This window comes from Thalia democratica, chromosome 6 (assembly GCF_965202585.1).
Source record: "Thalia democratica chromosome 6, ktThaDemo2.hap1.1, whole genome shotgun sequence".
In the NCBI taxonomy this organism is placed as follows: domain Eukaryota; kingdom Metazoa; phylum Chordata; class Thaliacea; order Salpida; family Salpidae; genus Thalia; species Thalia democratica.
The window spans coordinates 43,836,162-43,980,340 of record NC_139170.1 but is presented as its reverse complement, the minus strand read 5'-3'; the positions used below and the strand labels follow the sequence as shown (position 1 = coordinate 43,980,340).

At 26.6% G+C, this 144,179-nt stretch overlaps 6 protein-coding genes across 6 annotated transcripts; 3 read left to right on the top strand and 3 right to left on the bottom strand.

The window, feature by feature from the left end:
* Window positions 1-11,328: 11,328 nt before the first annotated feature.
* On the top strand, window positions 11,329-23,032 carry LOC145838510 (NADH dehydrogenase [ubiquinone] 1 beta subcomplex subunit 7-like). The gene is made up of 3 exons (XM_082946118.1): window positions 11,329-11,456; window positions 19,494-19,662; window positions 22,862-23,032. Exons 1-3 carry the CDS (start codon window positions 11,345-11,347, stop codon window positions 22,929-22,931), a joined length of 351 nt encoding a protein of 116 aa, XP_082802244.1. The 5' UTR covers window positions 11,329-11,344; the 3' UTR covers window positions 22,932-23,032.
* Window positions 23,033-29,714: 6,682 nt separating this feature from the next.
* Window positions 29,715-36,296, bottom strand: LOC145839110 (solute carrier family 23 member 1-like). The gene is made up of 12 exons (XM_082946720.1): window positions 36,144-36,296; window positions 35,727-35,893; window positions 35,243-35,450; window positions 34,720-34,901; window positions 33,665-33,782; window positions 33,275-33,411; window positions 32,793-32,963; window positions 31,382-31,506; window positions 30,770-30,938; window positions 30,335-30,516; window positions 29,919-30,012; window positions 29,715-29,796 (listed from the first exon to the last, which is right to left on the bottom strand). Exons 1-12 carry the CDS (start codon window positions 36,294-36,296, stop codon window positions 29,715-29,717), a joined length of 1,788 nt encoding a protein of 595 aa, XP_082802846.1.
* A 5,526-nt stretch (window positions 36,297-41,822) lies between these two features.
* On the bottom strand, window positions 41,823-48,024 carry LOC145838583 (tRNA (guanine-N(7)-)-methyltransferase non-catalytic subunit wdr4-like). Its single transcript, XM_082946201.1, has 6 exons — window positions 47,797-48,024; window positions 47,451-47,569; window positions 44,085-44,338; window positions 43,572-43,669; window positions 42,820-43,006; window positions 41,823-42,460 (listed from the first exon to the last, which is right to left on the bottom strand). The coding sequence occupies exons 1-6, from the start codon at window positions 48,008-48,010 to the stop codon at window positions 42,256-42,258; spliced, it is 1,077 nt and encodes a 358-aa protein (XP_082802327.1). The 5' UTR covers window positions 48,011-48,024; the 3' UTR covers window positions 41,823-42,255.
* A 9,469-nt stretch (window positions 48,025-57,493) lies between these two features.
* Window positions 57,494-59,155, bottom strand: LOC145839109 (kelch-like protein 28). Its single transcript, XM_082946719.1, has 3 exons — window positions 59,138-59,155; window positions 58,282-58,478; window positions 57,494-58,022 (listed from the first exon to the last, which is right to left on the bottom strand). Exons 1-3 carry the CDS (start codon window positions 59,153-59,155, stop codon window positions 57,494-57,496), a joined length of 744 nt encoding a protein of 247 aa, XP_082802845.1.
* A 3,175-nt stretch (window positions 59,156-62,330) lies between these two features.
* On the top strand, window positions 62,331-74,084 carry LOC145839108 (neuronal acetylcholine receptor subunit beta-2-like). The gene is made up of 13 exons (XM_082946718.1): window positions 62,331-62,382; window positions 63,678-63,823; window positions 66,479-66,523; window positions 68,292-68,401; window positions 69,481-69,594; window positions 70,081-70,214; window positions 70,593-70,787; window positions 71,319-71,402; window positions 71,796-71,908; window positions 72,176-72,292; window positions 72,640-72,758; window positions 73,243-73,356; window positions 73,955-74,084. Exons 1-13 carry the CDS (start codon window positions 62,331-62,333, stop codon window positions 74,082-74,084), a joined length of 1,473 nt encoding a protein of 490 aa, XP_082802844.1.
* A 9,347-nt stretch (window positions 74,085-83,431) lies between these two features.
* Window positions 83,432-136,205, top strand: LOC145838503 (dedicator of cytokinesis protein 1-like). Its single transcript, XM_082946112.1, has 51 exons — window positions 83,432-83,545; window positions 83,991-84,074; window positions 84,285-84,328; window positions 84,392-84,447; window positions 84,696-84,786; window positions 85,078-85,142; window positions 85,679-85,856; window positions 86,506-86,600; window positions 87,357-87,452; window positions 87,758-87,839; window positions 88,248-88,311; window positions 88,726-88,870; window positions 90,115-90,191; window positions 90,621-90,689; window positions 91,279-91,442; window positions 92,071-92,157; window positions 92,571-92,675; window positions 95,449-95,625; window positions 101,080-101,314; window positions 101,913-102,010; window positions 102,547-102,636; window positions 103,018-103,118; window positions 113,348-113,476; window positions 114,132-114,246; window positions 114,559-114,629; window positions 118,684-118,790; window positions 120,821-120,960; window positions 121,187-121,285; window positions 121,419-121,517; window positions 121,839-121,933; window positions 122,220-122,298; window positions 122,775-122,872; window positions 123,135-123,205; window positions 123,640-123,788; window positions 124,067-124,152; window positions 124,413-124,569; window positions 126,128-126,259; window positions 126,913-127,119; window positions 128,967-129,071; window positions 129,754-129,895; window positions 130,250-130,331; window positions 130,478-130,559; window positions 130,729-130,815; window positions 131,388-131,564; window positions 131,835-131,918; window positions 132,220-132,351; window positions 132,698-132,822; window positions 133,212-133,428; window positions 134,951-135,014; window positions 135,261-135,409; window positions 135,640-136,205. The coding sequence occupies exons 1-51, from the start codon at window positions 83,506-83,508 to the stop codon at window positions 135,727-135,729; spliced, it is 5,613 nt and encodes a 1,870-aa protein (XP_082802238.1). The 5' UTR covers window positions 83,432-83,505; the 3' UTR covers window positions 135,730-136,205.
* The last annotated feature ends 7,974 nt before the right edge of the window (window positions 136,206-144,179 follow it).

The window sequence follows — 144,179 nt, the reverse complement described above, 5'->3', positions numbered from 1 at the left end:
CAAAATTGTAACCTATTAAGTCGCCAAAAGAGCGCAAGTTATTCTTTATTTAAGCATAAAAACGTAAAATAAGAACCGCATTAGAATTTAGAATTACAACAGCAGAAAAGTTGTTTTCGATAACGTCTGAGTTTTAGTTTATAAAACAAATTTTCCTCTGTGTTTACATCTACTAGTTTATTGTTTTGATGTGCTGAATGATTGATCTAAAATTTAGATTGTATTTTTAAATCAGAATGTTGCTGAAGTTTAAAAAATATGTAAATATGAGTTTTTATCTTTCTAGTCGTAAAATGGCAAGTCATTTTCTAATTTTCATTACTTGTTTCAAGTTCTAGTACAAAACTGTGTTTATGTTTTTCCATTCGAAAGATATCAAAAATAAATTCCCTTTATTTTTGGCAGTCGTATTTTGTTAAAAACGTTGCTGCTTTTGCATCTTTGTGAACGTTGTTTGATACAAATAATAATTTTTCGTTTATTAAGCACAGCTTTTAAGCACACCTAACACCTTGCTACTGCTTAAAAATGAGTATATTGTTTATAAGTACGACGATAAACAATAGACGGTATAAACATTACGTGTTTCACTTTATTTTATGTAGTCAAAATCAAAAATTCCTGCGGTCTTTGTTTTAAAGTTAATCAATATGATTGTTGCTGATTTTACAAAACCGGTTAGAAGACAGGAAACCGAAAAGTTTCCTAGAAAAATAAGATCGTTGTCCATGCCAATGAAGATTAAAGTTTCACAACAAATCGTTCCCTCCCTTATTAACCACTGTGTCATTTTGTCGCAGTGCTAAAGTGACCCTCGTGTCATTTTGTCGCTGCGCCAAAGTGACCCTCCGTGCCAAAGTGACGCACCGTGTCGTTTTGTCGCTGTGCCAAAGTGACCCTCTGTGCCAAAGTGACGCACCGTGCCAGAGTGACCCACCGTGTCATTTTGTCGCCGTGCCAAAGTGATGCACCGTTTCAAGGTGACGCTCCGTGTCATTTTGTCGCTGTGCCAAAGTGACGCACTGTGTCTATTTGACGACCGTGTCATTTTGTGGCTGTGTCATTCTGACCCGCTCCCCTGTTTAAGTTTAATAAACAAAGTGAAAACAATAAAACCTATGAACAACAAAAAAGTCGTTGGAATTAGACTAAATAAAAAGATTTTTGTTATGATTACGACACAACAGCATAATAATGTTGAAAAACTAGCAAAAATGTATTATTTAGAATTTGATGTGAACTAGCACATCCGGTTGCATTTTTTATTTATATCAAACTAAGAAGTATACTGAATGTGCAAACAGCATCTTTTTTATAGAGGCACAGATAAGTTTTACAGTAGTTGTAATTTTTGATTTTACTTTTACAGTATAATTTATAGTGAAACGAAAGATGTAATATAATTAAAAAAAAATCATATCTAAAAGTAAAATAGGTATAGAAGAGAAAATTAGTTTTAAAAATGTTTTATTTTCATTTGACATTTAATTACAGTAAATCCAAATAAAACTAGTGCAAAAGTGTGAATAGTTGACTCTTGTCTTTGATATGAGGTTTAACTGTATCCAACAAAGTATGCGACTCTAACTGAAAGGCTGTTTTGCACACCAGGTCCTAGGATTACTCATTTTAAGCGCTTTTTTATCGTTTAATTATCAAATAACAGCGCATTTTTGACACTTCTTCATCTTGACATTAACTTGAATTCTACTCTATTCTTTAAACACTTATCTATATAAAAGCAATACTTTTCCACTTGTACTGTCGTACTAGAACCATTAAGATTCAAAACAACTTGTAAAAAAAATCATTTTTAGCGTCCCCTGTTATAGACATTCAATACTTATTAAACTTCACATAAAAAGCATTTTTTTAAATTTAGCATTTCTAAAATGTGCACTTTTCACATTGGGATCTTTGCGCTAAAGTATAAAAAACCGTAATTGATAAAAATTGTTGATTTCAAAAACCACTTTGTATGCAAAAGTCGTAGCCATCTGATATATAGATATTAGGAGAAAACTTACTTCTAAATAAAAACAACACACTGGATTGGACAACTGGATTTAATTTCATTTTATTTTTGGCAAATGTTGTAGCATTTATGACACAGTAAATTTATAAGTTTGCGCAAAATATTTCATTAATGATGTACGTAAAATCAACAAAAACATTGGCGAAGCCTGGACTTTCGTTTGCCGTGAGACAAGCTCAAGTTTAACAAAGGGTTGATCATGCCAATTCAGTCATCAGACCACAAGCTTTTGGTAGACTGAGACCAGTTTTGTCTTTATTAGGACTTATCAGTCAGTCACAACCGAAAAACTTGCATTCGTCAATCTACAAACGGTTTATCATGGTCTCAGTCTACCAAAAGCTTGTTGTCTGATGATCGAATTGGCATGATCAAACCTTTGTTAAACTTGATGTACGTAAATTGTTCTTAGGTTTTAAAATGTCTAAAAATAAGACAACTTAACTAACTAACAAACACTACAAAGTTGAGTTATGTCTTAAAAAACCTTTATACAAGTAAAAGTATTTTTCGCCAAGCTTTTATGAATACAGAACTTTTTCTTAAAACCTAGCCACTAACTATTTTAAAAAGTATTTTGAACTCAAAAAAAATGTAAAATGTACAGGTATTTGTATTTTAAAAGCTTAAAAGTAGTACTTTTAAATAATATCACTGTATTTTGAGTATTTTAGCTTTAGTTTTAGTTGCAAGTGTTATTTAAAACGTTCTGCACTATTTGTAGTTTAGTTAATATAAACAACTTAACTAAGTCATAAAATAAACTAATTAAATATTCAATTAAAACAGGAGGAAATAGTCTGAGTGAATATTCTGGTAGTCAGTATATAAAAGTTGTAAAGGTGAAGTTTAGGATAATTGTCTACAGTAAATAACTGTTAATGCTTCATTTAAGGATTATTTTTATTTTCTTATAGTGAGTTAAGAAGTAAATATTACCTCTATAAATAAAATAGGAAAATATAAAAAAAAGGTCGGGTGTTTTGAAATTAACATTATATATGGTTAAGCTACTTTTTAACATGTTTTGTAAATTTGATGTTGGAAACTTTTCTAGTCGGTGAGCTAGAATTAGCAGAAAAAATGTTCGGCTATAGTTGTTGGAAAGTTTTTGTCAGATTGTGTAATTTTTAAAGACTAAACTGAAAATTAAAACATTGAACGTTTTAATGAGATGAAATAACTGTTTATAAAGAAATGCTGATTACCATAAATCATATTTGAGCTCATCTAAGAATATGTATTATAAAATTGATTAACTTTATTTTTTTTGAAAAAAATATTTTCAAACTAACAAAACGTTGCCGATCAAAGTTTAAATGTATAGTATCGAACTAAAATGTTTGATGCGTTTTCTATTTTAAATTCTCATTAATTTTTTGAATAAATATTTTCATTCATTTGTATAGATAATTTAAATAAAACAAACTGCATTTAAACTAACTTATATTTAACTATTTAAACATTTTTAATAAAAGAAAAACTAAAACTTTAACTTTTGTAAAAAAAAAACGGTTGTATATGCTATTTTTCTTTTTATTATACTATAATGCGTCTAGTGTAGAAAATTTAAGTGGAAATATTTTTTTTTAAACATTAACCCTAAGAAAATATATTTTTGAATGCTCTAGACTAATAAAATATAAATTCACGAGCTTATGGCCAAATAGCACTCTCGCTTGAAATACTTACACTTTTTGAGAACTCTGTCAAAATAGTTTGAAATACGCTGTTATTCAAAATAAATCAAGTACAGTTCAAATTTTTGGTATTTCTTGTAGTAATAAAATAACAAAACGTTTCATTTATTTTATGTATTCATTAATACTTTTTGAGTGGTAGAAGAAAAGCTAAATAAGTCATGAGGTTAGTTACCATAGTTTGAGTTTTGTAAATATAACTGTTATATGGGTGTCTACTTTTGATCGACGTATATATTAGATTTGACAAATAAGTGCAATAATTTGTAAATTTTAGAACTACTAGACTTTAAAAAAATTCACTTGTAAGGGCTTACTACTTAGCTCTTAATTTGTGGCCAAGTGGTAACTGTGTTCTTTAAAGTTCAATTTAATAAGTAACAGCTTTAATAATAGTAAGAGTAGAAATAATCTTATTTATTATTTATTTATTATTGTTTCTTAAACGAGCTAAGTTGTTATCATCATTTTATTATAATTTGGAATAATTAACTATGTAATGGTAATTTCTATATAATAACAATTTAATTTTTTATAAATTCGACCTTATATTTTTCTCAATAATATGACTAAAGTATTTGTTTTCAATTATTTGTTATTGATTAAAATTATTCAAAACTATAGCTACTTGATATGGTTCTCAAAACTGCTCATAACTTTTAGCTTTTTTAATAAATTTAACTAAAAAACACAAACTTACACAATTTCTCTACTTTATGGTAAAAAATCATTCTATATAGTATACCAATTAGCTTCATTTTTAAAAGAAACACATGGCTTACTGATAAAAACTTAAAGCATTAATTACAAACTGTCACATAAAACTAATGTACTGTTTGATTTAATTAAGTTTACAAACAAAAATTTATAACATTACTGCAAACTTATTTTAATTATTAGTTTTGTTTTGTTTGGTTGTTACTGAAAGCTTGGTAAACAAAATAGGAAGAAAATGTCTTTTTATTACTTTATCTATTTAACGAAATGTGGTATTGTCAACCAATATAAAAATAAAACAAAGAACGTTTTGTAAAAAAAAAGTTTTTTTTTATCTCACTCAACACTTTATCGACCCTTAGGTAGTTCATTCGAAATAAAATAAAGTCACAAAGTTTTTTTTATATAAAAGTAATTTCTTTTTTTTTAATTGTACAATTATAAAAAAGAACAAGTTACTATATTATAAAGAGAGATCAAAATATTTCTGTTAATTTATATTCATTCTTTTGTTAAAAAATCTTTAGAAATATATGCTGGAAATCTTAAAGCTAAATACCTAACAGTAAAAAATCATCATGTTTTATAAAATATTTTTACTTTTATGCAGTTACAATTTTAGCATTTAATAAATTACCTTAAACACTTACTTTTCATACATGTTCAAAGCAAGATTAACTTTTGTAATATTTTTTGTTTAATATTAGCTTGATTCCAACATTGCACAATAAACATGATATAGTAATAATGATATTGAAATGTAGTATAACGGGTATTATACTATACTATAACGTTTATTATTTTCGTTTTAACTTTTTTCATACATTAGGTCAGAGTACTGATAAGTTAATATAATCATTAAAAATTGTACAATAAACAAACATCAAATTATAATCGTCTAAGTTGAAAGTTTTTAATTGAAAAAAAAAAGAAATGCAACATTTGAGTCAAATATATTTTAATTACGAATCTAAACGACTACACTAAGTTTTAAAAAAATTGTCTTTTACATCATAAACTTTTCAGCAATCCAGAGAAAGTTCTTATTGGCCCATTTACAAAGGCTAAAGAGCGTAATTAAGAACGTATGTTGCCCACCCCTAAATTAAGATCTGGTAGAATATTATTGAGCTTTTCTTTAGTTTTTTTACTGTATTTGTTTACTGCTAAAGCTCAATTAAGAATCTTTCACTTTTAATTAGTCTTTATATTTGTTGATTTTATTAATTATATTATTTATATGTAATAAACAAGTTAATGAAGTATTTTATACAAAGTTTATTAATATACGCAAATGCTCAACTTTTACTGTAGGTAAATAAATTTTAGTATAAATTTATACGGTTTTATACAGTAGCAACTCATTTTTGCATCAGCTTATAAAAACAGAGAACTTTACGTTACGCCACATTAATTTAATTGTCATGCCAAAAAATGCGAAGAAATAAAATGAACTAATATTACTCTGTCCAAATTGGCTTTTTTTAGGCTTGAGGGACTGACCCTAAACTGCTTAAACACATTAAGTTTTCTCAAGGTAACTACAATTAACTATTTTTGTGTGTAATTAATATAAGTTAATATTAATGCAAGTTATAAATAAATAATAAAGAAAATTAAAAAATCGGGTGGATTTTGAACACGGGCGGATTTTGATCGGGTGGATGTTGATAGTATACCCTTTCTTCAATGCGAAGAAGCTCATATTTTTGTTAGTAGCCTTTCCTTGGTGATGAATTACAAAATGTACTTGAATTACTTTTAATAGTTATTTTGATTGTTTATGACCTATAACAATAGATAAAGCCAATTTTTTTATTTGAAAATTAAATAAATTAAAAGCAATTTATGAAGTATTTTAGATAATAATCACTTTTTTTTTAAGTAAGATATAACATGAGATCATCTTAAAAGTTATTAAAAGATGTACACTGTAAATTAAAAATAAGTTTTGTTTAGACCACTATACTGTTTTGCTCCAAAAAATGGTTTTATTATGCTTTCAAAATTTTATGATCTTTCAAAATACTTATCACACTATATGTACTATAGTAATTCGTAATTTTTACATAATTAAAAATTACTTATTTAAGATGACACAAGACAAGATTATTGGTAAAATAAGTATGTATTTATAATATTAAAATAATCTTTAAGGACTATAAACTAGGAATAATACTATCAAGTTCCATTTAAAAGCACTGTTATTGTTATTGGTGTATTGAACAATATTTATAAGTAAAACTGAAACTAGCATTACAATTTATTCCGCTTACCAATTTAGTTATCATAATCTTTCGAACAAGTATAAGTAAACAAGCATACAGTTTTTTATTTAGCAATAAAGTAAACTAAGTAGTTACAGTTCAAATTCGTTTATCAAAATTTATATATTAATGAAAAGAACATTACTAACCTAAAATTTTCCATTTTTGTAACTAGGGATTTTTAGACAGTTTATAAATTTAAAAAACTAAATATAGACACTTACAAATAGTAATAAAAATAAAAATAATACTTATACTTATAAGACAAACAAATAACTTTTTTAATTTTTATAAAGCATTTTGTTAAATAATTTCTTTAAGCTAATATACCGATAGAATTTAAAATGTTTACTTAATATTTTTATGTTGTAGTAAATAGTATAACATACTAAAAGCTTTCCTTTAATTGTAAAACATGTGAATCATAAAAGATCTATCAATGCTTATAAAACTACCACGGAAACACGTTAACAAAAACAAAATATACTTTTTAATTTATTTTTTCACAAATAATATTTTTAATGTGTTATAAACTGTACTACACTGTTTTCTAATTGGTTTATAAAAAAACACCCTTAGACAATTAAAAAGTTTCAAAGTTAAACATCACATTGTCTTTATAGTTTAGTCGTCGTAATTTTTTTTTTCAACTTAACTTTTAAAGAAACTAACAAAATATGAACAAGTTTGTTTGCTAAAACATATCTATTAACCAATATTAATCTTCTCCGTTATGCTATGATCACTGTCGAAATTGGCTTTTTTACAGGCTTGAGGGACTGACCCTAAACTGCTTAAACACATTAAGTTTTCTCAAGGTAACTACAATTAACTATTTTTTGTGTATTATTAATTTAAGTTAATTCTTCATAGCTTTTGAATAATTTTATTGAAGGGGGCCATAGCTTTTTTAATTTCTTTGAATGGGGCTATGTGCAAAAAAGTTTGGGAAATCCTGGTATAGATAAAAAGTATTTTTGCAGTTATAATATTTTTTTATATTAAAAAAACATAAAGTAGGTTTTTAAAGTATTTAAAGTAGGTTTACAGTAGCTTTTCAATGGTGTTATACTATTTAACACATTTTTTTATTTAAACTTAAATTTAAACTAAAAATAGACTGAAAAACTTGTACTTTCAGAAACGTGAAAGAAATTTAAAAAATCTGGAAGATATTTCTTGAAAACTAGTGGCCACCCTGTAAATACAATAAGCTTTTAGTAAAGCAACCTGATGATTAAAACTGCTCTAAAGATGCAAGTTGAAAATTGATGTGTTCTAAAAAAAGAGTAATTAAAAAAAAGAGAAAAATCTTTCTCATTCATTTGTAATGTTGTAGCAACCTGTCAAGTTAAAGTTTACCAATTTTTAAAACAAATTAAGCCATTGTTTTTTTTTACAATGTAACTTTAATGGTCTTTAAAAATCTTTTGTAAAAGTCAGTTTTTTATATTCAATTATATAAGTATTAGTTTTAAACAAGAAAAACTTATTAGAAAACATTCAGTTCATAAACAATCAGTTAGGTAGCACATTTTAAATGACTAATTTAGCTTTTCTTTATTTAAAAAAAAAAATATTTACTAAGTATTTAACATTTAGTTAACTTAAGTTTTGTTTGGTTTTTAATTTGTTTCTTTTTTGATACAAAAACTCTTTTTTCAAATTTTACGACTTACACTTTTTTTGAGCTAAAATGTTCATTAAATTCTAAAAAATTTAAAAAGCAAGTTGTGTTCAAGCCAAAATTTGAACAAACTTTCTTCTCACAATTAAAAAGCTGTTTTATAAAACTGAACAAAATTAAAAAAAAAAAAAATGTAAAAATGGTAAATAATCATTGTTAAGTAAGAGGTCTGAATACTGAAGTTGGACAGCAACCTGCAAGCAAAATTTTTGAAACTTACACAAGATATTTTACATTTTGAAACAAGTAGTAAAAAAAAGACTTCAAGTATAATTGACAGAAGTTTTAAAATTTACACTAGAAACATGCATCATGTTATGAAGAGCTATAAATTAGTCATGCCGTAACTAAAATTAAAAATGTCATTATAAGACTTTTCTGTTGTCAAAACTTGGCCTGCAACCAACAAATGCCTGAGAACCCAGACTTAAGTGCTAATATAGAGATTAACAATTTACTATTTTACTGGTTGTTTAGGATTGGGTACCTTAGATAAGTTTTGTATGAAAAACAAAATGTTGATTTTTTGAGTGTACAAATAATTGTTTATAAATAACTAACTGTTACAAAAAAGAAGTCTTTGAAAATGATTTATTTTTTGTTTTTGAAAAAGAAATTAGTTCACTATTTTGCTTCTCAAGTAAAATATTTTCAAGCATTCTGGTTGATGTATCAACCACATGTCTACTTTTCCTTCTACAGTAATGGTCAAGCATCATAGTCATGATTTTACCTGCCCCTCAACATTAAACAATAAAATACTAAAGTAAATATTAAAAAATTTAAAAGAAAATAACCTTGGTGAATCAATCTTTTTGAATAAACTTTTTTCTAAATAAACTTTATATGTAAATTATACATCTGTTTTTATGTAAATACTGAAATAGAGAGTCTCTCTTCAATGAATTGTAGGTGCTGGTATATTATAAAAAATACTTAGTTTTCAAATACAATTGTTTTACTGTTCTGTTAAACAAAACAGATCTTCATTTATGCAAACTTAGTGTGTCTTAAGATTTTTAATGATTTATTTAGTGACGTATCAATCCTTAAAGTTTTTGCTTAATTTCATGTACACTTTGACTTTTGTTTTAAGATATTATTACAATAAACAGATTAAATATCTGTTCTGTTTAAAAGAACGGTGAAACAATTGTATCTGAAAACTTAGTGTTTTATTAATATAAATTATACAAATATCAAAATAAGATTGTTTTATTCATTTTAAAAATTTGTAGTCTATACTTTTATCCCTAACCCACCGTACCCAAAATATAACAAAAAAAAAGTTTTTTTTAGTTGTTTTTGATTAAGTTGATCCTAAAGACGCTAATCTCTTGATGTCATGTCAAACACTTTTAAGATTAAAATCTCAACATTAATAATTACTGAGTGTAGTGAAATCATAAAGCTCAAGTCTTAAGGAAAAATTATGTGTTTACTGTTTAAAATAACAGAAAAAAATTACTTATGATATTTAATGTTATATAAGTTGAGAGTAATTTAAAATATAATCTTATAAGTAAGTATTTTCTATTATGTTAATTAACATATAACTTATAGAATAACACTGTATGTACTATTAATTACTAATTTATAACAATTGTTTCTAATATTTAAAAAAATACACACATTCATCTTCTTTACATTCTATTCTTTTTTGTTTTAAGTATTTTTTCAGAACTCTTTGGAACTGTGTAAATTCTTAACACAGAAAACCTAAATCAGTTATACAATATAAGTACACTGTGAAAGTTTTGTTGTTATTATAAAGTTTTTTTTTTCAAAAAAACTGTAAATGCTTTTTAAAATATTGCTTACAAAAGTTTTATAAATAGTTTTAGGCCTACAAATGATTTTTTTTGGAGCTTTATATTGTATGTGCCTGCTATAAATATTAGGTACAGTTTTTTTTTAAGAATTTTGAGTGTTATGACCCTAAGTATACCCAAATTTTTTTTCCTGAAAACACATCTAAGTTTAAAAATAAATTTATTATTTTAAATACATAAAATGAATATAATAACATAAAAATAAAATTCAAAAACTATACAATTTTATTCAAATGCTTAGTGTTTTAGAAAACTTACTTATTTTTCAAATAGAAATATAACGTTTTAGATAAAATTGGTAAAAAGAATAGGTACACATTTTTAAGTATTTCAGAAGTTTTATTGTATTTATTTATTCCAAGCTATAATTTTGACAAATTAATTAATTTGAAACATTTTAGCATGTTTTGAGTCAAAAAAAAAGTTTTGATTACTTCTTTAATCACCAATAATATCAGTTACCGTTTGACAGCCCACTGCGCAAATGTTATACATTGTTAGATAGTAAATCTATATTTGATAGTTTTAAAAATATTTTTGTTTTATTTTTTCTCCTCAAAATAGTGAAGCAAGACTTCTAAAAAAACTACCCTTAAAACTTTTTTTTTGCTCTTCACCATGAGCTCCCAGAATATCTAGTTTAATTTTCAAAACTACCCTTAATTACACCAAAGACCTTTTTTTTGCTCTTCACAATCAATTACAGAATATCTAGTGCAGGTTATAAACTATGGTCTTATGCCCCCCTTTGGCCCCTTTGCTGCTTATAGCTGACTAAATTTTTGTAATTGCCCCCAAGGGGGCCATATGACCCACTTTGAGAATCCTTTGTCTGAACTGAGGCATTTTAGACTAAAATTAAGAAAATACGGTTTAAAGATAACAAAAATGTGTATAGTGCATATGAACTGATTTTATTATAATGATTTTTGGATAGTTTTTAACCTCTAAATTTCAAAAATTAATAAAAAGTATTGTGGTTGTTTCTAAGTGCTTTAAGCTTACTTAAAACAAAACTTTGTACTTGTATTTGTTTCAAACAGTGAAAAATCATACAAAATATAACATTTACTTGAACTATTTTTTGTATAGAATATAATTGAATAATGGGTAGCAGTGTCAGCAGAAATATTAACTGGAGAGATGAACCAGCAACCTTCCAAGGCGCTGATCCAGAAATATTTGACAAATACATAGATGAAGACAGGCCTGTTAGAGGTGAGTTGTTTTTTTTATTAAAAGATAAAATGCGGTATAGTTAAGTTTCTTAGAAAGCTTATTTTAAAAAAATATTTCAAAAAATAATGTTTTGCTAAATAAATGAGTTCATCAATATGAATAGATAACAATTTTATTGATTAGATTTATATAATCTTAGAAGACTGATTAATGCCCAAATACGTCATATTTTTGTATAACTTTATAAAAAAAAAGTTTTACTGATTAGTTCTGCTTAGCTGTTTTGGTTTTTTTTGATTTGTTTTTTCAAGTAATTTTATTTTTGTCCTACAAATACCCCTTAAGTTTTTTTTTCATCTTGAAATTTCAAATTTATTTAGTTCTTTTGTAACTTGTGCTTGAGTTTCAGGCCATAGGGAGATCCAACTTGATTTTTACAAGTTAATCTGGTTTTGTAGAGTTTTATCTCAACTATCAGACATTTTAAGCTCTTCAAAAAACTAAAAGTATTTTTTGAAATGTAAGTGGTCAAAGTCGTTAAGCTCAATAGGTTCCTAATGGAAAGCACAAACCAAAAATACAAAAAGTGATTATTTCACTAAAAGTCGATTGTCTCCTTTATATTTGACCAATCTTCTTCAAGTTTTTACAGAAAGTCCATTTTTAATATTTAATTTTATTCAATGCCCAATTTTTTTTAATTTTGAAAAATTAAAATTTTATTAAAAAACAGCTTTGTTTTTTGTTTTTTATGTAAAATTTTTGTTTTTTAATATCAGAACAAACCCAACATTAAAAGTCTTTAAAACTATAAATGAAGTGTTTCCTGAAAGTTTAAGATGTCTAACTTGGAAAAATAAAGAAAAATATGATATATTTCTAGTGATTTTTAAAGTTTCCTAAAGAATAGACCTGTAGTGGACACTTTACCAAAATTACAATACCTCAGAAGGTAAATAAAACTTAAAGTTCTATAAATACTGGCTTTTAGTTTATATTAAAAGTTTGATCCCCCTTTGACCTTTATACTAATTTATTTATCATAAAAGAAATATCATAAAAGTCTTTTTATTAATTTTAAACATGAGTGATACACATATTTATTTTGTTTAATAGTTAAACATTTATAGTTTTGTATTTTCTAAAATGTTGTTTTTAAAAAGTATTAAGGTCATAGAGGGTAGGCCATGTTTTTAAGAAGTTAATCTTATTTCATAGAGTTAGCTTCAAGATGCTTTTTATTGTTTTGAAAAAATCAAGTTGTTTTTTGAGATATGATCAGTCAAAGTCGGGCTGCATAATAGGTTCCCTATAGGAGTGGAAAACTAAAACTAAATTTTATCTCTTCCTATATTTTTCAAGCAATCTTCTTCAAACTATCACAGTCTAATCTTTGTACAATAACAGAAAAACCTTACTTTTGACTTAGAAGAATTTTAAGTATAAATTATAATTTTGAAAAAAATTTTTTTTTTTTTAATTTTTATCATTATTATCATTATTTTTTTTAAATATCAAAGTTCATAAGTAACGTCTTTTTCTTTTAATGTAACAATATTTCATGAAAATTTAAAGAAAATTTCTTAAAAAATGAAGGGGAGATAGAATTTTAGTGATTTAAAAACTTCTGAGAAAACTTGTCCCAAAAAATTTGCGGTCCATACATTTGTATTGGAAACTTTTTACAAAAAATAAATATCTCAAAAGTTAAATGATATTTTTGAATTCTATAAAAACTGGCTGGTAGTTTGTACTTTTTCATTCAAAAGCCAATGTTAATTTTGGTAAAAAAAAGTTTTGGACATCCCCCCCCCCCTATGGCCCTTAAAATGGTTTAAAAAGAAGATACAATTTAAATATTTGAGCTATTACTATTTAATACTTTTCAATGTACAATTTAAAACTATATTATTTTGAACCATTACCATTTTTTATTTTTAATATTTTAAAGAGCTAGTTTATTTTCTTAAAATATTCTTTTTGTTATGTATAAGACATTTTAAAGGTATTACAGGGTTTCCATTTTACCTGGAATTTCAGGATTTAGGCAAAAAAAAAACTGGAAAAACCTGGAATTTGGAAAGTCTTGAAAAAACCTAGAAAAACTTAGAATTTAGAACAAAATCAATAGAAAACCCTGGAACAACCTGGAGTTTTAACATTTTTCACGTGTTCATTAGTAAAATTTTGAATTGACTCAAAAAAATCTATCATATAAATAAAGAATTTTTGTCATCATCAAATTTTTTTTATCAAAAAGCCTATTTAAAGTATCTTCACAGTATCTTTTCAAGGTTTTTATACTGTTTAACAGAGTTCCTTACATTAAACTTAACTTAAAAATAAAAATAGACCCATAAATGTGTTCTTTAAAAATCCTGGAAGAAACTTGGAAAACCTGGATAATATTTTGAAAAAACGAGTGGCAACCCTGGTATTAACAATAGATTGCTTCCTTAATTGTTCTCTATACATAATTCTAACTACAGTTGTTTACTTTATTTTTAAACTGTATTTTTTATTTAAATTAGCAAAAGTAAATATGTTTTTATTAAGATGTAAATTTCTGTTAAAAGTTCTTCTGCTTCTTCCTCTTATTATAATTATTATTATTATTATTATTATTATTATCAGATAAGAACTCTAAACTTGTGTTTAAAACCATTATACTTATTGTTGTTAAAATAGTTATAAGCTTTATTTTTTTTTACTAGCTTGATTTCGTTTAAATAATGAAATTTAGCTTATATTTCTGCTACTTATTTTTGTTTTAAACATTTTTTCTACTTTTAATTAATGTTTTATATTATATATACCCGTTTTAATCTTTTTATATTTATGAACTATTATTAAGCAAACTTTTTATTTGTTGTTTTATTAGTTGTTATTGTTTATATTGATAAGTATAAATATACTTTGGCTAGTTTCAAATTTAGAAAATCTCAGGCTATCTACTAATGACCATTAAGGGTTCAAGGTATTTTTATACTAAAATTATCATTGGCGCTTAGATAAAAGTTTTGTTGAATGTAAAAGTTTTTTCTAATTTATGAGAAATATGGTATGTATTTTAAAAAGATTTTAATACTTACACATCGCCAGCTATTTTTTTCATTGCCTTTTGTTTTAATTTATAAAATTACTGAAAACCTGTATTTCTTTGTATTTTTTGATTATAAGACTTTAAACATTCTGAAAACATTCTTTAAGTTATTTTAGAGATTTAACGTGTAAAATTAAATCAAAAAAAGATAAAGAGATTAAATAACATTTAAAAAAAGTAAAAGTGCTTTCTTTACTACTTTTATAATTAATTTCAGCAAAAAAATTAATCAAAGTTAAAGTTTTGTTTTAAAAAATACTCAGGTTTTATCTTTAAAAACTGGATACTTTTTGTTTTGTTAATTTTTTTTTAATTGAAAGAAGAATTCATTTTAACATTAAACGAAACATTATATAAACTTAAATATATATTTAAAGACATTAAAACAACATTTAGGACTAAAAATTATAGTTCATGTTTAGATTTGTAAAATTGAAAAAATCTTTGAATTAATGTTGCATCGATTAGAAAACAAAAATGGAATGTCCATTTCTTAAAAATATTTCACTTGGTCAAGAAGTTTAGTTATATCTTATAAATTAGTTGTATCATTTCTTTATATGCTACATGCTTATCATACTTAGTGTATAGTAGGGTGCTTATAAATATGGCGACCTTCGAGTTTTTAGCTAGAATTTTTTTATACTTGACAAACATCTCATAAACTTAAACTTGAGTACTAACACTTAAATTATACTCAAACTTTTATACATTGAATCTGTCATAGGTATTTTTTTTTTGTGGTTTTATTAAACACTGACATATTGTTAATGCTCATCTTATTTTTTTGAATTTAAACAATATAATAAAAAAAAACTGCAAACTGAGATAAATTAATAAAAAAAATATTGATAAATGTTTAACTATACATATGTAAGATTGCTTTTAAATTTCAAGGTAACTTTTTCAACTTTTTATAGTTCACAACTAGCAAGGGTAAAAACTATGATGAAAAATTTAAATATAGTTAAGACTTATTTAGATTGCTGAAAACAAATAATTATTGTATTTTAAGTAATTTATTGTAAGTATTTCTAAAGTAAGATTTTCGTTTCTTTTATCTTTTGTAAACATAATTTTACAAAGCACACTGTACTAAGAAGTTTAATACTGTTCAATAAAGTTAGAAAAGTTATTAGTTTCAATTATAAAATTTTATAACAAATAATTCTTAACTGCTTAAAATCAATAAAGACTGTTACATAAAGTTTATACAGTATTTCATCCTGTAATTTTTTATTTGGAAACAATACTGGTAACTTTAAAATGAAATCTATGTTATTGGTTTTTTAAATGAACACCCAACTTAATTATTTTCTTTTATGTTTACTTTTCAAAAAATAAAAGCAGCTATTATAAAGTTTTTCTTAAATTCACCTATATTGCATATCCTTTTCAGGGTTGCCACACACTCAGGAAATTCAGGGAAACTCAAGGAATTTTCAAGTTATAGAAAATCCCAGGGAAACTCATGAAATTTCGATTCTTTTTTTTAAACTCAGGGCAGTTTTGATTTTTTCTAAAAATTTCAGGGAAATATTAAGATTAAAAAAAAAAACTCAAGGAAATATTTTTTCTCGATCTAGAATGAGATTAAGTTAATCCAGTTTCAAAATGTTTTTCAAAACAGTCAATTTTATTTACTTTTAGTGCTTATTTAGAAATTTTTAAGCCTTGCGGATTATTCAATATTCTTAGAATTATCATTGTAGTTTTTTAATAGATAATAATTTTTTTAAGGATTTAGAAAAAACTCAGGGAAGTTTAAGGTTACTCAGGGAAGTTTCTAGTCACTCAGGGAAGATTTTTTGACCCAAAGAGTGGCAACCCTGCCTTTTACAGAAACTAATCCATGGGGTCTATATTTATAGCTTTAGTTTTTAAAACAAAATTCTTATAGTCAGACGATCAATTGTTTCTCTAAAGTTAATCCTTTTATTAAAAATTAAAAGTTACAATTAGTTTTATTTCATGTTTGAAGTTCTGATTAAAATACCTTTTTTTTTTGATTACTCACAAAGTTTTTGTGCTTTAAATTGTTAATAGCCAATTAAAAGCAAACTAATTGCAGCAGAAAAGGGGGGCCCTGAGGCCATAATTTGAAACTTACACTAGATATTCTAGAGTTTAAGATGAAGAGTAAAAAAAATTATTATGCATATTTAATAGTAGTTTTTGGAAAAATATTGTTGGAGGGAGGCATAGCTTTTTTTATTTGTTTTTATGGGGCCTTATGAAAAATAATTTAGGATTTATAGAAAAAGTCTATTTTTGCCGTTTCAGTTTGCACCTCCCATAAGGAACCTATTGTTGTCTCTAACTTTGACCGGCTATATCTCAAAACTTATTTTGAATTTTTAAAATCTGTTAAAAGCATATTGTAGCTTAGTAAAAACTATATAAAATAAGATCAAATTTCAAAAAAGGTGTTAACCCCCCTATGCCCTTAACAGCAATAAGCTTAAAAACACTAGAGTGTTTGTTAATTTTTTGTTCTATGGTTGAACAAAATAAAATGAAATTTTGCAAATTAATTCTTTTATTTACTACCAGGTTTTCTGTGGAATAAAAAATTACAACCTTTTCAAGTATGATAAAACAGTAAACTGCACATGACAATGTTACTTATCTATAATGTTATTAAAAAATTTGATTATGCATAATCTAAACAAAAACTTAAATGTTACATATTTTAAAATTCAACTGTATAATGGGTAATTGGTATAATTGGGAATCAAATTAAATTTAATTAAGGTAATGAGTAAAAAATAAACTAGATAAATTAAATTAAGAGCTTTTAAAAAAAATTAAAATATATACCTAGTAACTTATCTAATTGGAATTAAAAGCTATCTGAAATTGGAATTTAAACCAAGTATCAACTAAATATTAACAAAACTCAAGTCACTGAAAATTTTAAAAATCTAGTTTGTTTTAAGTTAATGTAACAATCAAGATTTAAATGAATTTAAGAACTATCTGTATTTTTTTTATAAATTTATCTAATTTGAATTAACAACTGCCTACAAATTTGAATTCAAACCAAATATTAACAAAAATCAATAAAAAAGTCAAAAACCTTATTTGTACTAGTATTATATTCTTATTCAAATTTTATCTGCTTTCCAGTTTATTAATAAAAAATTGTTGCTGTGCCTGCATGAGTTCATCAACTATGTTCTTTTGTTGATGCAATTTGTATCAGATTCAAGTATTAATAAAGATTCTTTTAAGCACAACCTGCATGTTTTCGTTTCTGGTTAAGATTTTTTTCCTTTTAGTATTTTTCAACTTAATTTGTAGTTCTTGTTATATTTTTTTATTTGTGTGTTAGTTTTGAAAACTCAGATGCTTGTTTGTACTGGAGGTAGTTTTTGTTGTTTGGTTTGTTATCAATTGTGGTATTGTGTATTGCTATACGTTTTTTTTAGCTGATTGACACTCAGTTCAATATATATTTTTGACTAATTGTCTGTTTTTTTTTGTTTTCAGGCAAGTTACATTTTCTGCCTTAAATTCTCCTCCTTCCAAGGGGCATGTTTATTTCTTTCTTCAGTTACATGGTTCCACTTTCTTTATTTTATTGTTGGTTATTAGTTTTTTGTTTTGTTTTTTTTTTATTGATGTTTTAATGTTCGTTATGCAGCTGTAACTTTATTTTGTATTGTTTTTGTATAAATATTTTTTTAACTAAATATTTTCTCCAAAGTGTTTGTTTATCATTTTTAGAAACTTTTTACCTATGTTTGTTTTACAGATTTGCAATATTGGGGGATTGAGCCATATAATTTTTCTACTTCGTTTTTGTACTTGCATTCTTCTATATAGTAAATTTTATAACTGTATCCGTTCATCTTTAAAGCATCATTATAGTCTTTTTTTAATGTTGTTGAACAGGTTTTTGTTATTTGATTTTTAAGAAAATTTGTTCTCTATCATTTTTGGGATTTGTTTGAGTATAGTTGGTGGGTTTTACTTAATTATACACTTGTAAGATTGAATTGTAACATTTTAATTTTTGTTTAGATTTTCATGCATGATAATTTTTTCAATAACATTGTAGATAAGCAACATTGTTATGTGCAGTTTACTATTTTATTATACTTTAAAATGTTGTAATTTTTTGCCACCGAAACCTGGCAGTAAATTAAATATTTAATTTGCACTTCTTTATTTATTTATTAATTAAGCTGGTATGCACATTTCAAATCGAGTAATCTTTTTTTCGAGCAATCTTTTTTAGTTAAGACAAATAACCATATGTTCTATGGTTAAAAAAAACAATTTAAAATATACACATACCACCATTAAAAATTCATAACACTGATTTAAAAAGCTCAGCACTATTTGTAAAAGGACTAATTTGGGAACAGGTTAAATGTGCATATAGACATTTTTGCACGAAGAGTCAAATACGCACATAGAAATTTTTGCACGAAGAGTTAAATATGGGCAAAGGGATATTTTTGTACGAAGACACTCTTGCACGTAGGGTCATTTATATGTACGAGAATAAAAAATATATGTGAAAATTAAAGGTAATGAATTTATTCAAAAAAAGTTACCTATTGAGGGTAAGGGTTAGGGGTAACAGTGATAGTAAAAAAAATAAAAAGTTAAAATAAATAAAGGCAACAAAAATAGAAAAATAAATGAAAACTAAATTAATCAAAAATGAAGAAAATGAAAGTTGTCAACCAAGGGTTAGGGGTAACATGGATAGTAAAAAAAAAAAACAACTAACGCAAAAGTGTCTTCGTGCAAAAGTGACCATTCGTCCAATAGTGTCTACGTGTAAAATTGACCCTTTGTTCAAAAGCGATTATTAAAATGAGCATTGGACAACCTGTTTTAGACTAATATATTTCAATCATTAATATTGAACACATGTTGGTGTATTTTCAAAACACTTTTGTTAGTTTTGATGATTAGAGACTGACTAATATATCTTAACCAATTGTATTGAACGGCAGAGATGGCGGCCACCACCAAGGAGATGGACATGGCGAGGTTGCACAGGTCGCAGCGGGACTACTGCGCTCACGCCTACATGCAGCTGTTCAAGTGCAAGAGGGACTGGGCGCCGGAGAGCTGGAGGTGCAAGCAGGAAGTTGACGCGCTGATGGCGTGCCAGCACGACGAGTTAGTTTTATAAGAGAGTTTGGTTGTAAAATGAATATATAAAATGTCTTTAAAGTGTTTAAGTTGAATAAAAATTTTGAATTGTTGTATTTGATAAATGAAATCTATTTCTCTTTCATTTTTTAATCAATCTTCTTTGAGTTTTTACAGAAAGTCCATTACTTATACTTAAACCGATTAAATACAGAATTATAAAAAAAACATATATTTTTTTTGTTTGTTGTTTGTTTTTTGATTTATTATATGTTCAATATTTCAGTGCTGGTTTTAATTATTAGCTTAAGTTTTTTGCTTCTCGGCTAGCTCTACTTGTATGTAACACATGTTTTTTCATTGCCGTTTTTAAACAAAATTGTAAGAGCAGATTTTACTATTTCGCTTTTAGTTATTTGAAAATAAGGAATAAGTCTACAAAATCTGAAAAAATATACAAAGTAGGTAATTTATTTTCAATTTCTTTCAGTAAATTAGCTTTAAGATTTAATTGTTTTCATAGTTAGTTGTATGACATATTACAGCTTATTAGTAACCATGAATAATAGTTTGAAAAATAGAAGAAGTCTAATTATGAATATATTTAAAAACATCTTTTTACCTCTTAATCCAGAGTTTTTAGTCCAGAGTAAAACATACTATACGATATTTGCTTTAAGAAAATAAGTCTAAATCCATAAAAAATGTTTGGGCTTTTTTAAAAACTAATCTAGTTTTTGATCACTCAGGCTATTTTTACTTAAAATGTGACGACAAATGTATGTATCGAAGTTTTTGATTATTTTTATTTTAAAGAAAAACTAATTTGAATTTCAATTTAATCTATAGTATATTAAAACATTTTACTATGTAACCGTTAAAGAATGTTTTTTTTGTCTACAGTTTAATATCTTATTCATATCACATAAAATAATTTTTAAATTTTAATTAATTGTTAAGTTAGTTTATTTAAAACATAAAAAATTTTTTACAAGAACAGTTAAGGTGTTTATAGCACTATTTTTTGTAGTAGTAGTTTTCTTTCTTATTATTTTCAAAAATAGTGGTTTACTTATTAACTTAAGTTTTTTAAAGTAGTCATTATCATTAATTTTTTTATCATATTTTTTTAAATGTACTGTTTTCTTACATCTTATTTGAAATATAAAAAAATATTATATACAACTTTTACTTATTCCTTCTTTTTTTTTTGGAAATATCACCATAGCACGAAAGTTCACAATAAGGTTGTGAATCATAAATTACTTTGATGACTTTTTACACAGCTAATAATTATACTTAAACCTTCAATTTTGTGGACGCAATGGTCGCATACTGAAAATTTTGTGCGTTTTTTAAAGATGTTACTATATGAAAAATGTAATTTTAAATCGAAAACACAACTATTGTCAAATAGTGCTCCTCTGTAATTTTCTTCTTCTTTCATCTTTTGTTTCACTTTTTTTACTGCGCTGTAATAACTAACTTTAACAGTGGATGATTAAAATCTAATTTAATTTGTTACCTTTTTTTTTGTATATTTTAGTTAAATATGAAATATAATCAAAATGTAAAAAAAAACTATTTGATTATTTATTTAATAAATTGTTTTTCTTAATTTGATTTAGTTTTACAGCATTTAAAACTGTTTATTGTATGTTTATTGTTATATACTGTATCAAAGTGAGTACTTCTCATTTAAAGTAATGATTTTATATATTAAAAAAGTTGTATAAAGTATTACAAAGTAAGACTTTGCTAGAAGTGTTAAAGTTTTGTTTTAGTTTGGTAAAAATGTTTGTTTAGTTTAACTATTTGCTAGCTGATAATTATCTTAAAATCTTTATATGCTTTTTTTTTACTTATTTTTAATTAAAAATATATTTTTTAAGTGTTATATAAATAAAACTCAATTTGTGATACTTATTTATTGACATTTATTTTGTATAATATTTTCCAAAAACAATACTAATAATTTTTTCAATATTCTCAAACCTTTGTCATGATTTTTTCAATTGAAAACCATTAAAGATGTTTCAAAAATTACAATTAAAATTGGTTCTAATCAAAGTAGTACGAGGTACAATAAAATCATCTGCATAAATTGCCTGTAATTAATGTCAGGTAAAAAAAAAAGATTTAAATGTATGTTAGGTTATGCATATAGAAAATGGCTTATCAATATTTTTTTGGAGAACTTAATCTGACTTACTTTAGGGTTGAAAACGATGTAATAAGTTAAAAAAAAGTGTTGTATTTTTTTGATATAATTTTTCAAAGTAGTGTTATATTTTTGCTAATTTAAAAAATTAATAAAAACGAATATTATAAGATCTTTTTAATTAGGTTAAGCCAAATAATCTCTAGTTACGTTATTTTGTTAAGGTTATAATTACTATTGTATTGTTTTTAGACAAGTTTGTTTTTTTATTTTTTTTTTAAACCCTAACTTTTTTTATAAAGTTTTTGAAAATATTGTAATTTATTATTGTTTTAGCTCAGGAATGAGGGTGATTGCGGGTCGAATTTAAAAAATAAAATTCTTTCTGGGCCGCAGTTTTAGCTACAACGTGACTTAATTTTTCATTAGAAACACCTAAGAATGTCTAGTGTAAGTTTCAACAACTTTTAGTTCAGCCAGATTTACTTGTTTTTCGGCCCTGCTCTGGCTGAATACTTGTGTTTTACTTTGATGACTGATTTTCTATAATTGTTTTCCACTATAGCTTACATAGTATATATATATATATTTATTTATTTTAGAACTTGCTTAGCTAATTTACTTTTCACTAAGCCCACTTAAAATTATTTTAAATAATATGTATATATATATGTACATATATACGTGTTAGTAGATGTTTAATTTTTAAACAAGACTTATTTGACTTTAGAATGTAATTATTTTGTATAGACATATCACTGTAAATATTATTAAGTGATTTGTTTTGTTTCGGACTCTTTGATTACTGCTTGATATTAATACTTAAAGTTCTATAAATTTGTTAACAAAATTAGGTATACAATACATCAAAAGATATTCAAGATTAAATCAGTATTACTGTGTTTACCGAAAACAAACGTATTTTTTAGTTTTTTTTTTGAAATGCTGCGTATTATGTTTGTTTTATATATATATATTTTTTAATATATTTGCCTTTAATATGTTCTAGCTTAAAAATGTTTATAATTAAAAGTTCATTTTATTTTTACAAAACAAATTTTACAGCGGTTTTCATCGTAAGTTGGAATACGAAAGGGTTAAGCGACTCCACAACAAAGATCAGCCTTGCAACTGAAACAAATTAGTTTGAATTTCCCTTGAATACTTCTGTTATAACCTTTAAATAAATATTTTGTATCACATATTGTCGTAATAAATATAACTGAATTTGCAAAACTTTTTTTTTAATCGTGTCTTTAAGTTTTTAAAGTTTTTAGTCACTAAATATTTACTTTTCAATTTAGTACTTATTTGTAAAATATTTCAACATAAAGAAGTTAATTAAAATATATGTGAACAATAAAATTAATTAAACACTTAACACAATTTTTGAATTAATTCTACTTTTTTTTTGTATATCGTTTTTTTATCAGTAGCTAACAAACTAGTATATAAAAAAAGTAATAAAGCATTGTTAAATTGCAACTTCTGTTTCTTAAGGGATGCTTTTTGGTTTATCTTGCATTAACCTACTTATCATTTAAAGCTATAATAAATAAACCTTAATATCAAAATTAATCATTATTTCTAGTATATGGGTGCGGTAATTTTTCTATAAGCGGGCTAGATTTACCAAAAAAATTACTGCAAAACAGGCTTGTTAGAAACAAATTAAAGGGGTCTGTTTTATAATTTGGAAGTTGCACTATGAAAAATTAAAAAGTTTATAAAGTAAATTTGTGACAAAATAGTTTTTTAATAAGCGATTATATGTACAATAGACTAAATTAATAATACTTATTAAAATATTTATGGTTAAAAAGTTGAACTTAATGTATAGTTTTTTTAATGAAAAGCCTATCTATCTATTTGCGGACCATACATTGCCTAACTCTAATATAAAGTATAAACTCTACTACTATTATTATTTTTAAGGAAAGCCTTTTACGATGAAAATATTCTTGTTTGGTAGATTTTCCATGAGAAGTTTAAAGATTAGTGTACTTATATTACATAGTTATAGATTATTTTGCAGCAGTTAAAGGTAAAACTTTTAAGAAAGTTTAAAAACCACCACAAAAAAGTTTTAAGAAATTTATGATAATATACAATTCAATACCTTAGTTTCACTAAAGCATTTATTTTATATAAAACTAAAAAACCTAACTTACATTTGAAAACAATTTGCTACAGTTTTTTTTTTTGCGTATTAACTGTTCCAGTTTTATACTTTAGCAGTTTATTGCCTGATTAATTTGCTGAAATTACAACAGACGGCGAACGAAAGATTGTTGATTTTGTAGTAAAACTCAAATTTAAATTTGCGAAGATAATGTTAGTTTTGTTAAAAAAAAAATTGTTATTAGATGTTTAAGTCTGTTTAGCTGTGTATTCACGAATTGACTTGCATATACTAAATTTTGTTGAAGAAACAAAAGAAGTTAGAAAGTTAATAAAATATTTTACTATCAGACTGTCTTGTTTGCATTTCTGTTCAGTAGCTTCATTTCAATGTTAAAAATAAAGCATTGTCCATAAGATTTTATTATTAAATATAATTTATACTTTTTGCCACTAGCTCCTTTAGACCCTGTTTTTTGTACACTGTCAGTCTTTTATTGCAGTTTTATACCTATTTTAGATATGTTTATTTGCCTTTTCATTGATAGAGTTTCTGTGTTTTTATCTTTTACATAAAATTAAAACCAGTTGTGATTTATTGCGCTGCTGTTATTACGGTGGGCAAGGTACGGCCCGCGGGCCGGATCCGGCCCCCAAACCTTTTTTAAATTTAAATGGAATCCGGCCCGCGGACAAAACTTATCCGGCCCGCTAGGCATTTTCAAAATTTAAATGAAATCCTACAAGCGAATGTTAATATTACAAAATTTCTACAAAACCTTTTCTAAATTATTTTCACAAAAAAAACTGTAAGATTTTAACCTGAAAACGTTTTTAAAGTGGCTTTTAATTTTTGTAGTAAAAAAAACTCTTTTGTTATAGTACCTTGTCCTTTTTAAAGTTAGTTGAATTCATTCTTTCTCAAATTATCAAAAAAAATTGTTTGCTGAACTAGCTTTACTAATCGTACCTATCATATTGATTTTCATGAAAAAGGACTTATAAAAAATGATGTCTTTCCAAGATGTGTAGTGAGTTGTTCTTATAAATGTTAAGAAAATTAGTTTTTAATAACATTGACACCTACTTTAAGTAAAACTGCTCAACTTCACATTTTAGTAGAATATTCCAAGTTGAGACTACAGTTTGCACTTTTTTCTGCTTTTGATATTTAATTAAGGAATTTTGATCAATTTAATGGTTAAGTTTAATTATAACCAACTGATGACAATATTTCAAAACAATATCTCATTAACTTTAAGTATGGTTAGTTTAGGAAATTTATTTGTGTATTTTTGTAATAACAGTTTACAATTTAACAAAATTTTGAATGAATCTTCATAAATTAAAATATATATATATATATTAGTTTAATATTGTAATGTTATTGAACTTCTGAATAATATTAATAATGTAGCCTCGAGCCAAGGATTAGATAATTTCAAATTGTTAAAAAATTTTAATGTTTTAGTTTGAAATCTCAGGCTCGAGTAACTTTTAGTAAGTAAATTATTGTTTTTATAAAACCAACTAGTATTAAATCGGTCCAGAGTTGTAATAAATACAGAATTATGAGTACTCTATAAAAATAAACTTAAAATTTTATACTTGATTACCTTGGTAATTAATAAATTGATTTAAATTTTTAAACACCAGATCAATTAGCATCTAGCCGGATCCATGTCTTTTGAAATTAGTTCTATTCGGATAAGAAACCTTGTCTAAAACTAGTATTTAGCCGGATCCGGATAATATTTTTGAATAAAGATCCGGATCTAAAAAAGGATCCAACTGAATCCGGTAGATCACTTACTCGAAATGCTCCGGCCCGCTGAGGACTAATTTTTTTTGATTCGCCCCGTCAATTATTTACGTTGCCCATCCCTATGTTATAGCTACCAAAAGGTAGAACTGTTATGAACTTTGTTCCAAAACAAACTCAAGCGCGAAAAGAACCTGATAATTTTAGCTATTACGGTTGTTTTTCTACAGTTTAAAGAGTTATTTTGTGTTTGAGCTTTATTACAATAAAGTAGACTAAATTTGCATTACGCATAACATATGGAAGTTGGCTGAGTCGTATAGACGACAATTCAGTCTTAAAAAACCTCAAGACATTATCTTTGGATGTGGTTTAGACTTTTTAACTTACAAATTTGCCAGTTTAGGTTACATTTAACTTTAAAAAAGTTTATCTAAAATGAAAGCAGGGTTAGTAATAAATGTAATTTAAGTTTTTATTATTACGTATTATTGTTTCCAATTTTACTTTAAAAGTATAAATAAGATTCTTTATATTTTTTTTATATTAAATGTTCAAGTACTTTACACCTAACCATTTTACTTTTATGTAAAAAAGTTTTTATAAAACAAACTCGCTATAATCTTTTTAACTAGCTTTGGATGCTTAAACATAGTTTTAATAGTTATTTGCTTTTTAGTTTTCTCAAAATTAACCGATTAAATTTTTTGTCTTGTACTTGTGTATTAAAAGCTTGTGTTATTTCTTTTTAACCTAAAATTAAAACTAACCTTCAAAGCTGACTAATCGAAAACAAATCTATATACTTTACACGTATTTATGTTTATTCTTTGTTATACTTTTTGGTAGGACTTGGTGCCAATCACTGAAGTTTTGTAATAAACAAGTTTTAATCTAAAACCTTGACTCTGGTCGATCATTGTATTTGATGAAATTAGTACCCTTTTCAATCAATATTTAATTAGGCCTTATATGTTCTACTAAACATGCAACAATTTTTTTTAATATACACTAAACAATTTTTTTCCTATCTAAATATGTAGTTACTTAATGTATCCCCTACAACAAAAATTGAGTCGTTTTAAGTTAAATTATAAACATAAAATATTTTTTGAAAGAGTTCCTCAAACTTAAGTTGTTATGCAGTTCAATAACCAAAAGGTGTTTTTATAAACAAAGTCAGAATAACACTTTTTAGCGTTGATTTTTTGTCACGTTCAATAAGCTTAATAAAAAGTCTTGAAGCATATATTATATATTTTTTCAAATTAAAAGATTGAAAAACTAAAAATTATTTGCTTTTATTGACTTTGTTTTATTTCAAACTGAAATTAACAATACTTTTCACGAATATAAAAACCACTATCATACGTACAACTAAAGAAATATTGTTTTAATTTTTGTGATAAGTAGTTGTTTGTATAACATATGAAAAAAAAACTTGTAAGTCTTTTTGACATCAAAACTATGTTTTGTTTTAATTTTTAAAGTATGGCTGTAACTTTTATTTATTTTGGTAGCTTAATTTTTTGGAAGAAATCTAACACTGGTTGTTAATAACCAAAAAAAAACGTGGAATTCCATCCAAACTTAGTATTTTTTTGATATTTTTATGTAGTATTAATTTTTTATACAACACCAATAGTTTTTGATCTTACTACTTATTGACTAATCTATTTACATTTTAAAACGATGTTCAAACATTTTCACACTACTTTTGAATAACAGTTTTAAGTTATGTTTAATACTTTATGGTGTTTTTATTTTTACTTACAAATTTACTAAATACTATCTAGTTCATTTATCTTGACTAGTTAAAAAATTATTCTATAAAAATCATCAACTAATATATGGTTGAAATTTGCTTTTACATTCGCTTATATAAACAAGTTCTATACACCTTATAAACCTCTTATTAAATTTTTTAATGTTAATAGAATCCTTACAAACTTCACTGAGTTATCCAAACGATTGAAAATTGAGCAAATTTTTAAAATTATAGCCAATCCTTTTCCCAAGCTTTGATTGTTTTAGGAATATACTTCCTAAAACATTAAAAATGTGATGCGCTTAAATGTTTTGTAAAATTTTGATTTTTATCAAGTCGAAAGTTTTATGTTTGCTACATTTTAAGTCTTTGTTTTTAGTTATATATACTTATTAAAACTGTATATTATTACCACATTAAAAAGCAGCATTCTTTATTTAAAAATATTCTTTTGTTTAGTAATTTTTTTAACACTTTATGTTTTTAATATATACAATTTGAAGACTAATTTAACTAAAACTGATAATAAAAAGTCATAAACTCTAATTATTACTATTAAAACTGTTATAGAACTGGAGTTTTTATTTAAAAATGCAATATTATTTGTACTAAATAGTAAAAGTAGTGATAAAAACATAATATTTAAGATAATGAGAACAAAGTAAAAAAAATCAGGCTCAAATTAAAAAAATCCATTTAATTTTGTTTTATAGCGATAAATACTTGTCATAATGGAATGAATAATAATACAAATTTCAATTATTTAATAATTTTAAGGCAATTTTATTTTGTTTTTTCAATGAAAAAAGGTCAATTTTTTGAAAGAAGAAAGAAACAAATTAGAAAGTTTACAATATATTTTTTGGGGTAGACATAAACTTGAGAAGAATTATGTGATGAAATTTTTTTTAAACAGAATTTAGTTTTCTAGATTTTACAAGTTAAATAGCTTTTAAAAATAAATAATTTTTTATTAAAGATTTAAACTTACCGATTTTTTAAAACATATTTTAAGTTACACTCATAAATTTTTAATGTTTAAAGATGTTATTTAAATTTATCAACTACCTTTTTTTAATACATGCTATTTAAATATTATGATAAAACTAGATCTATGTAACTTATAACTCTATGATAAATTTCTAAATTTAAACATTCAAGTATTTCTACTTTGGAGTAAAACAATTTCTTACAAAACTTTTGAAATCCTTTTCTAAAAATAATCAACAATTTTTTTTTGAAAGCTAATAGTTTCTGTTTAATTGTTATCGTATTTTAATACATTTTGCGAAAAAATAAAGAAATAAAACCACTAGTCTATGATTATATGTTTTACTAGTTAATTCACTGAAACCTAAAGTTTTATAAACAATAAAAATGTAAACACAAGTACAACTTATAAAATCTTAATACAAATATTAGTATAGCTACATGTGATTAAGCTTTGCTTAATTTACTTTTTTAATTATTTATTTTTGGTAATTAAACTTGTTTTCGATACTTTTACGAGTTCGCATGAACTGAAAATAAGCCTTTAGAAAAGGTAATCGTGAATTATTAAATATGTTCTCTTGTCTGATTTATTAAATAAATTACTTTATATAAGTTGTTAAATCTTTCCTTGACCAATATTTCTTTATATATAAAATTTTGCTTTAAATGATTGTAAGGTAACTTATTTAGTGTTTATAATACAACATAAACAAAAATTAAAACTTCTAAATAAAATACAGTTAAATTACAAAAAAGATAACAGTTACAGAATTTATTTTTTTATTATTTGTTAACAAAAACAATGTATTAACTTTTTTTCTTCTTTTTTCTGAAGTATTTTCCACCTCTTTTTCTGATATCCTCAAAAAACTCAAAACTAAACACAAACAAGTTCAAAATAAAAGTTCGAATAAATTTCTAGAACACCTTTTAAACTTATTAAAAAAAATACAGAAGCATTATAATAGTAAAAAAAAGTTAGTACACAAAACATTGAAAAAATAATAATAGCTTGCAAGTATTTAGTTAAAACCGGAAGTTATTTGAAACACATTTTCAAAGTTTTTTAGAAAAGGAAAAAAAAAACTTATCTAAACTTGATAAAAAGTTAAGGCTCCTTAAACTTCGGAATACAAAAACCTTTATGTTTTAAGCCATTTAACCAGTGCTTTCTTATAAGTAAAACATCTTTTGAAGATTTCACAGTCAACTATATGTTTATTTAGAAATGAACAGCTGAAACATTTTTTCTCTCATTTTTTATATTAAACAAATTACAGCTGATAGTCATCTTTCAACTCATCATTGCCTTTTCGATCAGCTGGTTTCGGAAATATTGGAAGGTACTTTGCAATCCTGAAAAAAAAGTTATTTATTAGTACCTTTAAAAAGTCAAATACTTCAAGTAAACCATATCAAATATTTATTTATGTAGCTAATAATATTAAAACAATCTTTTAATACAATAATAAACCAACCATGAGTTAGTTAGCACTGGAGGATCGTAACATTTATATTTTTGTGAGTCTTCGTTATTTGCGTTTTGTGTGAAACCTCTCTCTTCTAAAGTGCCTTCAAAAAATATTTTAATTATTAGCTTTTAATTTAAGTTATAAGATGTCATTACAAATGAGAGTCTGCCGCTGATGCTAATCAAAATAAAAACATTGACTTAGTTTTAAACGTTAAATTATGACAAAAGTTGTTAACAAAGTAAACTAAACATGCTAACTACAAACTTTTTATCTGTTTTATTAGATGGATCATACTGATACAAAATAAGTAATAGAAAACCTCTAATTTTAAACATGTTTCATAAACTATTTGTAACCATGAAAAATAAACCAACTATTTAAGCTAATATCAAAAAATTTTTTTTTAATTTGTCACAAACCTGGTAAAGTGTTGTCAGTGACAACGGCAACCAGGGAACCCACAAACAATGATGAACCCAACAGAACAGCCAGTATCTGATCGACCTGCCCCGCGCCCGTCTCCACGGAGAAGTGTCCCTTCCTGATGCACTCCGGGATCATTCTTCCCAGGAAGAAGGAAAATCCAATCACAAACAAGTTTCTGTTAAAAAAAGTTTAACTTTAGTTTTTCAATGAATTTTTCTAAACATACTTAACTGAAACGGTAAAACTAGTAAAATGAAATTAAGTTTAAAATGTTACTTTTTGTTATGAATTGTTTATTTAAAATCCTTTTAAAAACTTACGAAAACTTCTACAAAATCTCTTAAATTAAGTAACAACATAAGAAAAAGAGCAGTTAAATTGTTTAGCGTAGAAGTATTTACTACAAAATAACTTGGCAATTTACCAACCTGCTGGATTTTAGGTCGACAGTTTCGAGATTTGCCACCCCGACAGCAATGATCATACCAAAGAGCACGATGAAAATCCCGCCGAATACTGGTTCGGGTATGGTGAACAACAAGGCACCTACTTTTGTGAAGCATCCGATGCACACAAGCAGAATTCCCGCCACTTGCCCTACCTGAGTATTGCAAACAAATAGTTAAGTATAAATATACTTTGTTCTATTTCATATAAAAAGCTTTTGATGATAAGTATTCAGATCAAGCTTGGCTACGTACAAAGTTGTATTTTTATTGTTTACTTTAAAAGCTTAGTAATTACAAAAGTGATAGTTTTCTAACAGTTTTGCTATTAATTAACATTAAATTCAAGCTATTCTTTGCTAATATAGTTTTCAAAATTTCTAAAATACCTCAACTAGTTTTTTTTTAACTTTTAAACGAAAATTTTTAAGGCAAACTTTTTTATGAAACCTTTGTAAACATTTAAACTCACAAAAAATGTTTTGTTGATCGTATACTTCAGAATTATCAACTTTGGTAAAATAACACTTTAGCAAACATTTAAACACAGCTATATGTTAGTTTTAACTTAAGTTTATTGTTCTACATGAATACGAACCCTTCTGCTTGCGACTTTGGTGATTTGTATTGCGGCCACGTTGCCACTGAAAGACGTGGTCCCGGTACCAGTACCGAGCACACCTGTCCATATACAACCGATCCCCTCGACCATGATACCCCTGGAAGTAAAAGTTATTATTATATTTTATTCAGCGACAAATAAGACGCTCAAAATATTAGATCCTAGGACTTGGAACACGAACAAACCTTTCGGTTATCGAGTCGCATACCTTTTGGAAGTGATAGTCAATTATAGTATTAGTTGAGTAACAGGGTTGTTTTATTTTTTTCTCTAAAATGGTCAGGTGTTTTTTTTTTGTACTTAAAAATACCGAGCCCAAAAAATATTAATTTTAAAACGTCATTTTGAATTTTTTAAAAAGATATCAAAGAATAATTGGAATGTAAGTTATCACTCTGTTACTAAAATAGTCTAGCCATAAATGAAATTTTAAAAAAGCATTAATTTTAAACATATTGAAATATATGTTTCTATTATAAAAATTAAATTCCAGTATTTTATTTTACGTTTATAAAAACAACTACTAATCTTATTGTATTGTAGAGTTATAAAATATAAATAGCTATTTTTAAAGAATTACAGCAATAAAGTCTCTAGAACTTTATATGATAGAAAAGTAAACATTTACGTAAAAGAAATTTATAAATTTTAAACAAGTTGATTAAACAGTACTAGTAAACCTGAGAGATTACTAGTAGTGTTTAACAACTTGCTGTTGTTGATAAAACTCTAAAGCAAACAGAAGCTGGTAACGGGAAAAAACTCCCTTGATGTTTGTTTACATACCTAACAGCAATAAAATAAAACTCATGTTTGTGGTATTCTACATCAAGTAATAAAACTTTACGATTTTGACATTGAACTTTATTTTAAAGTTCAGTAAAGTACAATTTGATTAGTCGTTATTGCAGGGGCCTGTAGGACTTTTTTTTTTTCTCTATATTTAGTTACATCATCATTATGTAATTATTAGACTTGTGGTACTTAAAAACCCAAAAAGAGCATGTGACTACTAACATGTGTTTACAACCACACCAAAAAATAGACTTAATAACATTTTTTTAAACTTGTTGTTTCAAAACTCGATTATTGGTTAGGATTAAGCTCTGCTCACAGAACAAAACGTTAGCAAGTAAAACTAAACAGTTGCTTGTTTAGTGCAAAACCCATTTAAAAAAGTTTATACTTACAACTAGATAATACACTAGAAAACTTTAAACTGAATTAAATTACGCTTGAATTAAAATTTTTTAGCTTATATCTTTACACTATTAACAATTTCATCTTTATTGCGAATATTTCAAGTATTATTTATTAAAAGTTTTTATTGTTTAAAAAGTCAAAAAACTTTAGGATTTTTTTCTGTTTCTACATGCAAGTAACCTGTTAATGGCGTGCTTGGGAGGGGGTGACGGGGTCTTGCAGAAGGAGGCGCAAGCAGAATAATCCCCGATGCTCTCGATGACACTGGCGATCGTACCCGACATCACAGCTACGAAACTGGCTACTGTGAAGGTGGGAAAGCCGAACTGAAATGGGTACGGCACTCGGAACCTTCGAAAGTTTCAAGTATTAAGATGTTGAGTATTTGTTTAAAAGACTGAGCAATTAAAGAAGAACTTTTAATATTTTCGTTTGTCGTTTTTCGTTAACAACAAAATGAAATATTATTTTTTTAATTGTAAAGTTACTTCTCTGTAATAACAAGCTAACATTAATTAACCCCAAAACAAAAAATAATAATAAATTCAAGTTCAAATTAAAACTTAATCAAAACATATTATAGTTTTTTGTTTTAGTATAAGCTAATAATGTTATGTTTACAACAGCTTATCTTAAAAAACAGACAGCGCTATTCCACTCACCAAGGGCTTATTTGAAAAGAGTTAATTTTAGCGTCAGTTCTTGCCATGTAACCGATGTTATCAGGATCATCAGGAAAAACATCGGTAATTGTCAGGATATACGACAGAAACCAACCAATGAATATTGCTGCAAGAACCTTATAAGATTTTTAATTAGAAGTTCTATTATTTTTTACTAAAACTTTTAAGAAAACGTTCGAATATAAAAAACCTGTTATATTTTATTTATACTAAAAAATATTTATTTCATTATTGATTATTATATATTGTTGAAATAAATAGAATAATATGCGGGGCTATAGTTAAGTAAAAAAAGCAATTGTAGACTTGATAACGTTTTTTTAAGTTTTAAGAAGAACTAAACAAAAACTTTTACGAAATTCAACTAACGGAGAAAAGTTTGAAAAAAGGAAATTTTGTGACTCTGCAGCTTCCTCTGTTATACGACAAGCACGGAATCGGAACATTTATCATGTACTGTGACGTCATAACAAGCACGAAAGCGACACTGTAAAATGTGTTACTAGTTGTACATCTGACTTGCAGCAACGAGAAAAAAGATTGGTGTTAATTTTGAATAGACATGTTTCAACTTTTTAAATACCAAAGTACATTATGTCAATGTTACGGTTTTTATGCACTAATATATTAACTTAACTTTTTTACATTATAAATATTAAACTTCATGAATAAGAAAATAAGAATTTTTTTTAATTATAAAAAAAAATTAGTAAAGTCACTGCAATTTTTAAATACAATAACCATGGTCATGTTCAAAAGTATGCAGGACAGTTGTTATATAATAGCTGCTTGAAAGTAAATATGTTTTGTGGTTACTGGAACAATATTGCAACATAGTGAAACCGCTTTTGTGATACTAAATCTCTTTGAAAAGACAGTTTTGACCATAAAAATTGAAGTTCGCATTTAAATCGTTTCTATTGGCTTAAAAAACAACAACATTGGAGGCAAACCACAACAAAATATATGACAACAAAACAATTTTGTTTTTACTACATCGGCTTTGAACAAGTTTTTACTTATAGTATTTCAACACACAAGAGCGGCTATTGGTTAACAAGCCAGCTAAACACATAAAAATATCCAATAAAAAATCTTACGTTTTTCTGTATTTGTACCCGTTTGCAACCTATACCGGTAAAATAACAACTTTCTTTTGGTTTGGGTATAATATAAACCTATTACAAGCAATTAACCTCCGATTAAAGTTCTTTAAATTGAAATTTTAGGGGTAAAAGTTTACATCAAGTTTTGAATTGTTAATATCGGTCTACAAACGACACTCACTAAAACTTAATGATAAAAAACCACACAAACAAACAAGTTTCAAAAATTTTCCTAACAACTTTGGTTTTCAAACACATTTTTGTTTGCTCAAAGCGTAACAAATACCATACTTTCTATTGGCTGAGAGGTCAACTTACAACGCCGTCATTGGCCAGCAGTACTGGGCGTGGTTGGGCACGACTTCGACCAGATCCAACCCGATCATGGTGATGCAGACCGTTATGGTCAATGGTCCCAGCATTTTGGTCAGCCTGCCCACGAACCCGGACAGCCCCGCCAGAGTTTCGCACACTGCCGCCAGAATGAGCCCTCCTTGTAACTGTTTTGTAAACAAGGTAAAAAAATTTAATATCTATATTGTTTATTGAACGACAAAAATAAGATAAAAAGTTTTAATTAATATTGTTTCTGTTTTTTATTTGTTTCAAACTGAAAGCTAGTTTTTCGAACTAATTATAAGTATCCGTCAGTTTCCAATGACAGGTAAGTTCTTTTAAAGACTTTACTTTTGTTTTTTAAATAAATACTACAAAGACTTAACAAACTTGATAAAAAGATCTTACAAGGCATCCGCTAGATTGTAAAATATATCATAAAACAGTATCTCGAAGTAGAATTATTAAAAAAAGTCTTCAATTTAATTTTTTAAACAATTGTTACCTCGTTCATTCTTCGCATCCACAGCCCGTTGAAATCGGTCACCTCACCGTTGGTGTCCATGTACATGGTGGTGTTGTGGTCGTGCGTGGTGTTTTCCAACAACGAAGAGTTGGCTTGCAACGGGTCGGGACACTGGTTGTGAGGGAGGGCCATCAGCGACAGGGTGGGAACCAGAAACCCGAACGAACTGCCTTGCATAATCGGAAGTCTGGAAAATAGTTTCAGTTAAATACGTATTAAAATCTAATGCTTATTATTTTCTTGAACTAATCAAGTATTTTTTATTATCCATTGTTTGTAACTTATTTTTATTTACAAAAAGATTAAAACAAAAGCATTCATTTAGGTTAGTTGACAGAAACTTTCAGGAAAACTTAAACGATCATTTTTTATATGTTTTATAACAAGTTTAAAAAAACCATAAAAAATTTTATTGAAAGATTTAAAAAAAATTAATGTAGATAAAATGTAAATCACCACTTACCTTGTACCGAACGTGGTTTGTATGAACGTGCTGACGCCATCGCCCACCAGGACGCTTCCCGCCAAAACCGCCTTCACTTTGTTGCCCTCATGGTCGTTCGGTATGCACATGGAGTTTGCGAACAAAAGCGGGTACGTCATTGAAGCGAACATCGACAGCATGCATTGCTGTTGAGTTAATTTTGTTAAAATGTTTGTGAAGGTATTTTTTTAGTTCGATTGTTAGTACTCAGAATATACAGATCTATATACAACCTAATTAAACATTTTGCTGAAAAAATTTTTACAATCTGTGACAATTAGATTACAACTTTCGAACAAATTAGTTCTTGAATATTTTTTTTCAAATTAAACAAAAAAATTATTACTGATTGAAAAACATATATTTAAAGAATAGCAGTAATGTTTTGTTAACTACTTGAAAAGCAAATAGCAAAGTCAGATGTATCGGCGGCTTGTCGTCAATTTTGTAGATAAGTTTATTGTCGTCTTGATTGGCTGAAATTTGGTCTCGTGACCCCATAAGCTTCGATTCCTGGTTCATTTCTACGTCTTTGTTGTATTTCGTCATTTTGCTTAATATTTTCAGTAGCAAAGTAATTTGAAATAAATAGCTGCTCGAAAATTGTTATTATAAGCATTATTTATTTTTTGAAACTAGATCTTTTATAAGAGTTTCTAATTTTGTAAAATAGTTAAACAATTGCCACTAGTTTTGTACAATGAAAATGCAGTATACTTAAATTGCCTATGTTAATATTTCTGAGCAGAAAACTAATTAAAAATGAGTTTCCCATATCTTAGAACTTCCATATTTTTGGATTAAAGTGTTGAATTTTTATTTTCACCCTAATGCTGCAACAATTTCATAAAGTTGTAATTTTACTTTGTTTGTGATCATCATTAAGTTTTGCATTTAGTAAAGTGAGCTTATTTATATACGAAAAACAGGTTGTAAATTGCCAAAATAAACAGGCATAAAAAATTTAATTATGTACAAACAACATGATCATCGGAAAATTTTGTGTACTTAAAATTTTTAATGAAATGTACAGAAAATTCTTTTTAGTAAAAGGAAGTTGCTTTTTTCTGCATATTCAAAGGTCGTGTGAGTATTTATCATTTGTTTAGGAAACAAATTTGTTTTAGTAAAAAATTGTTTTTGTTAGCATGAATTTGTCTGATGTGCTTAACCTACTAAACTGCTGAAAATCGAGTTTATTACATGTCTGAATGTTTTTGTTTAGTATCATATGATTATAACTTGTTTTTGAAAAAGATAAATACAGCTGTTTGTAGTTGACGTTTAAATTTATTAGATTTAGTATTATTAGATATTTAAACCAATTTTCTATAATACTTTTGCGCATTTTTAAGTTGTTTTATACAGTTTTGATATTGTGATAAGTTAAAATTAGTTATCAAGTTGTTTTTATTAAGTTTTGATTTAAAGTATTATCTTTTAATTAGGAGATATGTTTATTACAGTAAGTAAAATTTACTAAAAGAGAAGTCATATACATTATTTTTTTATTGTTTTAAAGTATTAATAATAAAAAAATGTTGATAAACCTGTAATGTATTTATTTTTTTCATTTATTTCATATTCATTTTTTTTAGTTTTAGTTAATTATATGACTTTTTGAAAAACAAAACTAATTAGTTTAGATACTTGGTTTTTGTTTTGTTTACATAAATATATAATTAGTATGAAAATTTATACTTAACACATACTAAATTTTTAACTTATTAAGGTTTCTTTTTAAGAGTTAAAAAAATTACAAAATGTTTCATTCTATTGGTTTGTTTTTGTTTTATTCGTTTATACTTGCTTGTTTTTTGTTTATGATATGTTTTAGGATTAATTAAACTTCTTTGGTTCCACAGTTTCTTTTTTAAACTTAAAATCAAGTTACATTATTTTGTTTAACTGCGATTATCAATATTCCGTAAACTATTTATGTGTTGAAGAAAATAAGAACTTTTCCGTGAATACTGCTAGTTAATTGAACAACTTTAATGTTTGTTTGTTTCAAAGCCACTTTTAAACAATCAATGTCAGCTGCTGAATCTAGGCACTCCTGATTGGATGAATTTTGACTTCTATATCTTCTAAATTTTATTTAATAAATACTTTTTTTGTTGTACGTTTTAGTAAAGTGGGTTAGGGGTGAGGGTTTAAAACTAAAACTTTGGTGAAATGGGCTAGAGATAGGTTTTTAGATGCTGTTTTAAAAATTTACCTTAATGCACAACATTTTAAACTAAAAAACTCGAAAACCTTACTAAAGCAGCCAACCCATCGTGAAATGAAGCTGTAAAACTTAATTGCTAACAAGCTTAAGTTTGTTATTTATTGTTTTATAGAAAAAATATATAAACGTATTATAAACATAAAATGAACAATATCTTTTTTTAATTATTTACATATCATCAACTGACTTAACTTACCACTAACTAAAAATAATAAAAGTGGCAAGAAGAATCAAGCTATAGGTTTTTCTTGAATAGTACTTAAAAAAAATACAGAGCTTTATAGCTAAAAGACTTCTGTTAAAAAACCTTAAAATTACGCAGTACTGTATATGTACAAATAAGCAATAAATGTATTATTTAAAACTTTTAGTAAACATTTATACCGCGTTTATTCTAATTACTTGCTTTCTCATGTGATTCAGTTAACTATCATAAGTCTTTTTGATTAAAAAAAGGAATACATAATAACTCTCTTTAGGTAAGCAAGAAAGTTAACCGTTTTTAAACTTAACTTAAACTTCTTTTAGATTTGTTATACTGTTAAAACAAGTAAGATAGCTAAACTTAACTTTTTTTACTGATTGGACTCGTTTAAAATGAAAAACATAAAGATAGTTGTGTTTGAAGTTCATTAGTGAAATAAAAGCTTTCAACAAAGTACAGCAAAGTTATAATAGTTTTGCTTTTATAAAAGTTAATTTATCGAAATTCTACTAACATAAACCGTTATTTAAAGATATTAAAATACTTAAAAGTTTGTATTATGATAATGTTGGTACTTGTTTAGAAAAATTAACTTATTTGGTAGAGTTTAATTGTGTTTTTATCATAAAGTTAGAAAAAAATTTAAGTTTGTCAATGATATTCTAAAATTAATTGCAGTCGTAATACAGTTCAAAAGTTTATAGTTCAAAAGCTCTGAAATTATAATACATGGTTTAGTTAGCCTTAAAAGTGGCAACACATACACAAGCTTTGTTTTTTTAAGGTAAATGAAAATTATTAAATAAAATTTATTAAAGCTACTATGAAATTTGCAAGAAATGATAATTTTTTATAGAAATAAGTACTTAGGGTAGGTACAAAACTTATTTAGAACAGTAAATATATTTGTTAATTGTTAATCTAAAAAATCATTTAAATAATGTGGGCATTGAGTATATAAGGCAATTTTATTATTTATGGATTTTCTTTTTTCTGCTAGTGTATACTGCAGTCTTTTCAGGTTGCATTAGGTCCACATACTAATATTAATTAGTTGATAATTAGGTTAGTTTTACTTTTACAGACTCAATAACACTCCATTAACTAAATATTTTTTGTAATATAGGTAAATAATGTACTAAAACTCTGAAACAATAAATTAAAGATATCAAAACATTAGTTTCATACCTTAGCTTGTTTTAGAAGTTAACTCAGTGTCTTTAAACTATTACAAAAATCAAAAATATTGACCCAGGTAACTGTCATGGTGTTTTTAATATGACTTTAGCTATTTAAAGACTTTTAAGTAGTTAAACATTTGACATTAATAAAATACTACCAATTTGGTTATACAACATTTTTTATGTTAGCATCGTTTTCTTAGATCTAGCTTATATAAATAAAATAGTGCAAATGCATTTTGTGAAATTTGCATACTTAAAATACAGAAAAAAACTTGAGTTTAGTTACAAAACACAGCAAGACCAGAGGTTTTTTAAACACCTTTCTATACTGGTTCAAAACTTTATTCAAGGATTTCAGACTTTGCTCCTTGTATACAAGTTTCTGTCTTATTTCAATTTAAATTTAGAATTGAGTTAAAAAACTTGTTTTAGTAATATTGATTTAGATAATTTAAATAGTCTTTATTCAGATCCTCCGCTTTCATTTTTAAACAGATACTTTTAGGTAATATTTGTCAAAACAAATTTTAAAGACTTATCATAAACAATTGTAATAATTTTTTATCATTTTTAATGAGCATTGTTCAGAAAACTAGCATCAATCTTCAGTTATAATACCTATATATAAATTTGATTTTAAGATACATGTACTATTAATATAAAAGGTAGTTGTTTATATAAATGTTAAGTTCAACTTTTGTAATGATGTTCAATACATTTTAAATTGAACAAGTATTTACTACTGTTTACAGAAAGATGTTTACTTATTTCTATGACTCACACGGATCTTAGAATTCTAGAAGTTGACATTAAGTTGTAATAGATAAAAAAATTAATAAAGAACCATAAGTTATTTTCAATAATATCTTGTGTTCATAAAAGTTTTAATATATAACATTTTATTACAGTACAACGACTTTGATATTGTCGATCATTTTAGAGTGCACTTTTCTGTGTTTTGAGCTTTGCTTATTTTATAAATAAACTTTAACAATTTCGAAACATTCGTGTTGGATTTTTTATTACATTAAAAATGATAAAATGGAATTAAAACTCCCAAAAATCTCTGCTTAAAATACCAGTTGAGTTTTTCTGTCAATAGTAATAAAATCTGATTGTAAATAAAAGTACATGGGAAAAACTTAACTGACAAAACTTAAGGTGGATTGTTTTCAGTTTAAGGAAAAAACATGTTTTTAATAAAAAATATTCTTATTCTCTTCTTTAAGTATACACCATAACAGAACCTATTGAAGTAACTAATTTACATTCGTTGTATGTCAATTATTTTGACAATATTTAAACAGTGTAAAATAGATAAAATCCGATCAATAAGACAAACTTGTTAAATTATATTACCTTATTTAGTACTTAAATTCACAAGTTAAAATTACAAAAAGATTTATAAAGTTGTTATAAAATAATACTGTTTCTATATAAGTATGAAACTCAAGTTAATTAGTAAAATCGTCGAAAGTTTAAAGATATCTATCGACAAAAAAACAAGTTCTGTGAACTTAAACCACCTTGCAAATATTTCTTTTTTTCTATGACAATCTAAATCCAGTTTTTGTATGTAAAACAGATCTTAAAATTGGTGAATTTGTGATATTGTGAATTTCAGATAAAATCTAGTAACATTATTTTAAAAGTATGCCTGATATTTGTACTTTGTCTGTTGGTAAACATCAAATGCATAATCAAATAAAAATTGAATAAAAATATAGAACTATTGATAATTAAACTTGTATAAGTTTTATGAACCTCACTCTTAAAAACATTCATTAGTGTGTAACTGAAACATCTAAAGAGCAAAATATATTCACAATTAAAACCTTGCCACGTTATCAGATACAGGGTTGCCACTCGTTTTTTTTCCAAATTTCTTTCAGGTTTTTTAAAGAACACATTTTAGGGTTTATTTTTAGTTTAAAGTTAATTTCTATATAAGAAACTGTGTTAAATTGTATAAAAACATTGAAAAGATACTGTAAAGTTACTTTAAATGTGCTTTTTAATCAAAAAATTTTTGATGATGACAAAAAAATCTCATTTATATGAAAGATTTTTTGTGTCAAATCGAAATTTTACTACTGAAAATGTCAAACTATTAAAAATTCCAGGTTTTTGATCAAAATTCCAGGTTATTTTTGCCTAAATTGTCGAATTCCAGGTTTCCAGGTAAAGTGGCAACCCTGCAGATAGCACAAATTTTAAAACAGAGACAGTCTTTTGGATAATCAAAAGTTTATTCAAAAACAAATAAACTAGTTTTATATAAACAAAACTATTTTGTTAAACCTTTAAATACATTAACGTGAGGAAAAATAGCTAAATAAAAAAATAAATTAATGTTTGTTATATTTAAATTTCAAAACTTTAAAAGTATAGTTTAAAAGCTGTAAAACATTTTAATTTCTAAAAAGTCTAAAATAACAAAACATTTAAATAAATTTAAAAAGGGTATTGTATATAATTTAAATTCGATTAAAAACAACACACTTTTGCATATAGCCTAGATAAGATATAGAAGTAAAAATTTAATCATTTTAAAACGTCAAAGCATATTAACTATACAACAAGTGAGTCTAATGCTTAAGTACATTTAAAATTAAAAAACTGACACAATAATAGTGTAAAAATGCTAAAATAACCTAAAATTATCATAAAGTCTATTAAATGGAATTGAAAAGATAAATCATTTACATAAACTCCTACACAAAAATAAAATATCCTATAAACAATTAAATTAAATGTTATCTCTTATTCAAATTTTTATAACAGTTCTCATAACACTAATAAAAATAGTAGTGTTACTGTTGCGCGTAATTTTTAACAACCATAAATAAAAGCCTACAACAATTATCTAATACATAAATCGAACACCTAAGCGGCTTCCCCTTCAATGAACCCGTTTTCGTTCTGCATCCGGGCGTTGTTGTTGAGCTTGATCTTCTTGAAGAAGTCGATGTACCGCTTGTTCTGCACGTTGGTGGGCTTGAACCACACCTGGTAGTCACGTGATAGGTCGCATTTGCTGAAACCGATCTGCTTCAGCGCGTCGTCCTCAACCGCGCTCACCAGCTCGTAACTGTGTGAAAAAATTATTATTTAAGAAAATAGGAAGTTGTTTTTACCTGCTTGTTTTACTTATGAGAAAAATAAGTAGTTTTACAAAATCATTAGAAAATAATAAAAAACATTAAGTGATAAAAAATTATAGAGTTTTCGTTTAAAGACTCTCATTTGTACAATGTAAACTTAGCATTGAGTGTCATATTTTTCAAGCATTGCAAAAACATCTCAAACAAAACTTACATAGTTAAGGAATTAAATATTGTATCGTACACCTACCAAGTTTAATAAAACTGCATGAAAGTGTTATATTTATTTGTTTGACAAAGTTTTTATAACTTTACATAGTCTTAAAAGCTTAGTACTAGTTCATACTTGCTGTTGTAGACTTGTATCTTCAATTTTTCATCTGCGGATACAAGCACGTTGAGTTTGTCGTCACAGAAGCAGAAATCAACTATTTTCTCGTCACATTTCAGCTCTTTCTGTTTTTCAAAAGTACTTTCAGTGACCTTGAGAATTTGGATTTGGTTGCTCTTGGATGAAGCTACTGCTATGTGACCTGGTATAAATTTTTGTTATCAAACAGATGCTGATTATAAAGCCAAACTTGTTAACATTTCCTTATTTGCAAAATACTTAATGAAAATCTCAGTATGTAGAAACTTTAAGAATTAATTAGTTATTAAATAATGTTTCAGTTACGTGGATTTATATCTTAACTTTAATTTAATAAATACCCAAACTAAATATTTCTGGTATTGATTCTTTTTGACTTTCTTTTTTTCATACGATTACTAATAGAATAATTTTTTACTTAAACTTTACTAGCTTTAACGAATTACTGTGAGTATTTTAGAAATAAACTAACTGGAAGTAGCTTAAAAAACCTTAAGTTTTAATTGCTAAAAAATTTAGCTAAAAGGATACCAATAAAATGTGTATGTACTCATATATAAAAATCCTTATAGATGAAAACTATAAACAGAAAATAACTCGTAAGTTAACCTTTATAAAAAGAAGAATCGTTTATAAGCAAAATAAATGGTATATGGTCAAAAATATATATAATACTTTATAACGTGAATACTATAGTGATAACTTTATAAAAGATAAATGGAATTAACCTGATACGTTAGAATAACTGATCATATCAGCAAATACTTTATCTTCATTTATGCCATCAAATAATCTGATTGAAGCAAGCTCTGTGCCATCTTCCATTCTAAAAGTAAATAATTAGTAAATAATTGGGTAAACCAAAGATATGGTTATTTATATGTTTTAACTTTAAGAACACTTATAGGCTTTTTTAATAAAACACATTAATCTAAATTACTAAAGTTAGTTCGTATATTTATAAAATAACTTGTTCTTTTTGTGTTCAAGTTGTGTATATGAAAAGTGATTTATTCTACAGAAGCAAAAACAAACTATTTAGTTTAAAAAGTGCAAAGACTGCAAGGATTTTTTTCAATTTCAAACAAACATTATAATATAGATATATATACTAAAAATTCAGCTTGTTTTTACTTTATCGGGCTTTCTTTTCCCAAAACCGAATACAAAACTTTTAGTAAGCTACAAATAACGACAACATTAAAACACATATATGCATACAACAGTAAAAATAAACCAACTTCCACATTTTGACGCTTCCGTCTCCCGATGTGGTCACCAAATTTCCACCTTCAACGGGCACCAGCTTGTGCACGAACTCGTGGTGACCCAGGCAGAACGACTGGATGACGTGCGGCTTTGTGACGTCACTGACGCGAACGCGCTCGTCCGTGTCGCACGTGATGACGTATTGAGGAGTGCAGGTGATGTCGGTGAGCATGGAGATGTGGCCGATGATCGGGGGTTGTTTCTCCTCATTTTCCCCTCCATGCACCTATGGATGATTTATATCATAAAAGTATTGGTAAAAATTATTATTTTTTTGAAAGTGTTTTTAAAAGATAATTCTAGCTGGAGTTTATAAGGATAGTTGGTGATTTATTTATTTTTAAGTAAGGTAGTTCATTGGTTTTTATTTAGTGATTGCCTTGCATATGCATTTGGAACATTTTTACAACTTTGAATCAAGAAAGCAGCAAGGTTAGCCAAAAAACAAATCTCCAAGTAATCTACCAGTAATGGCGAAGAAAAAGAAGCAATTTCGCAAGAAAGTTATACTACCATTTGATTATCAAAATCACTTTAAACATACATAACAGGTCTTAAAAAGGTCAATGCCGCAGTATAAAGACACGACACAAATATTAACTGACAAGCTTTTTTAACTCAAAATGTAATAGGTAGAATAATAGGTCCAAACAGAGAGTGGGAAAATTTCTAACAATACCAGAAGAATTAAAAAAATATAAGTACAGTTAAGAGACAACCACCAAGGACAATTCGAGGCATAGGTGTAATTTGGATGCAAATCTAAAAACTATCGTATAAAATGATTAGCGGATAATAAACAAAAAAGAGTGAGCTACTAACTTCTTTTTAAATCACTAAAACATTGTTCTGTTAAGTTAAATGATCTCAATATGTTTTCCTTTGATAACCTGTTTGAAAGATGAAGATGTTTGCTTTATTTTTCGCGTAAAAAACATTGTTTTAATGTTAAACATATTAACAAATACATAATTCTACTGCAACAGTTTTAGAAACGTAAAATTTATCAAAGAGTTTCTGATTTAAATAACCAAATAGTAACTGAAATAATTGCCAGGGTTCGTGCGCGAAATTCCTTTTCATTTAGCCTGACAGAGACCTATTTAGCCTGACATTTTTTCAAAGTAGAAAAAATCACCTTTAGAAGGCATTTTGGGTATCGGGGGGTCTTAATTAGCAAATTAACGCAATAAAAGTATTCACAAAACTACTTTTAAAGAAAATAAAAATTTAAATGAATTATTTTTCAACATCTATCAATCGCTTACCCAGCAACTTGAATATTTTTAACTGGTCATTATAATTTCTGCTTCAATGAATTCATACCTTTATTAAATTTTGGGGCTCAGTTACAAAGCTAAGTTTTTAAGCTAAGTTTTAGTTTTGTGAATATCTCTAATAACTTTGAAAAACACAAAATAAAATATATGAACAAACTGCTAAGAGTAATCTCAAAAGTATTTGGTATAAAGCCTTTATATTAGATATTAAAACAGTTTAACCAACTAAGCTCTGAAAAACAAAGCTCATGTAAACAAATTCAGACAAACAGCTAAGTTGTTGAACTAAACTGTAATGTTTAAACTGTACTTTATTATGAATTTTTATAATTATGACGTATATAATCTACTGAAAACAAAATAATGAAGATTCTTAAAATTATTTTAGAGATTCAACAAAAGGTTTTAAGCACTTATTTTTACAAATACTGACTGATTTTGTCTTTAATAACTAAATCTTTATTTAGAAATAAATTCACATCTCAATTTGATCTTAATTAAAAAAATTTCATGCATTTGAACTGACCAAAACTGAGATTCTCAAATTTTTAAACATAAAAACTGATTTAGCCTGACGTTTTTCAACTTTTTTCAAAAAAACTGATTTAGCCTGACTTAGCCTGACGCGCACGAACCCTGAATTGCTCTGCTACAAAAACACAGTTTGAAGTAATTAAAGTAGCCTCTTATTAGCAAGAGTTTTTTTGACCATTTTTAACTAGAAAAAGTTTGCCAAAAAAAAAATATATACAACATAAGAAACTCATTATATATAGATAAACATCCCATGAACTCTTAAATAATTGATATATAATTACTTATTAGTAATTTATACTTATTTACAAACAATTGTTTTTCTTAATCAAATATGTTAAATTTTTAAATATGAAATTCTTCCCTGTGGTCTTATAATAGGTAGCAGGAATCGCTTTATAAATAATGATTTGTCTTCAAAATATATTTTAACTATCAAAAAAGAGTTCTTGGAATTTCATTGCAACATAAAAACTAAAGAAAAAATTTAAAACAAAAACAATTTATTAATTTTTAAAGTTAAGCTTTATAAAACGTATGTTTTTTATAAAATTTTATTATTAAAATTTTCAAATTAAATTATAAACATAAATTATACTAGAGACTTATAATTACATTTATATCTAAACTTTTAATAAAAAAACACATATAACATAGTAGTGGCCGAAGTTTTTAAAAAATGTCCTTAAGGTTTTTCAGAATTTCTTCCAGGTTTTTGAAAGTACATCTTTTTGAATATTTTAGTAGTAAACTAATCTTAAATTGCAAAAGGTGTTTTTACTACTTAAATGATACAACATTACTATAATTAAATCTGTTTTTTATTCTGTTGCAACCTGTACTATTATTTTGAATCAATTTCTTCAAAGTTCTTCTTATAGGATTGTTCAAAAGCCTTTATGTTGATATATAACATAAATACATACAATCTAGTTTATTTGTTGTTAGTTTTAATATGTTAATTTATTATTATCATTTATCAACTCATTTAATTAAATATTTCTTTATTTTTTGCAACAATTAATATAAAATACATTTAGCATAAAACATTGAATCAGACATTCTTAATGGCTTTGGTCTTAATTTTCTGTTGCTTTTAGTTTACTCTTAATCTAAACTTTATTAAGTTGCATCAGTCAGAAAAGATTCTTGTTAAGTGGATTTACTTGAAATCCAAAACAATGGACATGCAGGTTAAAAAAAGAGTTCCATTAATCAAAGCAATAATAACTTATCAATTACTAATTAAAATCTTGCATACACTTTTTAAGTCTAAAAATGATCAAATTTATAATTTTGTTATATCAAAAATGTTAAAAAACTAAAATATAAAAAATCCAGCTCTTTTTACGATTTTTGTACAAAAATGTAGGTTTTTTCACAACTTTTGTACAAAATTGCAGGTTTTTTTCAAAATTTTTGTACAAAAATGAAACAAAAATCTAAACACCATGTCAATCAAAAAAAATAAAAGCATTATTTACACTTGAAAACATTTAAACACAGCTCAAAGCAAACATCTACCTTGTACTTGTATACATTCCCACACTTATCTCCCATATAAACACTTTGTTCTTCTTCATCAAAACAAACAGCGAGCAGACATCTTGGCACCACTGCTTCCTTTACTAGCTTCCAGGAATCTTTAATATTTATAAATTGAATGTTGTTTTTATTTGAGTATTGGTTTGAGTACGTATTGAGTCTTAGATAGTTTAGTTGTTTTTGTTTTGAGTTGCAAAAAAAGTTATATTATATTAATATTCAATTAGCACTTAAATTAGCAGTTTAAAAATCTCAAATCATAACTAATAAACTTCAGAAATTGTAATTCTATGTTATTTAAAAAGAATCAAAATATCAAACAAACCTTCAGACTTCTTCCAAATTTTTAAACTTTTATCACTGTACACCACTGCTAGCAGATTGTATGATTTTGAAAAAGCGCTTGCATCAATTTTTACATTGCTTTTATCATCTGGCAGTGAGATGGTAGTTGGTTTTCCTTTGCAGTTGATGAAGATTTTGTTGTTGGTGGTCACTGCGTAGAAGTCTTCTTGCACAACGTTCAGTTTAAATACCATTTTTATATATGTTTGTTAACTAGTTAACTCTAAAAAACACAATTCAATAAAATAAGATAGATAAATAATAAATGCTAGAATTATAAATTAAATTAACACAGGCGCCTAAATAAAAACTTTTTAAGTAAAAACTATCAGTCATTTTTTAAATAGTATAAATAATTTAATTAATTTTTAAGAAATAGTTATTTTTGTAAAAACTTTTAAATACATAAGTATGGACAACAATTTTTTCTTGTATAATCTTTCTTTAAATTTAAAATTCTCTTAAAATCTATCTTTTTTTTTTGAGGAAATTGAGACCTCAAACTTTGAGAAAACATTCCCTAAATAATTAAAAACAATGATTTTTTTATAAAAATAAATAAAATTTTATCTAAAATATCCATTCTTAAATTTCATCTCTATCAGAAAAAGTATTTGATCAAGTTATTATGTAAAATGATAAAATATTATATTACTAATATATTAATTAATATAATAAAGTGATTAACTGTAAACATTTAAAAAGATTTGTTTAAAATTAGGAGTATTTTTTTTTGAAACAGTCTTTCTGCCTTCTTAATTTGCCTCTTCAATAAAAAACCTTTGGAACTTATTAAATTTAATTACTTTTATCTCAAATGTTTTAATTTCTTAAATACTGTAAAAAAATTTATAATTAACTAGAGTTGGACTCAGTAATTCTGACTTTTTGAATAGCTTTAAACTATTCTCAGTGAGTGGCAAACTAGTAGTGTTAAATTATAAAAACTAAATGAAATTACTTCTTTATTATTTTTAGAGTATACAAAACATTTTAAACTAAAAAATAAACTTAAGTCAAACATTATAGAGCAGGGTTGCCAATACTTGAATAAAAAAGCTATAAAGAGCAGATTCTCCTAAAGTGGGTTATGTGGCCTCCTTGGGGTAATTTGTGTATTCAAGGGCAATAACTAGTAAAATGACTTTAACAAATTTCATAATAGTATGACAGAAGGATTAAAAAATCAAGAAAAATAAAACAAAATTCTTTAATTAAAAATATTCAATTTGCAGAGTTTTTACTACAGTGTCTTTTTTCCGCACAATATTGGACTTTATTTACATTATACTCATAGTAATTTAAAATTTAATTGATTCATTAACTATTTATTTAAATTAAGTTCTTGAAACCATGAAACATGCATAATTTTATCAAAAACTTCTAAAATAAAAAGTTAGAACAATCAAGTTTAAAAAGTGTAATAGCTGGATTTTGTTTTGACCCCTGTTTAAATTTACATTAAAAAGGGTAACTATTTTCAAAGATCAAGTAAAAATTTTCATACATAGACAAATACATGTAGAAACTGTTTTGGTATAACTACTATTAATAAGCTAAAACTTAAGCTTAATTTAAATACACATTTCAATATAACCTTTTCCTAAAAACAAGTAAAGTGAACAGAGTTGCCAAATGTTTTTTGCAAAATTTCTCCAGGTTTTTAAAAGTACCAGTTTTTGGGTCTATTTTTAGTTTAAAGTTAAGTTTAAGGTAAGAAATTGTGTTAATAGTATAAAAACATTGAAAAGATACTCTTAAACTACTTTAAATGTGTCTTTAATAAAAAAAAATTGATGATGTCAAATAAAAGTTATCTATATGATAGATTTTTTGATTATATTGAAATTTTACTACTTAAATATGTTAAATTTGTTACAAATTTCACAAATTTTTTTTCAGAGTTTCTCAATTTTCAGGTTTTATTAGCCTAAATTGTCAAATTCCACGTTTTTCCAGATTTCAAGGTTTTTTGGCAACCCTGAGTAAAGCTAATAAAACATATATGTCAAAAAATCAGTTAAGTTTTATCTAATATCTTGTACTTTTATTACCAACTGTACACTAAATGCTGACTTCATTCAATGAAAGGTCTAAAAACAGTACTTTTTTGTTAATTTTTTCTGACAAAATATTAAATAATAAAAATTTATTTTTTTTTTTACTACTTTATAATACTTTAAACTATTTAAATAACTTTAATTAATTTTCTTATGTCAAGTATAAGGGATAAGTCTAACTTTGGTATGTTGGTAGTCAATAATAATTTTAATAGTAAATTTTACATTTATTTGACATCAGTGTTTTTCAAAATTTAAGATAGAAGACTTTTTTGAAATAAGTAAATAGTTATTAAACAATTTCAAAGAAGGTAAAGCAAAATATTAATACTTAAATCTTTTTTTTTAGTTTATATTATTATTATACTATTTTTCTAACTTTGTTCAACTAAGCTGATGGTAGGGTTTCCATTATATACTTTTCATTCTGTGGTAAAAATATACAATAAATTTTAAATTACATAGTTTTTAAAAAGTATATCTGCCCACAAGAACAAGCTGCTGTCTGTTGTGAGAAAATGGCTTTTTTTTTGTCAATGTGATGGTTGTGACTTTCAAAGTGTACGTTCGTGGTAATGTGCACAGAAATTATTAAAAATAAAACATTTATTTTGTAATCAAACTAACTATCATAAAAAGTGACGTGCCACTAATCAAAAAAAAAAAAGTTGGAAGGTAACTTGTATTTGTAATAATTTCTCCAACTTTGTATTTTAGCTTAAGATTTCATAGTTTTCTAGAAAAGATGAACATTTTATTATAATATAAATACAAATTAATTTTATTTGTCGTTTAAAAATTATTAATATATTTTGTTTTTTCTTCAAAGTTACTAAAGGTTTTTTGTAAATTATTTTCAGGGTTTTTGGTCATTTTTAGAATAAAATTAAAGTTTAGGTAAAAAACTGTCTTAAACTGTATAATGACATTGAAAAAATACTTTAAAACTGATTTAAATGTGTTTTTAATGATACAAAAAAGATTATTATCATTATATATGTTTGTAATTTATCTAAACTTTGTTACTTTAAATGCAAAAATAATAAAAAGTTCCAATTTTCTTAGTGGATTATGAAAATAGGATATTGATAAAATTCCAGTACTCTCAAGTTTTTAAGCCACACTGTTTCTTTTGATAAACTGCTTTTGCAGTGCTTGAATAAAAATTAAAACAAAACTTATTGTATCAAACTTCTTTAGGACTTATTACTTTGTGTACCATCTGCTCACAAAACCTCAACAAAAGTGTGCATACAAATCATAAAATGTTACTTGCTGGCTCCTTGAAGCAAAAGACCAAAAAATAATTTAAGTTACATAAAGTTAGTCTGAATCAGCCTGAGTTTATAAGAAAATTGAAAAAAAGCAGTAAAACTCAAAAAATTTTAGTTAATTAGCCTTGATTTGTTTTTAATATAAATATTATGATTATCTAAGTATATATAAATCCTCTAAAGGTCTGAATAAATGATATTTACATTCTGTTTATTAATCACTTTAATTTATCTTAATAAATGTATATCTTAAATAAATTTCTGATTTGCTTGTACGATACACATTAAAAAGGGTTTATTTTTAATTTATTTACAACCATGATCCTTTCTACTATTATCATAAGATTTTAATTATCATAATTGAACTAATTAAATAGAGATATAATAAGTAAAATTGTATTAAAATAATAATTTTCAGCTAACATTCTAAAAGTATATTCCTGTTAGATAAAATGCTTGTGTAAAAGTTTTGAACACATTTAAAAGTATTTTAAAAGTATTTATAAAGTATTTTCTAAAGTAAGATCTTCTTTATTTTTTAGTCTTTGATATTAACCTTAATAAAAATACAACCACCAAAAGTTATGCATAGTTTGTATAAGTAGTATAGAATAGCTTTTAGTATTGCTTTGTGATAGTTTATAGTGTGGTTGTACACTACACTATAACCATAAAGTTTATATTTAAGTAACCTACAAATTGTACTCTGCTCAAAAACAAAACCATTCACTAATACAATTAGGTCACATTTTTCAAACTTTACAGGGTGGCCTAGAATGTTTCAAAAGTCTTTCAGGTTTTTTGAAGCATGTACAATTACATGTCTTGTCCTTTTTTAGTAGAAATCTGCATTTAAGGCAAAATATGCTTAAAAAACATAAACCTGACATAAGATATTGTGATCTCATTTTAAATGTTATTTGAAACAAATATAACTCTGAAGCAGTGTAAAAATTTTATTATATATATACTATACAGGGTTCTTACTAAAATAAAAATAAATATATATAGGAAAATCGATGAAGTGTAGCAAATTTATAGGGAAATTATCAAAAAAATCAATGAATTTTTAACGTTACAAACATGTTTTTACTGTACATAATGTAAAACATGTCATTAACCGTTTATAACCACATTCTTAATCAGAAATTTACAAAAGTTCAAAGTTTTTTGAGCTCTAATTTTAGATAAATAAGCAAAATTTAGTTAAATTGAATTTAATGTAAAAAAATGAAATTTTTATCCGCTAGGTGGTGCAAGAAAGTCACAGTTTTGTGACAAGATTGCAAGGACTTTGATATAAAAAAGATAATTAGATTTTTTTAAATATGTTTTTTCACCATGCGTTGTTACTGTTTTGACTTTAAAATTTCAATCACCAAGCAAAAAAAAGGAAAATATAGGGATTTTTACATATTTTTCAATTTCATCTAGGGATTTTCCGCAATATTGCAAATTTATAGGGAAGTGGGAATCCTAACTATAGTCATTTCATCTATTCTACATTTTAATTATAAAAGTTATTTTAAATTTTAAAGTTTTTCAGAACTTTTCATGATATTTAATGAAAGTTCAAGGTTTTTTAAGAATTTTTTTGAATAGCATGGCTACTAATTTTTAAGAAATTACTTTTAGGTCTATAAATTTTCTTCAAGCTTTTCAAAAGTACAAGTTTTCTTATCTACTTTTAGTATAAAATTAAATATAAGCTAATATAAAATTGTTTTAAGTAGAATGAAAATTTTGAAAAGATACTGTAATGCTACTAAGATGCACATTTTAGTAAATAAACTTTAACATAATACAAAAGTTTATATTGTTTGTATTGGATTTTTTAAATTATATCCAAGTAAAATGTTAAAATTTTTCAAAATATCTGGTTTTCTAGGTTTTTTTTGCCTAGTTTTTCAAATACCAGGTTAAATTGCCAACTTATCTAGAGTACCAAAATCCAGGTTTTTGGGTTGCTTAATTGTTCAAATTCTAAGCTTTACCAGATTAAATGACCACCCTACTAAAAGAAAAAGTTTTAATTTTTAATAGCTAAAAGTTTAATAGCATGCAATCATATATCTACTTTACTCAGCACCTTATTGATAACAATTAACCACATAGTTAGCATCTCAATGTTGGTAACTCAGGCCATACTAAAAACAATATTTATAATATATACATGGATCAACTAAAGACCTAAACAAGAACTTTGTATTTCTCCAACATTCTCAATTTCACACTAAGAAACATTGTTATTTATTACAGTTGATTGGCTTTTATCTTTAAAATAGATTGAAAATTCAACATTGAACCTTTTTAATCTAGAGTGGCTACTTCTATAAATTTCTACAGGGTTTTTAAAAGTAAAATTTTTTTAAACCTTTTTAGCAATTGAAATATAATTTTTTTAAGGTAGAAAAACATCACAACTCACTCTCCCTTTTGCAATGATAAACATTTTTTGAAATGACTAGAAAAATACTTTTATTATACTTTAAGTCTGTTTTATATCAAATATAACTTCAAATATTTAAAAACAGATAATGTGTATAACAATTCTTTAACAATTAATCTAATATTACTTATATACACAAAAACTATTTTAAAATTTGCACATTACTTATTTTTCCAGGTATTTTAAGGTTCCAGATATAATTTAAGTCCTGTTTTTATTGATTTATTTTTAAACTAGGTTCACCTCCGCATATTTCAGTGACTGAGGAAACACAGCATACTTTAAACATTTGTTAAACACTTTTTTAAAATATGGAGCATTAGTATTGCTTCAAGTTTCACAAACATAATGAACTTTTATATGCTTTCATATTGTAATACTTCACTCTTAGTATTATTAACTAAACATAAACAATTTTATTCTTGAACTAGAGCAATATTCTTCATAGTTGTCATCAACAAGGTCCCTCTTCTCTTTTTAAAAAACTACTTTCTCCATGTCAGTCATTTGACCATATTTGTCTGCACTTTTTTTATTACATTTAAGTTTTTAAAAACACTGTGACCTGCAACAATTTTTTCTCTTTCTTAATGAGGTCCATACAGAACTTTATCAATAAAACTTAAACTCTATATGTTTTTAAACTTACTATAGAATTGTAATTTGCTTAATATTGTTTAAAAAGCATTACTGTTTTGAAAACTTTTATTTTTGAAATGCTTCAAAGCTTTAAGACATTCAGTATTCAAACTTAGCTATTTTATTCTTTGTGGACTTATATTCGGTAGAAATGATAAACAATCCTTTTTTCTTCCTGAAAAACTATGTTTGTTTTATCGGAACATGTTAAAGTTTTAAAGAATTTTTTAATGAAATTAAAATTGTTACTGTCTAAAATAATCTATAGTATTCTTATAAAGAAAAGTTCTTTAATGCTAATGCAATATTTTGTTTACTAAACGACGAAAAAAATTATTTTAATAATTTGGATAAAAGGAACTGGTCTGGTGCACAAAAAACCTTCCAGTTATCGAAACACTTTTGGGTAAAATTTAAAGAATATTCCAGGACAGTCTGTAAAATAAAGTAAATATAATATGTTAGAATATCTGAAAAGCTTATACTATACGTACAATGTACATTAAGATAAGCAAAAGTTCATTAAACAACATTTTTTCAATGTATAAACAAGTTTATAGTAAAATTCTAAATGGATAATATCAAGTATTATGTAATGAGATAGCTAATAAATCTTTACTACTTTTCTTATTGCTTTTTATTATTTTCTTTTATTATAAATACACCTATTAGTGTTTTTTTATCGTTTGTATACTTTCTTTTTATTATTTTTACATTTACTAGTATTCTTTTATACACCAAGTACTTTAACAAAAAAGATAAGCGTGAACTTTTTTTTGGCGTTTAATAAACTAGACATTTTTAAAACTAAAATCGACTAAAATCCATATAAAGTAAAAAAATAAAGATATTAAAACATGTAAAGTTGAAATGTTAAGCTACAAAATTAATACATACATATCTTTTATTAGTGGCAAGGACAAATACATGTTTTGAAAACTCTTAGTTATTATTATAACTTTTTTAAATTTCAGATCATAGTTGCCCGATTTTTGTGAGAAAATTGCCACTTAGATATTTAATTATTACATTTTAAGTTTAAACAAACATAAGTTTTTTTAGTATTTAGAACTTTTTGTTAGAAATTTCTAACAATTCTGCTCTTTATTGCTCGAATTTTTATTAAGGCATATTTTATATACAATACAACATTATCAAATTTTAGAATTTACTTTTAATGTAATGCTAATAAAACGAATAATTTTTAGACACCATTTGGTGCAATAGGTAAATTTAAGTTGATTAGGTCCTAAAAGTTTTTTTTTATTTTTCACTTGCTATACATGTTTAAGAAAAGTATTAATGTAAATTTGAAAAAATCCTGCCACTATATTTTTAATTACATAGTTGAAAAAAAGTAAATATATAAATTTTTTAATTAAAAGTCAGAGTAATTTAAAAGTATCTTGTGAAACTTTTAAAACCAGATCTATAACTATTTTTTTAGAATTTTTAGGTTACATTTTATTTATAAAATATATAAAGCTAAACTAAATTTTTAAATTTCTATATTTTTTAGCAATTCAAAAACCATTTTTATTGTTCCTAAAAATAAAAAAGTATCAGCATATCAGGCGTCAAAGCAATTTATAACGAAAAACAAGGAACCATTCACAGCAAATATTTTGCTTTGAATTTTGTGGTAAAAATGAACTTTAACAAAAAAGAAAAAAATAGAAAAGAAACAACTTGGATGGAATAATTATCATTTCTTTTACAGAAAATGTAAAATAAACTACCGGAAGATTAAAACTGTACAAAATAATATAATTTATTGTGACTAACAACCTTTTTTACCACTAATAAAATTTAATCAGTATAAAGTTTGACTTGAGAAATACTTTATAATTAATTACTTAACACTTTTGTTCTTACATAATAAGTTTAATACTATTAAGCTGATGTCTTATTTGAATTTATAACAAATGAGCTTATGCATACCCTTATTTTAAACTTTACCAAAACTTTTATAATTAGTTTAAAGGTTTATAAATTGATATGCTTAGCTTATTAAAATTTAAAACACCAAATGATCATATTAAATTATTGTGTATATCTAATTTTAATTTGTTGTAGTCGTGAAAGTATGAAGTTTATTATCTAGAATATAAGATTAATTATCATACTATAAATTTTTTATTTTCTGTTTATTTATTGGTTATCTGGCTAGACCTGACGATAAATATTTTCATTTAAAACAAAATATCTATTTGTATAATGTGTTTAACTTCATACCGGTTTTAACTAAACATTAGTTGACATTAAAACATTATGTTAAAAGTTGCTCGGATATCTTTCTATAGTTTACTATTTTTTTCCGTTGATCGGTATTTAAAAAAATATATATTTTTGAATTTTTATAACAAAAAACACATTGTGACTTTCAAATAATTATCGTATTCTATCATTCATTGCTCGTTTTTACCCAACAACCCTCTTTACTTATTTTCGTGCACTAATAGTCTTTCGCTTCAACTAATTTGGATTCATTGGAGAATATTTTGCATTAAAGCTTTTAAATACGATGAGTTTTAAAACAAAATATACAAAAAAACTTATGGTTTTAAAAATATATAAGCTTGTGATAAAAGAATATTTTTGACTATTTCAGTACATGTTTTTTTTTTATTACACGCTGTAAAATTAAAAACTATTTACATTCATGAAACCTATTCAAGCTTAAAAACTAAAGAAAAAACCCAAAACAAATTTTTTGTTAAGTTGATGTATCTACATAAAATTTATTTGAATTAAAATGGTTTACTAATCAATAGCTTAATTCACATTTCATAAAACGTAGAAATGTATAAAAATTCTAAATAAAAAGATTGTATAATTAAATTTATCTAATAGGTATTAGTCAAATTCAAATTCATAACAAAAACAAGTATTTATTTGCCTTTAAAAATATTAATAAATATTTAATACTAGTCTAAATTTTTTTCTTCCAAACTTTCTTCTATGGAACTTTAAACACGAAAATTCATAAAGCCTATTAAAAACTTCAGAGACTTAAAAAATTCAAAGAACTGAACGAAATATTAATAATTAGCATTCTGATGTGAGTAAACAAAAAAAACTACAACCAAACAAGTCAAGTGTTGTCATGTACCCAAACATTAAACACACACCAAGTTAAAACTTGGGTGACCTTATACAAGAAGCGCAGTGAGGTTTCCTCCTCGATTCATTCCTTAGCACATCCAACCACTGCTGCTCGTCAACATCGAACACAGCGTACTCTGTACATGCTGATCACTTGAAAACAAAAATCTTGCTCCCTATCGACGTGCACTTAACTCCATGTTCGAACTTTCCACCGAACGAGGGCATTGCTTTTCGTATGATGGCAAAGTTGTTGCTGAAAAGATCGAACACCTCGCACGGCCGACCCGGGTACCCGCCGATCACGTACAGCTTGTTCCCGATGCTCACCGAACCGTGCAGGCTTCTTCTTTCCCGCATGTCGGGCAGTCGTGACCACGTGTGGGACGCATGGTCGTAAGCTTCAACGCTGTCGCTCGTAACCAAATGCCTCGCCCGTGTGGTCACCCCGCCCGACACAACCACTCTGCCGCGAAACACCGAACAAGCTGCACCTGTTCTTCCCACCGCCATTTCCGCTCTCTTCTTCCAAGCGTTGCTGTCGGGATCGTAGACTGTCAGAGATCTCGGAAAACATCCGCCAGCAACGTAGATCTTTCCCATAAAGTTGCACACGCAAGATCCATCGTACACTTTTTTACCGCGCAAACCTTTTTCTCCATAATTTTTTTTGTCACTGCTGAATAAAAATGTATGAAGGGAGAACCGATCAAATAAATCACTCCGTTAATGAGAAGACTGTATGAGATTCTATCTACGATTTTACACTCTTCAAGTAACCTGCCATTGTCAATTTTGTATAAGCTGTGCCTTATCGTTCCAGAATGTTCACTAAATATTATTTCATAGTTTTTCTGACCACAGTACCGAGCCTGGTAACTAACAGAGCTCGGGTCAAATGTATCGTTGGTTTTGTTTTTAATAATTGTTTTAAGTACCTTTTACTGTCCTTGCACCTTGAAAAGGAACTACCTTTCGCCAACAACGTTCGTAATGAAGCCCGCGTCAACAGGGGAAAGCGAACATGTTTTATCAGTTCTAACGCGTGTTTTCCTCTTTGGCTTTTACTGTGTTTTATCCAGCCGTCAGCAGCTACTGCGAGTTCGATTTCTGACGTCACATCCAACTCCGAGCTCTACAAAACTTTTATCAGTGAGTCGAAACTTAACACAAAATGTTTCTCGTTCTTAACTTAGAGGCAGAACCATATTTTAATGTATTGAAACGCAAGTTTTTGGAGACGTTGCACACAAAAACGTTTTGAAAATTTAAAAAGGCAAAAGACATTTTGTTGGTTAATTGATTTGTTTAACAAACTTTTACTAGCTTTTGTAAAAGTATTAAAGCAAAAAATGTTACCAATTCTTATAAACTCAAGTATTTCTCTCTTTGTCAAATTATTGTTTTCTGTTTCTAAAATAACAAAGTCAAGTTAAATTTATGCTTTATACCTAAAATAAAGTTGTTATTAAATATAAAAAAACTAGAGTATTGAAAAATATAATAAGATTAAGACAATTATTATTTTGTAGAACAAACCTTTATTATTAAACTTTATCAAGTTTTTTAAAGTTTCTTTGTTAATTCGATTACATGCTTGATATATGAAAGCACTATAATGTGTTTCATCTCTTACTTCATTTTCGAATACTATATTTGTATCAATTTGGCTTAGAAACTCTCGCAATCATTTTCATAAACAATTTTAACTTTCTTATTTGAGTCGTTCAAATTGGTCCTTTCACTTGAGCTTTTAGTTTTAATTTTGTTATAACGAGAAGCACTGTTACTTACACGTTTTCTTTCATCCATGACAACGTTAAAATTAATTTACTGTATAAGCAAGAATAAGATGTTGATTGTAGTTTAAATTAAAAAAAAGAATTATTTTTGAACTAAAGTGCTTAAAAAATTAGAAACTGCTAAATAAATTTAGTTTGAAAGTAGACATTTTCTGAAAGTAAATACCAAAGTAAAATGTTTATACAAATTTCAAGTCAGTTTTAAAACAGCCTGAAACATTAGAGCTCAACCAATTTTGATTAATATTTAAAAAAATTTCCATTAAATTTCTACAGTAAACTTTAAAGTATTTTATTGAAAAATAATGAAAACCTTCTGTGTATTTGTTTACAAACTCTCTATTTATTAGTTTTAAAGTTAAGTGTTTACAAAATTGTATCACAAAAAATCAAGGTTAAGTTGTTAAGTGGACGAATACAACTAATTTTTTGGGTAGTTTATTTTCATTTTATTAAAAAGTGTAATAAAGTAGTTAATAATACTGGTTAGATGTTTCTAAATAAAAACTTAAAGTAAAATAACACTGTTGTTTAACTTAAACATTTACTTTAAATTTAATTAATATTTAATATATATAAAGTGTATTATTTTTGCTTATAAAACAAATATATACTTTTAGCAAAGCTTAATACTAGAACTAATGAATTGATAAATGGTTAGAACCATACATTTTTTATGTATTTTGATTAACCTTGAAGTAAAGAACTTTAATATTGAGAGTAAAAAAAATGTGAACGCTCAAAACTAAGGTCAATGGATTGGTGTGGAGAAAGATCTTTCGGTCATCGAGCTGCGCACCATTTGCTTGTAACTAATACTTTGAGCTAACTTTAAAGCAGTAATGAAAAAATAAATAAAAACTTCAAAAGTAGTAATATATGCATTAACAGAATATATTCAAGTTTGAAATGGTAAGCACCCTTTTTAACCCATTACTGCCAGTATCGACCATTCAAGTCTACCATGGGCGGGTTCCACACCGTGCCTTCCCCTAAATTTCAATTTTTATGACCATTTACACTCACATTGTTGTTTTTGTCCTTTCTACAAGAACAACCACAAACACGAGAACAACCACAAAAAATGCATCAAAAAACTCAAAATTAAACAAGAGGGGAGAATTGGTAATATTTAGTATAATCATAATACTGTAAGAGCACCATGTGTTGAATATTACTATTAAAACTTTGTCTTGTCTTAAACTTATTTCAAGCTAAAATTACTTTTGGTGTTAGATTATAGTAGAACGTTTTAATTGTATTTAAAAACATCTTTGACATTTATAGCGAAAAGTTTTAATTACCTTACCAACCTTCATTCAAAAATTTAAAATTAGTTTGATTACTTTTTCTATTTTAACCGTAACGTCATTTAAAACAAAAATAATTAAAAATAAAACAATAAAGTTATCATAAAATCAAAATCTGAAAAAAAAAACTTTTATTTATAAATAAAACTCCTTTGAAACGTAAACTGATGATTTTGTTTAAAAAAACATCCTTTTAAGAAGAGGAGTTGTAGCTATGTTTATACAAAGAAAGGGATTATAAAAATGAACAGTGAAAAAGCAATTAAGTCCAAGTTATTTAAATAATGGTGTTCAAAATTCTAGCTTGCGACTTGCTTTTTAGCTAAAAACTACTTTTTAAAGGAAGCAATTTTAAGATTTTTATAATGTGTATAGTTGTATAATAGCTTTTTCTCCCATTAAGAGTTTTACTTTTTTGTATGAAGTTTACGATTCTTAATTTAAGAAGCTAAGCTATTTTTTTTATTTGTTTTTCAAAAAAGCTACTTCAGTCAAAAATTTTAATATTTCTTTAGTTTATAACAAATATTACACAGCTTTAAAAGTTTACACTGTTTAAGACGCTTTAGTCTTAAACTCTAAAAAAACTAAAAACTAAGTTTATAACTTTTTTTTAATTAATAATGAAATATTTTTTAAAGACTAATTTTAATATTAAAAAAAAACTTTACGAACTTAACTTTGTTTTTGTCAAAATAAATTGGTTGTCATTCTTAAAAGAAAAATGTTCAAATGCTGTTACAGCAAACACTCTATTTATGTTTACTAATCCAATTGATTGTTGCTATTAACTAGTAATTTTGAAATTCATACGAGCAATGCGTAATTAAACTTCTAACATTTTATAAAATTGTAAGCAGTAAAGTTTTGTAATTTAGTATTAATTTTGTAATTTGTATTAAGCCGTTATATTGTCTTTGTGAATATGTCTTTATCAAGACTTTGATTAAAACGGTCTGTTTACTGTATAAGTGTTTACAACATATTATTAGTCATTGAAAAAATTTAGAGTTTGTTCATATCACGTTATGTTTTATTGATAACTAATTTATTAATATACGATAAACTATAGTATTCAAAATACTTGTTTTCGGTATGAAATAAATACGAAAATATTCCAGCTATTTATATAACAGAAAAGTTTTTTTTTGATATTTACTTCAAATTTTTAGCTTTAAAATAACTAATTAATGTATACAAAAATTGTTTCATGCTTCTATATACTAGTATAAATGTTTAAAATGTCTGAGGTATTAAAGTAGAACAAAATTTATGACTTGAAGCTCTAAAAATTTTCTTGCGTTAAATTATTTTTACACAACTATCTTACCACATAAAGTGTTTAAAACACAAAACAGCTTGTTTTTTGCAAAATACCTAACAAGTGTTTTTCACCGCAACGATCCTTCGAACAAAAACATTTTGAACAAATTAAATTTTTTAATTACTCTGCTTAACAGTTAAAATGTTAAATTTAATTCAGCATCGAACGTGCGCGGGTTCGATTAAAAACCGAATCCAAGTATTTTGCAAACCGGTAAACAACTGCGAAAGATAGTTTTACACGGCAAGCTACAAGCACAAACAATCGCTTAACTTTCGCTTAAGCCAATTAAAGCTCGAACTTGACCCCACAACCTGAAATGTAATTTGAACGGAATCTTATGCTGCTTATGTTTAGCAAAAATAAAGCTTTTTGTCTGGAAATAAAAAGCGTACGCGGTTGAACTTTACAGCGCGGAAGAAAAAAGTAGAAAAAAGTCGAACTCGTTATAAGCAGGGCTCGCCTGTTGAGCCCACATAACGAATATCATACTGGCAACCATCCGATGTTGATAAAGTCAATAAGTGATCTGGCAGTTACTGAAAATCACCATGTATCGCAACTTGCTACTTTTGCTAGCCTTGATCACTTTGCAAGCAGAAAGTTTGTTTTCTTTTTGATGGTAACAAATTTAAAATAAAGCTAATAAAATTTTGTTTTATAAGTATGATGGTTACAAAAGTTTTTTTTTAATGTTAATCTCATAAACAGTTTGAGTGTAGCTTTGTACTAAAAAGATAGTTTTAAACTATTTTTAAAGAATATTTGTTTTTAAGTTGTTTAATTGAGTTAATAAAAAGTTGTGGAACTATGACATTAATATATCGAGCTATTTCATAATATGTAACTTAAACACATTTTTTAAAGATCATAAAAAAATCCATCACATTTTACAAACAGCAAGCAAATATAAATAAAAACAAACCATATCACAGTTTTACATATCATAAACTGATTCAACTTTTCAAAGAACTTTTTATTGGTTTTGCAAGTTTTTTGTTATAAACTATATGATTATTTGATTTGACTAAAAAAACACTTAAAATAGTTATAAACTAAAAAATAACTTACTACATTAATACAAAAGTTTTAATACTTAAGTTTTGAATAGTTTTTATAAATTTTTATATATCGAAACAGCTTTCAAAAAAGTATTTTAGCTTATATTTTAATTTCAAACAGTAAATATAAATAACAATCACAAAATTAAAATTCTAACTCGTTTTAAATTAACTTTACAAACACTTTATTATTATCAAAACGTATTATAAACAATTATGATGTCTTCCCAAAAAGTTAAGTAATGACATTTTATAAATGCTTCTAAGCTTTATTGTTCGTTTGATAAGTTTATGTTTGAAAATTCACTGGAATATAGGTTACGAAAACATAAAATAAGTCATTTCGTTCAAAAGAGCAATACTTTTGAAAACGAAACATTTATTAAAAGATTATAAAACTTTGAAACTGACATTTTAAAGTGTTGTTGTTTTTATAAAATACATTACAATGAGTGCATCTTCAATTTTAAATCAAGTTTTTGTAGTGAATGATTTGTTTTGAACATGTGATTGACATTTAGGGATCTTTTTTTCGTAAAATTATAAACTTAATTTTGGAGCAAATATCACAAAACTTTGAAAACAAATGCTTAAAAATCAAAAATTGATATTTTATTTTTCGTCACTATCACGACTTTGTTGTAACTCAAAGTATATAAAAAAAAGAGGAGTTACTGAATTAAATTAGAAAATATCTGATGTCGAAAAAATTAATAAAGTGTAATTACGTAAAACTTCTTGCTTAGACGTAACAAAATAGTTGTTCGAAATTATTGCATGTCCTGTTTGTTAATAAATTTCTGCTTACTGATACAAATCACGCATTTTTGTCAACAGGAAACGAGTGTAGTAGAGCGGAGAAGAACCTGATGTTTGATCTGTTCAGACCTGAGAACTACGATCCGAAAATCAGACCTGTGATGAACTCGAGCACGACCATGGAGGTGGGGTTGACCGTGGCCCTTCAGCAAATTATCAGTCTGGTTTGTTAAAATGTACATATTCTATGTGATATTAGTTGTTAGTATACTGTAAAAGTCTCTGTCTGAAAAGGATTAAAGTGCTCGTAAACCAATAAGAGCAAAAGTACTAAGTAAACATTTAGCTACAAAACGTTTATTATAAACTAAAGTTTCGTTACCGTATGGTAGATGTTCGGGTACAATAAATAACGACGATTTAAAACTATTTATATGAAGAGATAGAATGGTTATTAAAGGTGGATAGTAATATTGAAAATTGATAAGTATTTGAAATAAATAAATTAAAATCACTAGTAATGCAGAGAATTTACTAAACAACTAAAAAAATGTTTTATTTTATCTCATCTAATAAACTTATATTAATAAGCGCAATAAAGGCAACTCTCAATAAACACATTTTCAACAAATAACTCGTTTCTGAAAACGTTTAAAAAAGTACTACAAAAGAAAAAAATTACAAGCTAAGCTTTAATACTTAAAATATGAAAATATCTTCGAGCGTATTTCAGAGTAAACGTGTTTTTACACAAGCTTATAAATATTAAAGCCACTTTATTGTTCAAAACTTATGCTTATAAATATTAAGTTAGAACATTAAGCGCGTTGCGTGTATCATAAAAAATTGCAATACACATGTTGAAATTGTCATTCGTACTGCTAAAAATGATTTCAGTAGCACAATAATCCTAATCCCTATTGTTAACAAAAGTAATCTTTCTTCGGCACGTATTTAGTATTTATGGAAATTAAAAAGTTTAAAAACTATTATTTTCAGCACTTTATATTGCAAAAACTTATTTATTAAACGGAAAAATTTGCTATCTTTAGAATATTCGCTTGTACCTTATTTCAATTCGAGTAAAAAAACTTAGTGAACGATTTAGTTAATTTTACAACAATACATATATATTGAAATATAAAAACTAGAACTTTTGAAAAACTTAACAAGACAGTGTACCTTTACACATTATTATCGTTTACACAATTTTCGCAAAAACAACTTCTAAAACGCAAGAAAAAAAAAGTTGCATAATATTGAAAAAAAATGATCCGCTTTTTGTGATAACACGCTTTCATTCATAGCATCCAAGTAGAAAATCGACCACAAAAAGAAGCTACTAAAACCCTCAATAAATATTTCATTGGCAAAAAAGCTAAACGTAAATATAATTACGGCTGACGATAGTTTCTTAGCAATTTTCATTAAAGTTTAATTTGAAAATTTAAGTGGCGAATCGTAAACACCAACAACTTTCAGTTCAAATCTTTGTTTTTTCAGTTGAGTTTTACATACAGTAGCACAGTGGTTACAATCACTGTGTTTAGATCTGGTTGGCTGATAAGCCGAGTTTGAAAGTCTTTATCTGTTGTGGCTGTCTTTTTTTTCTTACTGGCTCCGCGGAAAAATTGACATGTTTAGTGTTTTCATAGCCTGTGTCGGGCGATGAGTATAAAGGTGAGGCTTACAATGTAGCTGTAGCGTTTATGGAAACTAACTATCATTAAACTGTTGTACAAAAAAAATTGGAAACTAAAGTTTAAACTATTTTAAATTGAATTAGAGTCAAATCATATAAATAGTTCTTTAACTTTCTAGTTTAGTTTAAACTAAGTCTGCTTCATACTTTTTAAATTTTTAAGTATTCAAATTATTTTTAATTTGTTTGTTTACGTTATAAAACCGTTGGTCCTAGTATATGCTCAAAATAGAATTGTATAAGTAAAGCAAAGTAAGGTCAAGCACTTACTAAGTTGCGTCGAAGTTTGTTTGTAATAAATTAAGTATCATTGTATGAAACTTGATTTTTGATATATTGATTTTAAAAGTGTATGCTGTTTATTATAAACACATTATAAAAACTATATGCTAACATAAGCACATAGGTATAATCACATTCTTAACTTTTGCACAGGATACCAAATTTTAAAATATTCAAATTTGTTACACCAGACCATTAAATACAGTTGCTTATTGTCGACAATGAGCAATAAGCTTTTTTTAGGAAAATTTTATATTAGTCGATATATACTCTAAAAAAGTTATTTAATGTTAAAAGTACGAAAAAAACAAGTTATCCTTGTAGTAAAAAAGCGAGGATAATCAAATATTACGACTTTTGAGCTTAAACTTTGTTATAGTATAAAAATACCTTCGTATAACTTAATTCATTGTCGTTTTTAATCCAATTATTTTGCTTGAACAAAGCTAATACAATTAAAACAAGTTTAAATTTTTTTTTTCTAAACTTTTTACCACACTTTAGCAATATTGATTCTATGGTTCGTAAACAAGGGTATTTTAGTAAATATTCAAGGCGAATTTAAGAAACTAACTAGAAAAACAAAGTTTACCGAAAACTGTTAAAACTTTTATAACATAAGTTACTTTGTTATATCTATATATATGCTGTGCATTATTATTATACAGAAAGTTTTTAATTAATTCAATTTAGCAACTTGTTATTAAAATTTCTTCATTTAGTAATGCATTTATAATTTTAATGTAGTCAAGATATAAATATTTATAATTTTTCACAATGCTTCAATCATTCATTAAACTAAACTAAGAAAACATCTAAACTGTTAAAAATTGTATCAACGAGATAATGTAAAGTCAAAATCTTGCTTCAGTTTGAACAAAATTATATTTTACAGAACGAGAAAAACCAGATACTCACAACGTCCATGTACCCTATTATGGTTAGTTGACAACTGATAGTAAAATAACTGGAACGTGTGAATATATCGATCCTTATCTTTTTCACGATAATATAACATTTTTTGTTTTAGAGATAAAACCTTTTGAAGCAATTAATGTTGTTTTAAACAAATGTGAAAATATAACTATTAGTTTTTTAAACATGTTTGTTTAAGGTTAGTTTGCCTTTAGTTTTATACTACTATAATATTACTTTTTCAATTGAATTGTTATTGCCGTAGTGGGATAAGATTTAATTTTAACGCGCCTGTAGTATGAAAAATCAATACAACTGACCAGAAGCTCAAAGTGAAAACAGCAAGTTCATTGCTATTGATAAAAACAAGTTTTGATATTATATAGTTTTTTAAACGGTTCATATAAATAGGTCCAACAAAGTTTTTAAACAGACAAAAGTTAAAAAGTAAATGAGTTTATGCGCATTAAAACGAGAATTTCAAAGTTCACCGACTTTTTATTTTTATCATAAACGTTTTTTTCATAAAGGCTTTCAAACACATAAAATAATTTCAATACACAACTAAACAAAACCAAAACAAAATTCAGTAGCGATAAATCGCAAGCCTCATAAAAAACGGCTTAGTGACGTCACTATGCAAAAGTTTTCGTTGCGAAACAAAGGCGACACGTGTTTGTTTACGAGATTTCTCGAGACGACTAATCTGTCGCTGTGACATTTCTTGAGGTGACAAATTAACTTTTGTTTGAAGTGAAAGTTCGTTGTTTACTTGTGTGTCTGTCAACAAAGATAATGTCATACACATTGTTTCATGTTATTACATCGAACGCATGGAATATGCTTTTGAGAAAAATTCAAAACTTTAAAACTTGACTTTAAGAAATTATTTGTTTATAAAACAATGTGAAGTTTCTTTTGTTTGAATTTCATCGATGTAAATGTCAAAAACATTTTTTAGTGTTTCTTGTGAAAGTCTGAGAAATTTAGTTCCTTATTGTTAGACCTAAAAATTTATATACAATTTTTTGTAGTAAATCAACATAAAAAACGTAACACATTTTGTATTATTTATAGATAATTTATTCCTTACTCTTGAACAGTATTCAGTGAATTTTAAACCAAAAGTGTAAATGTTTGATACTCACCAAACAATAAATGTTTAAAAATTCGTTGTTGTATACTTTTTAAAGAGTTTTACTTGAATTAGAAAGTATTTTGTTCTTCAAAAAATAAAAAGATGTTTGAACTGGGTTAAAAAAAGTCATTTTAAAATAAAAACACAAAGTTGTACTGGATATATTTTTATAACTAATAGTTAACCATATAAATAAAAACGTCCTTTTTGTAGCCAAAAATTTGATAAGTAGCTTATTTAACATTGAGCACCGTTTTTGTGTGACTCAAGCAGCTTGTTTGAGGTGTAAACAATCTTTAAATTATTAATTTCAGCTGGGAGTATCTCCTGGCTGTTACTAGCTTTTATTGTATCAATTTTGCTAGGAAAGTTGACTTTCAACTCATTTTGTAGAGAATAGCTTGACTTATGATTACATTACCAGAAAGTCTTTGTTTGACACGTGTGTTAAGATTTAAAAGGTTATATTCAAACTAATTTTGTACTTACTAATTAAAGTAATGTTTAAAAGTATATGTTTAAGTATATTATGGTGATTAAAAAACATTGCTCTCGTTTTTATTCTAACTTACAAGCACATTAAAAATTGAAAGCAGAACTATAAAGTGAGTTAGCAGTTAATCTATTTGGTCTTAACAGGTTATATATATTTTAGAATTGGACTGACGAATACTTGACGTGGGACCCGAGAAATTACTCCGGAATTAAAAGAATAATTGTGCCTTCAAAACATATTTGGATACCAAATATTTTAATTTATAATAGGCAAGTTACTAACATAATTTAGTTTAGTTTATGTTAATATTTGATAAATGTAAGCTACTTAATAATATTATAGTTTTAAAACTTAAACAAGCAAATAAATGTACTTTCATTTAGCAGGCTTGTAAAATTTGTGAACAATAGGAAGTAACCAATACTGGCAACTAAAGCATTAAATACGATAGTTAACAGTTTTTTTTTTTTTTAAACATTATATTCAGTTTAATGCTTTGGTTGCAAGTACTGTTTTCTTTTATATTGTTCACAAATTTTACTAGCCTGGTAAATGTAAGTATATTTATTTGTTTTATTTAAATTTTAAAAATATTATATTATTAAGTAGGTTACATTTATCTAATATTAACATAAACTAAACTGATAACATTACGATTTTCAAAAATTGACAGATTTATACTACAAGTTTTATTTGGTTTTTTCTTTTAGTTTTTTCTTTCAAGTTTAGCCTAATGTCTTCTTGCATGTTCATATAAACTTTTTTACAGATTTTGTTCAACTGATGATTAGTCGTTTGATTAGGTTCAAGCGAGTGAAACATTGTATTATTATTAAAATTTAAATTTTTGAAAAACTAATATCATTATAATTTACTAAACAATTAACAAAAAAGGTTTTGATTATTTTTATTTTAATGTTTCTAAACATAACAAAAATATTTTAAGTTTAAAATACTAAGTTTAGAGAGTTTTTTATCTAAGTTATCAGACAAATGCTCGGTCAACAAAAGCTACATTGAAAATTTTTAAACAAAAGCATTTTATTGGTATTTTCGAACAATGGATTTTTAACGTCGTTTATAATAATAAATAAATAAATTACTGGAATGCAAAACCTATATTGAACCTAAACACTACTTCTCTTGATTTTTAAACCCATATACGATGTTTTTGTATAAAGATGTTTGAATTAAGACAAAAGTTACATTAAAAGTTTTTCGTATACATTTAAAACACTTAATACTTTTTTAATTTTTATAATAAATCAAAATAATTTTTTCATTTGATATTTATACGTACGCCTTAACTGTCCTAGTGTGTTTGTTCATAGCATTGAATATTATGCAGTGTCGTTGACAACTTCCACTCGGTGTTTCCCGCAAAAGCAATCATCAGTCACAATGGGGGAGTGGACTGGATGCCTCCGGGACTTTTCAAAACTTACTGCAGTGTTGATACCAAGTAATTTCATTCAAATTGAAAAATATGATTTTATTTAATTTAGAAAAACAAAAGGGTTGATCACATCGTTTGTAGATTGAAGACTGCAAGATGAGTCCTAATGAGGACGAAACCCAGGTCTCAGTCTACCGAAGCTTGTGGTCTGATGATCGAATTGGTATGATCAACCCTTTTGTTAAACTTGAGCTTGTCTCACGGCATACGAAAGTCCAGGATTCTGCTCTGCGACTTTCGGCGATGTTTTTTTTTTTTGATTGTATTTAATTTAGACTTTGAAGCATTTCAAAACTGTAGGCTTCTTATAACACTTAGCTTATTTTAAGAAGAACGCAGTAAGTAGTTTAAAAGTTTAAAGTATAGAAGCTTAAAACTAAGAAGTCATCAGATTTTAAGTGTTCTGTTAGCCAAAGTGCAGCTGAATTTTGTTGAGTTTTTCAAATGTGTGAACATTTATTTACTGAGGTTTTATAAAAAAAATCACTTCAGGTACTTTCCCTTCGATGACCAAACCTGCAAGATAAAGTTTGGCATTTGGGAGTACAACATGAAAGAGGTGAACTTGCAGCTTTCAAAACCCGTCGACTTCTCGGAGGTGACCAGCAAAGAGTGGCAGCTCATCTGTGAGTGTGACGTAACAGCGGTTGTTTTGTTCGAGTCGTCGTTGCAATGTTTTGTTTGTTTTTACCACGAACCCGTGGTGGTTTTTCAATGTAAAAGTTTTAAATTTAGTTTAAAGCACTTAAAGTAAGGAAAAAAAGAACAAATTAAAAGTTTAAGTTTGACAGTGACAAAAACAAAGAACGCCTCCGACAAAATTGTTTATCATTAAAATGTACATGTACAACTATTATTTTATGCTTTAGAACAAATAACTAGAACTTGATAAGCTTCTGGTTTGTACGCTAAGTCTACCGGGAAGGACTATTATATAAGTTTTGATGCAAATCGGTTATCTTATAGTAAAATGTAAGATCTATGTTAAAAATTAAAACAAACAGCAATGACATCGAAGCGCAGCGAAGAGGATTACGCTTGCTGCGAGCTTCCTTTCGTGGACATCACCTTCTACCTGCACATAAGGAGGCAGACCCTCTTCTACGGCTTTAACTTCATACTGCCCTGCTTCCTCGTCAACTCGTTAGCGATCCTCGTGTTCCTCTTGCCCGCCGACAGCGGAGAAAGAATCACGCTCAGTTCGTTTATATCAAATGTATTGAAGATTATTTCTGAGCGATATAAAAGTTTTTAGTAATTTTAAAACTACGATGATTGGAATGTTTAGCGTTTAATAAATTTTGATAAAATTAAAAGCTCTTAATAGATTCAGATGTTTCAAAGCTCAATAAATTTTTATATAGTAATATTTCTTTAAATTTCATTTAAATACTATTTTAAAAACTTAGACTATTTTTAGTTTTTTACTCTACAGCTATTTTAGTTGTGTTAACAATAAAACTATTCAACACCAGGGAATCAGTTTTTTATATTATCTATATTATACTACTTTAGTTACTATTTTAAGAGACCATTTTAAACTATACTTTTATAGTGCTTAGCTAAGTTTTTTGGCTCAATTGCATTAACCGATAGTTTGTAAACAATTTATATGGATTTTCATACCAAAATTGATTTTATTTTTTAATTAAGTGTCACTAAAATAAGTTTGAACTTAATGTATTTAAAAGATGCATGTTATAACTAAATTAAATTTAAAAACTTTTCAGGCATAACAATATTACTAGCACTTGTTGTTTTCCTACAAATTTTAGCAGAGACGTTACCTCCTACAGACATTATTCCTCTACTTGGTGAATTTTTTGATAATACAACATGTTAAAATTAGTACTGTAGTAAACATAAGTTGTTTTAAATCTGAAGCTTTAATATTACAAAAAATAATATAAAACACATAAATAATAAGATGTGAAAATTTTGCTTACAAATTTTATTATAATTTCAAGTTATTTTTTTACTTTAAATTTCACTTTTAGTTTGTAAAACGAAAATAAAACTTATTTTTGTTTAACTAAGTAAGTTAGTTTGTTAAACTGACAATCCTTAAACTGAAATGTTATACGATAAAATTTTAATTTAAAAGAAGTTAAAAAGCACTTTTTTATCATTTAATTTGTTTTGAACTGCATAAGTTACTTGTCTTATCTAGCAACTGTAGGAGATAAATTTAGCTTGTATTGTTTCAGGCAACTACTTTGCAAGCAGCATTGTCATGGTGTCATCTTCCGTTCTGGTGACTGTTGTTGCGCTGAACTTTCATGGCAAAAATGCAAGCAACGCGCACGCCATGCCTAAATGGGTCAGTTTCAACAAATTTAGTGTTAATGTGTTCATCTCAAGTATTTGTGTATTAAAAACTTTTTTTTAATGAGTACATAAATAGACTTTAATTTTTTCAAAAAAAATCAGACAAAGCCTGGTAAGTTTATCAAACACTTTACTAACTTGTTAGAGATATTTATAAAGCCTAATATATATATATATACTAATAACAACTAGTTTATACTTAATTTATAAAACTTTTATTATGTAAAAGAAAAAAACATCAAAAACATAATTTTCACAGATTCGATGGTTGTTTTTGGGAGTGCTACCGAGATACTTGAAAATAAAACGACCCGGAGAAATGAGCTGTAAGAATAAATTTGTTGACGTAACAAAACAATACGAGGACCATGACCCCGTATTAATTGTAATTTATTTGTGTTTGAGCACTAACTAATTTACAGTTTTGCTGTACTAAAAAAATAAATCAGTACTATTTTAGTTTGAATTATAATATGCAAAACATTAACAAACTCTATGAAGAGTTGTCAAGTAAACATGACTATTATTCATATAAGGTATCTTAATTTTATGTTTTACTTTTAATATTAAAACAAATTAGATTAAGCTTAAATAACAGAAAACATACTTTAGCTATAACTTAAAACACAGAAAATTCTAAAAAAAATACTAGTGTTTTTAGTTAAAAGCTAGTTTAAGGTTAAAAAATATTATTTTGCTTAAAACTTATTAAATCGTTCCCAGAGGCAGAGATGGAAACTAAAAAATTTAAACTGTAATGGAACAGTAGTTGACAAGGAAAACAACATTTGCATTTCAACAAACCTGAAAAAACCAGATGCTGCAGCTACTGAAACTGCGAGGTTTTTAAAATAATATTGAGAAATTACATAAGTTGTTCCTCAAATAATTTAGTTTTGTAGTCTGTATTAATTCTTAAAAAAATTAATGATAGCTAGTTTAAACTGAAAACTTAGTAGCTGTAGAAGCATTATAAAACTAATTATTTGATTGTTTGACTAATTTTGATAACTTTTGATCAATACTTTAATTAGTAAAGCAATAAATAAAAAGAAATGTTTAAATTTTACATGTCAATATTGATCGACTTTCATTTTGGACTTTTAATTTTTTTCTGTAGAATGATATACCACTAAATTTTATAATAAAAATTTTTTTTTTAAGAATCCAATTGAAAAAATTACATTTAATAATAGCAAACACTAAATATACTCTATTATGTTAATGTAGTCTCAACGATTTCTCCCAACCAGCAGGGAGCTTCCAAGCTTTCAATCAAATTTACTTTATTACGTGTACAAAGTCACAACAGTCTTATCCCAACAGGGAGCTTTCAAGGATCAACCGCCAACTGGACAAGATCACGTCACGCATGAGAGACGAGGACGAAGATGAAAAGTGCGCCCTCGAGTGGAAGTTTGCCGCTCACGTCCTCGACACGTTAGTTGTGACGTCATACTTTCAGTCATGACGTCATCTTATTACTAGCATGTTTTAACAAAAAAAAAATTGTTTTCACATCATGAATGTCATGCAGTTGTTATCAAATACTTGTTGTGGTCGTATACTTTGTAAACTTTTATATTTATTTTATCTTAAAATTTCTGCTTTTAATATGATCTGTATATGTAAAAAGTCTATTGCAACCAGCCCTGTTATTGACAGTTATCAAGGCTTTTAATAATAAAAATAATTTTTAATAAATAAAATTATTAAATCAAAAAATTTTTTTAAATGCCTGTAATTTATCAACAAAAATCCTTGCCAGTATTTTAAAGTAAAATAAAGCAAGTAGGTAACCTATCAAAATTTAAACTTAAAAGTAAAAAAAAATCTCAAGTTTTAAAAAGAAAATTTTCCTTTTATTTAAAACCTTAGTATAGTCGTTCTATTAAATTCCGACTGTTTAAACTGAAAAAAAAACTGTTTTTAAGATTTAAGAACGTTTTTTGTTTGTATTATTAACAGCTTTCCGTAATTCACATATTAGTAGAGTTTTTTTTTACAACTACATACAAACTGTTACAACTTTTTACAGATTTGCTATTTGGTTCTACACGTTCTACTTTGTGTTCACGACGTTTCTCACAATAGGGATTGCACCTGGAATACTTCTACCCTACGAAAACGACAATGCGACTTTTAATGCTGATAACACAACAAACTGATTACTGAAAAGTGCCTTATTTGTTCTTTATATTTTTACGTGGTTGCGTCTCGCGCTTTTTGCTTTTCTTAGTGTAAATGCGCATCGGGCAAACAACTTAATTTTTACTCTGTTTCACTTTGTTTTTACTGGCAATATATACTTTTAGTCTACTTTGCTAAAATACTAGTATTAATTTTATATGTATTACGAACACTTGACAGTCAGAGCATTAGTTTTATTGAAGTTATGGTAAATTTTAAACCTTTATTAAAACACATTGCTTAATAGTTTTCCAGATGAATAACTTTTAATTTAGCAAACAAGATGCAATTATATAAACCCAATAAGCATTTCTTTGCATTAAAAAAAACTAAATTTACTTACAAAAACCTTCTTAAAAAACTTTACAGCTATTCTCATTTGTTTAACGCTTGATTAGGGATTGTTTTTTGTATTTTCGATAACTGGTTTTAAAATAAAAACAAATACACTTAAACAACGTTTAATATATTTAAAAAAAAGCTTAATGAGATTGTCTTAAGAAGTCAGCAGTCGTTGATAAGTAAATGTTCGCACTTAACAAAAAAAATCTATGAGCTGTTGGTTCTCTTTTGTAGAAATTAAAGCAGTTAACTTAAAAAAATTAATCAAATAAACAATTAAAATTTTATTTTTTATAAAAGAGTTTACAGCATTTGCGTTAAAAAAAAAAAGGTTGTTTACTTCAAGATAATTTAATGAAGGGATAAACCGCGGGCTCTAGGATAGTAGTTTGCTGAACCCTAGTTCAAAAACTTTTAAAAAGAGAAAGTTGAAATTATACTTATTTATCTTATAAATATTCATACTTATTAACACTATTCACATAATTTTTTGTAAATTTTCAATTGACACTAAATAAAGTATTACTTTTAAGATCCTATAGACTAGTTTGATGTATTTCTAACTCATATCCTCGCACTTAAACTTAAACCTATTTAGTTAAGAAAAGTTTACTTAAAAATGTAAATATCAAGTATGACTAAGTTTGCGATAAAAACAAGAAGTTTAGAAATGTGTACAATTTTATGTTTTCAAAGTTAAAAAAAGTAATATAATTGAAAGGACTTCAAAACGTAATTGTTTAAAATTAGTAAAAAAAAGTTAGAAGTAAATATTTTATTATTAAATTAAACTCATATTAACTTAAAATGCCATATGAGGTCTAAATTTTACTACTAAAAAGTTTATCAATATAACTCTTTTTCTTGTGAAAACGAAGAAAGTAAATATTTTCATTCTCAATTTAAAACATTTTAGTAATTATCTAAAGAACACTTTTCAAGCGTAAATAAAGTTACTAACAGTTTTTAAGAGATACTCAACGAAAAAAAACTGCTGCCATAAAATTGATTTGAATTTTAATATTACAGTTTTCAAATATTTTCTAGCAAAAAATTATTTTTAATACAAATCAAATATGTTTAAATACTGTTCAATATTTTTATTCGGTAACAATATATTTCTACGAACAAGGATCTATAACACTTTGTTACCAACCGCTTTGGTATTTTCTTATAAACTACGTTTACTTAATACAGGGGTTGGTAAACTGTTGAAAATAGCATAATAAGTTGTTGAGTTTGTAATGAAATATAAAAGTAGGCCTTGGCATAACTGACGGCAAATATGAAGCTTACTTTAATGTAAGCAGCGTTTTGTAATGAGGATTTAAAAAGGTCTTAATAAAAAAGTGTGTTAGGATTTTTTGATACTTAAACTTTTAGTGGTTATTTTTTATAAAAATTAAGCAAGTACTTAGATGTGTAAAATCAATATTTGTACAAACACATGTTGCATAATGGATATTTGACAATATAAAATTTAACAACATTCATATATAAATCTTTAAAGCATTAGCAAAAAGCTTGGTTAAATTATGTCGGAAGTTTAGTCACGAGTATTTTAGTTTATTTTTTTGAATAGCCAGAAACTAAAACAAATCAAAGTCTATCAATATATTTCTAAAAAGTCAGTAACGAAATTTTTATACGGTAAAAAGTTATTTTCTTGCCTGGGCACGCTCAATTTGCTAATTAGTATAAGTCTTAGTCTGATTTTCGTAAAGTGAAGCTTTTTAAATTAATTTTTTTATTTTAATGAATGAGTTATTAATAAAATAATTTGGCACATCTACATTATACAAATGTAGATTATCGAGTATCCAACTCTAGTGTGTTATGTATAATGACTAAATAAGTGGTGCTTTAACTAGTGTTTTCATATAATAATTTTTACAATGCTTAACATTTTTTTGCACAAACCATTATGACTTATGATTTATAATTAGTGACTTATTTTTTATTACGAAACACTTAGCAGTATATAAGCTCAAAAAAATTAGTAATTTATGTTTGTTCAGCAGAACTGTTGAACAGTTTAGCTCAAGTACTGTTTGGAAACTTAATTTAAAAAATTCAAAATTATTTTAACATTGATAAAAAATATGTATGTTAGGACAATCGTATGAGGTTTTGAAAAACCATCTAATTTAACACTAGGACTAAAATAATCTTGCTAAGTTAAGTTCAAAACTGTAAAAATATATTTTGTGTTCTGTCTACTTATTTATTTTACAAACTTAAAACTATTATTTTATGAATTTTGATAAGTGCTTTATAAACACATGAAATTAACAGCGTAACAAACTTCACAGAAATTTACATTCGAACAATATGACTAAGTTCATGTTATCAATGTTGGCTGTTTGCCTCTTATTTTCCTTCGCCACGGCGGACAGCATTAGAAATTACGCCAGATGTGAGTTTCCCGATACTGAGAACGGCAATGGCGTCATAATGCTCCACCAAACCGGCAACAAGATGATTGGAAGGAGCAAATTCAGCGTTACAGGAGGAGTGAATTTGATTAAGGTGGAGTTTATAAAGAGGCCGCTGAAACGTGGCAACTGCGAAAGACTGTCGAGGTTAAAGTTGTGACGTTTTAGTATAATGGTAATCTGATTAAAAGAGGTTATTAATTAACTACCATACTATTTACGTGTATAACATTGTAAGTTTTTAATTCACAAAATAAAGTTACATAGATGTCTTATTTATTTTCTTTATTAGTTTTTTGTTAGGAATGCCACATGCTTTTGTAAACATATCATACATGTTTTTTAACATTGAGAACCTCATACAACAGTAGCAGATTTAGTCTCAAGGAGATCTTTATTAAGATAAAAGCATTTTGTGCTAGTTGCATGACAACAATTGAATCATTAACTTTTCAGATATAGAGGTTTCACGTACACGATTGCCAATTTTTTTACGAACGACGACGGTTCAGTGAGCGAAATGGACTGGGAGCTCAGGTCACCGGATGATGAGTTCAAACCCGATCATCAGGTACCACATGAATCGTTTTTAGTGGCCTTTAGTATTAAAAAATGCTTACTTATAAAATATTAAGGACATGACTAATTTGTTATTGCTGACCTACTTAGTTTTCCAGCCCTGTTTAATTAACATGTATTTATAAACTGTTATTCTTGGTCGTCTACTACTCAGATAGCTTAATAGCTTTATGTCATGGGTCGGCAGCCTAAAGAATAAATTATTTTGGGTTACATGTTACTTTACAAAATACAATAAAAAGAATAAAAACAATTACTTGAAAGCAAAACTGTAATAATAAAGCGAAGTATGATTCCCACTAATAGTTGTTTTTCTACCAATGTTCCATCTTAAGATTAATGTTTATAAATCTTTAGAAAAAAAATATCGTGGACTAAGAATGATTACTAAAATATTAGAATTTAAGATTGTGTATCTTAAAACATACTTAAAATGTGTTTAAAAAAGTAAGTGATAAGAGATAAAACTTATAATTAGCGTAAATTCCGAATCAGTCAGTTTACTTTGAACTTAAAAAAGCCTAGAGCCGTCTCCGAATAGGTCTTTTTTAAATAAAACAAGGCTTGATTTAGACTCCCCAAGTGTTGTAATAAAATGCGTCTATTGCGACTTAAAGCAAAAAAATTAAATAAAACACTCCTGTTTTCAAATAAATACCAGAATAAGTTAAATTATAGTAGTAACTAAGCCACAAATGTTGATAAGCCACATGAAGCCTATATAAAACAACTTTTTACGCAAATTAAAAACGCTTAAACTGTTTAATTTTTTCTCGAGTTTTTAAAAAAGTCGACTTAAAAATCTTAAGAGTTGACAGCGATTACTTTTGCAGGCAGTTACAGGTGCGAGCGTGAAAAAAACTGGGTACTGGAAACTGCAAGACATGGTGAGAAGGTCGCTCCTGATCAGGCTGAGTAACGGCGAGTCGATTTGCTGCCTAATAACAAACGACGTCAGATCTGATAATCAGCGCAAATTCAACGACATGCACGAATAAGTTTCGCTTCTTCAAATTGTTGCCTGGCATTCATGGCGTCGCTTGGCAACGATTGGGTGGTTTATTCTGCTTTCAACACTATTTTAATAACTTTTACTTGGTTTTTTCTCATTTGTTTTGATGATCGCTTTCTTTGAATATTCATAGCTATATCTCCTCTTCCTAAAAGAGTGTTTTTTAAATAAAGTGTTCAAATCACGTTTTTAAAGCAGTTTGTTTATCAAGAAGAGTTCGTTTTATAGATTTTTAAGTTATTATAACTTTATTGTACTCACTTTAAATTAAATTAGTTTTAAAGACGTTACGTTTACAATTAAAAGAAAAGATTTTTTTAGTAAGAAACATAAGAAAGAATTTGTTCGTGAATGAGCAAAACTCATGCCTTGTGTTAAACTGCTTTTGCTATAAGCGTATAACAAAGCTTTGTTATGTTATTTAAATAAGGTTTTTAACAATAATTGCTAAAATTTTAATTATCTACCTGAAATTAATATTTCTTTTAAATAGTTTCTTTTTTCGAAGCTGAAAAAATGCTTCTAGTTGCGACAAAATAACTTTTTTAATACTTTGCTTTTGTTCATATTTAATAACTTGTAAAGTGTTGATAATTTTTTAATCAAATATATTATTCAATCTAAATACCATATTTAAATGCACAAGCTTTATTTTTTAACGACTTCAAATAGATAAAAAAGTGAATTACTTTTTTGAGTAACCAAAATTAAGTTTTATTAAGTTTTTAGCTTACCAAGACAAAAAAACCTTAATTACCATAATTAGTTTCAGTATTATTGTAAATGTCACAAAATAATCTAACAAGCAACATATACATATTTTTATAATAACAGTTGTTAACTTTTAATGTTTCACATATTTGATAATAAACTTTATTAGAATCTAAAATATTTACTTTTAAAAAAAAAAGTCATCTACTTGATAAAGTTCTTATTGTATAGGCTAGTATAAATAAAAGATATATTTATAAACGGTTAAAACAAGCACGGTGTCAATTTTGTGCTAGTGTTACTAAAACATAACTTTTAAAGTTTTAATTTTAAAGTACTTTTACTTAAACAATATTAAAATCTCAGAGCTTTGAACAAAAAATAAATTAAGTTTTATATACTTTTTAGTTTAAATGAACAAATAAAAAATATTAATTATGTTAAAAATTACGACGATTAAAAACGATTTTATATTTTAAAGTTCCTTAACGTTATAAAAAATACTTAAAAATACTCTTTTTTAACTTAATTTTTTTTTTTGCACTTTAATTTAAAGAAAAATTTGTTTAACTTTGTCAAAATGTCTCACTTTAATTATGTGCAAAAACGAACATTTATTAAAACATATTTGTTTGTTGCCTGTATGTATCAAATAGTACTCTTAATAAACTTTTTCTTATATAGTTATCTAGTTTTGGGCAAAACACAATCCTGTATATAAAATTATTAAACAAAAAAACACAGTTTTTAACAGACAGTGAAATAGTTAAGTGTTGTGTGTTGTCGTTAGTTTATTAAAAAAATTTTGACTGATACTACAAAATTTTTGTAAAAGAAATCAACTGTTACTAGTAAATCTTACTGTTGAAAGTAAAAAAAAAAATTTTTTTTCCAAAAAACTATCTGGAAAGTGAAAAACTATTTAATCAGTCCTTTTTGAAGCATTATCATCGTACTTAGTCGGAATAAACTTTTTTTGTCCTGCTATAAAAGCACTTCTAAAAAGAAACATTTTAGTCGATTGATTGTAAATGCTATATCTTAAAAGTTTGTTTGGTATTAGCTTAGGTGCCTCCCTTTAAAAAGAGGTAACAAAACAAGCTAACACTTAAATACTTACTTTTAAGATTTTATAAAAATTTATATTATTTATGCTGTATTAGTTTGTTGTATACATATAAACTAAACAAAGGTTTGTAAAAACGATGTACTAAAGCTACAAAAACTTCACATGATAGTTTACTTTCTTGATTCTGAAAATTTCTATATTGCAAAAAGGAAAAAGTTTGACAATTATGTTTTTTGCCATGAAAATGGTATAAAACAAAAGGATAATATCAACTTGCAATTTAAATGAATTTTGTATAGTTTTCTGATAGTTAATGTATCTAGTCTTTAAGTAAATTTTGTTGATTTTTTTCTCATGTTGAACAGTTTTATAGTAATACAATTGCAACAGTGTTTAGCTGCAGAACTTTTTTATTATCAGTGTTTTTATTTAGTCAAATGAATGCTAAAAGATTCTCAAATAGAAAAATGTGTTTTAAAAAAGTGTAACCATGTATTTATATTTCAGATATATAGTGTGCAAAAAAGTATTTAAAATAGTTGGAATTTTATCAACTTATTACTTAATTTCCAGAATATGTTCTCAGCAAAAGCTTGTTGATGCTTTTATGCAAGTTTCAGTTAAAATTCCCTGAAAAACTTTAAACAATTTTTAAAAATTTAAAACTTTTTCCCAAAACAAAACTTATTGAAGATCATAATAAGAATAAAATATTGAACTGAGTTATAAGTTTATAAGAATCCATCTCTTTTAAATATTCTTTTGATGAACATGTGTGGCTTAATGACTCGAAGGTCTTTTTTCACACCAATCCCTTGACAACAATTGTGAGCTTCAATTCCCAGATTAAAAAACATTTTTCTTTCTTTATAGCTGTATCCACTAGAAATGTTTGTTTGTTGAAAAGTAAAAAGTAGTAATCTACTTTAAAATAATTGAATTATAATTATATATATTATTATAATTTAATAAAAATAAGAGAGAAAAAAAATGAACACACTTTTTGATCATCAAGCAACATAGAAATCAAACACTTTCAGTGTTACAAGCTATTAAAAAAATCTTAGAGTTGTATTACTTGAAACAAATAACAATACAAGGTGTTACTTAATATAATGATAATAATATTCAATAAAAAGTATTTTTAAAATAAGACTCAATGGTTTTTTAATGTGAAACAGTTGTTTTATTGACCTTTAAAAGTAGGCCATTTTGTCAACAAAATATAAACAAAAATGTTTAAAATGTTATAAGCTAAAAGTTTGTAAGCATTATTATGTTAATAAGTTTTAAAAAACCACATTAAAGTTGCACAAATGTTTAAAAATCTATTTAAAATATAGTTTAAAAATGTTGATAGTTACCAAAGAGTAATCACATTCTCTTTTATATAAATATAATTTTTGCTACCACATTTTTTTAGTAGCAGAAAAGAATACAGACAGTCATGTTTTGGTTTTAATTTTTTTTGTACTATGCTAAAGCTTTCCAGTCTTTATTTCTATTCTTTTATCCAAGTATGTTTTAAAAAAATGTTTTAAGTTTTTGTTTTTTTTGTTATTAAAGAAACATAAGCCTTTGTTTCTACTTTTAAACGTTATACCCAATGACCCAACATAAGCTTAAATGTTCTAGGCTGTTACCATTATTGCTCTATAAAAGGCATATGTTTGTAAATGATTGTCATCAACCTTTTTTTTCTGTAATTGCAAAAGTATAACTATTAATAAGAATTTAATATGTACAACTTTCATTTTCTATATAAAAATAAAACAAAAAGTTAAAACTAAGTGCTTTTAGACATATTTAAATTTTGATACATTTTACAACTAATAATGTTTTACATTTTTGTTTGTAAAAAGATGAACAATTTGAATTTTTCTATTAAGAATATCTTATGTATTTTCTATATTGTTTTCTGATTTATATTGTACAAAGTTACTCTTTCGTTATTAAATAAAATACAAATAAATAAATATTTTAAGTTCATAGAAGCATCCATATTTTTTTCAAAAGTTTATTTTATTTTTTGTAGAACTTTATCTTAGCTATCAGAAATTTTTAGCAATTCAAAGAAGATTTCAAGAAAATCAGTGAGCCCCACAGGTTCTTTATGGAAGGCACAGCCAAAAGCTCAAAATTGCCTATTTCCTCCTCCACTATCAAACCAGTCTTCTTTAAATTTTTACAATAAGTCAAATACCAATGTTAAATCTATTCAACTCACAGTTTTTTTAATTAAGAAAGAAATTAATAAAAAAAACTTACTTTTTTTATCTAAAATTATAAATCAATAATTTTAAATTCAAACATTTAGAGTATTTTTAACTATATAAGGAGTGTTTCTAATATATTTGAGGTCTCTAGCTCATATAAGGAAGACAAAGGTAATTTTTGGTGAATATTTAATTTTCCAAAAAATAAAACTGACTATTTAAAAATGTTCAGCCCATACTTTTGTACCAGAAACTTTTTACAAAAACTTTAATAGTTCAAAACTTAAAAGTTTGTAAGTTCCACCAAAACTGGCCTGTAGTTTATACTTAAAGCTTTCACATAAGAACCAATTTTAATTCTTAAAAATATTTTGAACTCCTCCCTTTATTGCTGCCTTAATAGCAGTTTATGTTACTGTTAATTATGGTGTACATACAATTTAACTTTTTAGTTAATCAAAGGTTATTTAAATTCCACCAGGACTACCACAAACTTGGGCTAGTTTGATTTTTTTTTGATAAACTCTGGTCCGTTTGATTTTGTTAGCAAAACTGTTTGTTTTCAGAAATTTTAGACTAGACTATATAACTTATAGATTTTTTCTTGTTACTTATGTTTTTCCTTCTTAATATCAGGTCCTTTTGTTATTATTATTATATATTTTTTGTATTTAAGTTTAACTAGCAAAATGCTTTTTAAGTTGTTAGCTCATACTTTTTTTATATTCAGTTTTTTCAAAATTTCAAACTAGCTTTTGGTCACTCAGAATGATTTTTTTTATGTTAAAGTTAACCTTGTTGTTTAAATTTAAGAAGTTAAAAAAAACATTTGAACTACAGATATTTCAATTAAGTTCAGATAAGCTAAAAAAAAGTCCAATAAGCAGTCCAAATGTTGAGCATCTTTTTAGTCATTTACTGATCTTTTTGATACTAATTTTGTAAAAATAAATAATTTTTCAGCCTTATAAATAACATGTGTTATTAAAACCATCAAGTTTAACTTACAGAAGGAAATTTGAATAAGAAACAAGTATGGTTTGGACTGCCTTTTCAAAACCTAAGTTTGGTGTAGGTAAGTTAAGATAGATTTCAAAAAAGAATTATACAGTATACTTACGTATACAATTTATTTCTTTATGATTAGAGTTGTTTTAAAACTTCTAAAGTTCTAAATCCTTGTTTTATATTTATTGAATTAATTTATAATGTTTAGTTATATTTTTTACTCAAAAAATATTTTCTATTATTATTAAGAAATTATAAATTTTTCTTAAATTTTAGTTTATTTTTTTTCTATTTTACTTTGTCATCATTAATTTTTTTAAATGTTATTGGTAGTTGCAATTAAACTATATCACTATTTTTTCTTCAAAAGAGCAGTATTTTGCAATGTTATTTTAAGAAAACACTTTTTGATATTGAACGATAACTTTTAATAACAATGTATAAAAAGTTGTTGTAACATAATAAAAATAGAGTGAGCTAGATATATGCAATTTTCAAAAACATTTCAACAGCTGTATACAACTACTCATCTGAAAATGAACACCACCTTGAACTTAGCATTGGTGACACAGTTCATATTGTTGAAGAGTATGCAGGTTTTGATGAGTATATGTTTTATTCCAGAATAACTAATAAAATAGTAACTGAAAGTATACTTCATGACTTAAAAAAAAATATTTTTACTTACTTTCGATCATGTTAAAACTTTTAAATTGTTTTCCTACAGTTTGTACACACAAAGTCTATAAGTTTTTGATCTATGATGTGTTCTGATAATAAATAAATAAAGTTTTCTTAATTCTCAGGTGACTGGTTCAGGGGGTGTATTCTACCTGAGAAAATAAAAAAGGTAAAATTAAATTTCTGTTATGTAACTTATAATAATTATAAAACACTTATCATTATTTTCCAGGGAGTATTTCCAGCAAGCTTTGTTCACTTGAAAGATGCGAGGTTTGATGCAGACAGGTTTGAAATGTTTTGAATTTTTTTGTGTTTAAAAATAACTGAGTGAATTTTTTTCATGCAAGTAAATCAAAAGTTTTAAAAAGTCAAGCTATAGGTTATATAGTATTATGGTAACTCTTATTATTGTAGTTTATAGCATTTTACAAATTTTTTAGAAATAAGTTTTAGTTAAAATTTCTAGTTGTTATTTAATTCTTTTAAATTTCAAGCTGTTATAATTTAAAAACTACTACATGTTTAACTTGCAGTGGTCAAATGACTGTAGGAGAACCCTCTATAGTTCAAGAAGTAACTCATGTGTTGAGAGAATGGGGAGCAATGTGGAAACAGAGATATAAAGTTAGTAAATTTCATGTTTTTAGATGAAACATGTGAAATAAATGAAATAATAATCAACCTTCTGATTATCAATTAAATTTTAATTTGTAAAAGTGGTATTTTCAACAACACTGACTTTACCTATAATAAGTTTGAGATAAATAAAAGTTGACTCTTTATATATAAAACATACTGGTAACATTTAAATTTTTTTTTTGTAGATCATAAACAAATGTTTTGATTTTGTTTTATTTGAGTTCAAAGCATTTTACATTAAATTGCTATGATAAAAACAATATGCTTATTTTTTAGACTCAGAATGGATTAAAAACTTTGAAAAGAATTAAAGAAATGATGTCTGAAGTAATGGAAATTAGGTAAGTTTTATATGTGTATTAAGTTTCTGCGTGTTGTTTTTAGTGTTGTTGTTCTATCAAGTTTATTATATTTAATTAAGTATACTGAAACACTACAAACTTATAACTATACAATAAGAAAACAATACACACTATTCAATAAACCAGATATATATTGATTAGTTTCAATTGTTGCTTTTTTTTGTTTTATTACTGTTTTGATTGTTTTTATCACTTTTTAACTTTGTTGCTGTATAAGTTTTTTTTTAAATGTTATCTCATGTTAGCTTTGTAATCTGCTGATGAGAATTGCCCAAAATATATTTAGTTTATTGGATAGTGTGTCCTGTTTTCTTATTGTACATCCAATTAAGTAAACAGTTCTAAAATGGTTTTTATATAAAAAGAGGTAGTTAAAATTGATTTAAATCATTTATGTCTAAGTTGTGGCCTGTGGACCGCATTGCGGCACATCTATTGTTTTGGTACTAAACATTTATTCAATATTTTTTCTATTAATTCACAACAAAACATCATAGTTTATTTCATCACGACAGGCGCAGGTTGGTGTCAGGGACGCTGCCGGCGGACGAGATAAGCAAGACTTCGCAGCAGGTGGCGGGCCTGGTCGACTACGGCAACAACCTGCTGGGGCTGGACCTTCAAATCAGGGACCCGGTCACTTGCAAGGCCGCAAACACAATCAACTTGTCTGCCGTGTCAGCCTTCGAAATGGTTTGTTTCTCGCTATGTTTTTATACAAAAGACATGTGAAAATTTACATTATTTAAAACAATTAAAACCATTATAAATTTATTACATACTTGAACACTAAAGGTGCTTAGTTAAGTTATTTTAATATTTTATTTAATAAATTAGTTGAATTAGTTTTAAACTGTTATATAAATAGTGTTATAAAACTTCAAAAACAACCTATACTTCGCATATTATAGAACTTCTGAGTGAGTCAAGTAATTAAAGCAATTAAAATAAACTTGTATAATTTTACTTAGACTGTTATTAGCAATATATAGGTTTAAAAAAGCCAAAAAGTCTGTGAAAACATTTTTGATTCTAGCTATGCATATTTTACTTTAAATGCTATTGTAGGTGGTTTGTACTGTAAGAATAAATTATTATACGTTTAAATAGTATTTATTGAATTGTAAGTATCAAGAAGTGTTTTATCTAAGATTGCTTTTATAGACAATTTTTTTTTGAGTTTTCTTTGAGAATTTTTTTACAATCCATTTTGTTGTACTAGATTATTTGAACTAACTTTTCATTCTACATTCACCTTTGTTTTCTCTCTAATACTGTTGCAAGTATCAAGAAGAAGTAGCATGAAATATATATGTTTATAAAAGTGTTTGTCATCCAACAGTACCAGGAGGCCTCAGCAAAGGTGCAGAAGCGAATAGCTCAGGTGCGAAGCGGGGAAACTGAAGTTGAAACCAGCAAGGGGCCGCAAAGTTTTAGGTAACTCGTTTTAAACTATTTCTGAAAATATATTAGTATTTCGAGATACAACGCAACTGACACAAAATTGAATCAAATCAACTTGCAAAGTTACCAGAACTTTATGAGTTTTTTTTTTGTATAGACTAGAGTTTTTTAGGTCGTTTAACTTTTTACAATTTTCCAGTTAGATGTATTTTGAACATAGTTTAAAAAAACTGTTTTAAATTCCAAAAATTAAAATTTATTTCTGCAACATTATGTTGTAAAGTTTCAAATATTAAAGTTTCTTATTTCAACTCTTTACTTTTAAAACTTTATGTTGTACGAAACCTGTTTATTAGCTACTAACGTTGCTTTTTAAGTAGTTTGGGCTTGTTTTACTTATGATTTGTAAAATAGAACAATACAATAGGTAACTTATTAAAAGTAAAATCAAATTATTTTTTAGGTTAAAGTTTTCAAACTTTTGATTTTACTTTTATACGCCTTATATGTTATACTTGCAGTTATCAAAACAATTTTAAATTTATAACTACTAATTTTGCGATATATTTTGAAAAGCATATGTTCTTACAAATTTTGAAAACTTAAAAATATTAGTAATGCAACACTTAATTACGTTTGTCAGACATAAAATTTTTATTATGTTTAAAAATAGTTTATAGTAGTTTGTGATGTTTATACTCAAAGGTGTGTTTTTACATACTGTAAATAAGAAACTTTGAATTGATTTATTTGCGTTTTAGAAAAAAAAAAACAACTTGTATATTGCAGTTTGTACATGACTCTGATGAACTTTGTTTGTCGCATTGGTGAAGATGCCGACGTTTTCTTTTCACTGTACGATGCTAGAAATAGAAAATATATCAGGTATGTGTTGTTATTAGTGCAAAGTTTTGCTAGCTTTGTTATTGAAGTAGCTTTTTACAAAAAAAAAAACGTTTAAAATATACATATGCGAAATTAAGGTTTTTAATTTGATGAATGTTTCCACACATTTTCTTTTGTGATTAAAACGTTTTCATAAAAAGTGTACCTTGAGTTAAAAAGATGATAATAGAAATAAATATAATCACCCAAAAAAATTTTTGAAGCAAAATCTAAGGAAATGAAAAAAAAACCAACATTTTTTTACACCTCGTTGTATTTATGTTGTTTTTATGAAAAATTCACAGTGAAAGTTACTTTGTGCAATGGGGACCTCAAGGCATGCCGAGAAAATTGGAAATGCTGGGAAACATGAAAATGATATTTACCGTTAGTTTGTATAAACAAATATTAATAGATATTTTCAACAAGTAGCACTTTAAAAATGAAAGCCATACATAAATATTTAAACTGAATGTACAAAGTTTGTTTGATAATTGACATTTTGTGGTTTTTATTAAACGTATTCTGTAAAGTTATATAGAAAAATAGATTCTTTTGTTATATCAACTATCTAAAATTTTTATCTATTTACTTGTAATATATGAAAATTTGCAACAATAAGTTTAATTTACATATTTAAAATTAAAATTTTAAAACTCTACAGGTTTTCCATAGAATATTATTAAAGTGTACATTTTTTTGTAAAAAATAAACAAAACTATGTGTACAAAATGCTGTGTGTAAATTTTTATTGTGTATACAATATTTAGTAAACTTAGTTTTGTACGTTTCCAGGATCTAGGAAATTCTGAATTAAACATGGACAAAATATACTTGGTCTGCAAAATAATTCGAATAGGTCAGTTGTTTTTTGTTCCACTAAATGGCGCTAGTTTTATAAAGTACTAACAATAATTTATTTTGATTTTATATTTATCATTAACTTTGAGGTTTCTTTGTTTGAGGTAAACCATAGCAGTATACATAAAATTCAAAGTTAGAACTATGTATTGTCTGTTATACAATTTTTTATACATTTTTTTTATTGAAGCGTGTTTGAGTGTCAAACTAAAAAAAATCTTTTAACAAATGTATTAAATGATGTCTTCTATACTTTCACTTTTATAATATCTTAATTATTTATAATATTTCTATTATTCTAATATTTATTGTATATAAGCACAAAACCAAGTTTAATTTTCAACAACTTTCAACTTGTTAAAAACCAAAACTTTTTACCGCAATTCATACAATTTTTCAATATGTTTTACAGGCCGAATGGACATAAAAGAGTCAGAGAGCAAGAAGCAAACGTCAGGGCTTAGGAGGGCGTTTGGTGTGGCGGTCATGGACATCACCAACATCATGAAGGGTAAACAGCATGACGAGGACAAACAAATATTCATCCCATTCGTGCAGTTAGTTTGTTTAGTTTGATTGTGTTAAAAAAAAGTGTGCTAAAAATTTATTACTTCAGAGTATTATATCTTAAGTTAAGTTTAACCAATTGATACAAGCCTTATTGTTCTCAAATATATTTAAATTTTTTTAGAAGCTTGTTACAAATTTAAATTGACTTTTTGCTCTTATATGTAACATGTCTTTCCCTAAACACAAAAATTATCAAAATATTTCCTTAAATTATTTCGGTATGCTTGAAATTTCCAATCGGTAAATTACAATTTTTTAAAAAATTAAAAAAAAACTCATTAAAGCGTTTATAAGTTTTGCATTTACATTATTTTTTAAAAGTTTAGTATCATTAAATTTTTATAAGTTTGAATTACTACTAAAAGTAATTTTAAAATCCTGATTAAAATTATCATAACTAGCTTGAAAGCTACTCTTAAGCTTAATTTTAACTGATACCTGGAATTAAATGTTTGGGGTTTGTTTACCTGCAGTTATCAGAAACTTATCGTAAAAACAAAGTTCTTCAATCCAAATATTATTTTGCAAGCGTTTATTCCTTAAACAGTTGTAAGCTCATTTCCAAAGCATAAAAATTTAAACAAGTGGTTTTTTAAGTGCTACTCGAAATTGGCTTCCTAACCGCTGTTGACAGTATTTTGAAAACAATAAAGTTAGCTGTTAATTCAGAATAATTTTACAGTAAAATTTCTTTCTTAATAAACAAAATATTTCTAAAATGCATAAGTTGCTTACAAAAAAAACATTTCTTTTATTGTAACTTGTGTAAAAGTACGTTTTGTTAAAAGTTGGTTGTAAAGTAAAACTAATCGAACTATTTGTATAATTAAGTTTATGAATTTAGTCTTCAGTCATTAGTTTTATTTCTTAAACCTTTTAAAAATCTTCTTTTATTTACATTAATACTTTTGAATATACTAAGATACATTTATGGACTACATGTTACCTTTTCAATATTATAAACTAACAGTTAAAAAAAAGTTATTACAGGTAATGTACGGTTCAGCACGAAAATCATTCAGATTAAACTTCTTCAAAAAAAAATCTTAAATTGATTAATAGTTTTTTATCAATTATTGACAAATAATGACCATTAAGAAAACAAATGAAATGACAACAATAAGTTAATTAAATTGTTAAGGGTTGCTTTTAATTAAAGATAAACATATGAATAACACAATAATAAAAACTTTTTTGTATAAATATATTCAACATTATGTGTTTTCTACAGAATCGCAAACGACAATGAAAATATGCAGCAGTGCATTCAGAGAGCCATCAGCACGCAGGCCAATCACAAGGGACAAGGTATACGGCATTGTCCAATCACATTCGTTTGTTAATTAACAAATATAATTTATTCACTCGTTGATTATTCATACCAGCATGCTTCAGCCATTTAGTGCTTTTCTTTGTTCAATTTATCATACATGCTTATGCTTTTTAGTAACGTTTTGTTAAATTTTTAAGTTGATGTTATCATATTGTTTCTCCGGAGACTAGGTTTTAAAAAATGTTTTACATGATAGTTTTCAAGCAAACTTTTTTTAAAATTTTCTTTTAATATATTAGAGCAGTGTTTCCCAAACACACTCTCACAAACGACCCTTTGGTAGAAGTTTAAACAATAATCGCCCTTAAATGTATCTCGCTTTTGGAAACCCTGTATTAGAATAGAATGTGTTTTTATTTTATAACAGTTTTATTTTACACTCACTTATTTTTGCATGTGAACAGCAAATAAACGCATGTCTTTTATTCAATCGATCATCCAACATTCTTCAAACAAATCCGACAATTTTCAAGGTGCGTGTACCTTACATTTATTTCATTATAAAAAAGTTTTATTCAAGTGTTAAGTTTTTGTTTTTTATAGCTTCAATTAATCATCATTTAATATAGAAATCAATAGAAACTTTAAGTTGTTTTAGGTTTATTTATAATTAATTAAAGTTTAAATAAAAGTCATGTAAAGTATTGTTAGTGCTTAGCTTTTTCAGTTATTTTTTTCAATAGGTTGCTTTCTGCCAATGATGCTTACTTATCTTAAATAAAAATATTGTATGGAAAAAGCCATGTCTTTAATTTTTTTAAATCAGCAACTAATATTTTTTTAAAAGTTATAGCAATATAAGTTTTTACATACTATAACTTTCTTTAATAATGAATATAGCTTCACATTAAATTTAAATTAAATTTATTACTCTTGTAATTATTTTATCATCGTTGAAATGGATTTTAAGTGAAAAACAGTTAGTCAGTTTAACCTACAAAAGAAATATTAGTAAACAGGATTTATTCTCTCGAGTTACAACTAAAATTAATACAACAGTAGAAGATTAACTTTTTTGTTATTGATTTTAATTAATTTAAATTCAAAAACCCCCTCATTCAGGAGTGTACGTGCTGATGAGGCCACTGGAGGGCGACCACAAGCAGATACTGAGCAACTACCAGCATCTCGTTGACGGGAAAACCCCCATTGCGAGGAAGATGGGCTTCCCCGAGGTGATCATGCCCGGCGATTTCAGGAACGACCTCTACGTCACCATATGCCAGGTTGGAGTTGGATAAAATAAAAAAATTATAAAAGTTTTTTTCTATGTTTTCTGGTATCATAATAATATTGATCAAATTGAAAGATATAAAACATTTTTGAAATATATTTTATCTCGTGTTCTGCAGATTATGCAAGTTAAAAGTTATTAAGTTTCGTGAAAGTTTTAGAAACAAACCTTTAACAATATTTTAATTAGTAAGCTAGAATTTTTTAGAGAACTTTTTGCTTTAAAAAGGTAAAATGATACGTTAAATATTAAATTTTTATGTAAACTTTAACTACTATTCTTTTTTTGTAAATCTTACTTAAAGTTTTTGTAAGTTGAAGTATATCTAAATTTTTTACTTGTATGTCATTTATTCATACAAGACAGCGTTTAATTTTAGTGTTGCATTTTACAAACGCTTTTGACGAGTTGAAAGTTATTTACTGCTTTCATACAGCCTAATTAAAAAGTAAACAGTTTTATTTGCTGTTTGTAATTACTTTAGCTCATGAAATGTGTTTGTAATTTTTGTTTTAGTGACCATCACAGTGTAGGGGTTTTGTGAGCTTTGACTATAACAGCATGTTCTTATCGCAGTGTTAAATTTGAAATGTAATATATTTTCAAGTAAACTTTCACAGGGAGAATTTGAAAAGATGCACAAAACCTCCCACAAGAACGTTGAAGTGACAATGAGCGTTTGCAGCAACGACGGCGTTGTCATACCTGTGAGTTTATTAAACATTATCAATTGATGATCAATATAAATGCGCATTTGTTTTTTTGTATACGTATGATATTGAAAAATAGTTATTTTTATCATTTTTTTATATTGGTTTGTTCAAAATTGCTTGTCGTCTTTCTAAAGTTTTAGCCTACCTAAGTACCTTAATTTTATTTGGGCTTAAAATTTTTTGAAAATATAGTAATTTTTATTCAGTATAAATATAAACAACTTTTTTTTGCGTATAAATATTAAAAAAAAATTTGGAAGAACATTTCTGAGTCTTTAACTTTTATACAATATATAAAAGCTTTGATTCAAAAATAAAAAAAAACACTAAATATTGATAATAGATTTATCTCAAACTGAGTTAATTTGAGTGATGTTTTATTAACACACTATTTATTAAATACGCAGATGGTAATTCAGTTGGGAGTATCGGAGGAATGCCTCACCGAAAACGAATACAGATCTCACATTTACTACCAGTGCAAAACTCCTAAATGGATGGAAACTGTGAAAGTTTGTTTACAAAATGATTTTTACCGATGTAAAATACCTAAATTAAGTTTTGTACATTTTAGGCTTTTGATAAAACTTTAACAGTTTTACTAATTTTATGTCAAAAACTTAGAAGCATTTATATAAAAATTTATGTATTTTATTAATCAAATCAATAGAAGTTTATTCTATACAAAGTTTTTCTCTATTGGGATTTTCGATTATAATATTTCTTAAAAATTAGGAAAGGGAAAGTTTAGAGATAAACATTGTGTTATAACAAAGTTTCGATTGACTCAATTTGTGTTTTTCTCCCTGAGATCAATTTGAGGGCTTTAATTATTTTTGGAAATTTACAAATACACTGTATGTTTATATTGAATTTCAGTTAAATAAAATACGTATAAATTTGGATTAGTTTGTTGATAAACATTTATTGAGTACATAATAATTTATATTTTTTTATTAATAACATGTAGTATAACAATAATCGTACCTAATAAATGTTTTGTTTTTGAAACAAGTTCTGTTATAAAATTTCATGTTACTTTTAGAAAATAAGTCGAAAAGTTAATTAGCAAGTCATTTAATGTATATTAAAATCTTTTGTTTTGAGTAGATTATGGTTAGACAATGTAGATAACAAAATGTTTAAAATTATTGTAATAAATTTAATACAATTAAGTTCAGGTAATTGTGTGTTAAAATGTGTAAATATATTCGAAAGCATAGTAAGTAAAATAAAGTTATTTTATTAATTAGAAATTCATAGCCTAAATATGTAAACTTGACTTTTTCTTCAACTTTATTAAAAAACGTTTATTGTTTTAATTTTTGATAAAAAGAATAAATTTTTACAACTTTCTATTTTTACTTATTAAATTAGTAAGGAAAATAGTTTGGTTTATTTATATATTAAGTTTTATTAAATAAATTATTTATATTTGTAGCATAAAATGTATGACTCTGTCACACAAGTAGCTTATTATGATGTCATAATTTCCGCTATTTGTTTACCTTTTTGCAAATTCTTTATTTAATCTCGTTGAAAAGTGTTCTAATTCTTATAATCTGTTTCTAAGATTCTTAGCTAGAATATTTTTTTTATAAATATTTTTATCTGCAAAGTTTATTAATATTCGGTCTAGTATCTTAAAAACTAAATAACTAGTTTCAATGTTTAATATCACGTATTACATTTTGTAATTTTTACTATTTTTCTCCCATGTACTTTTACTTTATACTAAATTCTTTATACTTTCTGTGTTTGTATCTAATATTTAATAACAACTTGAAAAATTTTACACAAAGAATTATTATTACTACTGTTGTAAAATTACTATTACTACTTTTGTTATAATACAATTTTAAGTTGATGATTCACTTTTTTGTTTAGTTTGTATAGTTTTGCATTTCAAAATCTTACAATTTACATCTTTAAGTAAATATAAAAGCAAAAGTTAATTTTTTTTACATTAATACATAATAACTTACTACTTTAAACAAAAAGCTGTTTAACAAAGTTATAAACTTAAATTGTTTTCAAGTCATTAGTTATATGTTTCAACTTTTTACTTGATTATAAGTTTTAAAATCATCAAGTTATTGTACCAAGTTTAAAGTTGAAAAGTATTTCTGTTGTACTTCACTTATTACATCTACTATTGTGGGGTGGGCAAAGTATGCTATTGATAATAATTGGCCCGCAACGTATTTTTAGGTCAAAAACGGCTATCAAATATAAAGCTTTTTTATTACAAATATGTTGAAAGGTGTTCTTAATACGAATTTAGTACAGAGCCGTGCTTTCTAAATGATTACTTCGTTAATGTTGTGCTATTACGTGGTGTTTGTTTAATTTTTATAATAACAGTTTTTAAAGTTACACTGTTAGCTAAGATTTTTAGTTTAGTCTGGCTCGCGGAATAAAAATTTTCCCACTCTTATTTATCACTAAATATAAGCAATCTAAACGACAATTCCATAATTTAGTTTACTGTTTTTTACACCTTTTTGCAAAGTTTTTATCTGTCAATTTTTAACAATGTTGTAGGTATTGGTTTTGTATATGCGTTTAAGTTTTAATAATGTTTTTTAAATTTAATTAATTCTTTTTCGTTTAAATGTACGCTTTAGTATATGTTAAGCTACTTACATTAAATGCAGATTACAATTTTAAGTTTAGTTTAGACTTTAATAATTAAAACTTATATAATTGACTTTTTGACTACGAAACCGTTTTTTATAATGTCCATTTTTATTAGCTCGTCATCATAATTCAAAATTAGTTTTTTTTTTGTAACCACTCAACTTCCTACGATACGTTCGATAATATATGACTGACAACAAGATATATTTCAATTACAAATAAATATTAAAACAATTTTGAACTGTTGAATTTTAGTTATAGCAAATGTATGTTAGTTAGATAAAAACATCAAAAAAAACTATACAATCTAGGCCAGCCGTTAGTTAGTTGCCCAACTTTATCATGTTTTTCGATGGCTGGCTTAACGCTTTTAAAGTTAAAGCTGAAACTAAACTTTTTAGAGTTACACTAAAAAAAGGTGTTTTTGACAAGAATGTAATGAAGTGAACATCAAATCAGCAATGTTGTAATATCACAGTCTTGTTTGTTTGTAAACATTTAATTTTTAACATACAAAAAAAATTGTAGTTTTGCACAATTTGCAATTTAAATAAAAATAATAATTGTTGGCCTTATCCGTCCCTCTGACAGCAGTTTTTCCAACTATTAACGTATGATGTGAAATAAATATAAACAACAATTCAGGTGAAGATCCCCATAGAGGACTTCTACAACGCGCACCTGAGGTTCACCTTCCGTCACAGGTCGACGTTCGACAGCAAGGACAAGCAGGAACGGATATTCGGGTTCGCCTACTTGAAGCTGATGCGGCAGCAGGGAACCACGTTGAACGACGGCGTGCACAACTTGTTCGTTTACAAGGTTCGTTTCATTGTTTGTCTGTTTTGTTAGAATTCATTTGCAAAACAAATTTTTAAAGGTAACTTTTGTTTATGTTGGTGATTTCAAAACTGCGTTATTCTTTGGAAATTTTGTTTGTTTGGAGTTTCAATACTGTTTTAAAATCTGCAGTCTCAGGTCTGCAACAAATGTTATTGACAGTGTTTTAGTCATCATGGTATTTAAGTTTTTTAAAGTTAAGTATTTGAAGTTTACCTGGAAAACCAAAAAACTGTTTCTTTTTCAATCAAGAGTTGATAGACATGTGTGTGACAAACTTAATTATAAACATAGTAAAATTGCTAATTAGTCAAGTGTTAGACTAATGTTTACAAATAGGTTAATGTCATTCATAACTTAATGTAGTATATTACTAATTACAACCTTTTTATTGTTTTATTTCTTATGTTTGCATTTTTTTAAAAGTTAAGATTAAAAAACTACTCTTAACCTATAAACTGTTTTTACTGTTAACAAATAGAGATCAAAAATAAACGGTATACTATCAAAATCCACCCGCGTTCAAAATCCACCCGATCAAAATCCACCCGCGTTAAAAATCCACCCGATCAAAATCCACCCGAGTCAAAATCCACCCGATCAAAATCCACCCGAGTCAAAATCCACCCGATCAAAATCCACCCGAGTCAAAATCTACCCGATCAAAATCAACCCGAGTCAAAATCCACCCGATCAAAATCAACCCGGTTCAAAATCCATCCGATCAAAATCCACCCGATCAAAATCCACCCGAGTTAAAATCCACCCGATTAAAATCCACCCGGTTCAAAATCCACCCGATCAAAATCAACCCGACTCTAAATCCACCCGTTTCAAAATCCACCCGATCAAAATCCACCCGATCAAAATCCACCCGGTTAAAAATCCACCCGATCAAAATCCACCCGGTTTAAAATCCACCAGATCAAAATCCACCCGGTTTAAAATCCACCCGATCAAAATCCATCCGAGTCAAAATCCACCCGATCAAAATTCATCCGAGTTAAAATCAACCCGAGTCAAAATCCTACCGACACAAAATCAACCAAAGCTAAAATCCAACCGAATCGAAACAAGCACCTTGTTTATTTATTTCTTTTTAAATCAAGTATCATTTAAACAAATCTCACCGCTCTAAAGTACCAATCTTAAACAAGTTTTATTTAAAAAACACTTATAAAATCTTGTATTTTTGTCCCTTATAAATTGACCTAAGAATATAAAAACTGTACTACAGATTGAACTTATTTTGTGAAGTTTTTTGAGTTGTTATTTGGTATTTTTGCTTATTATAAGGAATTTTAGACAAAAATATTTTTGTTTTTTCGATTACTGAATATAATTTTGAATAGCTACAGCCGGCAAGCAGCTTTTAAAGGAACTGTTGTTTTTGATATAAGTATAACTATAAGAGCTAATAAAAGTTAAACAACGTCAGGATAAATAAATTAAAGTTTTACTATACAAATATGACTATGTTAAAACTTTTAGAAAACTAAACGATGTGCCAGAAAAAATAATCTAGTATCATCTCAATCACAATTACACGACAATGAATTATAATTTACTGTTTCTAGGTATAAAATTTAATAATTTAGAACTTTTAAGTAATTTTTAAACAACTACGTCACACGATATAATTTTTATAAAAACTGAGTATTACAAGTGAAAGCTACCATTTATACTACAAATTAATCCATTTAATTTAGGATCAGCAAACTGCGGCCCTCGAAGTGTAAATATGTGGCCCTCGAGCATGTAAATTTGGTCCGCTAAACAAAACAAAATTTAAATTGAAATTTTCAAAAAAAGAAAAAGAAATTATAATAGTTTGTTTTTAAGTTCCTGAATATCATTTAAAAACCATTTATTATGCTTAAGCCTTAGATGTGAAAAAAGACAGATAGTAAATCTAGAAGTTTTTCTTTATAGTTTAGACTTTACTTTTCCTTTTAAACAACAAAAGCTTACGTACTTGGATAAATTACTTATATAATATTGCAAAGTTTTTTTAATTGGCAATTTTACATGTTTTTAACTTTCAAAAACACGGTGACTGGGTTGAAGTAACTGTTGTACTTTTTTGTTTCAAAAAGTTGCAACCCGAAAAACTTTAGATAGATTATTAAGGTATTTAAAGGTTTTAAAAGAAAAACTTACACTGTTTAAAAAAGTTATTAAATGTCTTTTTATACCATTTTTAGAAACTATAGTACAAAAATAAAGTTTTGTAAAATTTTTAGAACATAAAAATACACACTGTTTTGTGTCATGTCGTATTTATCTATTACTGAAATCTTCAAGATCTTAACGTTTTACATATATTTTAACGTTTTTCAAGATCTTTACGTTTTATGTTTAGTTTAATTTGTCTACTAAACAATTTGTTATAACAATAGTTGTCTTTACCGTTTAAATTCGTTATAACCAATATAAAATTTTGTTTAATTTTAATATTGTTTCATTTTTAATAAAAATACTTAAAATTTCTTAAGTTTTAACAAATGGACTTTTTTTATATGAAGATTATATTTAAAAAAAATAGTGGTAAATAATAACATTTCCATTTCTATGAATTAAAAAATATCAATTAACAATATAATATTGAACAGTAAATAATAATTTATCTTACTTAATTACAATTTCAATGCAACTTTATATTCATAAAAAAACATAAAACGTTTGCAACTAATTAATTAAAAACATGCAGTTATAGCTTTTAACTTAAATTGTCGGAAATTAATTCAAGAACATTTATCGCATGTAAATTAAAAGTTTTAGATTAGAAAATTTTAAATTTAAAATTTAAACGTTAACCAAAAGAGATTAAATTTTATAAAACCACTCAATTAATCATTTTCAAAACTGGCCTTAACCTATTAAAAAAAATTAATAATACGATTGTTTAAGTTAATACAGTCTGGTACAAAAATTCATAAAAATAACTTATACTTGAATTTAAACTCTCTTGTCTGAAATACATACTTTTTTTAATGAACATATGTAAAAATAGAACATTTTAATAATAAATTAAAAATGTTATAAGTTTTTTTTCGTAATATTTGTTATAAATATAGTTTCATTTCTAAAAAACTCAATTTATTTGTTTACTACTACAATTCTAAAGTATATAATTTCCCTAGCTCAAGTCTAACTACTAACTTTTTTAGTTGCAATTTACAAGCTATTTGAGCAAACTCAATGAATTGTAGAGTCGATATTTGTTTTATGTAAAGGACTTTAGAATTCAAAGAAAAATGTTTAGCTTTTTAATTTGTACTATTAGTTAAAAACTAGCAAATTAAGTTGTTATCTAATTAAAAACAACTTATAACTTTAGTTATCTTAGACGAAACAATTTTTAGTTTTTTCAAAAATAGATGGTTTATAAAAAAAACATTTAATAAAATAAAATTCAAATAACTTAAACACTTTTAAAAAAAGATAATAGCAGCTCAAATTATTGTATAAATTAAAAAAAATAACTAAAAAATATTTGTAACAAAAATTAGATAGAAAACAATAAAATTGTTTTAAAACTGTTATTGATTTCTTACATATTCCTCATTTATATTTTTAGTAAATTAGTTTTCGTATTTTTATATTAAAATTTATGTTCTGTTTTTAAAAATTACTAATAAAAGAAACGTAAATAAATTGTTTACTAAACGACAAATAAAAGCGCTCAAAATATTTGGTCCTAAGTCCTTTTGCACGAACATACCTTAAAGTTATCGAGTCGCACACCAAAAATATCTTTTAACGTCTTTTCCACGTCTAAAAACAATAATGTTTAAAATATAATTAATAGGTGATAGTTTTTCCAAATTTAACAAAGGATTTTTATTTTATTATCACGTAGCAATTTTATATAATTCTTTATCTATATTTTATTTTTTATAAATACTGTTAGTTAAAATTTTTTATATAATAAAATACTGTATGTAATACTATTTTGAAATTTAAGTAAAGCACAAAACACAAAACTTTTTACATCAAAAAAAAAAACTCAAAAATTTTAGATTAATATTTTAATATTCTTTTTGTAACATTTTATTAACATTTTCATAAATTTACATTATTTTGTATTTGATTTTTGTAATTTTCTTTAGTTTAATAAATGTTATTAAATATTCTTCTAATTTATAAACTTCTATAGTTTTGATATTTTAATTTACTACGAGTTATCCTTAGTAAATATTTTTATTTAATTATGATTGAATTTGAGAAATTAAATTAGAAGGAAGTTTAAATGGATCAAAACTGAGCGTAATTCTTTTTTTAAAAGTAACAACAACACTACTGAACTGGGTTGATTTTGATTGGGTGGATTTTGAACCGGGTTGATTTTGATTGGGTTGATTTTGATCTGGGTTGACTTTGATCTGGGTTGATTTTGATCGGGTGGATTTTGATCGGGTGGATTTTGATCGGGTGGATTTTGATCGGGTGGATTTTGACTTGGATGGATTTCGATCGGGTGGATATTGAACCGGGTTGATTTTGATCGGGTTGATTTTAATCGGGTGGATTTTGAACCGGGTTGATTTTGATCAGGTGGATTTTGACTCGGGTGGATTTTGATCGGGTGGATTTTGATCGGGTTGATTTTGATCTGGGTTGATTTTGATCTGGGTTGATTTTGATCGGGTGGATTTTGATCGGGTGGATTTTGACTTGGATGGATTTCGATCGGGTGGATATTGAACCGGGTTGATTTTGATCGGGTTGATTTTAATCGGGTGGATTTTGAACCGGGTTGATTTTGATCAGGTGGATTTTGACTCGGGTGGATTTTGACTTGGGTGGATTTTGACTCGGGTGGATTTTGACTCGGGTGGATTTTGATCGGGTGGATTTTGACCCGGGTGGATTTTGATCGGGTGGATTTTGAACCGGGTAGATTTTGATCGGGTAGATTTTGACCCGGGTGGATTTTGATCGGGTGGATTTTGACTCGGGTGGATTTTGATCGGGTGGATTTTGATCGGGTGGATTTTGATCGGGTGGATTTTGATCGCGGGTGGATTTTGATTGCGGGTGGATTTTGAACGTGTCCCAAAATAAACACTATAATTTTTAATCAAAAGCTAACCATAAACACTATTAACATTTATTTATAAGAATTAAGTTAATTAAAATTAAATTTCGTAGTAGCTTTGAATTACAAAAAAAAAGTTAAGTTGACGCTATCAATCTTCATTTACAATTTAAACAACTGAAATTTCAAAAAAAAAATTACAGTAGTAAAATGTAAGCTGAAAACTCAAACTGCAAATATAAACTTATGGATATCAAAAGTGAAAATATGTAAGTATAAAATTTTTCAACGTGTTTTCGTCAGACTCAGCAAAAACCAGCAAAATTAACATTCTATGAAGTCAAGTTGTTGAAGTTAATAGTTTTTTTCTCAACAAAAAAAAAATCAACCGCCAGATGGAGTCAAAGAGGCTGGACGCCAACGAGTCTCGAAGATACCTGCGAATACCCTCCTCCGCCCAGGATCTCCATGGCAACAGCACTTCCACGGGTTCCCACCACAACAAGAGGACCTCCTCCTTCTCGCCACGCGACCTCACCAACAAGAGAAAGGACCAGGAGGGGTTTTCCCAACTGAAGGACACTTTTCAGATCAGCACCCTGGTCTGCTCCACCAAGCTGACGCAGAACGGTTTGTTTTGTAGAGACTTTATGAGATAAAATAAATTTTTAAGTTTTTACATAAGTTGTTAGAAATGCTCCGGCCAGAACCACAGCTTACTTTTGCTTGAAATAAAATTGTGGTGTATATATTTTATCCACTTAACTAAAAAAAGTGTTTCAGTTTATTGTTAAGTACTGATGGAATGTTCCTAGTCAATTTTAACAGTAATTGGTGGATTATTACTATACAGTTGTTTAAAATTAACTTTGTATTAAATAAAACACAAAATATTTATTTTTTGTAAATTTAAAACACATTTATTTGATCTTTGTTTATCAGTTTTTTCTATTATTTATCGCCCTTGATTCAAACTAGATTTTAGAGCATGTATGTTTTTGAACCTATAATTAAGTAGATTGATTAGATTTTTTATCGGTTAAATTATTTGATTTGAATTGTTGTTAGTAGAAAAAGCAAAACACTTTATTTTCAAAAAAAAAACCGATCCCCATTCGTCTGTAGGTTGTTGTTATCTCTTTATTTTAACCATTGCACAAGCACGCAAGCATTTTTTACTCGTACTACTCTTACAACTAACATGCATCTCATTTAACATTAACCTCAGTGGACTTGTTGGGACTGCTCAAGTGGAAAGACCAGAAGCAGAATTTGGAGAAGAACTTGAAAGGACTCATGAACGTGGAAGGCGAGGAAATTGTTAAAGTTAGTTGATGACATTTTTCTATGCTTGTAGCATGCTATGAGCTGTTGTTTTATTTTTTAATTTAGCTTAAATAGTGAAACTTGACGAATAGGTTGCAGATCAATAATACAATAAGTTCCTTTTCGAAATTACTTGTAAGGACAAAAACTAGTTTATTTTTTAGTGGGTGGATATGCATTGTATTTTTTCTAATTAAATCTAACTTTCTTGATGTATTTATAACTTAAAAAGAAGTTATATTTATATTTTGTAAAATTTTTGTTTAAATTGTCGTTATACGATGTGCATACTTGGCATTTACTGCTCACATTTATATTTTACTTTTAAAAAGTTTGATGTAATCAAAATATTTAATAAAAATTTTTATGATATTACAACGATGAAAAAATAAATTATTAACAATTTAGAAAATTTATCTTATAATTTTTCTAGACACTTTATTGAATTTTTTATTAGTTTTTCGATTTAAACTACGCAACAGACTTAATTTTAAGTTCTAGTAATTTTTGTTTATACTCGACTTATTTTTCATCAGTTCTTACAAGACACGTTAGACGCACTTTTCAATATTATGATGGAAAACCCTGAAGATTGTCAATACGATTTCCTCGTATACAATGCTCTTGTTAGTTTCTTTGATTGAATAAATGAAAGTTTCATCAGTATTTTAAATTTTTACTACTTTGAGTCTGCTTTATTATTTTGGACTAATATTTCGTTATGATAAGTAATACATATCAGTTTGTGTACGCTGATTTATTTCTACGTAGATTTGAAGTTAGTAACAAAACTATTTTGTTTAAATTGTACTGCGTTTTAAGTTTTTTAACATAAACTACAGTTATGTAAAATATAAACAGTAGGACTTGATAATTTCTCATTTAAGTTTTGTATAAAGTTTTTTGTATCAATACTTTGTTATAAAACATAGAAAATAAAGTTTTTAATATATTAGCATGAGATTTAATGTTGTTTCAACAGTTATTAGTGTTTAAATATCATACAGGTTCACATAATAATACTGGTGGCCAAGGAAAGATTTTGTCATTTCCACGCGGTATTGGACAGCTACGTGCAAGAACACTTCTTCGCAAGACTTGCATACACGTTCGTTGTTGTTATTATATACTATCAAAATCCACCCGATATTTTATTAACTAGTTTTATAATTTTTTTGCATTTATCTATTTTTATGTTTATTTTTCACTGTCACTGTTACCCCTTATCCCTTACCCTCGATCGGTAAGCGGCTTCCGAATCAAAGTGGGTGGATTTTGAACGTGTCCCTTATTAACACTCAATCGTTTAAAACTTTTATAAGTAAACTTGGCTATAAACTAAAATATTCTTATTAGTATTTGAATGTTATAAATTGAGTGGAAATGTTTTGGATTTCCTGTAGATTGCAGTATTTCAGGCTAGTTTATGATATTGCCCGCTCCGCTTCGCATTGAAAGCAATTTTTTAATGAAGTCACCTGAGCAAATGTCAATGTTTTTGAGGTCTGTTGAATGACTAAAAAGTTTCTTAAGGTATGTTTAGATGTAAAAAACAAGTGCTATATACAGGGTTGCCACTCGGTCAGGAAATCAGGAAAAGTGAGGAGAAATTTAAAAAAATGACAAAAGTCAGGAAAAAATGGGGGGTTTTGAAAAAAAGTCAGGAAATTTGATAAAATTTAAAGAAAGTCAGATGTTGTCAGTTTAAATTTACAAAATTTCTTTTTTTCCAAAGCCTTCAAATGGTAAAAATTAGTTAAAAGTCCTTCAAAGTCAGAAAAAAATTCCAAAATTTTCCTAGAAATTTACAAAAATATTTAATTTTATTTCCAATGCCTTCACCTGGTATAAATTAATAAAATATCCTTTATAAAACTGCAAATTTTTTTTTTAACATATTCAACAAGTACCCTATTTGAACAAGCATATTTTGTAAGCTTTTCAGTATTGATGATCTGTAGCAAGGACACTTCCATAGTGAAACTGAGATATATACACAAAAATTTATCGAGCATAATTTTAGAATCAAAGTGTTTTTTATTTAAATAATTGACTTGTTTATAACTAAGCAGTTAGTTTAGTATTTTATGTAACAAGTTGATGTGTATACTTTATCTCTTTACAATTTATTCAAAGTTGTTTAAATTTATATAATAAGTTAAAAGAGAGGTATATGCAAAGATTAAGTTTACTTATTATTTTTATTTTTTGTAGAGTAACTTAAGTTTTTAAAGTAAATAAGAGTATATTTATTTGTTACAAACTTTATACTAAATGATAAGAGGAAATATTCTATACAACAGATATATATTTTAATTTTTTATGTCTTTTTTTTTACAGTCACTTAATTTAAGTACTGGAAGTTTGATGATAGAATTCAGCAAAAAACTGTTGTTTTTAACCTGTATTAAAATTAGATTGAAAGCTTTATATAGTTTCAAGTGTTAGATTATGTATTTTAGAATAAGTTTAATTTAAGAGTTTGATTAAGAAAAGTCAGGAAAATTTTGGTAAAAAGTCAGGAAAAGTCAGGAAATTTTTCTCAGCTTGATCAGTGGCAACCATGTTTACACTTTTTGTGCTTTAATATATCCCTGATTAGTTTCAATTGACTGAAATGGGTATGTTGTTTGATCTGGTATTTTTTCTTTGATAGTGCGATTTTGAAAAATAAGATGTATTTCAGCAAATCTAAAGTTTTCACTATTTGATTTATAAAAACACTTTATAAATTAGTACTTCAGTTATAATTTATCTATGCACATATAGATTTGTTGAAACCTACAAAGCAATAATTAAGATGTTTCTATAACTTTGTTGTATACGACAATTATAAGAACTAAATTCCAGCTTATGGAATTACTTTGTCGCTTGTGCATTTAAAGCTTATTAAATAATTTTAGCTTTTATTTTTAAGCTTAAAATAGAAAGTTACAACTTTTATTTTTAATAAAAGTTTATTTTGTATATCAGTTTATCTTTTACGCTCTTATTCCTTCAAATCTGCGTCATTTAGTTTAATTCTCATGAAACTGTTCTACTTAAATAGTAATGAAAAACTCACAAACGTTAGTTTCAAAAAATTACTATATAAAATCTGTTGTTTTTTTAAATATATTGTAGTCCCAAACCAGTTCTTTACCAATTTGTAACCAGATCTTTATCTGGTAAAAGTAACATCAAATAGTATCCCTACTACCTTTATAAAGGTCAAGCAGAAAAAGTTTGTTAATTCTTAGTCAGAATGCTTAGGAGTTGCACACTACAAGCCTGTTGTGTGAAAATCGTGAAACTTTATTACAATATTTTTTTTTATTCCTTCTTCGAAAAATTTTCAATATGTTTATTCTTCCATTTATATAAAAGGTCTATATATATTTTCTTCTGATACATAAATTCAGTTTTTTTAAGTTTGGATAAACACATCTGCCTGTTGGCATTGCTAAAAAGTACGACTAACAAAAGTATTGTTTGTTTTTATATTATAGTCGGATTTATTACGATGAGTATCATCTGTAAGCTTACTTGGCACGTATCTTGCGTCAAACTTTGCATATCTTATTATATTTAACAAAACAAAAGCTAGTATATTAATATTGCTTAAATTATGTTTTATGTGTAAAAGTATAGTTAGGATATGAATTTGCTGAATTTACAACATTATTTTAACGTATTTCTTGTAAATTAATATCATTAACTAAATTCCACTGAAATTAAATTATAGCTTTTTGAAATTTTATGAATAGCAATTTGATAAATACAACTCAAGTTCTAGCAGATCCTCTATTTGTATTAACTTTTATAAAAGACTGTATGTGCTCTCAATTTGTTATTATTAAATATCCATTATGATTAGATTTGTTTTAAATATATTTTTTTTAATTCACATTTTTGTCTAATTCAAGTTGGGATATTATACCTTGTAAATCACTAGATCAGGGGTCGGCAAACTGCGGCCCGCGGGCCAATTGCGGCCCGCGAAGGGTAAATCTGCGGCCCGCGAGCACGTTATTTTTTTGAATGGAATGCGGCCCGCGAGAGAAAATTTTGTGGCCCGCGAGCATGTAAAAGTGGCCCGCTGAGCAAAAATATATTTCAAGTAAATTTTTTTTTCGGTAATTCGATTTAATTTGTTTAGTTTAGAATTAAGCCTCTGTATAACAATTAAAAATAATTAGAAGAAGTTGCTACTTTAGTTTAAAAATGTGAAAAAGACAGATTAGCATTCTAACAGGATATTTTTCTGAGTTTCATAATAACTTCTATTTTACAACAGCAAGTAATTATCTGAAAAAGGAGTGCTTGAATTTAATATGTTAGTTTTATTATACCTATTTATCAAATAAACTAAATGCAAATGTTTTCCATTTTGTACAAAAGTAATGCACAGTAATTAACTAAAGTGTCATTTCTTTATAGCTTAGATATTCTTTCCAATATTTTTTATACCTAAGTTTCTTTTGAATATTTTTTATTTGTAAATGTTATGTTTTAGTGTAAAAGCATTTAAAATAACATAGTAATAAGAAAAAAAGGTTTATTTAAGTTTTGTTTGGACACATTTTAATTTTTTAGAAGTTTTTTTTGCACTTAAACTAATTTATATGCACACCAACTTAAAAAAAATGCTCATATTTTAAACAACTTTTTTTTAAATACTTTAGTTAGTTTAAGTTTACTTTATGCATAATTTTCTAAGTTTGTTTTTTCTACATGTAATATCTAAATTTGTACATACACAATTAAAATAATATATATGACATAAACTAATATAGTTTGTGTTAGGTATACATTTTCATTTTTCAAACATTGATTTTGTCAAACTAAGTTAACTTTTATGCTTTGCATATCAATACACACATTTGCTGTTTTTTGGAGCTACCTATTTAAAATAAACTAGACTTAGGGATAGTTTACAAACATTGACACACACTCAGACTATCACTATTTGAAGACTTCAAATCTCAGGCCAACTAAGTCATTTTATAAGTTTTTGGCAAGAATTGTTTTTTGTATACAAAAATATCAGGAATTTTTTTGTTAATTCAGACTGGCTTTTTTGCTTAAAGAGTGGCAAATTAAACTTATGATGTAAGTTTTGCTCAACCCAAAGTGTTAGTTTCAGTTATAATATATGTTATAATATATCAAGCTCAAGCTTTGAGCTTGAAAATTTATGCTTAAAAATTTTGGAAAAAAACTTGAATTTGAGAATTTTTGAAAAAGCCTGGAGTTTCAAACAATTTTGATATGTAAAGTAGTGAAATTTGAATTTGACACAAAAAATTTAGCAAATAATCATTTCTTTATTAAAAAATATACTAAAGTAGCTTAACAGTGTTTTTTAATATTAATATACTTTATAAGACACTTTTTAAACTTTAACTAAACTTTATACTAAAAATAAAAGAAGGAATTGTACTTCTAAAAACTTTTGGTGCATTGCACCTTTACTTGTAAAATTTCACCGATTGTTGTGCTTCGTGTTTGAACTAAACCAAGAAATTATACTAAAGTGTCAAAGTTAAAAAAACATCTCTAATAAAAATTCTCAGATGAGCAGTAGTTTTTTTATCAGTGCTCTTATCTTAAAATATTGATTAAAGTCATAACTTAATTTATGCGACTTTATAACCTTAATGCATTTCATAAATAGGACTTTTTGTTGTCATTGAAGAAATAAACAAAAGTTTTTTATTACTGCCAACAAAAATTCTTTAAAAAATTTTCAATTATAAACGGTATCTCATTATTAATGATAAATTTGTTTACTGTTAATAAGTTTCGTTATTTCTTTATGTTGTGAACTTTGTTTTAACTGGGTTGCTACACAAACAGGCTATTTTAAAAGCTTGAAAACTCAGATGTGTGTAAAACTTTTATTTCAAACACTTAAAATAAATCTAAGAATTCCCTGAATAGTTTTTATGACTGTAGTGTAGTTTACTAATTGTAGTTTTTTCTTGTTTTTTTACACTTTGTGTACTTTTTAATGATGATGATATTTTTACTAGGTACTTGAGCTTTATTTACAACGATTTGATTTTTTAACTTTTAATGAACTTAGGCTAGTTTGATACAACTCAGACATTTTTGCTTTTTAAGTGACAACTATGTAAAAGACTAGTTACTTATAAGATATTTTATTGAAGTACTCGAGAATTAGTTATATTAAAGAATTTGTTCTAGCTTTCTATAATACAAACAGGTATTGATTTTATTAAATTAACTAATTACTAAATTTTTTAATGAATGTAAACTATCTAACACGCAAAAACTTTTTTTTGAAGTTAATATTCTTAGAAATATGAAAAAAGGGGTTGATAATATAACAAATATATAAAAGTAACTAATAAATTGTCTTTCAAGTTTGGTTTTTATAGAGAGTTAAATTGTATGTAAAATTACAAAAGTATTAAATTTAACTTAGTAAGTGCTTATGAAAGTACATAGTTTATTAACACTTAAGTATATTAGTCGATGTAAATTTTATTCTAATTTTATTTAATTTAAATAGTCATTCTATGTATAGCTAAAAGTTATTTAAAATGATAAGGTGAATAAAAGTAAAACTTTTCTCTAGTGTGACTAAAACTAAAACCAAAATATTATTCAAATGTCACTAAAACTAAAACTGCGGCCCGCGAAGACTTTGTAAACTTGAAATTTGGCCCGCGACCACCAACTGCCTGCCGACCCCTGCACTAGATGAATAAACCAGTTAAAGTTTTAGTTATTAAAAATGATATTTTCTATTAAATTCGACGCTTTGAAATACACGAGTGATCTTGAAAAATCTAAGAATCTAAAAATTACAGTTATATCTTAACTATTTTTAGTATTTTAATTAATATATTTTATATTCTAGGAACTATGCACGGTTTCATGGCTGAAATGTTAAGTTTGCTGTAAGGTAACTCATCTTATAAGAACGATATAACTATTAATCTAAGTTATAATTTACACTTTATTTTTTTATTAGTTTTAATTACCATTTCACTCACATTGTACTTATATTTATGTTTCTTGCATACTTTAATCTATTTATTATTAAATTGGTACTTGTTGTATAAGTATTTACCTAGCTTTCATTATGTTTTCTTGTACAGATTTTATCATTCTTTTAATTAGTTTGTAAATAAACTCAACAAAGAAAGATATATTTATTTATGATAAAATCTTGCTGAATTGAATTTTACAATGCCTGTGATTAAATGCCCTCTTGAGTGTTGCACATATGAAACACCAGACGTTGATGCTTCTGTAGCTGCTTCTTTACTTATCATTCACAACAACGTTCACATTAATGCAAATTCTTCAAAACCAAAGCCTCCAAAAATGGACCGTCCTCGAATAGGGAGAGACTGCAATGAAGAGGGTTGGAACATATTTTTGCAAAAGTGGACTATTTTTAAAGATAGTATGGAAATGACAGAAGTAGAAAAGCATCGTCAACTGTACCAGTGCTGTGAGGAAGATCTAGGCGATGCTATTTTGAAGGGACATAATGATGTAGTAAATTTAAGTGAGCAAGAGCTTTTAAGGATGATCAAGCAGCTTGCAGTTATTCCTGTTTCAGTTGTTGTACGACGATCAGACTTTCTTAGTACAAGACAGGATTTGACTGAAAACACGAGATCATTTGCTGCCCGTTTAAAGGGAAAAGCTAGTACATGCTCGTACTCATGTAAATGCCCAAAGGATGGCTGTAACCAAATGATAGATTTCACAGACATTATCCTTAAAGATGTCATGGTAACCGGTTTAGCTGATGAGGATATACGCAAAGAGGTGTTAGGATGGGGTAGTTTAGACGAGAAAGATGTCAATGAGACAATTGGTTTTATTGAAGCAAAAGAGATGGCACGTGATGCAATGACACAACCTGCTGTTACTGCCTCAGTTTTCTCGTACAAATCCTTTAGGAAAATTACAAAACGACCAAGTGGTAAAATAACTTGTAATATATGTAGTAAAACGTCTACAAAATTTATTTGGAGCAGGAAAAATAACAAGTATATTGAGTGTTCTACATGTAAGCAATGCTGGATTAAATCCAGGAAAAAAGTTTATCATGGTGACAACAATTGTGCAGATGAGACGAATGCACTTCTAGTTGATGGATCATATACACAAAATTTTGATGAGTCAGTTGATGTTAATGATAGTGTAGTAAAACTTGATCATTACGTCTTTGATTGTTTGAATGGATGGAAAGCATCAGTGTCACTGAAACATCCAACAATTAAATTAAAAGCTTCTATTGATGAACAAGCATACACTCAGATGAATATAAAATGCCCTAGACAAAATTATTGCAAAATTAACGTTGTAACAGATACGGGTGCTCAGTCATGCTTATGGGACCTTAATAGTTACCTCAAACATGGTTTTAAGAAGTCAAGTCTTATACCAGTTAAAAGGAAAATGTTAGCGGCCAACAGAGAACAGATCAAAATAACTGGTGCTATATTTATGGAACTAATGGCTAAAGATGTACAAGGTAAAGTTCATGTTGCAAAAGAAATGGTATATATAAGCCCATGTACTGACAGGTTTTTCCATTCAAGAAATGCCTGCATAACACTTGGCATAATAAATCATGATTTTCCTCGTATTGGTGCGACCATTGAATCCTGCACTGTCCATGAAGAACTGCAAACTTGTGATTGTATACCTAGAGCTCCTCCCCCTGATAGGCCAAAGGAGTTGCCATTTGCTTGCATTCCTGCAAACAATCAAAAGATGAGAGAATGGCTTTTAGATAGGTACGCATCATCTACATTTAATAAATGTACTCACCAATTGCTTCCAGAAATGACAGGTCCACCTTTGAAAATTCATATTGACCCAGATGCCATTCCAAAAGCAATATCAACTGCTTTCCCCAATTCCAAAACATTGGTAAAATGAAGTAAAAGATACTTTGGATAGGGATACTCGATTAGGTGTGCTTGGTAAGACTCCAGTTGGTGTTCCGTCTACTTGGGTACATCGTATGGTTGTGGTTGCTAAAGCTGATGGTAGCTGTAGAAGAGTTGTTGACCTTTCACCTTTAAATAAGTATTGTGTACGAGAAACACATCATGTAAAGCCTCCATTCATTCAAGTATGTGAAATTCCTGCAAACACCTGGAAAAGTGTGACCGATGCATGGAATGGGTTTCATTCAGTACCACTTCGTCCAGAAGATCATCATCTCACAACATTTCTCACTCCATGGGGGAGGTACTACTACAAAGTAGCACCACAAGGTTATTTGGCAAGTGGAGATGCATATACGCGCAGGTATGATGAAAGCATAATAGACATACCTAGAAAGACAAAATGCGTTGATGACACTGTTTTATGGGATGAGAAGTTGGCTGATCATTGGTGGCGTATGATTGACTATTTAGATTTAATGGGAAAAAATGGAGTTGTACTCAATCCTGAAAAATTTCAATTTGCACAAAAAGAAATAGATTTTGCTGGCTTTACTGTACGAAATCGAAAGTTTTTAAGAAAATTTAATCCTCATGTTTGCAAATCTCAAAATAGTATCCCTTATCTTAGAAAAGCAAACATACCAACGCAGAAGTTGGTTTTTTCTGGCAACTATGAGAGAAAAGATTCCAAGGAAAGTTTTGATTGTGTGCGCTCCCATAAAGGAATACGTTTCAAAGCTGGAGATAACTTTGACAAAATTTGCAAAGCGAAACCAGCTACCTTCCTTTCACCTGAGGACTCAAATTGCACTGATGAAAGCCAATCCTCTACAAATCAGAAAAATGGTGTATTGTCTCGTTTGGACCCTAATGATAAATCGAGGGTATTTGAAAGAAATTTTAACGACGATGGAGTATTTCCAGAAAATAAACTGCGTCGTTCCGGTCGTGTAAGAACCCGGAGAAAGATTTATGATGCCGAAAGCGGTACATACAAACCTGTTTAAACTGTTGTTAAAATTTTGTACAAATTGTAACTATGTTTATTGTAACATTTTAGTGATTTACGTTCGTTTTGAGTGTTGTTTCGTTGATGTTAGCACAGAAAACTGTATTTAAGTTTGCAATTTTGTAAATAGTTTGTTTTGTTAGCTAGACGTGTCGTTTCATCTCCTTGTGATAAAATCTGGGGGGGAGATGTATAAGTATTTACCTAGCTTTCATTATGTTTTCTTGTACAGATTTTATCATTCTTTTAATTAGTTTGTAAATAAACTCAACAAAGAAAGATATATTTATTTACTTGTGTGTGTTGTATGTAAAATGTATTAAATTTTATAAATAACTATAAATGCTAAATCACCTCTATATTTAGTTAGGCTTTGTAAAGTTAATTTTCATTTCGGTTGGCTGAACATTTAATTGTGACTCAGTGTACAATAATTTTTGATAGTTTTCAACAGTTTTGGTTAAAGTTCTGAGAGAAGCATGATTGACTTACAACCTGACTAAAAATGATAAACGTGGCAAGGATATTGATCAAAAATATGCATAAACATTGCACAAGTCTTGTTTGTGTTTCTCAGTAAACAAGTATCATTAGTTGTCATTTCTATCTTTTAGTATTTTCTTGCTTGAATTGACCTTCTGTAGAACTTGCTTTGCACGGCAAACGTTGAATTTTTCGCGGCCTTCAATTCTTCGTAGTGCTCTCCAGCACCAGCTACAGCTTTGGAAGAGCACGGCTGTGCGGTATACTATCAAAATCCGCTAACGTTCAAAATTAACCCGCGTTCAAAATCCAATCAATTTTTTTTCTTTGTTTATTTATTTATTTTATATATTTTTTGCATTTTTTTTTCTTTATACTTCATTTATTTTTTACTATCACTGTTACCCCTAACCCTTACACTCGAATTTGATCGGGTGGATTTTGAATCAGAGCCAGCTGTGCTTTGAAATTGATATATAAGGTTTGTTTTCTAGCTCTCGTTTAGTTACGCACTTTTGCTGTTGACACAATGTGCCTGGATTCGCTCGAGGTGACTGTATGTGCGTTTTGCTATAAATTTCAGAACTTATTGTTAAAGCGTCTGTGCAAAGTAAATATAAATTTTACAAAGATTAATGAGCATAGACGCACACTGTTAAAAGTGCTACTGTTAACGTTTTTGATACCGGCTACTATTTAATTCGTTGTTCGTACTATTTACTCGGTAAAATATCGAATACTTTGACATTTCTATGTGTTTCTATAAACTCTAAGCTTTTGGGATTATAAAAGTTGCTCAACTCATTAGTAGTATGTATGGTAAACATTTATAAATTTTTAAACTTTTTTACTGTACTCAAATGTAAAAAAGCATTGACTTTTATATAACAACTTACTTTATGTTAATTTTTTTAACAGGAAACTATTGAAAGTGTTAATGAAATATTTGAGCGATTTCGAAAATTATCTGGAAGAAGTCAAGTTCTCACTGAGATCCATCGAGTACGTGTTCAAATTCATTGTCAGATCAAGGATACTTTTCGTTCAGTGAGTTCATTGTCGCTAAAAACTTAAATTTATGTACAGTTTATAGTATAGCGACTTTCAAGGTTAGTATGGGTCAGGATAAATCAGTTTTTTTTTTTGCCAGAAGTTTTTTATATGTCAATTTCTTTTATCAAGGCGAATTTTGCAAAATGTAAATATTTATCAATATAAATTGTTTATAGTTTATGAACTTGTAAAAGACTTACAGTAAAACATTCATGCTTATTTTTGTAGAAATAGGTAGGTTTATTTTAAATAAAAAGTTGCTGTATTTCAAGTCAGTTTAACATTATAGGTTTTTTTAAGCTGGCACTCTTATAAGTAAAATGTTAAACACGTCTGCAGCGGTTGCGTGCAAGTTTAATTTCGACAAATTAAATTCTCATGAAATTTTCATCGGGCCAAACCTGACAAAATAGTTTGCAGTTTTAAATACAAAAGGTGTGCTAAAAATTCCTGTCGTTAATAGGCTGCAAATAAGCTAATAGGCCATGTCGTATCATCTGGTGATAATCCAAAATGGGTGACGACCGACACAGGTTGGGGAAAACGTCAGCATAAAGTTGCGAAATTTTGCAACGCTAAACTTTTGCTTCTAAACTGAGTTTTTTTTTCTGCGGTATACAGTTTTGTTTACTGTTTTATATTTTCTCAGCCAAGAAGACACAGGGAAGGAAGAATTTGAAAAGGACGTGTGCGAAGTTTTCAATTCCATAAACAAACTGATGACCACTAAAACGACTGCAAATTTGAACCTGAAAATACACAAGGTTTTGAATGTATAAGTTTTCAAGCGCAGAATAAATTTTATGTTTTTTTAACTAAAAATTGTATCATTGTAATTGTGTCAATTTAAAATAAACAAATTTAGTTTGTTAGATATGAGACCATCAGTTTTCGATAAAAGTTTTTTTTAGGTGGTTAATTTTGTTACTTTTTTCTTTAACCTTATTTATTAAATTAGCATATGTTATTTTGAAAATATAGTAGTAGTGTTTTTTGAAAAATAACGTCATGTACGATAATTAAATAAGGTTTAAATAAGGTATAATACCATAAAAAAAATTAACAAACTTCTGCAGGCTATGGCACTGAGGTTAGTTGTGAAATCGGTCAAACAAATAATCCCAATCTGTTCTCCGCTGAAACTTAGGTTGGTATTTTTTGAATACATTCATATCATTGATATAGAATTTGAATTAGTTTTAGTAGTTTTTCTTAAAACGACGTTTATATAAAAAATTTTGATAGCTGGCCATTTCGGTTTGATCCGTAATAAAACAAGTAATTAAATCTCATTCTGATGGACATTTTTTAACTTTTTTATTTATGGATTGTTTGGTCGTAAAGTAACAAACTTTTAAACGTTATTTCGAGGTTCCGGAGAATTTGAAGGACTTTGCTCAGGTTGTTTTGAAAAGCTCAGCAATTTTTTGTTTTTCCGCTCAACTGCGCTCTCTTGTGTTTATTTATTTAGCTGCTGTTTTGCCACTTTGTTTTAAACGCTTACACATTGCTGAGTTAGTGAATTACTGGTTTTCTCTGCACTTTTATTATTTTTACTTTTTGTTTACTACACACTTCAAAGTATGTGTTGGTGGCTAGATAGAAAGCGTTGAAGAGCTTTATTTTTCAATTATACATATATGTTTTTTTTTTATCTTTTAGGCCATTTACAGTTATTATGTGCGTATTTTTGTACATTTCTGTCATATTTTACAGTTGAAATCATAGTTTATGATTTCTGAAAAAATATGACAACAGAATGAAGAGAAATTTGTTGCTCTGCAATTCTTGTTACAATTTTTCTTTGTTTTATATTTTTGCGTTTTTAATGTTTAATTTAACAAGATTTTTTGTAAAATTTTTTACTTGGTATTTGAATGAATATTACAATGATAAAAATTTTAAAATCAGTTCTTACTGTATTTTAACTTGATTTATTTCATTACTTGAAAAAATATTATCAGGTAAAAGCTATAACTAATAAATATAGTCACAAAAAGTAAAGTAAAACTTAAGCAGGTTTTAAAATTAGATACTAGTATCGTCTTTCATTGTTCAGATACAAAAGTTCTTAAAGTGTTAATAAAAAGAATAAACTTAATTAAAAGAGCTATATAAAAAATTACACTTGTTACAGTTATACAATAATTAAAAAATTTTTGAAGTTGGAAAGGTACACAAGTATAACTTGAAATTTATAAAAAAAACAAAATTATAACAATAACAGTAATTTATTATTATTCCTGAAAATGCTTATCATACTTTGTTTTAACTAAAAACTTTTTTGCAAATTTTTAAACAATAGAAAAAATTTTCAGTGTTGATTGTAGCTTTTTTTTGCAACAATGAAACACTAGTTTTTTTTTTCACTTATCATAAACTACCAACCATAAAGATATCATTTAAAAACCTCTCATTTTTATAATTCCATTATTAGGCTTATCGTGATGTCACTTAAGCCACGTTTACGCATGGCCGACTTTCCTTTCTCTTTTCAATTTGGCGAATTACATTTAATAAATTTGCTGCTCATAAATTTTACTGCAGTTTTATAACGTGTGCTGGTAGCTTTGCTTTTGCGCGCTTTTTTTGAATATAGAGTTTTGTTGCTGCTTTATTTTTCATTGCTTTTGAAAAGTTATCTCTTGTAATGTAATGTTTTTATTAACTAAAGTAATAAATTACATCACGAATTAGTTCTTTTTACTAGACTTATGTTTATATTTTTTGTTATGATGAAGTTTAATTTATTAAGCGAGTTATGTTAGTACAAAATTTACAATAGTTTGTTTATTAATAAGTATAAATGTTTTTACAAATTATTAACTATATCAAACGTTCTTATTATACTTATGAATTAGCTTTAAACTCAATTACTTTCTAAAATTTTTGAATATTTTAAGATATTTTTGTACTTGATAAATTAAAAATCGAAATGTACTTTTTTTTTATATAACACAGATTTTAAATTAAAATATAGTATTTATTTAAGTTTCATTGTTTCTAATAATCATAGTATGTAATTTAATATATTTAAAGTCAATATAGTATGTAATTTTATATTTTATATTTTTTTAGTAATTCTTTAAGCTAACTGTTGTTGAAATATATTAATTATTTAATATCAAATTTATGCAATTAATGTAATTTAAACATTTTGTAAAACTTTGCTTTATATTTGTTGCAGATATCTTTAAATTATTATTTTCCCCATATAATAAGAAAAGTGTTTTAACATTTTACATATTTTCTATTCATTCTTATAAATAATAATTAGTAAGTACTTTAAAGGACTGAAACTATGCTCAAATTATTTGACTTGAACTTTTTTCAAAAAAAAATATTTTTTTTTGCTTATCAACTAGTTCCTGTTATTATTTTCTAAATATCAAATACTTGTCTTAATTTTATATAAAAAAAAAGTTTAAAAACTCAAGTAATAGTTTTTGTTTTTTAAAACATTATTATAAACTTTTAATAAAAACTCTGTTTTCATTATTTTTTTCCATCTGAAGCTATTTTTGTGCCCATCAGGATTTTAAGTAATTTTTAATCAAATGGACAAAACTCCCCCCAAAGCAAAAGTGAAGAAGCGGAGGTCGTTCCTAGGAGGCATACTCCGCAGAACTCCGTCCAAGAGGAAGCAGGTGAAATCTTTATCGGACGAGGGGTTTTCCCCCAACAAGAGACAGAAGTTGGCTGACATGAGGGCCGAACTGTGCAAGAGTTTTCACGAGCTTCCTGGTGCCACCTCGCTCACCGAGGACCAATAGTGTGTTTTGTATTTATTATTTTATTTATTATTTATTTCATTATTTGTTTAGTGTGTTTTTGTTGTTTTGTTAATTGTATGTTTAGGTTTTTGTTTGACTGTTTCTTCACTTGTTAATTGTTAGCATACCTTTCTATAAGTTTTTTTAAAAGAATGTTTCTCCAAATAATAGGTTTTATTTGTACAGTCTGTGGTCAACTAAGTAAACTGGTTTGATTATTTAAATGAAATAGAACTGTTTGAAATAAATAGAGAAAGTTGTGTCATAAAGTAAAATGTAATTTTTTTTTCAAAACAACTTCGTATGACTTGGTTCATGTTATTGTTTTATCTTGTCTTTGAAGTATTTTGTTTTGTGTTTTATTATGTAGTTGTGACTAGCTTTAAAATTTGGGTTTACCTATTCATTTGTGGAATGTTATCATTCTTGAAGCCTCTTTTGTATGAATACTTTTGATTTGTTTTTAAACTTGTTTTCAACTCCTTAAGTAGCTTGTTTTGTATTGTTCTCATTTTTAATCCATCTTCTGTTTTTCATTTTCTCGTTCTAATATTTCTGTTTTGCTATACCTCTTTGTAATATAGGTTTATTGTTGTTTCTTGTATGTTAGTTGAACAGTTATATCTTTATGATAAATTAACTTGATATTGTTTTATTCTCGGTTTATTGTAGATCTATGGCAGTAGTTGTTCTTATAGCTTTTCTGAAAAGCTTGTTATGTATTTACTTTATGTAATACATTTGATTTTATTACTAATTTGCTGTTTTTTAATTGTGTAAGTTTGTTTATAATACTTATATTAAAGCTGAAATTAGCTTACATTTGGTTTTTAATTATTATGTTTCTAGTTTTTTTATTAAAAATTATATACAACCTTAACTGATTGTAGTTATAGTTATAACTTTTATTAGCCTTCCAAATAAAAGATGTAGACTTTGTTTTAGTTGATAAAATGTAATCTACTTCAATTACTTGAAGTGGTTTCAAGTACTAAGAGGAGTAGATAACTTATATTTTATTTAACTACATTTAAAGCCAAGTTTTATAATTTCAAGTTTGTAACATCAATTTTATTTCTTAGCACAGCAAAATTAAGATTTGTTCAAGTTTATACAAATATAATTAACTAAATTGTCGGAGCAACATAAATATAATTAATATTTTAGTTATCTAGTATGAACTACTATTAAACGACCTTATATATCGAGTTTAAAGTGTGTGAATTTACACTGTTCCAATAGTCTAACTCGAACCTATAAACTAAATAACGTAGTTAAAAAGTTTCACCAAAACCAAAAATTATGTCGCAAACAAACAAAAGTCTTTAGTTAAAACATTTGTGTTTCTATTCCTTTATTTACTAGGTTAATAGCTGTAAACGTGTTTTTTTATATTAATTTTTCAACACTAAACGTATTTTTTTGCAGTAAACTTCTTCAAAACTTCATACAATCCATGCCGGTGAACGATTTAAGCAGATTCAAGGTGGAAAGCATGCAGGAAATCGTGGATAGCGACCTCTTTGTCAATCCCGGTTAGAAATTATTAGATTTGAATATCTATAAAAGTATTTTGTCAAAATATCTTTCCAAGTAAGGTTTTGTTTCATCATTTTGTTTTGGTGGCTATATTTATATACTTATGGTGATAGAATTAAATACACAATACATTCATAACTTAATTTTTTAAAGTTGCTTAAGAAACAATTAACAAAGAAATAAAGTTTTAATTTGGTGCAATGTTTAAAATTTGCACAAAATTTCCATTTGAAATGAATAGGCTATATAAGATTTTAAACATTTATTTTTGTATTGATCTTTTTGTTTGTATGTTTTGCTAAGTTTTAATATGTATTTTGAGTTAAGTTTTATTTTTATTTACAGTTAGTTTTGTTTCTAAAAACGTTTTCATTAAATTAGTTACATATCTACAGTAAAAGTTGTAATTATTTTAAAAGTTCCAACTGAAATTATAAGCTACAAACGATCTTTGATTTTTATTGTAACTAAAACTTTTCATTAAGCTCTGTTTGAAAGCTTAACTATTTTCAGAAAGTTTCAAATATCACTTCCTGTTATTTCAGTGTTTGAAAACTAAACCACTATTTTTCAAATCATGCCTAAAAGCAATACAACATTCCATTAAATATTTATAAAGATACATTTAAACTTGGCGCTCAAATTCCATGTAGTTACAAAGCGTACAATTTGTTACAAGTTGTTCTATTTCCGTCACACACAGTCATAATTTGTATTAGTTGATTTATGGTGTTTATTTAATGACTTTTCAAAAAAAAAAAGAAATAATCATTTATAAGCGCTTACACGAATTTTTTTTTCTTTCAACTTTTTATAATTTTCTTATACTTTTACTTCATATATTTTCTTAAAAACGTTTGAATAGTTAAATAAAAAAAAATTAATTTAAAACACTAAAAAATATAAACTGGTATTAATAAAATGTTTTTACATATTGTATATTTTAAATAACAAAACCTTTATTAATTTATAAAAGGTAGCTTTGTTTTAGTGTGAGCGAAAAAAAATTGGTTACTAACAAATTTATTTCTTTATAAAGTTTCAATAATCTAACACTTGCTGAAATAAAACATTAGTATGTATAGTTCTTACAACAAACATTTATTTTCTCCCAAAACCAAAATCTTTATTTAATTATGACTTTTTTATTAGCAAAAGGGTTGCCACAAAACCTGGAAAAACCTGGAATTTGAATATTTTGGCTGAAAAAACCTGGAATTTGATAAATTAAAAAAAAAAGGATTTTAAACAGTTTTACATGCTAAGTAGTAAAATTTTGACTTGACACGAAAAATCTATCATATAAAAAAAAATTCGTCATCAAAAATTTTTTTTATATAAAATTACATTTTAAGTAGCTTTACAGTACTTTTGCAATTTTGTTTAATACTTAAAATATTTTTTTTACCTTAAACATATTTTTTTATTTAAAATAAACCCAAAAACGTGTACTTTCGAAAACCTGGAACAATTTTATATATCCTAGAAATTTCTCAAAAACAATTGGCAACCCTGACAGGTTTGCCAAAAAACCTGGAATTTGACATTTTAGACTAAAAAACCTAAAAAATATGGACTTTGAAAATTTTTGAAAAAACCTGTAATTTTGAGCATAAAGTTAACTACTTTTACATATAAAGTAATTAAATTTGTTATTGACAAAAAAAAAACTCTCATATAGATATTTTTTTAGTTATTACTATTTTTTACTAAAAAACACATTTAAAGTGGCTTTACGTTATCTTTTAATGTTGTTAAACTAATTAAAACACCTTAGACTTAGTTATATACTGAAAACAGACCCAATAACTTGTACTTTCAATGACCTGGAAAAAATTTCTCAAAAACTTTTGGCAACCCTGAAAACGTAACACACAATAAAAAAATCAAAACACTTAGTGCAAAGTTTAGTATTATCAGCCTAAACAAAACTTCTCGAGTTTGTTACACTTGAACTAATATTTGAAAAATACATATAAGGTGAAGAACAAATTAATTTGTGTAACTTTTTACGTGCACACAACAGAATGCAGGAAGTTGCTGCTGGGTGAGATGGCCAAAAGCCTCCACGAAATGATGAACCACGAAGGAGAATCGCTGCAGGATATCGAGTATTGCGGCAATTTGCTCGCCGACATACTGAAAGTTCTCAGTAAAAAACAACTTGTTAGTGTTTGTGTTGTAAATGTTCAAACAGCCCGAGTAACACAGTATAAAGTTGCAATTTTAATAGTTTTTCGATTGATACTTTGCATTGTTTGTTAGCTGAGATAAACAAATTCTTATCATGTTGTAAGAAATTTACTTGTTTTAAGTACAATTGTATGAAGTCATGTATTTAACAAGTTAAATTAAGTTCTGATTTTAATTCATACTTTGCATTATTTTTTAGCTGGGATCAACGAAACCGGACGTATTCGAACTGGCCAAAGTTCTTCTCAGGTCTGTAATCAGGAAAGTAATTCATCTGAAAAGAGACTCTGTACTTGCAGTTAGTTGAAAGTTTTAATTGCCCTTTTACTTTTAGTCTTATTTTTAAAAAATAGGAAAATTATATCATGCTCATCTAATTTTTTCTTATTAAACAATAAAACCAAAATTGAAAATAAAAATATTTATAACAGGGTAGATACGTGGCTTGTCTGATTGCATTCTTACGTCAAATGGATGAAGAACAATATGAAATGTACATGAAAAATCTCGGTCTTAAAATTGATATTCTGGTAAGTTATGTATAGTTGTGTTTTAGGTTGTTTTATAGAATTAGTGTCCGTAATGTGGTTTCAAGGTAATTTCAAGTTTTTGAAATTTGTTCAAATATGTACTAATTTTAATTTAATAAAGAACAAATAAAGTTTTTATTTAGGATAAAACTGAATTTAAACTTTGAACTAGTCGAGATTCAAAAAAGTTTAATTAAACTACTTCGTGTTTTTTTTTTATTGCACATTAAAACTCTCAAAAAGTCAATAAATATTTTTTTTAAATTCTATAAGTAAAGATTAATCTTTTCCAAAACTCAACTTACTTATGCATATTTGCAGGACTTCTTAATGGAAATATTCACAATGTTCACAGATTTAATTAAAAATCCTGCCTACAGAAGTGATTGGGTCTCTATGATCAACATTCAAAATCAGTAAGTTTTTAAATAAGTTATGCTTTTATAACAAAAAAAACTAAAGATTTCTTTCATGAAAACAAAAATAAACCTAATTTTCTAAAATTAACACTTTTTTCTTATGAAAAAATAACTATTTCAAAATATATTTTTGAGTTTAGATGTTAAAGTAATTAATTTGAACATACTTTTTAAAGTAAATTAAAGTAAACCTGCTTGTTAATAATTCAATTATGTAATTACATTTTCATAGCTACGTAATACTTTGTAATTACATATCATAAATAATTTTTACATTGTACAGAACATTCATTCACGCCATCAAAATATTCGCAAAAACTCTCAGCAAAAAGTTCCTTGATGAAGCGTCTTTTGACTTCAGTGTTAGTTTCAATTTTAGAGTATTTCAACCTTGTTTTAATAACTTTAGCAAAGTAAGAGTTTTAAAGATTCAGGGATAATCGTTTGCTTAATAATATTAGGTTCTTGAAAAAAAAAAACATCTCAGAATATACCACATTTAAAAATTAAATATTTTAATAACAGTTTTATTATTTATATATATAAATATAATTTATTGAAATGACAATTTTAAAAATGCTGGAACATATGTTTCATAAAGACAAAAAAGATTGTCTCTAAACTTCAGGTGTTCAATTTTCAAAAATCAAGTTTGAATAATAACCTTACTGTATATATATATATATATTCACTAATACAATGACAAATGTTAAGCTTCTTAGCGTTTTCATATGCATTTTGTTTTATTTTTCCTATTTTCAATGTACTTTCTATAAATACTTTCAAAAAGTTATTGCATCAGTCACTTATTTAAATATACTTTATTATTTTACTTTAGCTTTGGAGTAGCTTTTTTGATTTGGGAGTCGCTTTCCTGACTCAAGATTCAATCCAAATAGAAAAACTGTCAGTTAATAGAAGGCAACTTATTAAGAGGTGTGTGGAAATTATAGAATGTAAAACTTTAATAAAAGCCAAAGCTCAGTATTTAATTTTAAATAATTATTTTTACATGGTTAAGTAATTATTAAATACCTAGTAGTCTAAATATATATTGCTATAAATTTTTATATAAGTAATTGTTTATTAATTATGACAATTGGAAGTAATTAAGAAGTTTATTTTAAAAAATTGTATAAGATATTTAAAATTGTATTCTTAAATTGCTTCAATAATTAAAAGTAAATTTAAATTTCAGTCGAGAAGGAAAGCAAAGAGATTTGCGTTGTGAAATGGGATTCCAAATCAGAAACATGTGGTTTAACCTTGGTTTGTTTTATTTGCATGTTATACTAATTATAATTTTATAAAACTTCATTATAAGTTGTATAATATTTCTGCTAATTTGCAATATTAAATTTCGACATTAGTGTTTTTCTTATACCTTCAAAGTATTTAAAAGCATTTAAATTCCTAGTAATGATCTTCACGAAACCTAAACTTTATTTAGATCGACTTGACGTATAAGTTACTTTTAAAACTATACTTTTTTCTTAATAGTTTATTAAATATACACTATATTCTTATCAGTTTTTAGCAAGATTATTCTGATAACGCGCTAAATAAAATTAACTAATAAACTTTTTTTGAAAATATGTGACTTATGTTTAAATTTTCAATTAAAAACAGTACCAAAACCAAACTATTCCAAAGCTAAAAAAACTCGTTATATCCTCTAAAGTTTTTACAAACAAATTGTGTAGGAATCCACAAGATAAAGTTCATACCGCACCTGGTGGGAAACATACTGGAAATGACGCTGATACCCGAGAACGAGCTGAGAAAAGTCACCATCCCGATATTCTTCGACATGATGCAGTGCGAACTGCACAGTGCTGGCAACTTTAAACAAGTTTGTGATATTATTTTAATAAAAGTTAATGTATGACTAATAACTTTACTACAGAGCTATTGTGTTGTATAAATAGTAAAAAAATTTGAAATAAAATTTGATACATTTTCGTTTTATCTATCATATTTTAAAGACCACAGCACATTAAAGGAAATTATTTTTATTTAATTTTCTTTATAAATGTATCAAACTAAATGTTTGAAGCTTTTGTGAAACTTCATTTAAATCATTGTAATACGTGTTAAGACTGTCATTTATATAACTTAATACTTGTTCAGTTTGAAAACGAGATGATCACCAAGTTAGATGTTCAAGTAGAGGCTGGAAAAGGAGACAGAAATTATCAGAAAGTTTTTTATGACATGTGAGTAACTACAAACTTTTAAGTATAGTAATTCTCTTATTAAGTTTAATGCCATGTTTTTTAACAATATCCTTTTGACTTAAAGTAAGTTATTGGACATAATTTATAATTGCATATATACCAAACTACCAGATTTAATTTTTGTTTAGTGTTAAAAAATTAAATACTGTTTTTTTTAAGTATAAGTATAAAAGTTTTTATACAAATACTCTATAAGCAGAGAACATCATCTTAACAAAAGTTTAACTTGTTTTTCACAGTATGTCAGATTGGTGCAAGAAGCATCAATTTCTCAAATCGTCCGGATTGGAGTTTGTCAAATTAGTTTGCAATTTGTTCAGCAGATTACTAGATTACAGGGAAATTATCATGGAAAATAACAGGGAAAATAGAATGAGTTGCACCGTTAACTTATTGGTCAGTTTTATAAAGTTTTTTTTAACATTGCTAGTAATTATTTTAACCGCAGTTGACTATTGGTTTACTTTATTAAATACTGTGTTTTATCTTTAAAAATTACATATTATTGGCGTTCTTAAATCTTAGTAGAAGGAGCTTATTAGTAAGTTGGTCTTTTAACAAGTGAAGTTACAAGTAAATCAATTAACAGTTATTCTTTGAAAATTTTTATTCGTTTATTTAACTTACTCGTAAATAGTATTGCACAAACAAAAATATTTTAATTAATTAGTTATTTGATAGTAAAGTAAATTGTGAGCTTAATAGAAAATGTGTCATCTTCAGTGCTTGTTCTCATGTAATGCGTCTTATGTCAAAAGTTATCAGCTTTTTTCAATTAGTGCTTTTTTTTTACTTTTATCTCTAACCCTACTCGTTCGAAAATTAAGAAACTTGAACTAGTAAAGTAATGATTTCAAAATCGAGAAAGTAAAAAATACCCCTTTTATTAAATATGTTTTATTAAAACTATTTGTAAATAACTGTAGTGCTAATTTAAAAAGTTGTATTATATGTACTAGTCGAAATACACAAGTTCTATAGCTGCTTTTTTATTTAGGTTTTTCAAAAATTGTTCTTTTATCAAAATTTTCTTTTTCAATTAAAAAGTTTAACCTTATGTATATCATAAAAAAAACTGTATAATTAAGCAACAATCAGTACTCTTATTAGTTTTAAGTAAATAAATAGACATGGAAATTGTTTTTCGTTGCCATAGTTTTAGCTCTTTTAGTTTAGTTCTAACTAAGCTTCTTTTCATTAAGTGCAGTATAATGAGCTTTATTGAAATATAAAGAGTAAATAATTCTCGTATTACTTTAAGTATAATTCGTGTGTAAACTACAATAATGATTTAATTTAACAATACATACCTATATATTTAATTGCAGTAAATTTATATGATATTGACGAATTAACAACTTACTCAAAATTTACGTTTCAATGCTTATAATAACAATTTATATATATTTTAGTCAAACATCACTAAACTTAGACATTATAACAAGCCCCGATTTAAGGCTTAAAATTAATAGATATGATGGATTTCGAAGGCATCGATGCTGCTAGATTAAGCTAAAAGTTTTTTTATACTTAATGTGTTGTGTTTCATCGTAAATATTTGTTTCTTGCGTCACTATTTATCTTTTGTGCAAACATTTTTAAACTGACAAACATCATTTAGTACGTAAAATTTGTAGTAAAAAAATTAAGTTATGTAGTTGCTTGTAAATAAGTCTGATGAAGTTTAATATTTTACTAAAAGTGTAATAATTTTAAATTTTTTTGAAACAAGTAGTTTTTACTGAGGTCTTTGTTGAAAAATCATGTATCTCAACGTTCATGATAATATGATGATAACGTGTATTTAAAATAAAACTCAAAAATACGACATTACATTACTACAAAGTGTTCTTTTATTACTACACGTTTGACTAAAAAAAAAACAACCTTTAAGTTTATTATTTGTATAAAAACATGCTAAATAAAAAATATTTAATATATTATATCCAAACAGAACTTCTACAAAGAGATCAATCGTAGCGAGATGTATGTCAGGTATCTCCACAAGCTGGCGTACTTGCACGAACAATCTGACAATTACACTGAGGCAGCGTACACACTGCTACAACACGCTTCCCTCATAAAAGTTTGTAAAAATTTACCTTTGTAGTATAGTTTATTCATTCATGTAAAAACTATTTATATTAAAAAATTGCCAGTAACAGCTATTATATACATATTATATAAAGGATGTTATCAATTTTGAATAAAATGTTCAAAATTTTTTAAATTTAGGTTTAACTTCAAAGTGATTTTGATGCTCATGCTTTAAATGTTTAAAATTTCTAGTTTTTGTTTCATTATTTATGCACAATTCTAGTAACAAAAATATTGTGTTTTTGTTAATGGTGTTAAATTTCAAAGCTCTTAGACGATGCGACAAAAGTCGTTTTAAAAATGATAATTAATGCTATAAAACTTTTATACGAAACAGCAGCATAACTTTATTTTGACATCATACATACAGCCGGAGACAACAAATTAAGTACAAAAGCTGTTTAATATAAAAATAAGATTTTTTTTTCCTTTAAAGTTGTTCTACAGACATGACTTAAAATTTAAGAAATAACAAATAAATAAAACAAATAAAAACTTTACCATGACGTAATAAAACAAATAAAAAAATCTTTACCATGACGTAATAAAACAAATAAAAACTTTACCATGACGTAGCAAAACAAATAAAAACCTTACTATGACGTAAGAAATTTAAAAAAACTTACTATGACATCACAACAGTGGGGCGACGACAAGGAAGTGACGATGCAGTACCGGGGTTTCGAATCTTGCGGCACGCAGTCGGAGCTGAAGGAGCGGATATACGGGAAGTGCGTGGAGTACTTCGAGTCGAGCAAGATGTACGAGATGTCGATCGAACTGTGCAAGGAGTTGCAGCACCAGCACGAAACCAAGACGTTCAACTACGAGGAACTCGCCAACATACTGGTTCGTTTGAATGCAAATTATTAGCTTTTATTTTATTTTCAAGTGTTCACTTATGTTGTTTTTGAAAATTTAACATGAAGTGTTATATGATATAAATACGAAGAACTCGCCAATATATTCGTTCGTTGTTTTTTTTTCACATAAAACTCTTGCTGACATTCGATGTTTTGCGACCAAAGCTTTACGACGTCTGACTTTGGAATTACTGTTTGATACTGTAGCTGTTTGTTGTGCAACATTGGGCTCGGGCATCAAAACCTGACGGAAGACGCGCGAAGTGTAAAAACGACTGGAAAAGAGACAGATGTTTTTTTCAACGAGTACAGTAACCTCTCGCTTATTTACGCACATTGTGTCCGCAGAAAAAATGCGTAAAGATACGAGAGAACGTAAACATACGAGAGGTACCAAATATACTTACTATAATAGCTTTTTTGTTTTTGACATTGCATTTAGTAAAAGCAGACTGGCGACTTTACCACTTTTAACAATTTGTTTACTTTATTTATAAGTATGGAAACAAAAGATAAAACTATACACATATTGTTAAAAAAGGGTTTAAATTTATTCAAAATAATAACACTTGTGAAAACTTTAACTATTTATTATAATAAGAAGATTTTATCTTTATTTAGATTTGAATTATTTGATACTTAACATTTATTTTCTATTCTACTTAGCAAATTCAATTTATAATTAAGCATTTGTTTACAATTAAGAGATGGTATGGTGTGTGTATAAAAATTTGTGTTGCTTTATTCATATATAGGGCAAGAGTGTTGTGTTATTTAATTGTGTTTTGTACTCTCATTATTTCATTATACCTTCATTATTTAACACAGTCATATTTCTTTGAAAATTTTAATTTAATCTCTTATTGTTAACATAACATCTGATGTACTGAGGTATAACTAAATGTTTATCAATTAGTCAAGGAACATTAGTTTACAAAGTCTAAAGATATAGAGAGGTTAGTTAGCATTTAAAAACATATTTTAAAACAAAAATATACAATAAACTTAATTTGTGCAATATTTAAAAAAACTAAATTTTTTTTTTTGAATTTTTTAGAATTCTAAAATGCGTAACTAAACGAGATTGCGTAACGTCACGAGTGCGTAAAGATACGAGAGGTTACTGTATACATTTTTGGAAATGAAGAAATAAAAAACTTAACAACTAAATGTTAGACTGACAACTAGCTCGTTTTTTGTTTTGAAGTCTTTAGTTTTAATATTCCGAAGATTAAGCCAAAAATATTTTAAAGTTGCACACTTGAAAATAACAACATCTCTGGAGTTTGGTTGTTTTTTTTTTTTTGTTTTAACTTGTATAAGACGCTTTTAATAAAATGACTGCATTAGGAAGTTCAACACAGATTAGGCTGTTTTTTTTATTTTAATAAATTCAATTTTGCTTTTAACAACTTACTCTACGAAATTTAAAAATATTATTGTCAGTGTAAAATGAAAACTGTTAAAAGAAAATGAATACCTTCAGTAAATAATACAGCATCAAATTAAAATAGTGTTGTTTTAAAATGACAATGTTACGGCGTTGTTAGAATAAATGTAAAGTTGACTAATCTATCGTGATTCATAAACTACTATTGAGCATAAAGCGTGTTAAAACATACTTTTTAAGTTGGTTTGTTCTTGCACAAGTTACAGAAAAAACTTCAACTGTAAAAATATTTGTTACTTTGTAGACGAACGTTTAGTGTGAATGAAATATTACTAAGCTGTTTGCCTTATTTAGTACATCTCTAACTGAAACTACCTTTTCAAAAGTTATCATATTTACTTCTTTAGTAATTTACATATTGAATAGTTGTAACTATTTTTTAGATGCGTCAAGCCACTTTGTACAGGGAAATAATGAAAGGAGGCAGAATGGCCCCTCAGTATTTCTTTGTTGGTTTCTATGGTAACGGGTACCCTTCATTCCAGAGGGTTAGTTGAAATTGTTTTAAAATAAACAAATTTAAAACTATCTTAAGTTGTTTAAAAGTAAATAAGTTTTAACCGAAATAGTAATTTTTAGAAATTCATTAAGTTTAAATGTTTTAAAAAATTAAAAACAACTCAAGATAAGCTTTTGTTTATATTTAAATTTTGTAATCAATTTAACATTGTTTCTAATACTTGATGGTGAACTTATTTCTACATCACAGTGGTAAAAAAATTATTAAAGTTAGTGTGCCTTATAAATTTAAACTTGGAAAAATTTTTGAAACAAAATATGTGAAGTTTTTACAGTAGTGAAATAATTGATCAAGCATTTTTAAGTGCTTCAAAATGTATTCAAGTTTTGTATAATTTTGCATTGTTAAGTAGCTTGTGACGTAGTTTTATTTTTTCTAATAATATTCTGCTCAACAACACCACAAAATAAATGTATTATCTATTGTATCTGCGACTTTAGAAAAAAAATGTTTGATGTAGTTTGCATTTAACAAATTTAAATTATGTAAAATTAAATTATATAAATGTAAATTATCCAAAAAACCTAAAACTAAAGTTGAAAGTTACCTACTTTTTTACATTTGAAAATATATTTCCATTTTTATAACTCTAAGATAACTCTCCAAAAAGTCTAAAACAAATTGAAAACAATTTGATCAAATATTTGCAGAACAAGAAGTTCGTGTACCGGGGGTTGTCGGGCGAGAGGTTGGGAGAATTCACCGCCAGACTGATGACGAAGATACCCGGCGCACACAAGATGATGACAACAACCCCACCCAGTGACGAAATACTCAACTCCAACGACATGCGTCAGTTTACGTTCAGATGTTTGATTTGAAAGTGTTGTGTGAAAATATATTGATGGAAAAAGTTTAAAAAGAATTTAAAGTGTTATTTAAACGGCTATTAAATTAAGAACATTGATATTCTGAGACGTATTTCGTTTTTTGTTAAGTTTTTGTTTGTCGTTAACCACGAAGTTAATCTCAATATATTCAGGCTGTTTCAGTTGTTTGTACAAAATTATAAGTTTAAACCATTTTAAACCCAAATATTATGTTTTAAAATGCTCTAAATAATTATACAATATATTAAAAAGTTTAGCCATGATATTTTTTGGTTTGTCTAGTTAAGATATTTCAACTAGTAATTTATTGCAATAGATGTGCAAATATACAATGTGACTCCGGTCATGGAAACTCCGTTACGCTTCAAAGGAAAATCCATCGATGAAAATATTATCAGGTTTGTTTACTTGTTATTTATTAAGTTTTTATTTTTTCTTTCTAGATAACTTTTTTTTTTTTAATCTTTAAAGTTAGTGTTTTTTTTATATTTCAAATGATTTCCTTACACTATTATTGTGCTTAAATAAAAAAAACTACCAACAGTTTCTACGAGAACAATGAAATACAAAAGTTCAGTTACAACAGACCGTTCAGAAAGGGACCTAAAGGAGAAAATGAATTTGCTGTTTGTTTGTTTTTGTCTAAACAAATTAAATCTGTTATTTACTTTAGATTGCAAATTTTTTATACGGTTGGAGTTAAACTGATAGTCATAATTAAAACAAACGTGAAATACATGTAATTTTTATATTCGGAGTTATTGTTTTTTTATTTTAAAACAACTTTTTGTACAGAATTTGTGGTGCGAACGTTCAATTTTCAAGCTGAAAGATAAATTGCCTGGTATTTTGAGATGGTTCGAAGTCATTTCTGTCAATTCGGTTTGTTTTACTTTTATATGCCTTTACTAAAAAACGTTTTTTTCAACCTTTAATTGTTATTAATATTTTGCATCAAATATTAATAACCTACTACTGATAAACTTAAAATGATTCAATTTTTTTTTTTTGATCAACTTGGAAGTAAATATTTTTGTTTAACATGTTTTTCTTAAACTAAGTGATTAATAATTTTTCCTAGGTAACGTAATATATAATAAATAGTTAAATTGTTGAATTTGTTTTAACCAAATTTTAATTGTATCTCTTCAAAGAAACTACCTTGTTTCCAAACGCATTCAGTCAGACAAGCATTTTTACTTTTACCCGTTTAAAACCTGCAACAAACTTACTTAACTTAACAAGAAAACATTTTACAATTTATATTTTTCAGTTTCAAATAAAACCTGGAGTTTTTAACAATTTTTACATTTTAAGTAGTAAAATTTTAATTTGAAACAAAAAACTTACCATATAGCCAACATTTTTTGTCATCATCAAATAAAAATTTTATTAAAATACATATTTAAAATAGCTATATAATAGCTTTAAATCTTCAAAACACTTATCATCAGACGGAACTGTCACCGCTAGAGAACGCTGTGGAGCAGATGAGCAGCTCCAACACCGAGCTGACCAACCTGGTGCTCGAGCACACCAAAAATCCCCGCATCGACCTCAAGCCAATCACGTTGAAGCTGAAGGGCATGGTCGACCCCATGGTTATGGGCGGGTGGGCCAACTACGAAAAGGTGCTTTCCCTCGTTTAAAACTCAATTTAAACACGCTTTTGTTTAGTTGCAGGAGAAAACTTATATCTACAACTAAGCTGTTGAACTTTTCTTAATATTTTCAAAAGACGCTTTAATTCTTTGCGGTAAAAAATTTATTAAAATCTTACTGAAAAATAAAAAATGCAAGACATTTAAACATTTACTGTAAAGCTATTTTATAGGTTTCCAAGTATTTGTGTTGCTGTCAAAATATTCAAGAAAGGTTTAAAATAAGTTTACTACAAACAGGCCTTCTTCGTGGATTCGTATTTAGAAAAACACCCTGAAGATGCAAATAGAATATCTAAGCTGAAAGATTTAATTGCTAGCCAGGTATTTATTTTCTTGGATTTTTTTTACTATGTGTAACTGCTTTCTAATTACCCATATTGTCGTGGTTACCAAACGTTTGTAACAAATAATTTGTTTTTCAAGCCTTACAGATTTTTTCATTTTATATTCGTACAAGCCAACAACTACTATTTTTTATTTTTCAACAACCACTTTTCTACAACCGTTTTATTTTTAACAGCGTATAAAAGAGCTAAACAAAAATAATGAAATTTCTTCTAAAGTTTCAATAAAATGCGTTAAAAAATGACTAAAGTTCCGCACTAATGTTTTTTGCATTCAGATCCCGATCTTGGAGGAAGGGCTGAAGTTCCACGGCGAACACGTGGACAAGGACCTTCTCCCGCTCCACGACGCCATGATGGACACTTTCGCCGACCTCAAGATGCAGACCATAAGCAAGTATGGCGCCAAGGTTTGCTGGCTGTCTCTTGTAACTTTTGTTGATGGGCATTAACTTTTTTTAAGTTGTTTTTCAATGTCTTTGCAAAAAATTTCGAAAGATTTTCCTGTTGAGATGTTCTAAAAATTCACTACCAAAGCAATTTATCTTATTTAATTGAGTTAATCTCAGTAAAACGGTTCTGTATAATTTCTTGATATAAAACCTTTGTCACTAATCAAAAATTAAAATAATAAATATTTATAAACTATTTTGAACCTGAAGCTAAAAAAATTGTATATAATTTATGGTTAATTATTTTTTCACTGCTGTATAAATAAAAAATAATTTTTTCATCGCATTATTAATTGTTATACAGCCACCCATGATCAAAAGGGAAAATGAAGGTACAGTCCCCATCATGAGAAAGATGAGCAAACCGAGGCCGGAGTCGATCATTTCAATCACGTCCAATATTTCCTACACCGGTGTACACAATGACGCGTGAGTTGTTATGCTTGGAGGTTTTATTTCAGCAGTATTAGTACAACTTTGTTTTCCAAAATATTTTCTTACGACTTCATTTGAGTATTTTAATTTTTTTGCATAAACAGATTTCAGAACAGATATTAGATTTAATATACTGTAACTTTGTTTAGAGAAATAATAGTTATATTCCACGTAATTTCTTTTTTTTATGAATATAATTAAGTTCATAAGATTACTTTTGTTAACACACAAAATTAGATAAATGTGATCTGGCTGTTCAGTCTGGTAAATGATGGATGATCATACTATCCCCCAAATAAAATAATCACAAAATAAGAGACAAAATTAACTCAATTGTTTCGTTTTGGTTGCTTATCAATTCATCTCTCTACACTCTTCAACAGAAACCATCCGCCGGAGATTCCCTCCAAAAACAAGTCCACGCAGAACATTCCCGCCAACTTGTACCGTTCCACTTCGGTGATCTCGTCGCACTCCATTGACTCGGGAGTGGCGAAGAGGAAAAGCAAGCCTTCTGATTGGTTCAGCAACAACTTCGGCGGGTCGACGGCCTCCCTGCAGGACAAGCCGCCCCCTCCAGCCATCGAGCTCAAGGAGGAAGTTTGTATTTTAAATTATTTTTTGGTTATTTTTAAAAAATTGTGTACTTTTTACATAACGTAGATAACAATAAAAGTTCTCGACTAAATGATAAGGAAAATGATCGATTCAGAATTTTAAAAACTTTATTAACAAAACAATGTTTCACTCGCTTGAACCAAATCAAACGAGATCATCAGTTTGATTAAATCTATAAAAAATTTTACACCAACATGCAAGAAGACATTAGGCTAATCTTGAAATAAAAAATCTAAAGCAAAAAACTAAATAAAACTTATAATTTAATAAAATTAACTAACTTTTCGACAAAATCCGTGTCAGTCGAAGTTCGGATACCGGTTACTTCTAAAGCGCTCGAAATTATTCTGTTCAAGTTTAAGAAAGCACACGTGTTTGTTTTATATTTAGGTTTTTAACTCGTTATATATGTTGTATTTGTATGCGTTATCTTATAGTTATTCCGAAGCAAGCATTTCTTAGCTAGATAATTTTTTAGCAAAAGTAAGTTAGTTTTTATAATATATGATTTTTTGAAATTTCTAACAAAAAAGGTATTTGTTGGGAACTACTCACCAAACAAAAAGGTTAGAGAGTTTGAAAGAAATGGGTGAAACTGTTTAATTTAGTTTTTGTTACTTTAATTTACTCACAAAATCTTTTTCATTTGTAAATCTGCTTGTTATAATTTAGCGCTAAAATATCTCTGTGCATTTTAGCTCTTTAACTTTGTTTGTTGGTTGTGTTTTTGGGTATTATAATTTAATATGAAAATTTATATAATTTTTACATATTTTTTTTTATTTGACTACTAAAAAATCAGCATTTAAATCATTTTCTTCTGTTTTTATGTGTAGTTTTAATTACTAACTTAACTTTATTTTACATGTTGTATAAGTAACGCACTAACCGACGATATGTAACTACTTTTTATTTTCCAAGATAATATCTACTGACAATGTCAGTTTTTCAAAATAAATTAGACTATAGTTTATAAGTATATATAATTTCAAGAACAAAGTAAGTATGATTAAATATTAGTATTTTATTTATATGAAAATCATAATGGAAATCCACAACTATTTTAAAAAAGTGCTTATTGTTATTTAACTACTTGACAAAAAGTGTATTGATGTGTTCTTCTAACTGAACTTACTTAGCGAAAAATTTACTATTTGTTTCACTACTGAAAAATTTATTTAATATCTTGTTTCCCTAGTGGTAAAGTTTATTTAGTAAATTCTTTCAAGATATTTTAAAGCAGACTCATTTTCGACCAAAAACCTCTTCAGTGCTTGTTTGAAAAAATCTTATTTAAGTCTTATCATTTTCTGTTTGAATATATATTTTTCTAATAAGCACTATAGAGGTCTTTGACCGAAACTGAGTCTGCTTTAAAATATCTTGAAAGAATTTAATGTATATAATTTCTTCTCTAAAAGTTGAGATCTTTATATTAGTTTTCGAAAAATCAAAACAAATAATAGTATTAAAGTTTATTGTAAATTTGAATTTTTTTTTTCAGTTAACACCAGCGAGGCCGAGAAGGCCGAAAAGTCGAACTGATTTCGGTCAAATGATGCAGCAAAGTTGGTGACATTATTGTTCTATTTAATTAATTTTGCCACACATGTTTGTGTGTCAAAACTTTATTCCGACTAACGGCGTTTCACTGCTCTCAAGTAATTTTAAGAACAGATCTACGGAGTTTATCTAAAAACACTAAAAACATGTTTTAACTTTGTTTTTTTAAGAACTCAATTTTACAAATGTACTATTTTAAAAACGGTTTATGCACATTTTTTATAATCTTTGGTAATTTTTTTTTGTTTTAGGGGCATTCCCGGTGAACGCGCACAAGAAGGCGCCACCACTTCCGATGAAGGCGACGGGCGACTTCCTCCCTAGCAACAATCTGCATGGCGACCAGGAGGACGTTTGGAGGAGAAAGGAGCCTCCGTCACCCCTCAATAAACACAAAAAAGTTTTTTTTTTTTTTTAATTGTTTGAAAGATATAACACTTAAACCCTTACTATGCTTACAGCTTAATTTTGCTGGTTTTGTTACGTTTTTGATTAGAATTTTCTAAAATTTATTTTTTGTAGTTATCAAAAGTGTTTGATTTTGTAAAATTTATCTACATACTATTCTTTTATGTTAAAGTATTTGTATATTTATATAATAAATTTCATTAATATAAATAATAATTTCAGGCAATCCCCCCTCCGATACCGGTGAAGCGGAACGAAAGCGGCGCCACTCCTCCGCGGAAACCCCTCAGACAAGCGAAAAGCCCCAAATGAGAAACTTAAATGTCAAGAGACCTTTAGATGACATGCAATCCGATAAAACAATATCTATTTTATGCGTTAAGATCAAACTCGTTTGAAACACTAAACGCGAGATCAACCTCTTGAAAAACTTTGATGAAGTTTGTTTTTTTTCTAATTATGTTAGTCTTTTTAAACAATCCCTCTTTTTAATTGTGACTTTTTTCCTTTTTTTTTTTTTTAGTTTAAGTTTCCACCAGTTGAAAATCAGAAACTTTTAGTAAAAAACCAAAGCTTATTTTAAATGTGTCTTTTTAATATATAAACAAATATGTAGTTATTACCATGTAAACTACTTGTAAGCTTTGAAACAGCTGCACAATGTTTTTATATTACCAGAAGCTTTATTCGTTTTTTTTTTTGTTTATAAATCTTTTTGCCATGTAAACTTTTGTTTGGAGTTTTTAGATGCTGCTTCGAAGTTTACGAAATTTTGTATATGTCATTTAAATATAACCTTCTATAAATTTATTTTAACTATTTTTATATTTTAGATAAATTACTTACCTTTATTCCAGGACTTTTTTTCCACTGTCAATTGAAGTGTGCCTTTTTATGATTAAAGTATTATAACAGCTTTTGTGTTAAACTAATAAAAAATATTTATAAAGCTGTTTTTTTTTATAAGCTTATTTAATAGTTTGTGTAAGATTAAGTTTAAAACAAAATAGTTTTTTTTCAAAGGCCAGAAATTTAATCATTGTGTTTATATTTCTCCCTGAATAACTTATTACTGCGAGAAGAATTCCAATATTTTAAATATACTTAACCTTTGTTTTTTAGATTTACAACAAAAAGATATATTATAATTACAAAATGTTTATTACGTTGTTACAAAACAGTAAAAGTTAAAATAATTTGAAACGTTTGTTAAACCAAAAATTTCAAAAACTTTAAGTTAGTAATAGTAAAGTTATAAATTAAAAACTTTTTGTAATAACTTACCTGCAAAAACAATAAATAGTTTCACCTACACATATTTAATTTTCATCGAAGTCAAACACGAAACCTTAGACAGATTTATTTAATACAGAGTGAACACTATATATACTAAAATATCTTAACTTTGTATTAACACTAGTAGTATTATTTTACAAATCGTTTATATAAATAACTTTTCAAACTAAAATTAACTCAAGTATCAAAAAAAACAAAAGCATTATTTTTAGAAAACAAATTTAATTTTTTAGGAGAAAACTAATGTTGTTATATTAAACTAGTTAGGTAAACAATTAAATTTTTATTTACCGTTTTAAATTGTGATTTTTTTTCTTGTTGTAGATACTCTACTAAAAATTACTATTTAACATTACAACTAAGAAATACAAACATACATTACTATTTCTTATCAGCTAATATTTACCAGTCACCACTAGTAATCTAATTTGTATAGAAACCTTTCAGTTTGTAATGACCTTGATTTGAAAAAAGACTCAGATCTTTTTAAACATGCTTACTGTATTCTTGGAAGCTTTAATCGAATATTCTAAAAAAAATCAAAAATATGATTAAAATCACTCTTTACAAAGTCTCAACTTTAAATTAAAACAGAACAGTTTATGTCATACAATTTAAAACTTAAACATACATCTTTTTATTATCAAAAACTTATTTTGCAAACTAAGTTTCGCTCAAAGAGCTCTTCGGTGCATTAATCAATCTCTTTCAGTAAAAAAATCTTTATACACAAAAGTAGTGTGAAATTGTTTTTAGCCTCGTCCTACTTCTACTCAAAACTAAAACAAGTGAACATTTTAAGAAGTTTATTTTACAAACCTTAAAGTTTTACACTTTTTAAGATGTCAAGACTTTAACCATGTTACTTGGCAGGGCAGCATAATTGTTGGGTTTGTTCCTTCATGCAAATTTCCCACCTTTGTTTTTGTTAAGTACAATTCAGTTGTAGTATATCATTTATACGTGATGATTTTGCTGTTTTTATGTTTTATGGGTTACTTTAGTTTAGGCGTATTTAAAATTTTAGGCGAGTCTATTGTAGTTTAAATGTTTAAATAAGTTTGTAAGTATCAAATTCATATAATGAAATAAAACAAAAAATTTAGACAAAAAATATTAGTTTGTATGTATGATTTTCTAAAATAAATTAAACAGTTTTCATTAGTTACTGGAAACATTTTTCGTAAATAAGTAGAACTGCATGAAGAAAACTAATTATAACTACCAGGTAAAATAAAACACTATTTACACAAAAATTTGAAATTTTGAACCTGTAAAAATTGAATTAATATTATTTACGTTTCATTACCTACAATACGCTATTTTAATTCAAAGTTTTAAATAGTCCTTTAGTAAAATATTGAAGTACAATTGGCGTTTGTAAATGTTTACTTTTAAAAGTGTGAACAACATGTATAGTTTAAAATAATCATATAAAAAATTTGAGTTAAAAGTATAAAAATATATAAGGTTAGGTTAAAAAGGTATTTAAGTTATTTTTAATTAAGGTAAACAAAAAAGTATTTTATTTAAATATTACAAATGGCTTTAAAAGAAAAATGTATAACTAACAGGCAATAAAATGGTTTATAAGTACTAATACTACTTTACCAATTATTTACGTAGATAAAGTAGTAAAAGAATAAAAAATATCTTCAGACAAACAATCTTAAACAAAAATTTTAGACTGTCTGCAACCGAAAAACAGCCGAAAACTTGTTAAAAGCAGTAAACAAAATAATCTTCTTCTTTTTTCAAATCTTAGGAATTTAATTATTAAATTTTACATAACCGGAGTTTGAGTTGTCGAAATTTGAACTGTTCAAATTAGAATTGTCGGAATTTGGATTGTCAGTATTCCAATTGTTGGGTTAGAATTGTCTGATTTAAAGATATCGAAATTTAGAATATTGAAACTTGAACTTTCAGAATTTGATTTGTTGAAATTTAGAATGTCGTTATATGAATTGACCGAATTAGAATAGTCATGTAACCATCAACAAGCTGTTAAAAAAACGAGTTAAAATATGAGCTTAATATGCCTTAATTATATTTTTGAAACAAAGACATTTATAGAAAAAAGGTAGCGTAGTTCAAAATTATTTTACAATGGGTGCACGACTATTCAAATTGCGACAGTTCAAATTCTTATAAAGAAATTGAAACGGCCACAAATAAAAATGTAATGTATGTTTGTCAAAATTAAAAAATACATATGTATGTCATGTTAATATCTACAAGCCATTTTTTTCTTTTTGCAAAAAAAAATTTTTTTTTTAAATATGGCTTTAATAAAGTAAAAAACATAGTTATTTTCAGTAGTTTTAAAATATCTTGAAATATATTTTAGATTTTGCAAAGAAGAAAAAAAGTGGCTTGTAAATATTAATAAGATTTACATATTTATTTTTAATTTTTTTAAATATATGTTACTTTTTGAGATAAAGTCTTATAAATATTTTTATGAATTTGAGTTGTCCGAATTTGAATTGTCAAGTAACCGTGCAAAAATATTTTATAATAGCTACCACTTAACCTGCACAGTTGGCTCAAATCGCTTTAACCGGAAATAGAGAATGTACTCAATATTTGTAAATTTTGAGAATTATCTAACTTTGAAGTAGTTTAAGGTTGTGTCTGTTGAAATTAACAAACTAAATAGAAAATTCTTAATAGACCAAAAGTTATTCGACTTAGTTTAAAACAGCTATAGTAATCAATGTTTAACTAAAAAATTAGACTAATAAATTTTTAATGACACTAGAATCAGATAAATTTTTATAAAGCCGTCCCGATTTTTATTTTTGAAAACGATCTGTTTTCGACTTTTTTGTTGACTAGACCAATCGCTAGAGATTACAAACAAGTATTTATACAATTTTAAAAACTTTAATTTTTTTTATTTGTATTAACCCTGGTAGGCTACGTTTTAAATGCAGACGGATAGATTTACTAGAATTAAACTTTAACGGGCTGGACTTGTTAAAATATATTTTTACAGACTTCTGTAAATTATTTAAACTTTACTTAAAAGTTATAAACAAATTTTCTAAACATATATTTATAATAACTTTTATAAGCAAAACTGTTAAATAGAAATAAAAAAAAGTAGCATGTGTACTTGTTTTTATAAAATACTTCAATTTATGTTATTTTACCGTTTATTCAAGCCAAAAAATACGTACCAATGAATAATACAGCTTGACGTTGCAGATCTGACCTGTTTGGACTGGTTTTATAGAACGTTTTTTTAAGTAATCAAGTTGATAAATTTGAAAATCATAATATAAATGTAAACTTATTTGTTAATAAAATATAACAATTGTTAAATTGATAACCGTACTGCGTTTGTTTGTATTTTAGTTTTATTCATTACAAAATATGTGAAATAGTTGATTTTTATTTTAGAAAATCGTAATCTGAGAATTTGATAATTTATTGACGCATTAATCTTTAAATGTTTATGTCAAAACAAAAGAATGACATCAAATAATGTTTAGAAACTTTATAATCTAATAATTTTGTTTAAGACCATTTAGTATGTTATTTAGCTTTGTCATTTCATGGTTCAATAATTTCAAAATCTAATATTAAAATATAAGAGTTTAAATAAAACTAAGCTGAATTTGGTTTTGAAAAGTGTTTTAAACTCTGTTTAGAATATTTGAAAACAAATTTTAAACCGATAGAAAACTAAACTATATTAAAAGGTTAACTTTATTTCAATATATGTTCTGTACAACATTTTCATGTTTTATTGTTAAGTGGATGATTTTTTTACAAGGAAGAAGACTTTGTAGGTAGTGCTTAAGGTAGTAATTTTTATGATCAATAATGTTGGCAGCAGTGGGTTTAAAGAAAGAGTTCATCCATTTTAAAGTTTAAGTTGTTGCTTGATTAATCGTAAAATGTTATCCTTTTTTTTTTGTATACCCATGATATAAAAGTTAATAAAGCTCAAAAAGTGTTTTTAAAAAATGGTGTGTACTGTGTAGTTTACTGACCAGATGGTTTTTCCCCACGCAAATAATTGACCATAGTTGAGTTGTGAGCATTATATATTTTTTTTTATGTTCTAACAGTAAAATAAGATTAGCTAAGCATTCAGATATGCTAAAACAGCTCAACATTTTTATTTTATATGTTTAATTTCAGTGTACATTTTTATTTTTATATTTTTAAAATTTTAAGGTTCTTATCCTTATTTTTGGTTACTAGAAACTGATGACATTATATTAACTAATGATGTTATATTAACCTCAATATACTACAAAATTTTCTGTTGAAAGTTTATTTAAACTATTTATCAAAGCTATTTTGTTTATTACCTAGTAGTATGATATTGAGCCAATATCAAGCTGAAATTATATTATATTCGACGTCTTTTTTTAAATATAATTTTAAACATTAAATTAAAATTTAGGCTAAAAATTTGTTTTTTATAAATTAATAATTAACATTAAACTTTTTTATCGTAAATTATTAAAACTGAAATATTTAATTGCTTTTATTATACAATATAAAGCGATTATATCACTAAAATAATCTATATCTAATGTGATGTTGTAAAATGATATCGATTAAATATTTTAGTTTATTATAATTTGTTTTAAATCTTACTATGTATTTATATAGCTTCTTTAGAACAAAGTATCTTTTTAGATTAAACATATTAGGCTTAAAACATTGATTTTTAGCCTAAAATTATTATTAATAAAGACATTGAATATAGTATAATTTCAGCATGATATTGGTGTGATATCATCATAGGTAATTGCAACTTTTTAATATTTTAATTCTATCAAAAGTGATTTTGTCTAAATTTATCACAGTAACATCATGTTATCTTTTAAATAAAGCTGACATAAGTATTGAAGTTGCTTAAATAATAAAAAATTCCTAAATATTGAATTAAGCCTGAGAATGTGCTGACATCTTATCAAAAAAAACATATTTACTTACATAACATGTATAAATACAGCTTCTGTACGCTTTTAAAAATTCCAGGTAACAATTTAAAATAAAGTTGGAAACAGTTAGCAGGGTTGCAACAAAACTTGGAATCCTAGTAAAACCTGGAATTATGAAAAAAAAAACTACTAAAACCTGAAAAACCCTGGAACTTTAAATAACTTTTACATGTTAAGCAGTAAAATATTGATTTGACACTCGCATAGATAAAATATTCTGACATCATTAAAGTTTTTTTTTATAAAAAAAAACATTTAAAGTAGCCTCACAGTATCTTTTCAATGTTGTTGTATTGTTTAACAAATATTTTTACCTTAGACTTAATTTCAAACTAAAAATAGACCCAACCCAACTACGTGTACTTTTAAAAACCTGGAAGAAATTTCTCAAAAACCAGTGGCAACCCTGAGTTAAGGGTAAAAATGTGCTGTTTTAGATAATAAATTTATTTCGTATGCGACAATGCACGATATTAGATGTACTAAAGCAGAAATGGTTTGCTTGCTCATTTTCTATTTTTTATTATTTGAGTTACTCATGTGCAGTTTATTTTACCAATGCTAGAATTTTCACTATTTATACATATGCTAAATTGACTTCAATTGTAAGTTTTTAAACAAGGCTCTTAAATTAAAAATTAGAGTTGTTACCATTAAGTAAAATTTAAATATAACAACTAAGTGTGTTTTACTAACTGTAAAAATAGTTACTATAATATGCTTAATTAATTCAATTTTTGATAACTTGTTTAATAAAACCTAAAATTATAAAATAGATCAACTTTTTTAAAAGTTACTTCTCTAAATCTAATAATAGTAAATTCAATATATATATGTACATATAATAAATACAACTTTTCTGAAAAAACCTATATTTTATTATGCACTTATGTTTAAAATGTTATCTACGTTGTCATAGTTTTTTTTTCAATTTTGGCCAAAAAGTAACAAAATTATTGCTGCATGAGTATAATTGAAAATTTTCAAAATAAAAACATGCTACTTTTAGAAGCAAGTTTATGACTTTCTGTTGAATTATGGTAGTTTTTTTTTTGTCATTTATATTACTATAAACATCAATATTAATGTTAAAAGTTTATTTCTTCAAGTTACTTTATGTCTGTGACAAAAGTTAGCTTAAAAAACCTTTAAGTAAAGAAGTTTTTATTTTTTAATTGTTTTTAAAAGTTATGCTTGAGAATATTTTAATCTAATTTCCTTTTAATCTAATAATATAATTATATAAAGTTTTACAAAAGCTTTAAGGATTTACTATAAGTTTCTAATAAGTTTTATAATCATAAAACTAGTAGAAAACTTTTTTGCAGTCCTAGTTTTAAGAAATACAAAAATTAATATTCAAAGATGTTTTATATTAATATTTTTTACAATTAAACACTTGTTGTAAGTGTTATTGATACACTTAGTACAATACTTTTTTAAAATATTAAAGTTATTTAATAACTTATTTTAAACTTTTTATTGTATTAAATTTGCTACAGCAACAATTTTTTGTATATCATATACTACAAAATAGTTAACCAAATACTAAATAAATATATCTTTCTTGGTTGAGTTTATTCACAAACTAATTACAAGAATGATAAAGTCTGTAATACAAAACATAGTTATTCTAGGTAAATACTTATACATCTCCCCCCAGATTTTATCTACGAAGGAGATAAAATGGTAAATTTACCTAGCGAAACAAAATTATTTTAAAACAATTTGTTACAACTTAAACACATTTTTCAGGTCTAAAATTCAACGAAACTAAACTCAAAAAGACAAAACATTTAAAAAATTACGATTAACTTAGTTCACTATTAAATGATTTGTTAAAACAAACTACAACTTAAACAAACAAACTGTTACAAAAATTTGAGACTTAATCTTAACTTTTCTTCACTTTGCTGAATATCAAGCATTCAAAAACTTAATTGCTTCAGCGATTTGAACTTTTCAGCTTTGAAGAACGAAACCACACGCCACTCATCTAATTAACTTGAAACTTCACTTGATTTGCCGATACACATCTTTATCATAATTTCGACTTCAAACAAAGTAGAATGTGCATTACTGATGGCATTAAACACTGAGGAAATACTACTACACTTATTTTCTAAATACTCGATACCAACCAATAGTTCGAATTTTTGAAAGTCAATCCCTGCGTCCTCATCCAAGATTACTTTGAACAGATGGCTGTTAGACAAGTCTGCTGAAAAGTCAACTACAAACTTTATGACGTCACCATTAGACTGAAACTCATTCATTAATTAGACCATAAAACATTAATTTACAGTGACCATTGTAACTTGACAATAAATGAATATCAGCAACATCTGTGTCACGAAGCTTTTGAAAAGCATCATAAAGTCTTACACGGAAACACTGCAAATAATCCGATAATTTCACACACTCATCCCGGACACATTATTGTTTGCAAGTAAACTTTGGTGGTCTGTTTGCTTTTCTGTATAAAATATAAGTCAA

Bases quoted from the DNA above. Each gene is read 5' to 3' on its own strand.
- LOC145838510 (XM_082946118.1), top strand. From the start codon at position 11,345: ATGGGTAGCAGTGTCAGCAGAAATATTAACTGGAGAGATGAACCAGCA. The intron at 11,457-19,493 runs GTGAGTTGTTTT...ATTGAACGGCAG, and splicing joins TGAAGACAGGCCTGTTAGAG to AGATGGCGGCCACCACCAAG. The intron at 19,663-22,861 runs GTTAGTTTTATA...CAAATTTTACAG, and splicing joins ATGGCGTGCCAGCACGACGA to CGGTTTTCATCGTAAGTTGG.
- LOC145839110 (XM_082946720.1), bottom strand. From the start codon at position 36,296: ATGACGAAATACAACAAAGACGTAGAAATGAACCAGGAATCGAAGCTT. The intron at 33,412-33,664 runs GTTAGTTGAATT...AAATCTTATAAG, and splicing joins CTTTTTTCAAACTTTTCTCC to GTTCTTGCAGCAATATTCAT. The intron at 32,964-33,274 runs GTGAGTGGAATA...AAACTTTCGAAG, and splicing joins TCTTTTCAAATAAGCCCTTG to GTTCCGAGTGCCGTACCCAT.
- LOC145838583 (XM_082946201.1), bottom strand. From the start codon at position 48,010: ATGGTATTTAAACTGAACGTTGTGCAAGAAGACTTCTACGCAGTGACC. The intron at 44,339-47,450 runs GTAGATGTTTGC...AATCATCCATAG, and splicing joins GGAATGTATACAAGTACAAG to GTGCATGGAGGGGAAAATGA. The intron at 42,461-42,819 runs GTATGAACTAGT...TTTTTCACACAG, and splicing joins ATACAAGTCTACAACAGCAA to TTACGAGCTGGTGAGCGCGG.
- LOC145839109 (XM_082946719.1), bottom strand. The intron at 58,023-58,281 runs GTACTTAAAACA...ATTTTTATTCAG, and splicing joins AGGTGCAAGGACAGTAAAAG to CAGTGACAAAAAAAATTATG.
- LOC145839108 (XM_082946718.1), top strand. From the start codon at position 62,331: ATGTATCGCAACTTGCTACTTTTGCTAGCCTTGATCACTTTGCAAGCA. The intron at 62,383-63,677 runs GTTTGTTTTCTT...TTTTGTCAACAG, and splicing joins GATCACTTTGCAAGCAGAAA to GAAACGAGTGTAGTAGAGCG. The intron at 73,357-73,954 runs GTTAGTTGTGAC...AACTTTTTACAG, and splicing joins GCCGCTCACGTCCTCGACAC to ATTTGCTATTTGGTTCTACA.
- LOC145838503 (XM_082946112.1), top strand. From the start codon at position 83,506: ATGGTTTGGACTGCCTTTTCAAAACCTAAGTTTGGTGTAG. The intron at 118,791-120,820 runs GTTAGAAATTAT...TGCACACAACAG, and splicing joins CGACCTCTTTGTCAATCCCG to AATGCAGGAAGTTGCTGCTG. The intron at 132,823-133,211 runs GTGAGTTGTTAT...ACTCTTCAACAG, and splicing joins ACCGGTGTACACAATGACGC to AAACCATCCGCCGGAGATTC.